Source organism: Astatotilapia calliptera, chromosome 12 (genome assembly GCF_964374335.1).
Source record: "Astatotilapia calliptera chromosome 12, fAstCal68.1, whole genome shotgun sequence".
Lineage (NCBI taxonomy): Eukaryota > Metazoa > Chordata > Actinopteri > Cichliformes > Cichlidae > Astatotilapia > Astatotilapia calliptera.
Window position 1 is genome coordinate 18,422,658 of NC_137433.1, and position 144,179 is coordinate 18,566,836.

At 40.8% G+C, this 144,179-nt stretch overlaps 6 protein-coding genes across 11 annotated transcripts; 4 read left to right on the forward strand and 2 right to left on the reverse strand.

The window, feature by feature from the left end:
* Positions 1–1,905: 1,905 nt before the first annotated feature.
* On the reverse strand, positions 1,906–17,099 carry nol6 (nucleolar protein 6 (RNA-associated)). The gene is made up of 26 exons (XM_026187207.2): positions 16,941–17,099; positions 16,508–16,726; positions 16,259–16,375; positions 15,991–16,170; positions 15,729–15,897; positions 15,447–15,581; positions 14,882–15,045; positions 14,060–14,180; positions 13,895–13,953; positions 13,680–13,781; positions 13,475–13,590; positions 13,098–13,275; positions 12,782–12,904; positions 11,341–11,489; positions 8,119–8,194; positions 7,301–7,441; positions 7,002–7,119; positions 6,638–6,792; positions 5,792–5,955; positions 5,526–5,678; positions 5,322–5,419; positions 5,041–5,165; positions 3,261–3,350; positions 2,969–3,169; positions 2,413–2,514; positions 1,906–2,215 (listed from the first exon to the last, which is right to left on the reverse strand). Exons 1-26 carry the CDS (start codon positions 16,977–16,979, stop codon positions 2,066–2,068), a joined length of 3,444 nt encoding a protein of 1,147 aa, XP_026042992.2. The 5' UTR covers positions 16,980–17,099; the 3' UTR covers positions 1,906–2,065.
* LOC113033427 (zinc finger BED domain-containing protein 4-like) lies at positions 8,286–11,181 on the forward strand. The gene is made up of 2 exons (XM_026187208.2): positions 8,286–9,920; positions 10,021–11,181. The coding sequence occupies exons 1-2, from the start codon at positions 8,424–8,426 to the stop codon at positions 10,570–10,572; spliced, it is 2,049 nt and encodes a 682-aa protein (XP_026042993.1). The 5' UTR covers positions 8,286–8,423; the 3' UTR covers positions 10,573–11,181.
* Positions 17,100–18,764: 1,665 nt separating the features above from the next.
* c20h2orf81 (chromosome 20 C2orf81 homolog) lies at positions 18,765–21,879 on the reverse strand. 3 transcript variants are annotated; one of them, XM_026188609.2, is made up of 4 exons: positions 21,713–21,879; positions 20,438–20,690; positions 20,078–20,278; positions 18,765–18,891 (listed from the first exon to the last, which is right to left on the reverse strand). In XM_026188609.2, the coding sequence occupies exons 2-4, from the start codon at positions 20,675–20,677 to the stop codon at positions 18,829–18,831; spliced, it is 504 nt and encodes a 167-aa protein (XP_026044394.1). In that variant the 5' UTR covers positions 20,678–20,690; positions 21,713–21,879; the 3' UTR covers positions 18,765–18,828. The 3 variants fall into 3 exon arrangements, with proteins under 3 accessions (XP_026044394.1, XP_026044396.1, XP_026044395.1); XM_026188611.2 differs by having other exon boundaries at positions 18,765–19,972; positions 21,713–21,825; XM_026188610.2 differs by lacking the exon at positions 21,713–21,879 and adding an exon at positions 21,576–21,712.
* wdr54 (WD repeat domain 54) lies at positions 21,734–28,216 on the forward strand. 2 transcript variants are annotated; one of them, XM_026188607.2, is made up of 10 exons: positions 21,734–21,818; positions 22,133–22,416; positions 23,330–23,392; positions 24,195–24,261; positions 24,699–24,755; positions 24,848–24,975; positions 25,142–25,242; positions 26,036–26,198; positions 26,400–26,474; positions 26,649–28,216. In XM_026188607.2, exons 2-10 carry the CDS (start codon positions 22,192–22,194, stop codon positions 26,778–26,780), a joined length of 1,011 nt encoding a protein of 336 aa, XP_026044392.2. In that variant the 5' UTR covers positions 21,734–21,818; positions 22,133–22,191; the 3' UTR covers positions 26,781–28,216. The 2 variants fall into 2 exon arrangements, with proteins under 2 accessions (XP_026044392.2, XP_080165215.1); XM_080309089.1 differs by lacking the exon at positions 21,734–21,818 and having other exon boundaries at positions 22,049–22,416.
* A 12,454-nt stretch (positions 28,217–40,670) lies between these two features.
* rhobtb4 (Rho related BTB domain containing 4) lies at positions 40,671–75,079 on the forward strand. Of its 3 annotated transcripts, XM_026186232.2 has the most exons (12): positions 40,815–40,960; positions 41,685–41,829; positions 62,010–62,211; positions 62,404–62,507; positions 66,082–66,267; positions 66,653–67,472; positions 67,653–67,872; positions 68,842–68,960; positions 73,251–73,401; positions 73,690–73,778; positions 73,929–74,034; positions 74,555–75,079. In XM_026186232.2, exons 3-12 carry the CDS (start codon positions 62,020–62,022, stop codon positions 74,731–74,733), a joined length of 2,166 nt encoding a protein of 721 aa, XP_026042017.1. In that variant the 5' UTR covers positions 40,815–40,960; positions 41,685–41,829; positions 62,010–62,019; the 3' UTR covers positions 74,734–75,079. The 3 variants fall into 3 exon arrangements, with proteins under 3 accessions (XP_026042013.1, XP_026042017.1, XP_026042014.1); XM_026186228.2 differs by lacking the exon at positions 41,685–41,829 and having other exon boundaries at positions 40,671–40,960; XM_026186229.2 differs by lacking the exons at positions 40,815–40,960; positions 41,685–41,829 and adding an exon at positions 55,088–55,418.
* Positions 75,080–86,899: 11,820 nt separating this feature from the next.
* On the forward strand, positions 86,900–121,474 carry LOC113033260 (uncharacterized). The gene is made up of 16 exons (XM_026186894.2): positions 86,900–87,307; positions 104,500–104,555; positions 104,724–104,836; positions 105,923–105,997; positions 114,964–115,107; positions 115,547–115,624; positions 115,764–115,915; positions 116,097–116,151; positions 117,224–117,298; positions 117,481–117,589; positions 117,770–118,273; positions 118,653–119,096; positions 119,219–119,317; positions 119,421–119,554; positions 120,167–120,218; positions 120,334–121,474. The coding sequence occupies exons 1-16, from the start codon at positions 87,216–87,218 to the stop codon at positions 120,468–120,470; spliced, it is 2,319 nt and encodes a 772-aa protein (XP_026042679.2). The 5' UTR covers positions 86,900–87,215; the 3' UTR covers positions 120,471–121,474.
* The last annotated feature ends 22,705 nt before the right edge of the window (positions 121,475–144,179 follow it).

Sequence of the window (144,179 nt, forward strand, 5' to 3'; positions counted from 1 at the left end):
CTGGACAGTTAGTGCGAAAGTGAAAAAATGGGGATACCCACAAGAATTTAAGTCCTCTTTTGACATCCTTACAATTAAAACTCTAGTATGATGAGCAGGAGAAAAGGCACAGAAGCTGCCAAGAAATACACAGCCTTTGTCCTGAGTCTTCCCCCCTCACTGTTTATAGGCCCACCAAAAAGAAAATAAGTCGCAGATTTTGGCTGAAAAGGTAGCTCCTTGTACCTTTGGACTCTATTGTATGATTTTTTTTCATGCTGTTCATACTACTCAATTCATCTGACTTCAAAACACTTAAAATATTCTTCTGTCTTCACTTTTCTAAAGCCTGAAAACAGGAGCCCAGAGTGAGTGCAGATGTGGCAAAAATATGTTGCCTACCACAGCTTCACTATTTCAAACTTTTTAACTATTTACTATAAAAACATCTACGCTGATATTATTGAAGTTTTTGATCTGTGGCTCTATGTTCGACGTGTGTGCCAGACGTGGGAATACAGCATATGAGGTATGAACAGATTTTCAACAATTCTAATATGTTTGAAAGCCAGTGTTTGGTGTGGCCACCTTTATTCTTCAACATCTGAACTCTCTTTGGCAAGCTTTCTTGTCATTTCTTCAAGTAGTCTTCAGGAATAGTTCTTCAGGCTTCTTGAAGGATAACTGTCTTTATGCTCTGTTCTCTGTCATGATCCCACAGTGCTTTAATAATCCAGTAATCTGAGCTCTGGGGAGGCCAGTTAATGGCTGATGGTATTCCACTGCATGTTCTTCTGTCTGCGTTTGTTTTTACTGCACTGGCAGTGGTGTTTGGGATCATTGCCATACCAAAAGAAAAAAGAAAAAAAGAAGCCATTGCCAATAACAGACTTTTAGATGGCATTGTATGGTGGATAAAACCTGAAAGCAATTTTCATGTTTACAACTCCACTGAAGTTAGGAGATCAAAGCCAACTTTGTGGATAATTAGTTTATTAATGCTCATTGAAGCAGTTCAACCTTTAAGATTAAGCATCTCTCAAGAAAATCGTGGATGTAAATGGGCAGCATTAAACAAGCAAGGAGAAACAAGCTGACAGAGGAAACTGGCACAAGCACGGGGAAGACATGCAAACTGCACCCAAAAGGAATTTTGAAATATTTTTGCCACAGGGCAATTGTGTTAAACACTAAGCTTCTATGCTTATGGTTGTCCTTTTGTTTTAGTAGGGAAATCAAGTTTGACCAAGATATACTAGAATTTAGCTTCCGCTGCCTTTTTGCTGTCTTGCTTGCACAAATGTTAAAAGTTGTGACTCCAAGCCATGTTTACTTTTTCTTATAATGAGCAACAAAGGTGACAACTTAAAAAGAAATAGAAAAACTTAAAAGCAAAACAGTCACAAGTTCCATTGCTCTTCTTGGTAATCATAGCCTTTTTTCTTTGTCTAAAATAAAACACAAACGGTATCTTTGCATCAGCAGCAGTGATGAAATAGATCCCGTTTGCAGAGTTTTGAATGTCTACCAACAGTTTTAGGTTACTAAAATGGTTACTCATACAGTACTTACACATAATTGCTGCATATGCTTTCAGTCATAGATAACTGTATTCTGTTCATCACTTAGTCAATTAAATAAGAGGAAAAAGTTTTAAAGTTCCATTAAAATGATTAAAATGTCCCCTCGTGTGGAAGGAAGGAAATCCTCATGAGAAACTTGAGTACATATAAATCTAATTATATCTAATAAAAACTATGATAAATGACTCAAAAGTTTTATCATAAATGTTTCTGAATAACTATTTTTTTAATAAATGACTTCAAAACAATGACATTTAGCTTTATAGATGTGCAAGTGTTATACACCTATAGATGTATATAAATCAAGACAATTAAATGAAATTAAGAGGCAAATAAACTGAAATACAAACAGCATGTATGCATTTATTGGACATGAAACAAACACAGATGGATGAGAGAAATATAGCCAGAACTGTTAACGGATATGGTTAACAAGAAGCTCAAAATTCATTCATGTTTTCACTGTTTTATTATTTTGTAATGGAATTGAATTTGTGCTGCGTCTAAAATGACCATTTTTCAGTCCTGGCCTCCACTGACTTGACTAAGCCCTTCCCCATGATTCGGAAGTCCTCCAGTATTGCTTCAACATTGGGAACAGTCTTAGCTTCATCTCCAGTGACCTCCACGCTGCGAGCAGACACCTGTGACGTCTGAGGTTTTGTGAAAAAACAAAACAAAACATAATAACAAAGAAAAAGGAAACATGAGGAAAAGGTGATTAGTGTGAAGGTGTGAAAATGAACAGAATGAAGGAGAATAACTATTACAAAAGCAAGTTTTCCACACCCCCAAAAACTTGTTTTTTAACTGCCTTCATGTTTTTAAATGGAAGTCACTTTGCAATTACCTTAAAGGGGGTTGGGATGAATGCCTTTGGCTTCCATAAAACTGTGATTACTGTTCCACCACATGGATCACAGAAGAAAAGGGCCAAGTCTCCAAATGCCTCCTGGAAATTAAAAAAAAAACAACTATGTTACGCATGCCAACTGACACTTATTTGTGAAGCTCAAAGCAAAACTTATTAGAAAACTATTGAGTATATCCCCCCCCCCCAAAAACAAACAAACAAACAAACAAAGAAACCAAAAACAAACCCAAAACCCACTTCAGTTTGACAAGCTTACTCAGTCAAAACAGGACTGTGATAGACATGTACAGAGGAAGAACGGGAATTAGTATGAATGTTGTGCAGTTTGGATTTCACTACCTTACAGTATAAGAACAGCTGAGTTTATCTCGGATTTTCTCTTGTCTGCGATTTAATTTTTTATTATCTGGAAGCGGCTCTGTTGTATCACACGTCAGCTTTCAAGCATAATATCTGCTTCACTTTTTTTTTTTTTTTTTAAAGTCTGTCAAAAACACACTCAGCATTTGAAATGTTGAAAGACATTACTCACTCTTAGCTCTCCCAGGTAGAGGGACACAGGGTTGTAGTCGATGACTGGAAGGGGCCCTCCAGGCTGAGCCACACTGCCAGACATCACGCCCCTGCTGAAGGTGATGGCCGGAGGATCTACTGCCTGGTCGAGCAGGGGGACCTGCTTTGGGTTCAGGTGAATCACAACATCGTAAGCGTCCAGAGGAGGACGCAAAATCACCTACACAAATACGAAGAACGCATGAAAACACTGAAATAGCAAAAATCTGCATTTATATAGTGGATAAATCATGAAGGCAGTATTCACCCACCCTGACATCCTGCTTCTGGCTGCCATCTATCAGCTGATTTTCCAGCACTTTAAGACTCTCTGCAGCCACCATTATCACACGCTGCAGCATCTGAACACACATTCAAAAGTGGCTTTGAACATTTTGAACTATTAGCACCAAAAACACTGTCTCGGTTTTCAAACTAATAGTTAGCACTGGAATATATGTTACCCATATCTTGTAGCATAATTTTATCTGGGGACCTAATTTCATACGGGAACTGCATAACAACTGGAAAGCTGCAGCGAAAACACCATTTTCTGTATGGTTTCTAATTTTGCCAAATTGTTGAAAATAAAAACAAAAACAAACGAACAACAACTTTAAATACACCCCTTAAATCTGTTTTGAACTTCCACCACATTTTTAATCAAAGTTAGTTGATTACAACAACAGAGCAATCCAATTTCTTTTTTTAATTGAGAGAAATATGACATCATTCAACCTGAGAGCTCTTTCTAGTCCAGATATGAATTGTTTCAACCTCTATGACATTTTTGAAGTCATGGTCATGGAAGTCTTTATTGGAAAACACTGTCATTAGAAATAAACTTAATATTCAATCTGTTAATAGACTACTTTCATAGTCTACTCCCTGGTGGTTATTCACAGGAACTGCAACAACTACAAATTAAAAAAAAAAAAAAAAAAAAAAAAAAGACTCATTACTGAACTCGTCTCTACAAAAATGTGCGTACTAATTCAACAATGACCCCCTCAGGCTTCACATTCTCAGGGATGTGAAGCCTCAGGATCCACAGGAGGTATACTAGAATCAATGTCAAAATTTGTAATTAAGTCCACAGTGACGTCTTTATCAGGACGTCACAGCACAAATTTCCTGTTCTCCAAGAACTATAAAGGAGGATGCTGGGAGAGGCAGGTCCTTAAAATTGTTGTTTCTAACAGGAGCAAGGTAGCCAAGCACAGGAAACCTATCTGGGTCAGCCGCACACTATGGGAGGCTCGTGTGCGTGTCTTTTCTGTACGATACTGTGTGCCACAGGACTACTTTACGGCTGCGGTCACGTCCAAGCAGAGGAATATGAAACTAAATATTTTACTTATTTTACTACCAAAGAGGATGGCAATGAAAAGCAGCTGGTGAGCTACACCTGATGGTTTTAAACTGATATAATTAATGATGTAAACATCGTTCTCAGATTTATTTACTTCAATAATCCTGTTTATCATTTGACCCTTTGAAATTTTTTATGTACCGTTTCAGATCAGTGATTTACACGACGTTTTGGAAAGACTTCAGAACCATCCGTTTCCAGTTCTAAGAAAAAAGCATGGCTATCTCCCTGTGGTATGCAAGGCAAAAACTAATACCAGCTGGAATTCTAAAACTGATCTAGTCAGTCTGTTTAGAACAATTTATCATCTTTTATAGAGGTACTGAATCACTCTCTCAATTTAATATGATTCCTGTCTTTTCAGTGTGATCCAGGAGAGCAGTGTGCACTAAGGAAAGGATCCCGGATCGGAAAACTATGTGACTGTTCTTTGCCAAGAACATGCAACTCTTTTCTACACCGCTGTTTATGATTCTCTGCACCTGCAAGAAACTTTTTAAACACTGTAAAAGCAAAAGGAGGGGAAAACACTTCAGATGTATTTTAAGCTATAGTACATTCTTCAGTGTTCTTTTCTCACATGTTTACTAAACAAATGTAATATTTAATCATTTAAAATTCAGCGCTGAGAGCTGATCTATTAAATACTTTGTTATTTGTGTACTTGTGTGTCCACTGACCTGAATGCTAGGTGAGCGTTTGGTCCACATAGACAGTTTTTTGTCTTTAGGCGTAGCTATAAACATGACAGGCAGGGACTCCCGGGTGGCCATGAAGCCATTCTTGATCTCTGGGTAGTCCACAGCTACACGTGACAGAGAGGCGAAAAAGATTTGGCGTTGAAACAATAAAGCATATGGACGGATGTAGAAGTATGTTGGGCGAGTAAAAAGAAAGAGGTCAAGAGGGATTTGTTTGTGTCACACACACGGAAAAGGGATGTGTGTGAGAGAGCACTTGCCCGTGAGCTGGTTGTTGAGGTTGACAATCAGCGGATTGTTCCTCCAGTCAAAGGAGGAGAGCAGATGAAGGAAGCGAAGGAAGGCCACCTGTGGGGAACTGAGGAAGATGGAGAAATTCACTCACATGACCCATAACAAACAGAGGAAAACGTGTTTCCTACACAAAAAAAACAAGAAAAAAAAAAAGCAAAAGTGGTGGCTACCTGGGAGCAGTAAAGGGAGCGGGCTGCAGGAAAAGCGACGCCACCAGCAGGTCTGCTGTGTCCTCTGTAATGTCGTCGCTGAACAGCTGAGCACTGAGCCAGCGTTTGGCCAGGCGACATGCTGCGCCAAAACATGGGTGTTGCTGCTGGAGCCTTCAAATAAAAAGACAAAACGCACCAGACTGAAGAAAATGAAAAGACACAACTAAAAACATAAGTCTGCTTTGTCACACAGGAACTACTTTGTATCACTTTCGAACTTTTACCCATGTAATGTGCTAGTAAGCAGAGGCTTGTGAATGGTGGCCATCTCCAGAGCCTGGGCCTCGTCGTTGTCTCTTACAACCAGCAGCCCCTCTGCAGTCAAGCTCTCCCGAAGCACCTGAGGTTCACGGTGGTATGCCACCTGGATTCGGAACACCAGGCCATCCTAGGGGCAAAGTGAAACATGTGCTGCTTTAGCCAAAGGTTTCTACCTGTAGAATGGGACTTTTTACTCCTGACTACCACCAAGTGCTTGATCTTTAATTAAACTGATGAACTTGTCTCTATTTCTTTAAAAGCGGGGTGTCTTACAGAAGTGCACTGAGAGAACATGCTATGATTTGATGCAATATAAATTATACCAAATTGAAAAGGCAGCTTAAATAAAAGGAATATTGTTACGTGCAATCAAACATTACAAAAAAATAAAATAGTCAAACAACTTCAGAGTATACACTACTAAGTTACCTACTGTCAAATGTACTTAAGAAACTTAAGAAAACACCAGCAAACAGAAAAACGCACACAAAACACAACAGAAGTGTTTTTGGGGAGACAATAATGTGACGGAACAGCTGCAGAAGCTACAGGATCTACAGTATTATATAAATTACATGATTAAAATGCATGGAGCCCACCTAACCAGAGGTGCTCTGTCTTGTGTTAAAATAAGAGAAAATAAAGTTAATATTTGTTGGTCTGTTTTTTTCCCCCTAGATCCCTAGTTGCTCTAAGAATAAACTTAAAGACAGAGTGGCTCAGTGACCCTTTTCTCAGTTATAAATTATATATATCAAGTTAAATTTCACAGAAAAGCCAGCTAAGGGTACACATAATCAAAAACATACCTTCCAGACATCCAGGTGGGTAGGACAGGGCCTGCATGTATAGCTATGGTGCTTTCTGAGTAGCTCCCCAAGTTGGATGTGAAACGCAGCTCGGATATGCTGGATCGCGAGGCGGTCATGAGGCCATTTCCCACTCCCTTCCATGTGACAGATTACTGCAAGAATAAGGCAACCAATACATTGGTGTATGACTTTGCATTGCTACATGTCTGTAGTACCCAAGAAAATGAAGATAAACGTTTTCGTTTGAGTCAAAGTGTATGCATAATACACCACGAACAGCAGCCAGAGTGGAAATTACTACACATCTAGGTGCAGTTTTTTCAAAGACCTTTTAAAATGTTTCAATGAATGAGCCACTAACTTGTTATAGGAGTGATATAGACAGGACATGGTTTGCCTTCCTTAGGCACCAGTGATCTGGAAGTTTTCTCTCTGTCAAAAAAGGAATACTCCAGTTTCAGTGGTCGTGGGGAAAAGACCTGCAAAGGCACAGTTGAGTATAAATTCACAGTTTAATATAAAAGACATCAATGTTTGATCAAGAGCTCACAGGCTTGGAGTGGGATCAAGGTGCCATTTTAAAATTATGCATTTTTTAACAACTTATACCTATTACTGCCGTCATGGCAGCAGTTTTCTGGTAAGAGCGAGGCATTTTACCTGTGTGTATCTGAGTGCAGGGTGTGCTCCTTGAACAGCAGTGATGGTGAGAGGCAGACCTTCCAGCCTCCATAGTTTTCTGCTCAGGTCATCATAGGACTGAACCACCACTAAGCTCTCCTCCTCTCCAGTGCCAGACACCTGAAGAGCATAATGTGTATTAATATTGAAAAAAGACATTCAGAGGCAGATGCAGTGATGAAAAACATCACTGATGCCCTCTTCTGGTGGTTTTCAGGATTAGACTTTATTTTTTAACACAAATAATTATTTAACTGCTAAGATAATTTAGCTACAATAACAAAATTTGTTACAATCTTTTTAAGTAAAATAATAAAAGAAAGTTGAGCTTTGACAGACAAATAATTATCAGGAAAAAAAATGCCAGCGGGGTGTGTTTTTGCATGTGGTTGTAATGGTTATAAGTATTTATATAACAAATCCCAACAGTTTTAGAATGTTCTTGCCATTTTAAGTTTATATAATTACTTAATAAATCATAATCAGACCATTATAGCTGTTATATATATATATATATATATATATATATATATATATATATATATATATATATATATATATATATATATATATATATATATATATATATATATATATATATATATATATATATATATATATATTAGGTATAACAAGACATAATACTATTATTATTGTCAAACAAACTACGCATACTTTCTAGATTGATCTGTATTGACCCAAACCATACTGTTAGGGGAAAATATGAACGGTATGTCAGAGTTCTTCTTGAAATTTCCATCATACGTGGCTAAAATAATTCAATAATAACGGTTTACCTCACTTCCCGTTTTGATGACGTCATCTACCATCGCCCCGACATACCGCACACAGGATTCGGGGATGTCTGCGTGCCTACGGGATGACACACACGTTCTCTCTTTTTTAACTTGAACCTTCAGTGAAATTGTACACATAATTGCTTCACCGCCAGGTTTTTCTAGGGCACATGCCGAAGTGAAACAGGTCACAGCCTGTTTACATTCCCCCAAACCCCGTTTTATTTTTTACCCCATCCCCGATAGCAGTCAGTGCTAACATTTGCTAGCTTGCTAAGGCTTGGAAGACCTGAATTACGGTAAGTATGAAGCGCACAGGAAGGAGGCGCAGCTCCGTGTGGGACTGCTTTGAACAAACGGGGAACTTCGTCCGCTGCATGAAATGCAACGCGACGCTGAAATACTGCGGCGGAGCCACGACCTCCATGATGAACCACATGAGCAGGCACCATTCATCCGCGACGCCGATGGACGAGGACGAGAAACCCGTGATCTGCACCGTTCAGTGCATCGAGGATGAGAACGCTTCCAACAACTCGGAAATCACACAGGTTGCAGTCATGTCACCCAACATAAACATCACCCCTGCTGAGCGGGACTCCAGCGAGAGGAAACGCCTGAAGCGGAGCTCCGTTTGGGATATCTTCATCAAAGTGGACGACGAGGTTCACTGCACGATGTGCGGCACGAAGCTCAAATACAGAAGCAGCACCACCAGCATGATGTACCACATCAGAAACAAGCACCAGGACGCAGCACCCAACGACGGTGTGTCGCTGGCAACGCATGCGGAGGTGACTGAGCTCATCTCCAGAATGATAGAGAAGGACATGCTCCCCATCAGCATGGTTAGTGGCGATGGTTTTCGCGAGCTGCTTGCATACACTGTGCACAGTTATAAAATGCCATCTGTTGGTGATGTTACACGCATTATTGAAGGCCGTTTTCATGAGAAGGTTGAAGAGCTTATGGTGCAGCTGGGTAGAGTGGAGAAAGTGGCTCTCACTGCAGACTTCTGGACAGGTCTCACCTTTCAGAGGTACATGACCATGTCGTGTTCATTTATAACAGAAGACTGGCAGGGGAGGTCAGCTGTGCTGCAGACGCACAAAGTTTCAGCAGGCAGCCACTCCACTGCAGACACTGTTACAGAGAGCGTGCTCAGCACCGTGCAGGCGTGGGCCATCGCCGGTAAAGTGACCTCATGTGTTCATAACGACACGCAGAACAGCTTATCAGTCCAAGCATGTACCCGTGTCACCTGGGACTACACGATTTGCTTTGCCACAACGCTTCAGCGAGCAGTCAGCGATGGGCTTAGTGAAGATTTACTCCGCATCGTTGTTGCTGCCGGGAAACTAGTTAAGCACTTCAATCGCAACTTGCTCGCGAATGAGGCCTTGGAACAGAAGCAAGTTCAGATGTGCCTGCCGCAACGCAAGCTCATCCAGTCGAGCAAAGACAGATGGGACACCATCTGCGACATGTTTGAACGTTTGCTTGAACAACGGTGGGCGATTAAAGCCGTCCTCTCCGACCGCAGCGTCACCAGCAGGCAGGAAGCTCAGACCCTTGAGATTGAAGATGACTGCTGGCAGATAATTGAGAACTTCACGCCTGTGCTGGCGACACTTAAATGGGCTACAACAGTCATATCTGCAGATACGGAGGTGTCCATTTCAAATATCTACCCGATCACCTTCAGCCTGGTTCAGACTCATCTCGTGCCAAAAGAGAATGACGTCGAACAAGTCTCAGAGTTCAAGCTCAAAGTTCAGCAGTCACTTAGAAATCACATGGAGGTAGGCACCGGTTTTGACTGAAACATATTAACAAGGATAAAAAAAATAATCTGCATTCCCTTTACATATATTTATGCCATTTTATTTTTACTTATTGCAGGTTGACTCTAACGACCTGGCTTCAAAACCGGCTCTTATCGCCTCCATGTTGGATCCCCGGCACAAACACCTGAGCTTCCTTACACCAACGGGGAGACTGGCTGCAAAGGTTAAGCTGCATGAACTAGTTTCAAAATTGGATGCAGTAGTAACTGCTACTGCAGGTGCAAAGGATGAGCAGCAGGAGACTTTGGTCACCCCGGATATTAGCCAGGCAGCTGTGCCCTCGCAAATTAGAAGTGACACCAAAAACACTATGGTGCTGCTCCTTGGCGACAACTACAGTTCTTCCTATGCCACCGACTCTGAGGCTCAGGTCGATTACTACTTAAGAGACATTGCTCCCTCGTTAGACATTAACCCTCTCGACTGGTGGAGGGTAAATGGACCGAGATTCCCCAAACTGGCAACTCTTGCGAGACACTATTTGTGTGTACCAGGGGTATCGCTGCCGTCTTTATTGTCAGAAGCAGGACAAACGTTTGCAACAATGCGCAGAAGACTGAGCCCAGAGCATGTTGACATGATGATCTTTGTAAACAGAAATGCATAACCTGCATGACCTTAGATGTTGAAGATGCTGGTGCCCTATACCAACAACAGAATAAGGTTACTGAAAGGTAACAGAAGAAGCAAGAAGTCAAAATAGGAAGATGTTGGCGTGTTGTACGTGCTTGTGTTCAACAGTGCTATAAGCCAAAACTTGTTTCAGACACTAAAACTTGGAAGTCATTGCTTTTGAGTTTTTAACACTGTTTGCCTGCAGCAAAGTAACAGTTGCCATTACTTCGCCGCAGGCAAATATTTAACAACATCTTCCAAGTAGTTCTCAAAATTAAAACCAATCACTTTGTTTTGTCACCTTGCTCAACTTCATACTGGCACTTCAGCCCTGAAACAGCTTGCAGTGAACCAGTAGTAAAATTATGTAAGAAGTATTTGTAGAAATATGTAGTCATAACAAAGTCTTGACAGTCAGCTTCAAATGTCAGAACAAGTATCTAAAGGAGAGTGCTCTACAATCATGCTGAAGTCTTTTATATGCCATATTCACCTTAGCATAGGCATTGTGTTCTATGAATGGCAATGAATACCTGTTTGTTTGTTTTTTTAAATATCAAATAGACTAACTTTACAATTAAGGACAGGATGAAAAAACAAAGCCTCTTTCTTTCTTTCACCGTAGTTTCTGTAAGCATTACAGCTTACTGAATATTTCTATCAGTGTTATAGTTGGAAAAGATCACCACACTACACTGTATTAACAGTATTGTCAGTTCTTTAGTCTCTCAACTAAGCTCTGCTGAGATAAAATACATACAGCTGCAGCAAGTGTGTGATGATCTGTTTGGGAACCAGACGCTTTTGGCAAATGCTTTCTCCGTCCCACAGCACAGCCTCGGTGATGTCGCCATCCTGGAAGCGACGCAACTCAGAGCGAGGACCCCACAGCTGACGAAATTCAGCCGCCTAGCACAGGAACATTTAGATTTTTAATTTTTCTTAAATCACAAGCATGATTAAAAACAAAGCCACAAAAAACAAGTAACAGAAAATATAAGCACAATTTCCATACGAACAACATGATCTCTTTTTATGTTAAAAGAAAAGCTGGTTACAAAGTGCAAAATCCAGCCATAGTTACACTCGTGTGTCCATTTTAAGCTGCTTCCTTGTCACAAAGGGGGTTGACACAATGGGTCGCTCTACATGTTTTGAGTTCGTAGAGTTTTACGAAGGATGCCCTTCCCGTCTCCAGTGACCTTGCGCTTGGCCAAGCGAGTGTGTGAACCACTACACTATGAAGCCACGAGTAATACAGAATCACGTCCATAAGTGTTACATTTGTCTGCAGCAGTATAATATTCTTCAAGATGTTTACAAACACACTTGAAGTAAAAATACACTTCTTACACCTAGAAAACCATTCTCAAACTGAGCTGTGGCTCTGGAGTTAAAGTGAGTCATCCATTAACCAGTCGGTAGTTCAATCCTCTGGTTCTTTAGGTTGTAAGTTGAAGCCCCATTGGGCAACATTGCCCAAATAACCCCATGTTTATCCATAACTGTGTGTATATACAGTGGTCCCTTGTTTATCGCGGAAGTTACATTCTAAAAATAACCCACGATAGGTGAAATCCACGAAGTAGCCAACTTTATTTTTTTACAATTATAGATGTTTTAAGGCTGTAAAACCCCTTACTACACCATTTATACACTTTTCTCAGACAGGCTTGAACATTTTCCCTCTTGTTTAAACACTCTCAAAGTGCAAACCTTCGTAGAAAAATGAGTCCAGTATTATAGAATGAAACCAAAGGCAAAATGTGCAAACCGTTTCATCGACGTTGTGATTGTTGGGGAGAATACAGTACAGCACCTCAGAGTCACACTGCTAGCGATCGAAGATTTATTTAAATTTGACAAGCTGAACGCATTCTGTACTGTACAGGAGACACGGCACGAGACTGGATGTAGACCACTGTCAATCAATCAGGACCCAGAAAAGAAAAAAAAAAAACACCATGCAAAATTGCACAAAAAAATCTGCAAAACAGCGAGGCCGCAAAAGGTGAATTGCATTATAGTGAGGGACCACTGTATTACACACTTGCACATTTCAAAAAATACAATCTGATTTACATGGACAATGAGTCATGCATGTAGCATTATGAGTCAAGTGACCTTTTGTCTTCAACTTCAGTGGCTAAATCAAGAAATAAAGCCCTATACATGCAATAAATAAAGGCAGGTGAGGTTACCTTGGGGCTGTCTGCTGGTGGGCCTCGTTCTAGGACAGAAGATGACAGCTCTGTCCTTAAAAGCAAACCGAAAGATAACGGAGGCTGAGCTTTGTGCTTTGGGGCTTCGCTCTCCACAGACCACTGAAATAAAACCAAAGTAAAGTAAGTTCTGCAGATAGCAATTTTGAGATTAACTTCTTTTTACACGGATATTTCATAACTTTGAAACATATCCACTGTTACATTAGTAGTATTAGAGCCAATTCTTTCTGCACATTGGTAACTTAGATAATATGAAATAAAGCAATAATTCCTGAATGCAAGTCTTTTTCACCTTAGGGTCAGGAGAGAGGGAGTGGGTAAGGAGGTGAATCCTTTGGGACAATCCTTGCTGGAGAAGTGACAGAATAAAAGGCAATGCAGTGTGAATGTAATCCCCACTGTGGTCCATCAGCTCACTGAGAAGATTCAGTTTCTTACAGCTGGACTGAAGCTTCACCAGCTCACACAACCTAAGGGGAAATGAAACAGAAGAGCTGAGAGGATGAAGAGCATAATGATCTCTACTCTGAAAGTAAAAGTCCTCCATGTGATTTGTTTTACATTTAGTAACCATGTTTCCTAAAAAGAAGGTGCAGAACCCAACTGCTTACCTAGTATGCAAGGTTAACTAAATATGTTAAATATATGCATTTGTTTATAGAAACATACTGGAACACATGGTCACTTGTCCTTATCATGGGTTTGGGTGTCATGAGGAGGCACTGGAAGCCATCCACTGTAGGGTTGTCCCAGAACTGCATTGACAAAGATGCCTCATGCTGCAGCTGAGGAACCAAAGTGAAGAAAGTTCAGAAACAGTTGCTTAAAAATCACAAGTGGAAAAAAAAGTTTAAACACACCACTGTTCAGTTACCTGTTTGTATGTACAAGCAGTGATGTCAGCACACATGTTAAGGTGTCCCGAAGGATCAACAAACACAACCTGGAAAGCATCATGGAACTCTGAAATGGATGGCTACAGAGAAAAGATACGAGGGGGTTGGTTGAATCACAGTTCCAGAGTAAATGAAAGTGTGAATAAAGTACATGCACACAATTAGTGTTTTAAATTTGATTTGGATAACTCACAGCTGTAGAGTCAGGATCTTTGGCCAGGCTGATTCCATTCACTGTCAGATCTGTAGATGCTGAGGAAGAAGGTGCAAGGCATTCAAAACAGATAAGCAAGTTACCTTTCAATTACCAACATTTTAAAAAAGGACACAGGAGGACATCCATTAAAACTAAAATTACCCAAGAAGTTCAAGGTGTTTCGAAGAAGCTGATATGCCGTCATGCTGTTACTGATTCTATGAGTGATCAGTAGATACGCCAACAGCATTGAAGCTAGGAAGCCATTAAAACAACCAGTGCCCTATAAGACATTGAGAACAATAAAGATATAAGGTAAGAAAAAAATTACACCTTAAAGTAGGACATTTTTTAGCTTTAGCTTTAATTCAGAGTTTTCAGTGTTGTGAAAATGGCTGTCCCTCTACCTGGCTAGATTTTAATGGTGACTTGTGCTAAAACCATGATGTGGACCAGGCAAGGATCAGAATTTCAGTTTAAAAGTATCTGGAAAGTTACAGCACGTGTTGCATTACTAGTGCAATATTTATTGATGATTATTAGTTGCAATATTAATCGATGATGCAGAATGTGTATAAATGTTTTCATGTTTGACTCTAATCTGCTTCCAAATCTTACGCTGCTGGAACCTCAGCTACTAGAATACAGATATGAAAATTCATCAGATGTAGTTGTAGGCCATTGATCACAAAGAATAATTATTTAATCAATAATATATATTGATCTGGAGATAAACTAAAGTGATTTCCACATCTCCTTTATTAGGCTACGAGAACTTTTAATGTTTAACTAAATCAAAAGTTGCAGCACTTCAATATGATCCAGTCAAGAATAAAGTTGATTATAACCATTGTTGTAATCATCATGTCTGACTGGGGTTTTCGGTTTTGTCAAGCCATATAATGCAAAGTGCTATGCTGAACGTTGCAGTACACTCCTCTGAACTCTATGCAACAAGTGTGAGAACCAATGAGAGCTTCCTACCTGATCAAGCTCTCTTTGACGAAGCCAGACTTTAAGTAAAGCCACCCCATCAGTAAAAGCTGAGCACTGAGAGCTGACAGCAGAGAGGAACTGGAGGTGAGCCCTCGGCAATAAATCTCCCAGAACAGAGCTGTTATAATGTGGAGTCGGAGGTTCAGAGCTCTCTGTGACAAAATAAGTTAAAAAAAAAAAGATAATTTAATTAAGGAGTTGCTGACTAATAACATGGCTATAAATATACAATACAATGAAAACAGTCTGTTGAAAATCCAGACACAGTTTGTTCAAAGACTCAAGCTGCATCAGAAGGCCAAAAAAAGGTAACAACTTTGAGATCTCCTTTGCATGCTCCTTTGATGTTCCTGCTTTGCTTCTCATTCCATCAGAAATATCCAGGTCATTTTTTAAGCCTGTTTGATGTTTTTCTAGTTCATGACAGGCTACTTCTACTTCTGTAGTCGGAGGGTTAGTATTTAACTAAATTTAACATACAACTGTAAAATCATTGTCTGAGACAGTTTACTGAAGGGGATTTAAATACTGGGATGAACAATAACAATCTTACCAGACTGGGAAGTCTGCAAACCAGTGTACCACTCTGTCCTGATGTTATTCCTCTGGGGATGAAAACGGCTGGGCTTGAAGAACCCGGGAGCTGGACAGGCATGAACGCGGAGGGTGAAGCTGGAAGAGTCTTTACCTGGAATACAGAACACTTTTTATCTCAAAGTCACAACCAGAAAAAAAGCCTTTTAACATAGATGTTAAAATCCATATAATGTAAACGTAATGTCATTGAATAATGTTTAAAATGTATACAATATGAAATTAATTAAAACTTGAATACCTGGAGGGGTCAGCAGCAGAACAGGTCGAAGTCGATTCCCATGGAGACAGGAATACTGCATGGTCCCGATGTCAGAAGAGGAAGTGAGATGCTGGGCCAGGCCTGCCAGGTAGAGAGCCCTTTTCCTCGGATACCTCTGGTTCAGGACATCTTTTGGATGGAGGACATCCTAACAACAGACAGAATAGCAGACTGAAGGCTACGGAAACACAGCACACCATTGATTTTTTTGTAGAATACAAAAGCAGTTAGGATGACTTACATTTGGAATTGTGACAGCCAGGTCCACCATGACATTTGGTTTGGTGCAGGTACCCAAGGGGTAGCTCCCGATCAGATCAATGGAAGAAGGAGGCGCCATGTGGAATTTCCCTTTTGTTGTTTTAGGCACCAAGAGAAATGGGACCTTCACTGCACCAGACAGCCAGGACAGGTCACTTACCTGAGACAAAAATCATGTGTGAATTTGTGTGGAGTTGACCATCTATTGCCAATCACAAAGCTTTGGTTACAACTGAAGCACAACATACCTCAACTTCTGGTGAGTCTGGCACAGTCTGGATTAACTTGGTGACTGTCTGAATGAATGAATCTATTTGGCGTTTCCTGCGTTCACTCAATGCAACTTCTTTCAACAGCTCCTCCATCTATTATTGATGACAGATCACTATCAGTTTGTGTGGTCAGTGGTTACATACGACAACAGGGTTAAGAGATATGATCACACTCCTTTTTTATCATTATCTTTTATGGTTATGTCACTAAGTCTGGCGTCTCACCTGCATTTTGAGCAGACTGCAGTGAAACAGGCTTTCTGCCTCTTTCAGTTGGTTGAGCTCCTCTGCTGTAGGAGGTCGATACAGATCATTTCGAGATAGCTTCACTGGGTGATAGACAACCTCCTCCCCTGCGTGATCAGCTTTGCTTCTTTTTGCTTTAACTGGAGCCTCATTTTCCTCGTCCTCTTCTCTTTGTCGAGAGGAATCTGAGGGATTCATCTGTAAACAACAAATTATACATGTTGCACTGTAATACGTGTTACCAATATTCCCCCAGCACAGAATGTATGAAACATGTAAGTTCGCTAAGTGGTTCCAGTGCGACGTAAATAGCAAACTGTAGGCATGCGAGCAGTACTCGTGCATCGCTGAGTAGAACTGCTCTTTTCTGAGCGATCGGGAAGCCAAACTTTACTAAATTTTCAAGTCTTACCTCTGCTGGTTCCTCTGGAACGGACTGCTTCTTCTTCATTTCTAAATTGTTTTCGACAAGATAAAATTTCAGTTATTTAGGAACGTTTCATCAACAGCGCTTTCCCTTCATTCCGCTTTCACATGTGCCAAGGGTTAGTGAAACATGCTACCCAACAAAATATTTCCCTGATTGGGTTAGAAAAGGTGAGGGAGCTCGATGATTGGCTCGCTTCTCTCTCTGGGCGGGTCCAATCGTCTTTCCCAAGATAGGTTGCACAAACAATCTTCTGATTGGTGCTCCGGAGCCGCTCATGCGCAGACACATGCCTATAATAATTTCGACACAGGTAAAATAAATAAATAAATAACATACAATCGATACGGTGATATTTATCTGCTTTAAATTTCTGTTAATATCTTTTTTCAAATCAATACAAATGTACAGAAAATGCAGATCCGCTATTTATAAGCAATTAATTGCTAAATATAGTAGATACAATTCTGTTATTTTGCCTCCAGGGAAGAACACAATTATACAAACACCTATCAGCATAATGTACAATACATTCAACAGCCCCACAAACTACAGCCTCTAAAGGATTATGGCGCTATTACATCTTCCAAATGGTGAAAAACGGAACATTATAACCGTTATGAACGTATGCAAGAGTATAATAAACAGCTTTTCACTCATTTTAAGTCCAGTCTTTGTATCCGACCATTTTCATAGATACATTTCTTTGCTTGGTAAGCTGCTTAATAATGGCCTATCATTCAAGCATAAAAATGCACCTAACTCAGAGGAAGAACCAGTGTCCTAGCTACACAAAGACAACATAGGAAAGAACTAATGTTGTTACAAGTGCTCTGTCACAAAAACACATACGCTGTTCTCATTTCTTTAGCAGAATTAATGAAAAATGCTATAAATCAGACAGTTTGAATGGCATAAAATAGTATTTTTGCCCCAGCGAAGGGATTCCCAAAGAGTTATTAAACTTGGTACATCTCAATATGGTGTGCATGTAATCTTAAAAATTTGAGGGAAAAAGGACAAATGATGGACAAAAGAAGAAGAGGCTTAAAAATCCATCTACAGCATATGAACGGTGTCTAAAAGTCTTGACTTTAGGAAATGAAAAAAAATCCAGCAAAGAAGTGATACAGGAACAGAAAAATACCCCTAGCTCTTCAACTGATCCTTCTACTGTTTACTGCAGCTCCATCAGAAATGGTTTCAATTAAGGATGGCTGTCAAGAAGTCACGCTACTATCCACTACCATCCACCATACAGTACCATCTGGAAGGCGGGTGGTTGGCATCAGCTTCATTTTTCAGCTTGGCAATGATCCTAAACACACTGCCAATGCAGTAAAAGCATACTTCTGCCTCCCCAGAGCCCAGACCTTAACATTATTGAATGTGTCGGATCATCTTGAAAGAACAAAAGGCAGCCAACATTCAAAGAAGAGCTCTGAGTGCCTTGCAATAAGCCTGGTGAAGTATTAAAGACTACTTAAATAAATTACAAGAGTCTAACATTTGAGAGAGATCAGGTGATATGTAAAGTATATTTTACGAGATACGTAAATAATAAGGTCTCAGTGTTTATTTTTGCACACAGTATAAAAAGACTCCAATGCATATAATGTATTACGAATAAAACTTTCAGGTGCAATGTCGTTCCTGAGACAACTCACCTTTATCATGTGTTATTTTATATAGCAACATTTTTTTAGATTAGAAATACTGTATTTAATTTCTGTATTTCAAATGCAGAGTAGCTAAAATCACATGGTGGGAAACTGGAGTTTAAAAAAAAGGCAGACTTGTACAATTATAGTAGTTTTTTCAAATTTATTGTGTTAATGTGTGGCTCAACCATAGACATTGCTACGTCTTCTAATCAGCTGTCACAGATCTTGGGCTGAAGCAGTGGGGTGACCCGAGGTGATGGGCCTCCTGCAACCTGATCAACAGAAAACAGCACAGGCACATCTGTCATGGTTTGAGGCAAACCACATGAAGTTAGAGGAGTGGACCCAAATGCAGACAATGAAGATGAATGTGGATGGTAACAGAAAACGAGCCTATATTTAGGGCTGAACAGATGTTAAAAATAAATGGCAAGGACAACTAGAAAAGAACAAACAAAACCTATACTGGCAAAGCTAACCTGAAACATAACTAGAAAAGCTGAGATGGAAGCAATGACACACAGGAGAGAACGCAGGAGTAACGCAGCCGATCCAACAAAGAGCTAAGGAGAACACACAGGGAACGAGGAAACAAACGGGGGGAGACACAGCTGAACCTAATTAAACATGCCGAGGCAAGGGGAGCCAAACTAGACACACTGACATAGCACACAAGACTATCAGAGTAAAACAGGAAATATGGCACGTACATACAGTCACACACTCAGAGGCACAAGCTTAATGTTACGACATAACTGACACCTTACAGCGGGAACATAGAGACAGGGAGACTAGACATGAGATGTGGGACCAGGACAAGCACAGAGAAAACATTGGGACAGAGACTGAACAGAGAACAGAGACTGTTAAAATAAAACAGGAAGCACACGACAGGTACAGAGACATAGACTGATACTGAACAGAGGGAACACGAAGTACAGGGACAAGAGTGACATGAGACACGACTGACTAGGGAACAAGAGAATAAACACAAGGACAGAACTAAACCTACACTAAACATGAGGGGGACAGGAACCAAAACCTAAGAACTCGAAATCACAAACCAAGAACAACTGGAGAGCAAGAAATACAAAACTTAAACCAAAACACTGGTTGTCATAAACCATGATGAAATCAAAGATCAACAATTATAATACAAAAATCAAAACACTGAGTCTTCGACCCAGGAACATGATAGCATCACTCTCTATCGGCTTTAAACTGGTAGACTGGGAAGGCTGGTTAATTTGGACTTGTTTCTTCGCTTTGAGGAGCTTTTTATTTGGACCTCAACATTCATTGCTGGCTGACTCGTGCCTCTCTCTGTGCTGGAACCTGGTCAATGTCAGCCTTCTGTTACAAAGGAATATAGCAATATAGATATAGTGTAGATGTGAATACAAATAACTTAATGGTGGCATTTGAATAGAAGACAAATAGAAGAGACTATAAGAGTACCTCCTGTGCAGCAAGATGTTGTTGATGGATAAGAACAGGCACACATCCTTGAGCCCAGGCATCGGAAGTTGGTGGCACAGGCTCAGAATCTTCTGTTTTTGATCTTTCGACTGGTCCTTCTCCCTCATCTAGGCACAAGATTTGGTGCTCTACAATCTGTGTGAGGTACCTCTTGGCCCAAGATGCAGAGAAAGTTGGTAGCTTATTGCCAAAGACAGACAATATCACAGATGTGAAATGCAATATATATTATTTATGGATAAAAGCAAGACAAAGTATTTGCTTTATAACATTAATGTTGAACTGATTGTAAAAAAAAAAAAAAAAAAAAAAAAAAGCTGATAAGCTTCTCAGTTTTACCTGGCTCTCAGTATACACATCAAGACATCCTTTCATGACCTTCCTCAGCAGTTCATCTAAGATTTCCCCCACTGCCTCATCTGCATCCTCCTGAAGCAACATATTTGTCCACTGGGTCCGGGTCGAGTGACCTGGGATTATATCTTCCCCTTTCTGCTCTTGTGCTGCAGGTGAGATCACCTGTACAGATGACCTACGTCTGTGCTTGTCAGTTTGAACCTTGGTTGCAGAGCGTGGCATTTTTGCTCAGAGGCTGGTGTGAAATATAAATTGCAAAAAGTCAGATCATGGAAAACTAAAAAAAACTGGCATTATCACAAACCTAAATTCTATTTAATGATGAAGATCTTGGTGAGCTCACTTGGTTAAAAAAATAATCAAGAAACAGTCCTGAAACCTTTTGATTGACCTTTTGACCTTGTGATTTGGTGACACTGTAGACATTTAAAGGTTGCAATAAGGGACAGTCACACTTTTAGGGTTTTATTAGGAGGAGAGTAAATGCATGGGCATTATTTTGTGTTTTTATCCATAGAGTACAAAGCATGTTAGATAACAGCATGCCAGATAGCTATCATTTTTCAAGCTATTTATTTTCTTTGGTCAATGAAAAGGTTTATTTTATTTTTTATCTGTGTTATGGTCGTGTAAAGGTCAGTATGCTGGCAGTTGCAGACAGGGCATTCAAAAGCTCAGTTAGTGCATCAATCAGGAAGTTTGTGGCTTTAATTCCGTTAGATGATGAAAATGACGGGCCCAAAAGTCACAATTCTAGGTCAACAGACACAATTTTTACGTGATCCCCACACTGGAGTTAAGAATACAAACAATGACCTGTATATTTAAAGAAAACAAAACAAAAACATTTTAATATGGTTTTGTCCCGCTGCAAATGTCATTTCTACACAGGCAGCCAACTGGCTACTGTTGCTCGTTCGGGGTGCAGAGAACTTTTTTATTTTTACTCCTGTTATTATCGTAATAATTATGAGTAGTTTGCACATAGAGTAGGTGTTTTAAAACACTCTTCACAGTTTCAAATATTAACCCTAAAATCACTGTTATCAAAACGAATGCTCCGTTATCCGGATACGCGTTACAGACATACACGAAGCACACAAACAGGGGAGATGGGCACCTTGTCAGCGACACCTTTACTTTAACGTAGATAACCACACTGCAACTAAAAGCGCTAAATTTATATATCGCAACACAATCGGCGTTAGGTTTCTTTTTAATAAACAGTGTTGTCATGCCAAAACTGGAACATTTTACCTTTATCCTCAGATTCGTACTATTCACGGTTGCCCAGCAACCTAGCACGCATAGTTGACGTAGTACGTAGAGTTACGTCGTCTCTATGGCTGCAGAGGACGCATAGGTAATCCTGTTGCTAGCAAAAGCCAGAGAAGCCCTTCGTTTACATTAACTTAATTTGGAATAATCGATTGAGGCAACAGCTATGGGGGAGGGTTTTTTTTTTAAACTTTGTTTTACATATGTCCAATATATAAGGCTGTCCGGGTGTATTTATTATCTCGCTAAGATACTTAGCTTGCTGCTAATGTTAAGTGGTTAGCATTTAATTTGCTATGAATTAACGACAGCCTAGTGGTTAGGGCATGTTTTTGAAGAGATTACTTGCTATTTAATTATGGTATCTTTATTTTCTGTCTTCTTTCTTTTCTTTTTTAGTCCGCCATCAGATTAGATTACACATTGTTCGATCAACTGTGCCCTACAAAGAAGACCCAATGTATCACAAGGAAAAGAGTATCCAGATAAAAAACAGCGCATCAGCGTTGTACAACAACCTCAGCGTGCTGCGCATAGCACCGAGGCGCCTCACCCACTTCACCGTGGTCCATGCTAACATGGTCAACATGGTCAGCGCGTCCTGGGACGGCCTAAACTACACCCACCGTCAGCTGCAGTCCAAGGAGCCAAATGTTGCTACAAGCACTTCGCTTATCATGCAGGTTAGGTCACGGTGCAACTTCTTCTGCTCCCCATTTTACCTTATCATACTCACTGAGAACAGCTAAAAGACTGACTTCAGCAAAACGTCAGTATTGACTTCAGTATTTTCAGTCGTATTCTTTCTAAATGTACACGAAATGAATGCACTTGGTATACGTTGGTGAGTCCAAGGCAAAACAATCCCCCTTCAACAAATTTCATTTATTTCCAGTATATTATAAATAATTTGAAACAACCAACTTAAAAGTCCTACAAAACGAATGTTAAAGCATTACTCTAGAAATGTTGTAAGCATCCTTAATTTGGTAACAATGCCCAAGACCAAGTTGGCTGGTTATGAAGTGTTAAGACTGTTAACTGTCAACTGATGGTTTCCTGACTTTGACTATTCCTGACTATACTATTCAGATCACTTCCCCAGATTGTGGATATCTGCTCCACTCACCACTGTCTTGCTTTTTAATCCTCATGTTTTTCTCCTTCCTTAATTTTTTCACTTAGAAAAGAAACACACATATATATATATGTATATATATATATATATATATATATATATATATATATATATATATATATATGTTGTGTGTGTGTGTGTGTGTGTGTGTGTGTGTGCGTGTGTGTGCGCCCCTGTGTCTTGCTTGTTTGCGTACCATATTAAAGGCATTCTCTTGTATACCTAAGACAACTAATTTTCAGACAGCTACTTTTTCCCTCAATGTGTGAAAATGGCTTAATACTTTCTTCAGTTACATTACATTACATACATTACAATGTGTAATGCATATATAAATATTACAATTAATCACATACTCATACAGTACATTTATAGTCCTGTGATGTAGAATGCAGAGCTATAAAAGTAACACAAAAAACAATTAAGCTTAAAAATAATACATGTTTTTTTTGTAACAGGCTGCGTTTTGTGTACTCCCCTCTCGTGATCTCCTTGTGGTGACGTCTCAAAAGGGCATCCAGGTAGATGTTGTTATTTTCTCAGTTTTGATGTCAATAGCAGGACATGTATGAGGATAGTAACACAGTGGTGAGGTGTACAGCAGGACTGACAGATGGGTTCAAGGTGTGGGTGGGATCGTCACAGAGCCCTTTCTTGTTTGCAATGGTGATGGACAGGTTGACAGAGGAGATGAGGGTGCACGAGTGGGTGAAGACGTGTGTTAGAGGTGATTTGTAACAGAATAGCAAGAGTTAAAGGGAAACTTTACAAGATGGTACCGAGACCTGCTAAGATGCATGATTTGAAGACAGAGGCACTGACAAAAAGACAGGAGGCAGAGCTGGCAGCTATATAATTGAAGACGATTACATTTTTGCTGGGCATGATCAGACGGAACAGTATTAGAAATGAGTACATCAGAGGGACAGCTCAGGTCAAGCAGTTCGGAGATGAAGTTAGAGAGACAAGGCTGATATGGTTTGGGCATGTGCAGAGAGGTATAGTGGATATACGGGACAAAGGATGTTAAACATGGAGCTGCCGGTGAAGAAGGACATGCATGTCCCTACTGATAACCCTCTGCATGTAGGGAGAAAGTAAGATGGAGGCAGATGATCTGCTGTGGTGATCACCAACAGAAAAGGAGGCAGTGTTATGTCTTTTAATTTTATACTTATAGTGGCTATAATCACACATTATGAAACAGTAGTATTACATTAAGTTAAATTTAATCTGTCATAGAGTACCGCAAGCAATAAATATTGTTTTGTAGCTTTTTACTTATCTTATAAGTCTTATTTACTTATAAGTGTGTTCCTTTAGATGTATGAATCTGATGGCTCCATCATGGTGTACTGGCATGCACTGGATACTCCAGAAACACCTACAGGTAAATATGCAACATTTAGTTGTAACTATCCTACTACACATGTAGGGACTCACTAATAGAAGAACTTTTTTTACTCATTAGTGTGAAACCATAGTGTGCAGTGTGTTGCGATATAATGAGTTACAGTGAATCGCTTAATTGTTCCTGAAGAGGATTTAGATCAATTGATCCATCCCCATAACATCAACACCCGTGGGATGTCTTCATTATTTAGTGTTTTTTTTTTTAAAGATTTACACCAGTATTATGACATCACTATGGCAATAAAGACGTTTTCAGATTTTCTTATGCTTGCTGATAAATACTGTTATCTGTGACTGATGTATTCAGCTTCATAAATTTCATACTCATTACATATTTGCATGTGAGACAGAAAATTATTAACCCTGAGTTCTTTATTAGATTTGGTGCATTCACAGACCTAATTTCTGTCCCAGCACAGGCAGTGTTTGCCCGAGGGATAGCAGCAGTGTACGAGAATTATATATGTGTGGGTAAGTGCTGGGTGGAATTTTTGTCTTTTCAGTTTTTGTGTAGTCAAAAGAGCACAGGTCTACAGTCTACTTGTCTCTTTCTCATTCTATAGGAGTTTCATCTGGTGCAATTTTAGTATTTGATGTGCCCAGTAAAGGAAGTAATATTACCTTGTCTGAAGTCCTGGAGGAGCACAAAGAATCCATCACTGACATGGCCTCAGAGTGCTCTGGCAGCCAGGTAAGGCACATATGTGTGTTTTGCAATCTGTCACAGTCTTTGTTTGTACATGACAGTGTACGCCTCTTGCATGAGTCATAGATTAAATGAATAAATACCTTATGTAATAATTATAACAACTATGATCGTTCTATGAATTACAATATCCTTTTCTCTGTTCCTTTAGGAGTGCATAGCTAATCTTGTCACTGCAGATGATGGGGGAAATCTATGTGTGTGGAAGTCTGGGGAGGAGTTTCAGCTGCTCAACAAAATCCCTGGTTTTGAGTAAGTTCACTGAAGCTTTTTTCTACAGTGTTGTCTTGAGCCACACCTTTCGTCATATTGCTTTTAAGGACCCATTGGTCTTGAACAGTAGTTCTCTGGGTTTTCTGAAGTTATTTAAAAAGTTTTTGTTTGGACACTAGTTGCTTTTTCAGTCATTTTCAGTTCAGTCCTTGTACCCGACCATTTTCAGAAGGATGTTTTTTGTTTGCTAAGCCACTGAACACTGACCCATTAATTATTCAAGCATGACATTCTACCTAACCATTGTTGTGTTTAATAATAGACAACTGAGCTTAGAAGACATTTTTAAATGGTATCTTTAGCCTCTGTTACTAGGAGCCTGTTGCAAAAAATATGTAGTGTGTTCTCATTTCTTAATTGATTTAATGAAAAATGCTTAAGATAGCACAGTTTGACAGAAATAAAATAATATTTTTCAATAAGATGCTTCTCAAAGAGCTGTTGCCAGAAAACCTAGGATATCTTGGCATGGTGTGCAGTGGATCCTTAAAAACTTTGAGGATACAGAACAAGTGGAAGAGAAAATAAGAAGTGGCACAAAAATCAATTTTACAACAGATTAATGCTATATTAAAGTCATATCATTAAGAAATAGGGGGGGGGGGAAATCCAGCAAAGACTTGATTCAGGACTTGAAAAATGCTGTCTGTTCTGACCGAAGGTATTTTTTACACTGACTTATTTATGTGTTTTATTTCCTGACATTCTCTAATCTAATATAAAATATAGTTTCTGTTGGTTCCCTGATGGCATTGGTCCTCAATGTTTTCAGTATGAGCTGCTCATCTGTCAAGTTGTGGAAGGGCACAGCGGTGGCAGGTTACGGCACAGGCCAGATTCGACTCTACGAGGCAGTTACGGGAATTTTGCATGCTGAGATCAACGCTCATGCTCGCTGGATATACTCAGTAGACATTGCTCCTTTTTCTGGATTGGTGAGTTGTATCAAAAAGATGTATAATAATGCCTTTTTTATTTAGCTTTTTCACAGCTGAAAGTAACAGATTCATCTTTGTCAGTTTGACAATAATTAGTGAAAATTTGAAGTATATTTACATTTAAACATATTTTTAGTAGTAATATTAATAGTTTACCTCAAATCACCTGAAAGATGACCATCTCCTTCTCTACGCTAGCTTTTATCTGCTGCTGAGGACTCTCTTGTCAGAGTATGGCACATGACTATCACCCCAGAGACCAACAGTGTGGAGGTAAGTGGTCCCAAGACAGACTACAAAGCATATTTCCTGAATACATTTAAAAAAGAGGGACAGTTCATTGCAGTCTCCCCCAGTCATCCTACACACCTGGATGACTGACACAAGATGACTTATGTCTTACTCTCAAACAGAACCTGACTGTGTGTTTTTCTCATTTCCTCTTAGGTTGTGCATTTGCATAACGAGTGTGTGACAGATACACAAATCTGCGGCGCCAGGTTCTGTGATGGCGATGGCTATGCCTTTGCAGTGACAGGCTATGATCTGAGTGAGATTATCCGCTACATCCAGTCATAGGACTCTAACGTCATTATGGCTAAGTGTATTCATTGGTTTGTTTGGTATATGGAACAGTTTTTTGGAGGTATTTTGGTATTTGTTTGTACATCTGCAGGCCTGTTTCCACAAAAAGCTGGTAAACTGTGTAAAATGTATTTTTTAAAATCATTTCAGTAAGTAGTAGTTATTTGAAAAATAGCACAAAGACACAATGTCAACTGTTGAAATTATATATATTTTTTAGAAGCATATATGCTGATTTTAAATCTGGTGTAAGCAGAACATTTCAGAAATGTTGTAACAGGGCAAATAAACGATTGCAAAAGCTGTGTAAAGACGAAAGTCATATTTAAAATAAATTCCATACCCGGGACCTTCTCTGAGTTTCAACTAATTTAAGATTAACTGAGGTGAAACGTAAAGCTTATTTTGAGTCAAACCACTGCATCTGCCCAGCTAAGGAGGAAAAGAACCATCCTGTCTGTTATCAGCACAGAGTTCAAAAATCAGCATCTGTAATAGTGTCAGAGTGCTGTAGTGCACACAGCATTGCTCTTTACATTTTTTTCTTTGGGCTACTTTTTCACTTATTTTCAGTGCGATCCTTGTTGCTGACAATTTCCAGGGGAATGTTTTTTTTTGTTAAGCTGCTTAACACTGACCTGTAAATCATTCAAGCATGAAAAAGCCCTTAACTGGTGTTGTGTCAACAGAGAACTTAGCAAACAAGCTGTTTTAAATAGTATTTTTAGCCCTGTAGCATGGTGGAGTGGTGGTTAGCACTGTTGCCTCACAGCAAGGTTGAATTCCGCCATCTGCCTCGGGCCTTTTTGTATGGAGTTTGCTCTCTGTGTCAGTTTGGGTTCTCTGCAGGTGCTGTGGCTTCCTTCCACAATCCAAAGACATGCGTCCAAATATTGACTTTCAAGCTCTTTAGAACTGTACAGACTTTGTGTTTGTCTTACATACTGTATTTGTACTTATATTTGTAGATGTTTCAGTGCATCATTTAACCTATTTCCTATTTTCTCAGCATAATATAAATAAATAATGAATAGTTAATTACATACAATGCAGTAAAGTAAGTGCTGAATTGTTGAAGAGTTCCCCTGTTGTGCAAGAGAAGGAAAATAATTTGCTTGAATACTGTGGAAAGAAAAAGGGATTCGTAACAGTGGTAAACGCCTCTCCCAGTGTTTTATAATTAGCTTTGGGTTTTTGTTTTTCAATTCAGTGTTTTGTTTAAATCATTAGTAATACAATTCATATTTTAAGTATTTAACAAATCTTTAGAACTTTTAGAAAGGTTTGGTACAATGGTTTTAAAATAGTTGTACAGGAAACTATTGTGAATGTGTTTGAAGAAGAAATTTATGTGACTGTATCTTTAAAACATTATTCTTTTCAGGCATAATGTGTAAAATAACTACACCAGTAAACACTTTATAAGGAAAGCCGTGCTTGACTTTTTATTTTGTAATTCCAAAATGCAACAGGAGATGGGGTTGTGGGCTAATATTTTTAGCAAGAGGCTGCAGGACATGTAGTTAACTAGAGAGCAGTATGGAGTTGGGTTATTTTATCTTAGTTTCTTCTGGGTTATTGACAGTCAGACTCTTCCAAAAAGGCCAAATTATGGTTGGATACTGTGTGCAGACTGCTGGACACGGGCATTTTATATTGCTAAGTATACACGCACATATTACAGATGGAGGTCAACCTTTTTATTAAAGTGGCTAATTGCTGAGATGGGTTCATTCCTATCCCATGTCTAGTCTAACATCTGTCAGATTTCTCATGTCTAGTCTAACATCTGTCAGATTTCTCATGTCTAGTCTAACATCTGTCAGATTTCAGAATTTTAGTTGGTCAAAGTTTTTTTTACAGTCTATTTTGCTATCAGTTTAGATGACATATGCAACGCATTTATTGCCTTTTTAATTATTATTATTATTTTTCCTCCACCAGTGCGGGACCTGAAGCTGAAGCTGTGGTAGTTTTCAGTCTAGCTGTTTGTTTGTCAGTTGGCAATATTGTGAAAAAAGCACCAGGGCAAAGTTCATGGAACCTGGAAAGCTGCAAGTTACCTGGTTAAAACCAGTTGTCCTTGTTAGAGGAGTTAACACACGTTTATATTGGATAAAAGAACGTCTCAGTGTAGTTTACTGTTTGCACGAACTTTAATGAAAACACATACAATCTGCTTCTTTATTTTACCCAATGCTGTAGATTTGCTTTGCAAATAATGCAAGAGAATCATTACAAAGTACAACAGAGATAACGTTTTCTAGGATTTTCTTTTTTATTGAAATGACCTTAACTGAAAACTAAACTTGCCATTGTCTTGTCCTATACTACTCATTTTATGACAGGTCATATGAGCCTCTTTGTTTTTTGTTTTTTTTATTAAGTTCATGTCGGGCAAACAGGTATCATAATTCCACCTTATCATGACAAGATAAGAAGAATCAGGTCAGCGAGGAATCGTGTGCTATTTGTCAGGCTAGAGCTAAGCATGTATTAAATCCCAGGGTTCTAGTCTTTTCTGGTTTGCAGTCAACACCGGTCACGTAACATCAGCTGACAGGACTGTTTTGAACTCACACACGGCAACTTATGTAACTTAAATTTGGTTGGTGCCAACTTACAGCCATGTCAGTGATCTGGTTGCATCAAAATGTGAATCATATACGTGTGCGACAGTGTCATAAACACGCAGTCTTTATGGGATCAATAACTTTGGCTGTGTAATATTGTGTCATGCTCCCCAGCTGCCTGGAGTGAAGTGGATAACTAAACTGGCAGGAGAGGGATGGTGACGGACTAAACTGTCAATATGAGGTCCCAAATGACATAGATACTGAGATTACATAACTAACTGGAACAGTACACACAGAGAGATGCCAAGGTTGGTCAAAAGTGACACATGAAAGAAGCAACGAATTAACAGAAAACAAAAAGAACTGAAGGCCTGTAGGTAGAAAATGAGAATAAGACGTGAAACACGTGAAGACAAACAGCTGCAGTGATATATTCCTTGTTAACTGAGCCAATAGTGCTGCTCGGTTCTCCAGCCCTGTACACAGCCGCAGGGCCACTCATGCTGTGTACTGCCACAATACTTGTCAATAGTTGGCTTTTAGGTGTAACACACAGCTGAGCACACAATGTCGGGGAGATAAGACCTAAGCATGAACTATTCTATGATATAAATGTGGATGTATGTTAGTGCATGTGTGCCACGTAATAACACTATTGAAGCAATGTTCTCCTCATATTCCCTGGTAGACTGTCTGAAATCTTTTATTAATGAGAGTGACAAGACAAAAATAGATTTAACCAGACCCTCAATGAAAGGCCCTGATGTGTCACTTCAATAAAGTCACAGAGGAAACGCTGATGACAACACGAGTATGACTTTTCCCCTCTGAAAAGTAATCGTGGAACAATCACAGTACCGGCCTTTTGTCTAGTTATCTCAGCATTTAAGGCACGTTTGAGTTTCTATTTCTACAACTGAAAAAGCAAATAACCAACAAAACAAGTTCGTTTGGTGCTCTGCCCAAACTGCTGATGGGTTTCGACCGAGCCCGGATGGTATAAAAGCCATGCTGCAATACAAGTTCATCCATCAAGGCCGGTTGAGGCATTATGAATTAGCAGGTGTGGTAAATACCACACCATGTATAACAACATCAGTATCTTTGAATCTGTTTGCTTTTTCTTCTTCATTATTGTTGTGGAGAAAAGCTATTTATTCCTTACCAATCCAACCTTGTGGCAGCTGCCTAGGACTGTGTCCCTAAGCCTGCTGGGATAGAGGCTCACCAGGGGGGATGAAGAGCCTAAAGCGCCTCCAGCTTGCTGCCACAGACAGACCAGCTCTCTGACGAAGCAATCAGAAAACCAGCTCCTAAAGACAGGCTGCATAAATAGATCTTCCATTTTAAACACACTGAAATATGAAGGAGGGGCACACCACAAACTGACGGAGCTGAAAAGAACTGCCATTGCTGACTGATGGACGTGCAGATAGATTGTGGCCTTAAGGCAGACAAGCAAAGACCAGCAGAACTAGTTCAAAATATATATGTAACTGATTAACAAATGCTAGTTTTTGCACAGTTTTTAAGTTGTATCTCCATAGATGTCTTCAGGATGGTTAGGTTCTTATCCAGGGAATTGAATCAGTTTTCAAAGCCATAGTTATAAAGACCTATGTTCAGCTAGAAGAAGACCAAGGAGACACATACCAGATGACCCCTATAAAGTCTTGATCTTAACATTCAGCCAGTGACATTGAGACAAGCCTAAATCCACAAAAGAATTCATCCAAACTGGTGTTTTGGGATAGTGATTGTGGTATGGTGGACCTATATGGCTCTAATAAGAACAACCCATTGTTAAACTGATCATGTAGTTTATATCCCAACTTATAGCTAGGTGTCAAAGTACTCTCTGCGAAAAAGCACCAAAAGCAGACACTGAACGATAGCAATATTCCAAATGATGCTTGTTTATTCTGTATGAGATATTTTTCCATTTAAACATTCAAAAATGGATTGAAGACAGTTGGGGGGAGCACACATCATCACCTTTCAAATTGATATGGAAAGCTGTTAGCAAACAGCTCCTTATTACCAGCAGTTATGGGACAATATTAATATTAATTTAAAGTCTTGTTTCCGTCTTTCTTTTTCCATGCAAGGCAACAGTACAAGACGTTGCTAGCTGCTACATCAGTTTTTTCTTTTTGCTTAAACAAACTGTGTGCAGTCACTAAACACACCACTCTGGTCAAAATGAGCCGTAAAGTGCAGATGCTATTCAGGTGTAAATACTCTGTAGCTTTTATGACTATGAGCCATTCATCTCCACACTCAGACTCACAAACATAATTCATGCAGGTGTATGTACTGATAAATGTATTAAGCATCATCTAAAACAGTCAATCCACTCCAGAACTGCAAAGTGATAAAAAAAAATACTTACACTCTGAACTGTAAATTGCTGAAATAAGCTTTATTGCAGTCATCTTTTCATATTTGGAGCAATTATAGTTGTATATATTAAGTAATTTATTTCAAATGGACTTTACGTGCTTGATGTGTTCAAATTATTTGCCTAAACAGTTTGGTTTGCAGAAAAAAATTCAAGTGCTTCAAAACAGGTGAAACAGGCTGAGTAGTAGAAAGGTAGTAGAAAGTAGGGTGTGTAAACTGTAGTAGATGATTATGATCATTGGAATGCAGACGGACTGGAGACTCCATCCAGCCTTCAAACAAAAATATACCACTGACACAAATGGGTGGATATAAATTGCAGTAGGATAGATCTGTTCTATTGCAACAAACTAGATTATAGTTAAGCCGGGATAACCCATTCACCTCTGTAGCCACAGCTTCCGTGCATCACAAGACTGAGACTGAAAGCTACACCCACACATGTCCAAACCAAGGCAAGCCACCTTTCCTGTCTGTGTGGGCCTCTAATTTGGGGAAAATGACTAAACATCCAGTAAAAACTGACTCACTATATCCCAAATGTTCTCTAAAAATCACGAGAAGTTGAGGTTTCATGCGTAAAATAAAGACACGGGTACATTAAACTTTGTCATTTTTTTTGTCATTATTTTTGATTGTAGGCTTCCAAAAGGTTTTGGTATGTTAATAATATTCTTTGATCCAGTTTCTTTGAACTTAAACACATATATGATAAAATCCAAGTGAAATTATTTACTTATGTTCTTATCTTTCATAATTTAAATTAAGAGTCATAGAACATTTTAACATTTTAAAGAAACTTCTTATACATCTTTCAGTTATGTGGTAAAGATAATTACTACTCTTTTGCCACCCACAAGTGACTGTGTCGCATTCTAACTGTTTAGTTAATCATTAAACACTAAAATAAACTTTTAATTCTTTTCTATGATGCAACTCGGTACTGGCCCTGCCTTTCCACAACTTGCAAACTTGCCTGAATGATCTTCCCTCATTTCACTATTTAGCTTATTGAAAAAATAGAAATTGAACACATAGTCATGCAGACGCTGACCATTTAAGTATAGTCCATTATATAATCACTATTAGTAGGACGGTCCTGACCTCAACACACAGACACTTTCTCTTTCAAACACGCACACACAAACACACCACTTGCATATCCCCAGTAACGTCAGTTTGATTGCATGGGTAGGCAATGGGACTTAAAAGCATTAGATTAAAGTAAAATAAACATGATCAGACCCTGCCATCTGCACTGGGATGGCATGGTTGCCTAGCAGTGGGCATTGTTTGGCTTGTCTGACGCTGATGTGCTGACGCTGGTGTGTGAGTGCGCGTGTGTTTATGTGTATGTGTCCATATGTGCAGATGGCACCTTTCAAATGATGATGACTTTATTTTCCAAACAGTGTTTCAAATAAAATCAGTCTTGTCTCAAATTCGGCACGTGACCTTTGAGCATACTTTAAATGTGCTTAATACAAGGTTTCATTATGGCAAATAGTTTGTTCTAAGAATAGCGACAGCTGGTGACAGCTGAATATTTTTTTCGTTTTCTTACCTCTTTTAAATCAAACAGTTCAAAACAGATTTTATCATAAAGATAACTCATTTGACTGTGAGACTAAACTACGATGGTACTGCGATATGCCACACCTTCAAAGCTGGTGTGTTTTAGACCTTTGCTTTATGAAATAGATCAAAATTTGGTCATTTGTAATCCCTAAACACCTCTCACCCTCCTCTCATTACCAGCGTGTGGGTGAGAGAGTTATTGAGTCTCAAAATAGAGTCGCAGCAATAATAACAGCGATATCCTGGCAACCCTTATCGTTGTGCTCTGTCAGTGAGACTGCTAATAGGGTTAATATGAGAGAGATAAATGGACATCTTCAGGGCACAAACTAAATTCAAAACACATCAACATTTCCATCAGCTGTCATCATACGTTTGTTCATTATCTCTCTGGATCTATAATAGCCATGTGTACATTTTATTTGCATTGCTCGTGTTGCAGGGACACAAATTTGGTTACACAGTCACATTTTTTTGTTGTTGGGTTTAGGTTAGGTTTAGGGTGAAGGAAGTAAGGGTTACATATACATAAGGAAATGAAAATCAGAATCAGAATACTTTATTAATCCCGAAGGAAATTAGGGTTACAGCAGGCAGCACGCTAATGGCGCATGCGCACTTACAAAGGAACCTTCTGACCAACTTTACACAAACATCACATTGGGGAGACATGTCAGTAAGGTAGGCTGATAGGAAAAAAAAAAACAACGAAAATACATAACATGAGGTAAGAGGAGGAGAGAAAAAACTCCACTCAGACTGAGCTCCTAGTGGGAGAGGGATGGTGACGGACTAAACTGTCAATATGAGGTCAGTACCGCTTCATATAACATGAAGTGGTACTGACACGAAACTGTTGGGTGGTGTGTGCATACTTGGAAACTAAGGCCCAAAAGTGAAAATGCACCATCCATTGGTTATGTAGTATGCTAACTGAAAACCTAACGTTAAACTAAATCAAATCAGTTCACCAAAGGGTTCAAAAAGGAGCATTATAGCAGGCCCTTCCTCTCAGCAGTTGTTAGACTTTATAACCATGTATAATGTGTAATTAATTCATGTGTAAACTAAAAAGATTTAAATAGTAAAATTCAGATGTTGCTCTTGTGTAGTGCCAATGCTACCTCGCATAGTGTAGTCTCGTAGGCTCTCCTGTTTCACAGCCCAAACTGGTCAAGGATCTTCTGTTCCGCTCTTGTGTGAATTTTCTGTCTATGCAAGTGTCAAATATATTTGGGCAGTTCTTTCCTGACAAGTTAAACAAAGCTCAGTCTATCTAGGGTGAGAACATTTAGCGAAACCAATATTGCAACTTTAAAAAATTCTTTAGACACTGTATTAGCTTCTTCCCCATGGTAAGCTACTTTCTACATCAGGGTTATAGTAAAATTTCCAGCAATTTGCTGCCATTGGGGTCATCTTTACTGTTGCATACTGTTGGACTATCTAGACCATTTTCTTTCTTTTTGTCTTGGGTGTGTTGGCTATATGACGTACTGACCATATTTATCAAACATTCCCTTCCTGTTCTGTATGTCAATATAAATGCTGCGGAGCAACAGCTGCATACACATTAAAATCTTACTAGATACAATATAGTGCATATCCACATCTTCAAAACCTTAAACAGCTTGTGTCAGGTTGATTTAAATTCTAACTGTCTGGTTTTATGTCAGCGTAATATCAGCCTTGCTTTTGGTTAACTCACTAGAAACTTGAGCCTCTGTGACTCTAATGTAAAAGACTACTCACTTAAGTAAGTCCCACAATATCATATATCAATCTGCTCACAGTATGTGGGGGAGAGCGAGTCTGAGAAACAGACGAATCTTTGGTTTAGAGAGAAATGCTGAGTTCTTGTGCTCTGCTTTACCTGCAGCAATGGCTAAGAAAAAGAAGAAGAAATATCATTAAAAAAACAGCTGTCATTGTTTATATATGAATTGACCCAGTGGCAGCTTTCAAAAAGTCTGAAAGCTGCAACTAGTTTCATAGATATTCTCTGCAGACTGAAAAAGAGCACTTACAGCAGAGGATACAACTTCCCAGTAACTCCTGTCTTCAGTGATAACCCAGTACCTGTCCCTACTACCAAGCCGGCCTTTTTCCTTCTGGCCAGTACGCAGTAAATGATATGTGATTAAACACAAAGTGGCAAATGAAGCGGAAGTACAAACACTGCAATCTGCTCATTTCTCCTGAGAAAACAGTTGTCCCTCAGTGAAAAATGCAGTGACCCACACACCCTTTCATTAAGGTGGTCACCTTCACAGCGCATGCTAAAGAGGAAACAAGAGAGAGGACTGCCATGACACCATACTTTCCTGTAGTCATACTATTAATTTAGAGCCATAAGGATAAAAATCACCCAGGTTTTAAAACTTGGTTACTATAACGCCCTCTGGTAGAATCTCAAACCTCCAGTTCCCCGTTGAGCGTCATAAGTAAAAAAATAGATGGAGAGGGATATAGTTATTATTTTTTTAAGAAAGAGGTGAGAAAACAAAGACAGGAAGATAAAGATAAAGAATAAGAAATTGCGGTTTGTCTGTAAAATGCAGCCAATGAATATTAGGGCAGAGGTAGCTGTGCTCATCCCTGTTTCCATGGTGACCTGAATGTGCTGTCGGTGCAGTGACGCCAGTCTGGAGCATTGCGTTGCATGAGCCACACGTGCCAATGCCCAGCTGACAGCAGCGAGCATACGCCTGTATCTATTCATAGCACCCAAGTGATGCTCTGAAGGGACACGGGCAGCCTGGAGTTCTGGCCAAAGAGGCCAGGTGTCCAAACCTGGATGAGTACGGACCCAGACCGAATGCTACCCTTCATCCTTGATGGAGGTGCTTGGAGAGAACGTGGGAAGAACACATAGCAGGAGTTCTGTCATTGCCTCTTTGATCTTTGTCCTCACCAACAAATTGGCCCCTGACCCCTTTTTTTGAGGTTTCTAAACAGATGACACAGGTACAGCATGCATATGCGCATGTCCAAAAACACAAAATCAAAAAGAGGAAAAGCAAAATATTTACAAACTCGATGGGGTAATGAGCATTTGTTTGAGGTACACTTATTCAGTTTTCAAAGTCACCTTTATTTTCTCTTAAACTGACTGTTCACATACTGGTAATATACAAACACACTGTGATTACCCACCATATAACAACTTGGTGAAAAAAAACAAACAAACCCTCATCCCTGAAAAATGCGCAACAAGTCCAGTTGTGAATTTCCCTCACTGCCAAATATTCCACAGTCAACGGTTAGTGGTATTATAACAAAGTGGAACCGATTGGGAACAAAAGTAACTCAGCCATGAAAGGGTAGGCCACATAAAATCAAAAGCAAGGTCACTGGATGCTGAGGTGCATAGTGCAGAGTTCGCCAACTTTCTGCAGAGTCAGTTGCTACAGATGTCCAAACTTCATGTGGCTGAAAAGTTTAATTATATATATTTTTGTAAATGTAAATATTGAAAATATGCTCCAAACTTGCTCTGCAACTCTGCATCCCCTCCACTGATGTTAAAGCAGACCGCTGCTGTCCATGTAAAACATTTGAGAAGTGTTCTACTGAGAAGATATTAAAAAATAATCCTATAATCATCTAGAATTTAAGCAGTAAGTCTCTTCTGAAATCCCCTGGATTTAAATATTTTACGAGTAGAAAACAATAACTGCAGCACATAGTCAAACAGTTGTAATTTGCCATCACAACACGTGGTCTAGAATGTGATATCTTTAGCAAGAGTGCTTGAAACACCAAGTCAGTGCCCCTTTTGTGAGCAATTGTTCAGGCTCAATTGGTATTTCTCTAACACCGCTTTGTGCGAGATCAAGCAGAAAAAAAGCAGAGGCTCTGTGGCAACGAGAAGCCCATTGTGGTCCGTCAGCCTAAAGTTAGCTTTCGGTGTGATGTCTGGTGTCAAAGGCCATTGTGGTTCCTGACATACTACAGTGAAGGGACAGAGCTGCTGAGTGCAAATGATCTGTGCAGGACTTTTTTGTGAGTGTGTAGCTAGTTGTGTATCGTATTGTTAAGGCATATTTTTATGTATTGGAGGTGCAACACATAGGCAAAATGTTTTTGTTTGTTGTATATAGCTGACATAGGACTTTCAGACCTTTGGGGTCAGCAGTTTCCCCCCTTTAGGAAAGGGACAGAGTGAGAGATGAACCATGTGGATCCCCTATTATGCCCCTATTGTGCCCATGCAGCTGCATAAATAGTGCTATTGCAGAGGCCTCTGGCAATTCAAAAGTGCTGTACAAGACACTTTGAGATAAAGGTTTGGTAGACCCGTCTACACCATTAGGAAGAGAAGAGACGTTTTGCCCAATTAAAGCAGAGAAGTTGACAGATTCAATACACTTATAGTCTCATGACCTTCAGTGTGGCATGTATTTGTATCTATAGCCATCTTTATTTCCATCTGCAGTCTAGTAGAAAAAGAAAGTTTACCCTCTTTCAATTGTAAGGGTTTTTGTATCAGGACATTAACAAAAAACTATCTGGAGTTTACCAGGTTTTAAAGGTGGGTAAACACAACTGCACATGACAAATTAGACTGTTTTTATTTATTTAATAAAAAGTAAGCCAAAAACAAAATACACCCTTACTGCTTAAGAATGTACACCAATCAGGCATAACATTATGACCACTGACAGATGAGGTGAATAACATTATCTCGTTGTACCTCTCACCTGACCCCCTCTGTACATATTAACAATGATTTTAAACCAGATATTTCAAATTTGAATTCATCTCTCCATAAAACCTGTTGCCACTGATTTTCAGTCCAGTTCTTGTGTAATTGGGCCTATTCCCCCTTTCCCCTTTCTTAAGAATGGCTTCTTGGTAGCAAAGCCCTTCTACTGACACTATTTCTGGTGAGGTTTCAGTGAACACTAGATGGATCAACTGAAGTGTGTCAGGTCTTTGCTGGATTTTTTTCCCTGTTTCTTAAGGATATGACTTTCCAACATTGTTTATTTGCTGTAGTCGCTCAAGCCTGTCACTCTTTCCTATGTTCTTCACCAGTCTAGTTTCTGCAAATTTCCCGCCAAGCCAGAATGTCTAGTTTTTGGCTAATAGCTCTTTGGGAATCACCTTGTTGGTAAAATGATTCTTTTATGCCTTGATAACTGTTTAACATTGGCAAACTATTGAAATGGGTACAAAGTCTGCGTTTTTGTGAAGGGCTGCTAGTAACAAGAGCTAAAGATACAATTTAAAATAGATTCCCTGCTAAGCGGTCTGTTATGAGTAGACACAACACTGATTCATCCCTTGGGTTAGATGTCTTTTTATGCTTGAATGGTTCATAGGTCAAACATTTCTTTGAAAATGGTCAGGTACAGGGACTAGAGTGAAAATAAATGACTTTGTGTATGCGTATTATAGTTCAGAGAAGTTGTAGCATGTGTGTTCACAGATGTGTGTTGTATGTGTGTGCATGTGTTGTGTTTGTGTTATAATTCACAGTAGTGGTTCTTCCCAAGTGTACTAAGAGTGCGGCTACAGCATGATGTGACAACACCCGCCTGCACATATGTGAGCATCTGCTGGCCATAGCTTGAGGACGGTTGCTTAGGACTTGCATGCATGCTGAGGTAGGAGCAAGCCTGGGCAAGTTCCTTTCCCTTCACAAGACAATAGCAGCTCAGATGCCTGGCTGAGAAGGAGTTTTAGGGAATCTGTGAGAGACAAGGGCCTCTCACACTCACTCAATTTCCTGACATTTATGCTTTTGCCAAAAAAAGAATATACAGAGAAAAGACCTCTATTTACAGAAATGCTGATGACAGGTGGGGGTCAAATACTTCACTGACTATTCAAAAAAACAAGTTTATGGTGAAGAATAAATTGAAGTGATCATTTTTTCCTGTTGTGTTATATTGTACATTACCTTCCACACAAAGGTGTATTTTTATAAACACTTGTAATATTTTCAAATTTGATTTGATTTGTTTTGATGAAAGTGCAAGTACAAGTTGTAAGCTAGGACTGATACCATTTTATTTCATTTTATTTAACTTTTAGCAGTTATTCATATTATTATCACTGGAACTGTGTACCCTTTTGACTTTTATCCTTTTATCCAGTTTGTAATAAAAGCTCCCAATTTTAAGCATTTCACACAACTATGTTTAAACACAGTGGCAGTGAAAATACTGAATCTTAAATCCTGAAGGTTACACAAACTGACCCAAATGACGTGTTGCTTTGCTTATTTAGCCTTACATCTTCACGGTTGTTCAAAGAAGGTGAATTGTTCCTAGAAGACTGTTGGCTCACCTTGTTGCTAAAATAAAAAAATACAACTAGGTGTGAAAAAAATAAATGAGTTGACTAATGTTGGAAAAAAAAATGTAGACCATATATATACAGTCTTTAATTTTTGCTTGTGCTAATGGTTAGATTTGTCAATACAAGAAGAATGAAGAGATATTTGGTGCATATGTTTACTGAGGCTTGGGCGTTCATTGAGATTATGAGTCTTCCACACACAGACTTGTTCAGGTGCATATGCTGAAGTCAGCTATGTTACTATCTATCTATCTATCTATCTATCTATCTATCTATCTATCTATCTATCTATCTATCTATCTATCTATCTATCTATCTATCTATCTATCTATCTATCTATCTATCTATCTATCTATCTATCTATCTATCTATCTATCTATCTATCTATCATTCTGACAAAATATTTCAATAAGTGGCAAGAGGGGGTGGGATAAATCCAACTGCAACACCCATTATAGAAAATATTTTATAAAGCTGTCAAGGATAATCTATGAGGAGTTACAAATACATTAAAATGTTGAAAGACTGTGTTATATGGTGTAAAGTTGAAAGCAACCTTGAACTCTTTAGTGCCCTTCGCTCTATGTTCATGAATCAAACAAAACACCCAACTTTGAACTTGACCTTCATTTTGATCCCGGATACACACTTGTTAAGTTTGTGACTCTGCATCTTACGTGTCAGATTATTAGTGTTTAAAATGATTTTTTATTTATTTATTTAGGTGTTACAATTTTAATTATACTAGAATACATAAACAGTACTAAGCAAAAGACGTAAACTCACACATCCTATAGTCACTATGAAGACCACGATGCTTGCGTAGTGCTGACGTTTTTTCCCCAACCATCACGTTTACTATGGTAAAACACTCATCACTTCATACTCACACGGTGAGATCTATTTTATTTAAATGGCTACAAATTCATAATTCAGCACCTTAGACACAGAGATATAAGGCATGACTTTCTAAACGAATATTATAGCCATTTTCCCCTTAAGGAGCACTGTGGTTGTTTTACTACCTCCTCACCCAGCGAGCAGTCTGGTCTGGAGGCTGGCACTCGCTTTGCTTTATGAATGGATGGGTGTGGCGCTTGTGACAAGCAGTGATGCAGTCATCACTGTGCTCGTTGATAAGCGCTGGCGTGCTGTCCATGCAGGATGGTTTGGAGTGAAGCACAACTGGGTTCTGCCACCGCCTGGGAAAGACAACGCGGGAAGGAAAGGGGAGGAGAAGACAGAGAGAGAGAGACAGCGGCGACAGTCTACTCCCCAGCAAGGACCAAACTTCTGGCAAGGGATTCGGTGAGACGGGGGACTAAAAGATAAAAGTGCGGGTGAGATAGAACAAAGGGCAAATGCACTTTTATTTAGGGATATGCTGTTTAGTTATAGGCGGATTACAAATAAATAAAAATGGAAGAAATATAAATCAAGACAGAAAAGATCGAAACGGGGCTGATGCCACGAGGATGAAATGTATGCCAGAGACGCTCGTACGTCTGCGACGTAAAGTGTAATATTTTAAGAAACAAACAAAATAAAATAAATTTAAAAAAAGAAAAAAAAAAGAAATAGAGTAGTTCAGCCATGATTCTGCTGGGTAAAAACAGTCAGACAAAAGAAAGCAGGGGCAAGGTTCCCCTCCTCCGTGTGTTCCCTCCTTGTAGGTGTGACAGAAACAACAAAGGGACGTGGAAAAACTCGCATCAGGACCACAGGCTCACAACTACCCAGACAGATCCCGGAGCACAATAGCAGGGGTCTGCAAACAAGAGCATGTCTGCAGGTTTTGCAATATGCAGCAGTCTCCGTGTAATTGCATTTCTCCTGGCGTCTCTCGGCTACAACAGTCGGGAGTATTTTTCTTCTGTCAGCTCTGGCAGATCTTTACACGAAACGAAAGCGATGATTTGAGGAATTTCAAGTGCTGAACCGGAGGAGCAAGTGTTAAAGCATGTGAGTTATGATTAGATGTTGTCATCCCGAGGAATGCTCTTAAGTGATCGCAATTGTTTGTGCCTTGCAGTTTAATGGGGAGAAGCGAGAGACGAGCGCTGCCCAGAATAAAGCGAATGGAGTAGAGCAGCGGAGAGGTGTGAACTTAAAGTGGACGTCGAAGGGGGGAAATAAAAGAGCCCTGAACTGATTGCAGAAGCGAATGTGTTTCAAAGGTAGGAGATTACAGGGATTGTTGCACATGCTACGTGTATTGCCATGCCATTTAATCTGTATGCTCGCTACAGAGCAGTTCACAGTGCAAGACCACATGTGGACAGACAGCAAAGGGTTGCATAACGATTCAGTTAGTTTGGGCTGTTCAGTGTATTGCGCTATCGACATATCGCAGGCTGAACTAGAACAGCCTCCGTTTTGAACTTCTCCGAAAGCTTTTTGGGAGGTTACATAAGTTATCTTAGAGGGGGTGTACTGAACAAACACTTGAAAAGTAATTGAAATTTTACTTTATCTTTTTATTTGTAGATCTTCCTATAGAACCCCCCCCCCCCCCCACACACACACACACACACACACACACGTACACACAAAAACACTGATTTGCACAGCACTGATGAAACTTTGTGACCTACCTAAAAGGGCAGTTTGGGTTTTTGTTTTTGGCAAGTGGAAGTTCTACCTCATACTCTTCCCACTTTTCTTTTTGTGGTAAAAAGGGGGAAGAACTGCACAGATCATCTTGTTTAGCTGTGCTCTACTGTAAATCCCAGTTTCTTCTGCCATATGGTGATGTTCCCTGCAACTGCTAGTTTGCTTAGCTTGGTTAAATACAGAATTAGATGTGCTCACCACCTGCAGAAGTCTGGATACATGAGTCAAGCTTAAAGGAATAGCTGCAGAATGGAGTCACTTAGTGTCTACAGAGCCAAACAGTGATTCGCTGCAGTTACTGGCCAAAGCATGGAAAGAAAACTGGTTTCTCTGACAACAGTCTAAACACCCTCCCTCCCCCCCTTCATCAACCACAATAGAAGCATGGTGAAAATGTGGTGGGTGTAGGGATGGTGTGACAAAAGTTGACATCAGTTCCTCCACTTTTCCCTCGCTGTTCAGTGTTTTTTCTATCAGCTGTGGAATTTGAACCGTTCTTCCTTTTGGGGTGAGGCCCTTCCCTGCGTCTGCTCAGAGGAGTAGGATGTCTCAGTAGATGCGGTGCATATGTGTTTGTGAGTGTGTGTTTAAGTAAGTGTGTGTGGGTAACTGGGGCTTTCCAGTAGAGTTGCACACCAAACATTCTTGGCTGTCGAATGGCTGACTAGCGCGCCAAGTCCACACAGCTGGGAATCGTATAAGAAGAAGTGTCTTTGTGTGATCTGGGCAATACGACGCACATGCACAGTCACATGCGCGCACATGCTCATGCACAGAACTAAAACACACAAATAGTCTGCTTTAAGCCTGCACCTCGGCTCAAGAACAATTTGAATAGTTGGTGTCTGTGAGGTGCATGTGTGTGTGTGGTAGGTGTATTAGATGTAACTAGTAATAAAGTGACGCTCACACACACGCTGGTGGAATTCAACATAACTCTTCACACACACAGAATGGAGAAAATATAACAGAGACTCAGTCATCCTGCAACAGTGTCTTCTTTTCCCAGCACCACATGATGTTTGTCCTCTTTAGTAAGTTTTGAACAGAGAAAACATGGTGGTGGTGGTGGAGGTGGTGGTGGTGGGATGGAGAGGGAGGGTGGGAGGGCAAAAGAGAATAAGAGAAGGGATTGTGCTGGCGATGCCAATTGTACAGTTTGTTTCTTATTGGCTGCTTCTCTGGTTGTTGTTGTTGTTGTTGTTTTAAATGGCGTGTCAGTGAGCAAAGAATGTGTATGCAAGAGCAGAATGCAGAGTGAGAAAGAACATAGGCCTTTGTCTGCTGGGAGAAGAGAAGAGAAGCAGATAGTATCAAATTAATATAGGAGAAATTGAGCTGTAGAGGGAAGAAAAAGGACAGGAGTTCAAAGAAGAGGGACACGAAGAGGTTTCGGCCATGGAGGAAAGAGTAAAGCAGGGTGAGAGAGTGAGAATGAGAAATTCTGACAGAGTCCTATTCCATATTATTGTAAACATGAAGGCAGAACCCTTCTTTTTCTCAGATCTGTCCTGTTTTCTGTTTGAACCAAGAAGCTGATAAAGGAACGATTTCATTAGAAGAAATGAAAAGAAAAAAGAAAAAAACCAGATAAGTTAACAACTGGCTCTTCTTCTTCATCACAATCTGTTCAAAAAACAAACAAAACATCCCTTTAGAAATGATCTCTTTCCACATGTTGAACATTTGCCTTATGATAATCAGCTGCACCGTGTCCCTAGCACTCGCTGATTTCTTTGTACTTGCAAGTGTGGCTTGGTGCGATTACTTTACAGATTGAAACTGCTCATCTGAACAAAGTTCTTTTTGTACAAAAAACTGAATGTCTACATTATATGATGCATACGGGAAGCAAAACACACATTTGCAAGGCCAGAGAGTCTGTGCGTGAGGGAATATGTTTTAGTTGTGCGAGACTTGGATAAGAAGGTGTTGTATCATCAACAAGGACGGACCGGGGTGGGACAGGACCACACGATCAAACGAGAGGAGATAAGAGAGCTGGCTGAATTCAGAGAGGGTGTCTTTGTCCATTTGTGGTTCCTCAGATAGCTCCAGGCTGGATTGAGGCCAGGGGCTGACAGGGGTTGTGTCTAGAGATCTGAGATCGCTGCACTGATAGGAAGGCATATTACACAACATCACTGCTGAAAGAATACGATTAAGGTTTTTGGTTTCAAAGGTTTTATGCTGCAAAAGTCATTTTGTTTGTGGTATTTTAACTTTTAGATTTTGGCTTTTCCAGATGTGCCTTGGATTCAGTGCCCGTCATGCAGGAAACGCTGCCTGCCACTGCATTGTGTGGCTGCAAAATGACAGATTACCAGAGAGCTGAGGTAGGTTAGGGCCACCTAAAATTATAGCTGAAAAGAAACTTCCAAAAAAAAAAAAGACTAGTGGACTGATATTTGAAACGGCCGTGAGCTAACAGTGGCTCTGACAGTCTGGCATGCAGAGACACATATAGATTGTTCTGCTTTTACACTCCTCAACCCATGCTATAGTTTCTCCATTTCTCTATTTAATCACATCTCTTGCTCGTTGTAACCTGTTGTCCTGTTTCTATTTTGCTGTGTGGAAACTTGGGTGCGTGTGTGTCTGCATGTGCATCCAGGAAAGGATGGCGAGATATTCTCCCGAGACCAAGTGGCACCATTTGGTGGCTTGGCTGTACTGCATCTCTATTTATGTTCATGCTTGTGTTGTGATTGTGTCCTGGTCGTACGGCTCTATCACTGTGACGACTACATCTTCCTGTGCAACTGTGCATGATTATGCATGCATAGTTTTGCATGTGTGCAAGGCTGTATGCAATTTGACCCCTGGAAATCTTTCTTTAGCATCTGCTCCTCTCATTTGTGGCAGAAAGCCGATCCCTTTTGGTGAACTGGCTCCAGCATCATATGACTGACCAAATTGCGATGATGTTTTGGAGTGCGCGTGTTCTGCAGTACAAAATGACATTGCATATCATAACAGGTTGCCTTTTGGCTATTGATGTATATGTGTGGAGTTGTGTGGGTGTGGCTGTCTCCTTGCATCGCCTACAGGACGCTCTAAGCACCTCCCAGGCCCGAATGGGCCCGCGCAGCTCCATAAATCTAGCTCGTGTTGCTCACACAGCAGTAATCTCTAGCGTCTTTTATTTTCGATGCCTGCAAGCCTGGAACTCTGTCTCCTTATCTTCCTGTTTGTTTTCACATCTTTCCTTTCCTGCCTGTCTATCCATTCATAACAGCAATTTGGCTTTCATTAACTAAGGATGGGGGGGAAAAAAACAAAAACCAATTAGCACCTACATTGCCAGAAGCTCTCCTTGGGTTACAGAAAGTGACATAAAGAAAAGGAGAGTTTCTCTGAAGTTTCGCACACATATTTGCTCATTTTAGCATTGTCCTCCACTCAATTTCTGTCCCCACTTGTTTTAAAGAGGACACTTGCAGTGTAAAGATGATTTTTCAGTTATTTCTTTAGTCATTCTAGCAGCTTTCCCATCACAGGGATGCATCCAAAAAATCTTTTAATGCAGTCAAACACAAGACCCACAAATATAGAAACAATGACTCACACAGTGAAGCTTTTAAACTCCAAAAACCAACATTTCCAAACCACACTGTATAGACATAAACAGACTGACACATACATACAGTATCTGTCTCGTCTAGTAATAGCCAAACGCAGATTCTCAGAGAGCAGAACACCCAAGGGTGCCGTTCCTGCTAATCCAGGTCAGACCAGCTTCAGTCTTGGCTGAACCACCCATGAAACCACAGGATTTTTAATCTGTAATTTTGCCTGTGCTTGTGCGGTTGGCTGTATTTAAGGTGTTTCCTTGCATGTCTTCTTTGACACGTACACATTGTTGCCCCGTGATCGCCCGCCACGTGCCATTTATTCGAGCGCTGCCCAATTTTTTGCTGTTTCAGAATGATGCAGCATGTCTGACTGATGCTCTCTCGGCTCTCTGTCTGTCTCGCTTTCTCACACAGTCAAGGACACACACACACACACTCCAGAATAAATTAATCAGATATGATAACTGATAGAAGCAAACGCGATGTATGCAGGACTGCAGTGTCTGTGGTTTGTTTCCTCATGAAAATTGGAAATTGACTCATCACATATTATGTGGTGTGGCTAGACATTTTAAGCCATGTTCTATTTTTAGTTATTGCAATACAGGGATCTTTTCCTTCATTTAAATCTATTGAGGGGAAAAACAATAAAACACTGAGTCATGTAGGTTGAGGTCAGACACAGCGGATCACAAAATACAATTTAAGGGTTAGACAATAAAATCTGGTTTATCACCTGTGGTCTTCTTAAAGCAGACAGTTTGGAAATTGTTGCACTGACTGGCAATGAAATATTCTCGGTCTTTGTTTCTGTCTCTCTCTGTCCCACTGGAATACATCACCAGAGTTAACATAAATATTTAATCATTTTATTATCTTCATTCCTGTTTAATGGCCCAACATACTTAATAGCAATGCACTCAACAACATCAGAGGCCAGGTTATACAAAAATATTGACTTCTTGAGTCTTGTTAAGCTCCATTATGGTTTTCTGGTCAGCTGTCTTTTAGTTTCATCTTTGAAAGAGAATATCTTTGTGCTTCATCTTAACATTTATTTGGTTGAAATGACCTGTGCCCACAAGTGGCTAGGATTAGCTGGTATCATTGATGGTGGAGCATCCAAAAGAGCCTAACCCCACGCCCTTAATCAAACGATTAAAACTTGTGTGGCCGTGCTATGGCTTAGCAAATTAATGACATGTGGTCACAGTGCGTGGTGATAATTGCATGCTGGTTGTATCATCAGGCCATGGCACAGCGGTGTGGAAATAAATAAAAAGGAACCGCTAGTATAGATTTTTCCATCACTATTTTGGGATGCCTCTGTACACGGGATATCAGCTTTGTTTCTGCGCACACATTTGCTGTCTTGTTTAATGACATTCCTGCATTTGGAGATTGCATGATGACCTCCTTTGCGATACAGCCGAGCAGCGTGTGTAGGATACTCCAATTTAGTGCTTTTAGGTGAAAATCATATCTCTTCATTTGATGATTTTTTTTTCTTTTTTTGAGATTTCAGGCCAGCTGACGGATTACATGCCACCTGCACTGCCTGAGAAAATGCTTTGACCACTCGGGATTATAAAACCCACTCAATGGGCTGAACTGAATAAAATTAAAAATGCATTGCTATCGAGGTAAATGCTTTATCTGTGAGATGCAAGGGTTTTACCTAACAATTCGTTTGTTTTTGTTTTGTTTTCTCAATTCTAATACAATGCGAGGAACTCTGCAGAGCAGCGCAACTAGATAAATGATATGCAGGTTATTTGAAGTAAACACAACAAAGGGCCTTCCTGTTATGCCATGGTGCTCTGTAATGTGGCTATCTGACTATTTCTGAGTCTCCCTGTGATTTTTTTTTTGTTGCTGTTTACACTTATGCTCTTCCCCTCCTCTCTATCTTCATATCTGTTTCTTTATGTAAGCAAGTGTCTTTTAAATAGAAGCAGATGGATACTGCATTAGGCTGATAGCAATATGGATATTGCAAGAAAAATGGAAGCGAGGATGAAAATGTGCATTATATCAAACATAGAAATGTTACATTAACACGCTCATTTACAATATTTGACAAGGATCTTTCAGTTTTCAAAAGAGAACACACAAAGTTATATGTTTTTACAATTTAACAAATTAAATGCCACACATAGCAGTTGGAATATTTTTGATTATTAAAAGAAAATAATGAAAACTCATAATCCAGCCGACATGTTTGACCTGTGGTATGGGCTTTCATAGGTAGAATTTCCTAAGCTGTGGTGTTTGCAAGCCAAATAGATTAGGAATCTCTGATACACAGTATTTTGCAGAGTGAGCAGGGTTGATGTACTGACTTTGTGGAGTGTGATCTCGGCGGGCCTACAGTTCTGCTTTTCTGTGCCAGACTGAAGTCCAGAGGTGTTTGTCTTGGCTTCGTTCTCTGTTTGATCAGGCTGTTTTGAGAATACTGACTGACCTGTGCTGAGGCCAAATACATCTCTCTCCTCACAACTTTAGCATTTCCTTTGCCTCTGTCCCTTCTCTGTCCTATTGTCTCACAAGTTTAGAACTTTGAAACATTAAATTTAATGTTCATTTTCAAAATATTCTTAAACCTAGCAGTTTGAATTGGACCTTTTTTTCTTTTTGTACAAGATAAAGAACAAAATCAAAAATATATTTTTTTTCTTTTTATTCATGCAGTTTTCAAGGGCCCAGTTTCCTTCTTCTTCCCCTTTTCTTGTTAGTTATCTGATCTTAACCTCACTCCAAAGTTTAGTCTTATATGTGGTTCAGAGAGGTCACTAATACTTCTAACCTTACCACGGGTAGTAGGGAAAATGTCAAGACCCACTTATAGATTGCATGTATTGCGAAAGAGACTCCATCCTTTGATCTGCTGTAAAGTGCTGGTCAATAAAACTCTTAAATGCCCGGTATAGTGCATAGCACTCTGCACAACATAAATATCTGCATTCGCATGCATTTTGGCTGGGCGCGTTAAGGCTGAGAGAGCCTAAATATTTCCCATAAAACTATTACAAAGCACTAAATACTTTTCCCTTTTACAATGCATCATTAATTTCTAGTGTTTGGTGGCATTTTCTCTCATTCCTGCCAATAGATTTCTCAAATAATGTTGTTACTGCAGTGACTATCAACAAGGCAACCATGGTGAACCACAGTTACCTATGCAATAAATACAAATATTTAGTCCATTTGATAAAGGATAAAGAAAGGTTTCTCTTGGACTTGTAATCTCACACTAATGTTCAACACTTGTTCAGAAAGAAAAAAAAGAATCTCTTTAAGTAAATGTGCCAACGGATCACCGAGAAGTGCTACGCCTGCAGCACCATGCCTGTTTAATGGGTGGCGTTTCCTCTTTTATAAAGGATATAAAAATGTAATTCTAACAACCGATCTGCTTACTCTTTCCCTGCCATCACAATATTATTAAAATTAAGTAACACAGTATCCTATATACAACACTTTCCAAGTAATTCCCGATAAGATCATCACTGATCCCTGCTGATGGATTTACTAAAGGGCATACTAAGACAGTATATCAAAAGGATTATATCAATTTCAAGCTGACAATGAAAATTTTTCATGGATTATACACTAAACTTGTTCAAGGCAGGAAGGAGAATAAAAATCAATCATATCAACCATGGTGTACTAAACCTGGGCCTGTTCTCTATTCTTAAGTGTATTTTTAAATTATATGACATGCTAAATATGTTGCTTGCTTAAAGGAGTCAATCTCCTTCAAGGCTAAAGCCTCCTGACACTGGTTTCCTGTGCTAACCTAAATTCTGCCCTCAGCTTCTGAAGTTACTCCAGCTCTGGTCCTACTTCCTTCCCAGCCTCCATCCCCATTTCCATATCTGTCTCTGTGTCGTTCCTTAACCTGAATCTCACACCCCAGCTTCACATAATTTCCTGCTGCCCCCCTGACCTAAGTACCTAACTCATCTCCACTAGTGTAATACCCTGATACCTGCACAGCCTATGAATCCTTAGGGTCCTAATCGGCTTAGCCATCACCTGTCATGGTAACTAAAGTAATCTTTTTTTTTTTTTTACTGGAGCATAATATATGCTCCATTTATCACAAATTAGTAAAAAGGACTCTTTATGTATCAAGCTGTGCTCAGGTTTTCTGAGAGACGCCTTATATAAAAAGCTGCCAGCCCTGGTAAAATTAAAAAACACCCAGGTTGTACAGATATGTTTAGGTTAGAAATAGGGCTAAGTTTCCACCAAACTGAACTATCACTTTAAGAGTTTGGACCAACGGCTGAAGAGAGCCTTAATACGATTAGCCCTGGCACTTGACAGCTACAGCTTAAGAGGCACCTCCGTTGACCTGTGTGTCTGTCCAGCAGAGAGTGTACATGTGTATTTCCTTGCATTCATATATGATCTTAAGGTTGCCTTTTTAGAGTATCAGGGAGGCTGTTTGTCTGTCCGTGCACGTACTCCTGTAAACCTGAATTGAACCAAAAGCCAACTTTTTTTTTGTAAATCTTTATCTGTTACTGCATGCACTGGAGCTCAGCAAGCCATGCCTGTGCAACCTCAATCCCCCAAAGTCAGAATGCAGGAAGTACATAACTTCAAAGGCAGATGCATAGTCTGTCTTTATCGCAGAAGGTTTGTGCCACTCAAGAATTTACTTTTTCACTCTTCTGCATGTCAAAACCCCATATCCACCTTGGCTATCACTCACTGCTGTTTTGTCTCAGGCTGTGATTTTGGATAAAATAGGCTTACAAGCAAGGAATTTAAAACAAGAAAACGATTCAGCAAACACAAAGCCGATGGAATCACTGGAATTTGCCACTGAAGTGTTTTTACTTAGAACTGAGTACTGGGTACTTGAGGCTGTGCCAAAGACACTATATCCACAGAGAGACTTGAGTAACTTGACTTGAATATGATCTGCCGGTGGTTGCGATGGGCTATGGGGTTGTGGTTGGGTGCGCTAGATGCCGCATTGCTCTAACTGGGTCGTTTTGGCACTCTAGGGCTGCTAGTTGAGGACAGCGAGGAATATACAGCACCGTGTTCTTTTTCACTCCAGGCACTTCATTGCGAAAGCCAGGCACCACACTGTGAAACATTTAAGTTGGCATTAATATCATAATCAGAGGTCTGTTTATTCTCAGACAGACAGCAGGCAGTTAAACAAAGAGACCTTCCCCTCTCTCCCCACAATAAACCCTCAGTGGTGCCGCCCTCCTCCTCTTTCCTTTTCCCAGCCTCTCGCCCTGTCCTAAAGACACTTCACATTCCCAACATATTCAACCATCATGGCCCACCAGCATCAACAGCACAAACTTGACCTGGAAATATATCTGTATTAAAGTCGTTGAACATTTTTCTGCAGCCAAGCAGTCAGACTCAACAAGCTGCCGGCCCACATGTTATGACACTGGGGGAATAATAGCTGCAGACAAGTATGTCAACAGAAAGTTTTACCTCTTATATTGGGTCTGCTGCAGAACTTGAACTTTAGCAATTTAGCAGCTCAAACAAATTAGTCTATATTTATTCCTTCCAGAGACTGAGGGGGTGGTCGAGTGTGCATGTAAAAGAAAAAAAAAACAGTCTCAAAAATGCTAACGTGTCTGAATCAAGCAACATGGTGTGTGTTTGTGTGTGTGTGTATGTGTGTGTGTGTGTGTGTGTGTGTGTGTGTGTGTGCGTTTAAATATAGCTGTTGTTTTTTAGTTTTTGTTTTACAAGGCATAAAAGATAACTAAGTATGTCTCCCTAACACAAAACACCATTTAAGCATTTTAATAGTCTATAATATCTTCTGACCAATCAATTGTCGCTTTCTTTAAAGGTTTCACTCGTTCGGTCACAAGCAGTGCAGTGACTTGTCTTCATTAGCGTGTAATAAAGCAATGACCACTGGTCCCACACATGTAGTTTTCCAGCTGGCTCATGATAAGGCATATTACTGATAACTTCGCAAGTAAACAATTCCTCCAGCCTCTCTCCCTCACTTCCTCTTTTGCGCCCTTGCCTGTCTGCCTCATTTTATACTTTGTCTCAGGCCTTATCTAGCGTTAAATGTTTTTCACGTAAACTCACACTGTGCCATCGCCCATCGCCAAATAGGCCGGCTGTTACAAAACACACTCTATTTCATGCCAGGGTGCCGGCTCTGGCAACACTCAGCCACTTCTCCATGCCACTCTGTGTATGTGTGTGTCTGTGTGAGGGAAAGAGAGAAAAAAGAGACAGAGCTTAACAGTGGGAATAAAAAAAACTGACATATTTGAATTTATGAGCTTTTTTTTTTCAATATTTTCCCACCATCAATCATGTACTGTAGAAATGCCAGTTTCCCACAAGCTCGTTTCACTAACGTTCACTTACTCCAGATTCACCTTTGACCTTTCATATCTGAATTTTCTTCCCAGAGAAGCAAATGCCACATTTTTTTTTCTTGTCCCTCACCTCTAAAACAAAATTGTATGACAAAATCATCCCGCTAGACACACAAGTGAATGCTCTCATCCTGTAGATCCACATATGGAGTGTAATGTTTGCTGGTGTGTGTGCTTTGATATGTGTGTGTGAGTCAGTGCCGAAGGTAGAATTTAATCTTTGATATCGTTATCAGTTCCAGGGTGATGGTGGACTGTTTGCAAGACCCACTGGAGCTCTGACCTACTTGTGTCAGTGAATAGGTTGCATAGGCTGTTTTTTTGTTAAGAGTGTGTGTGTTTGTTAGAGTTTTGGGAGGGTGTGCACTTAAAGCGAACTCTGTGTGGACACAGGGAGTGTGAGAAGCTGGGTGTTTTGACAGCTTTAGAACAGTTCCAGCACAGTGTTGGGGCAGGGGGTGAGCCGGCCTGTTGGATATATGAGTGTGCGGCGAGGGTGAGAATAGGGTCAGCGGAGGAGTGGATAGGAGGGGATGAGATAAACGCAAGAAAACACTACCAAAAAATGCTCGTTTTGAATTTCTTTATGAGTAAACATCTGAAATGAATTGATTCGAAAATTTATTGTTTGTTATCCCTTAGCAATACATCTGAAGAGCAAACCTTACCCCTTACTTGCAGTTAAAATAAAACAGATATTAGTCTTGAACTTTACTAAGCTTAAACAAAATGAATTCTATCGAAATAAATGCATTTCAACATGCCATTCCTTCCTTTGGTTAAACCAGAGGAGCACTAAATATACTGCAGACAAAACTGAGCATTTGTCCAAGCAGCAAGACGCCTCTTTGCCGAAGCATTCCTGCCAAAAGAGTGATCTCAACCCATTCTCCCAACTTTAATCTCACCAAAGTGTAAAAGCTACGGGACTAAACTTCCCACACAGTTAATAAAAGACCCATAAAGCTTGTCTAACAAAACACAGTCCTTTTTGTTTTACTGTAGCTGAATGGGGCCAGACATCACCTCAGAATTGTGCTGCTTAAGAGTTCTCTCACAAGTACACCTCTCCCCCCCCAAAAAATAGGGGGGGGGGGGGGGGCTCTCCACATTTCCTAAGCCCTCTCTGTGCCAGTGGTGTTGAACCCCTGCTTTCTCCAATGGCATTCCAGCCCATCTTTCATGCTGTTTCATTGTGGCCATGCCAGCCAGGTCAGGGGGCAGTATTTTCTCAGGGCTTCAAGACAGCATTGGAAAGATAGATATAAGACGTACCGTCTGACTATTTGTGCATTGAATTCCTGTTTGATTCCTGTTTGTTGTCGTTGTGTCTGCATGTGTGCGTGATGTGCAAGAATCTACACGAACACAAACATTTTATATATGATTGCTGCACTTAGGTCAAATAACACACTGACCTTCTCTTTAAAATGCTTAATATAACTCAGTATGTTGTGACACCCATGGCTAACCTGCGATATAGAATCTGTCTCAAAGATGTAAGCTGCCTCTTTTGAGGTGGCTCCGAGTGACAGCACTGACTTGATGTAGCCGTAAGAGCCTGCGCCGCCTTTGTTTTAGAGATTACAGTACCAAACTCTGCCAGTAGATGTCCGTCTTCAGTCTTGCACAGCCTCCAAACAAAGTTGGCAGACTGGCTTTCAAAGATATTCACATGATCAAATTGGTGACTGTATCAGTATCCTAAGTGTGTCAAATAAGTGAAAGATAAAATGATGCCTATGACTATAGTGAGTGGCAGATGGACTGGTAAAAGCTCCTGCCTTGAAAGCAAACCTGCTAAAGTTTAAATTAAACATAGTTTTGCTTGAAGAAAACTGGAGGTATTTTGCTGACAAAGCAAAGCTCAGCATTCCAGCAGTAAATTCTTAGACACTGAGATCTTGGAAGATATGATAGCAAACGCTATGTATTCTCCTTGGTCCAGTCTGTGATCTCCTTTTTTACTGGCTTTAGTAGCAGTAGGCTACAGTTGCAACGTGGTAGTTGCTATGCCTGAAAACCCGGAGTAACCTTAGGAGAAAATTTCTCTCCATTGCCCATGAGTAATAATAACAGTCTTGCATTATTTACCTGGATAGAGCGTGTTTGCAAGGGTTAAAGGGGAAACGTAGTTAAATCCCACTGACATGCAGACAGTTGCGTGGATAACATTAAAAAAAAATACCCCGTGCTTACCTATGATTGATTATTAGGTAGTGATTAAAGGCAGTGCAAAGTGGATGCAAGGGCTGTATCTGCCAAAGGCAGCACGCTTTGTGGGCCGTTCTGCGTTAATAGGATGAAAAGAACATAGTTTCTGGGCGGGGATACGATGATATATACAGGACATGATTGGCCCGCGTGTTCTAATCGCTGAGGAGGCCTTAAGTGTTCCTCTTAAGCCTCGAGATTTAGGCTATTAAAGTATTACAGTAATAAAGTTAGTGCGTTTAAATTGCGTTTTAAATTCCTCAGCCACTGTTGCATGGTAATGGTCATCCCGGAGCTGTTTGACAGTTGTTCTTATTCACAGAAATCACACAGCGCAGTAAAGAAAAAACGCTAATTGCAGAATTTCATATTTTAATCAATAGACAGCTCAAAAGTTCCACTTTTAGTCATCAGTGACGTCTTCCGTATTCTCAAGTCTTCTTCCAAAAATGTCAGTTTGCGGGATATCAAGCTGTGTGTCTAAATCCTCAGAAAGATGGAGTGCAAACGTCTAATTTTCCAACGGAACTTGAACGCAGCACAGGAGAAGTTGGAAGACTTGTGTCGTGACGCGCAGTCGTGGAGGCGTGCCTCTGATGAAATCAGCCGGGGAAACAACAACAGAAAGGGGGTGGCTCAGACCAGAAGACTCTTTCAGCCAGTTGTGATTGCATTTCATCCTCCAAAGTGTCAGTTTGAAGATAACAAAGCATTATATTAAGTCTGCAGCAGCGAGCTGGTTCTTGTTGAGTTCTGTGAGGCGCTGGATTAAGGAGGCAGCGACGGGAAGTAGACTAAAGAGGAGGATGTGATAGGGCAAAGGTCCTGTCTGCAGTTATCTGTGCTCTTTGGCAAACAACGGGATCGCAGAGATCGCATCTTCCCTCTCCGTGCGTCTTTGTCCGGTTTCAGTGACCGGCTCAACCACCAGCAGAGTGGCATGTGGGTCAATTCCGGAACCGTCGGAAGGTAGGGACCCCTCCTGCAGGAATACTCGGTCACATGCTCTTCTTGCGATTCTGGCTGTGCACAAAGCAATCCGCACAAAGCCCCCAACATCTTTTTTTCCTCCTCCCTTTTACACTCCAGAGATTCATTAACAGCTGTTTTCTGTTCATAATGTTTCAATCACCTCTTCCATCTCTGTAACATCATCGTAATTATAACGGAGCCTGTTTTATTTCAACGTGTTATATTAATATTTCAGACAGAGATATTACAATATCACAAGGCGGGGTTATTTAAAAAACACCTGGAGACTCATGTTACTTTTTCTTTTTCCTATTTTTTTTTCCTTTGACATTATGATTCTGTGTTGTAGTGAAGCGGTTGGGCTTGGCACATTACGCCAGACTTATCAGTGCATCATTTGGCATGTAGGATTGTACCTGCCCTTTTTTATAACATCGTTATGTGAGAGACAGCAGCACGGTGAATATTGACTCATGCCTTTTATCTTTATAGACTCTGATGACAAAACACAAGACTGACTGATTTGTTGAATCGGTCTCTATGAGAAACTATGAATGAGCCAGGTGGTTATGAATGGCTGCGGGGATACGGAGCACACGAGGTTCTTTCATTGATGACTGTAGGGATCCTACACCGCAGTATTTACAGGGACAGCGTGCAGATCGAAGCAGGGACAAAAGATAACGTGCAGCCTGAGAAGATAAATGTGACCTTGTAGGACCGTAGACACACACACACACACACACACACACACACACACACTGTGTGTATATATATATATATATATATATATATATATATATATATATATATATATATATATATATATACGTGTGTGTGTGTGTATAAGAGCGTGTGGGCCATGACGTCATCTGAGGGACAGTGCTTCGCAGGTGGCTACGTGTCTGATGAAGAACCTTCTCACTCCTACCTGGAAATAAATAAATAATATTCTGGGAGTTTCTTTTTTTTTTTTTTTTTATCTCACTTCGTTTTCATTTCCAGTCATTAGCAATTAATCATATCTAGTTGCATAAACATTTTGGCATGCACACGATATTGTGCAATCCTTGTCTTTTGGCCAGCATCATTTTTTTTTCCCTCCTCAAGTGATGTCTAATAATGCTCACTGTGTGACTGTAGCTGAGCCATTTGTGGAAACACCAACTGCATCAGATCTTCTGTTCTGTGCGTCTCTCTACCAGCGTCCTACCAGTCATCCGCCCTTAACACACGGACGATGAGATGTGTTTTTGTTGGCTATTAAGAATTTTGTTCTTAAATCTTATGGCAGTACTGTAGGAAATGAATCAAAGATCAAGGTTGTCGTTATGTATACTCAAATGGCTTAACCTATTGTCCTGATTAGGCACTGTGCCCAAGCATTCGACTGTGTCAACAGCTTTAAGATAACATTCTGCAGCGCTGATAAACCCACATGGAAGAATAAGCCAGCATTATATGGCAGGCTTGAATGTCCTGATCCCTGTAACAAGCTGTAGTGGAAGATATACAGAGGTAAATAGTGCTTAGAATTGCTCAGATGCTTTATGGTTTGCTTTTATATGTAACATAAACGTGTGCTTTGGTGCGGAAAATATAAAGTATGTTGCATTTTTAAACAAGATTAGTACTGCTGGACTACTTTCCTCCCACCCTAATTATCTTTGGGTCAATAGAAACTCTTAATATGATTGTGACACGTCAAATGACATGCACCATAAGTATTAAGTTGAAAGGTTTTAGAATTCAAAGATGGCAAAGAGTTAAGCATATGATTCATGAGAGCTGGGGTTGGGTCACTAGCCACAAAAAAGTTTGAGAGCCCCTGCTTTACATCATGTTTTAAACCACAGTTGCATTCCCACAGGAATGGCCTGGACTATTTTCTCCCAGACAAACCTAATCCATCTCTACATCAGTAAAGTTGTAGTAATATCTAGGTCACCAAGTCCTTTGTTTTAAAGTTACAGTACTTGCTTTGTCTCAGGTGCCTAGAAAAATCACAATCACATTGTGAGTTTTTTGCCAGAAAAACAAACCATGTACAAAAAAGACAATGTGTCATGTTTCAATTTATTTGAAATATCAGTCTCAAATGAGCCGGCTAAAGATAAACAGTATGCAGTTGTATGCAATGATTTATGCTAATAACAACTGTATTTTGTATGTGGTGTTTGGATTCTTTATGCAATTAAAAGTCAAAGCCATCAGATGGCACTTTGAAGATCAGTGGAAAATGACAATTAAATCGCCAGCTTACCTGTTTGTTCAATCAGAATAGTCTTAAAAAGAAAATTGTGAGAATGGGTGACGAAGCATGAGAGATGAGAGAGACGTGAATGACAGACATGCTTTGAGAGACTAGATGTAAAAGTGTCCTGTATATGGAGTGGATACTGAAAGGTACAGGGGTGTGAACTAGAAATTGGAAGAAAATGAGCAAGAAGGACAGCAAGATAGATGAGAGAGGAAAGAAGTGGTGGGAAGTATAGATGGAGAAGAGTAGAAGGAAGACTGGCAGGGATGAATAGGAGAACTCAGAGACACAAGGGTTGGCCTGTCTGTGTTTAAAAATCTTTACTGCAGCAGAGAGAGAGAGAGAGGAGCGAGGCTTTTTCAACTAAGCTGGCGTGCGGCTGGCTCCCAAACAGCCTTTAAATCATTAAGCTAGATGCATACATAGCATCGCCTGCCGTGGGTCGTGCATTAATACCAGTACCATCTGCAAAGGGTAAGACAGTACGTGCAGGCATGCATGTGTGTATGCATGACTCTGCGAGTTTGTGAGTGAGTCTGAGGTCTACTGTCAGCCATCCTGGGAGCCTAGCAGAGACTACAGACCAGGTTATGTAACCAGTCTATGGCAGCTGTGCCTGTGGCTGTCAGTGTCTCAAACACCCACAAAACACACAATTGTAACTCACACACACAGATGCACAAGTGCACAAACCTAAAACGCATACACAAGAATGAATGAGTAAGCATTTTTTTTCTTGCAAGAGAGCAAACTTTTGACAAAAACAACTGTTATTAAAAGGAAGCTTACATGGTTGCACATGTTTAAATAGATTCTGCAGACAATTACACACGAGCACTTTGTGTATGCAGCCAAGCCTGTGATAGTTTAAGCCCCATAGCTCTGTGTGAGTGGCCAAGTGTTGACCCATGCATTAAATGGGTGGTTTTTGGGGTCACTCTTTTTTCACTTCTTTTTTTTTTTTGCATGAGTGGTTGAAGAGAGCACAGTGGCAGCCGGCTTCAACGCTGGCATCGGGATGAATTCTAGCCCCAAGGAAGAAGAGGCAGATGGGGGGGTGGGGTGTTAAGGTTTTGGGATAACTGGTTGCTGCCAGTGGATCACTATAGGTGTTACATAACAGAGAAACTGGGGAGGGGGGGTGGGGTGTATATTTGATTAATACTGCTCCTTGACTTACATCCAAAAAGGTCATAGAATGATAGATCACTGCTGAAAAAAAAGGGTGGAGGAAAGTGTGCCGTTGGGAGAAAAAGTGGGAGGAGACAAGGGAGATGGAGAAAGGTTACTAGAAGACAATGAGTGAACTGAAGGATGGAAGAAATGTGAACTGGAGCATTATATTTAGGGAATAAATGCAGAGTGGAAATAAAGTGAGGGACTTTGTCAGCTGGTCCAAAAGTATGCTAGAAAGGGTACGGCTGGAATAAAACAAATAACCCACACAGACAGAAGGATAAATAGAAGGATTTGGAAAAAAGCCAGTGAGTTTGTGTACAGATAAACTAAACAGGAAGATGACAAGATGTGTTTATCTTCTTTCATTTCTCCTTTAAGGGCTGTGTGGCCTTAAAGAAAAGCTATACAAAGACGCACATTATGCATGAGTTTCCTTGTCTCTTTGGGCATGCATGCAGGCTTGCACACATGCACGCGTGCACGCGCTGACTAAATCCATGACATTCCAGAATTAACTAGAAGGGTCATGTTTGTGTGTTGAGTGGGCATTTGAGTCCCTGTCACAGTGTTTCTATCAGTCTGCTGATGCCTACGCAATATCGATATGTCCTTAAAAGTGTCAGAAAAACATGCACACGTAGCGAAAAAATAAAACAGTGACTCATTGTCTCATTGTTTTACATTGCAAACTGTCTTTGTCCTTTTAGACACCTTTGCTAGCTAACATGGAAAAATCGCACTGGCCAGCAGATGAAGTCTAGACATCTGTGTACAGTTCACTATAGTTCACTGGCTAAAAATGAAACCTGAGCTCTACAGCTACACTTTCCGCTCCTCTGAGCTGCACAAGTCTCCTGCTTCCATAGTCTCTGGCTTCTGTTCATCCTCCAGTCATGCAATTAAAAATAATTGTTGGAGTCTAGGAACGCTTAGGAGGTTTAAATATAAACCTGTGAGCAGGTGTGTATCTGCCAAGCGCAGTGATGTATGAGTAGACAGTTGTGTTACACTTGTTAACCAACACATGACCGAACTTGCTTGGGGCCTCGGTGAAGATCCTCAGATGGAGGATGATATCTGGGAGTCAGGTACTGTTGATCCCCCTGAGAAACTGTCCACGCCACCACCAACGCTGCCTTCTGGTTATATCAGTGCGTGCATGCACATGCACGCACTCTCTCATGCACACACACACACTGACTTAAATAGTCCTGCAGGCCAGTAGTAAAGGATTTAACGCCGTACTCTGATATCTCCCTTGTATTTAACTTTCTTTCCTTTTTTACGGAATCACACATATTCACACATATCAAAGCATCAGCAGGAAAATTTGTGATTTGTTCTTCTGAAAAGCCTTGGTTATTGCCGGTCCCATCCTTTTGATCCCTGTAGCATTAATTTCTGGTTCTAATGCTGGGCTGACAGTGCCTCTCGTTCTCTCTAATACTAATAATCCCCTCCCTGGCTTTTTCTATCTTGCCATTCTTTTCTGGCTATCCACTGTTTCATTGGAAACAGAGAGGATTTAACAGTACTGTACATCACGTCTGGATCCCCCGTTTGTCACCGCCATTTTTGGTACACTCAATTCAAATGTCCTTTGGCACATATCGCTGACAACCACTTGTAATAAGTCAGGATTCACAGTTGGCCCTTTATCCTTGTTTAGTTTTCTAAAAACAGCACTAAGAAGCCTACTGCCATCACCATTAGCCAAAAAGCTGTTAGGTAACTGCCAGGTTGCGCTATCTTTTTATTGCTTTCTCTATCTCTCTCCTCTACCTGTTGTACGTGCGTCTGAAGGTGTGACAGCTAAGGTGGCAAGGGAAAAGGATATTTTTAACTCTGAAAGTCATAAATCCACATGGAGGGTTCAGGAAGCTGCTTCTTTGACAGCTCAGGTAAACAAAAGAATCTCTGTTCTGTACTTCCTGGCTGACGTAAACGGGACCCCCCTCTGACAGGAAATTGGAAAACGTCAAGCCTTTTTTGTTGTTGTTGACAAAGAAAATCGATGTCTTAGGTCTCGAGGGAAATAAAGCAACGGTGATATAGATGAAGTGAAGGTGTATGGCTACACTGAGAGCAGTTCATGGCTGAATAGCAGGGCGCACACATGGCTCATGTGTCTGATGAATAGATGCCATTTTTAGCTGCTGGTGTCTGTCACTGCTGGACCGAAGTGTTGCACTGGCATCCACGTCATTGGAACAACAAACCAGAGCCTTTATAAATGTTTCAGATGCTCTATTTACGGGGGCCTTGGTTTGGGTTTTGAATAAGTCGCAACCCCGAATGGACTGATTAGCTGGCTACAGACTGAACTGCGTCTGTGGTGTGGTGTGGCAGTGGTGTCGGTTTTGTAATAGCACAGATTTCTCCAGGAAAGTTTTAAAATGGGTATTAACATGTGTGTTGACATGTCAGAAATGTTTGTAAGCAGTTTATGGAAAGGGGATTTTGGTAAGCTTTTCAGAGTGATGTTTGGTTTTAAAAGAGGAAGTCAGGTGACCTGTGCAGTACTTCCGTTTTGCACCAAGGTTAAGTACAGAGGTGACAGGTGGTCATACATGGCTGCCACGCCAAGAGAAGACGAATGATGATGCATGAAAGACCAAAAATGCTCATTAGAAAGGTCTGGGGGTTTATACTTCCCTTTTTTTTGCACAGCCAACTTAGATTTCATCATCTCGTATTATGTTTTCTCTAAAATGAAAATGCTCTGAGTGATTCAAAAGAGGAGCAGAAAGGGGGAGAAAAGAATAGTAAACTCCAGGGAAGTCTCGTTCTTCTTCCTCTGTCCATCCACCTCCTCCCCCTTCTCTATGTTTCTCTCTCTGTGCTGTTACAGAAATAGCTCTGTGGTCCTTCTTTTGCTCAGCCTGTGAACCATGTGTTCTGTTGAGGGGTTTGGCAGAAGCCTGAATACACTGGGCAGCACAGCTATGGGGGCTTAGATCCTTAACAAAGCTCCCCTAGGCTGGGCTGGGCGACAGCTAGCGGCTACTGTGCCTGATGTTGTTGTCAGTGTCAAAATGCAGTGTCATTCTTCCTGTGGTTCTTTATCAAATGCTGTTTTATTTTTGTTTTTCATGACTGTTGAATTAACCACTTCTCATTTTGATTCTTTCTTCTCTCGTGTTTTCCAGGGCCCTCTCCATGGATATAGACACAGACTATGAGCGGCCCAATGTGGAAACCATTAAATGTGTGGTGGTAGGGGATAATGCAGTAGGCAAGACCAGGCTAATCTGTGCCCGGGCCTGCAATGCCACCCTCACACAGTATCAGCTGCTTGCCACCCACGTGCCAACCGTCTGGGCCATCGACCAGTACCGTGTATGCCAGGAGGTGGGTACATGCACACAGAGTCAAACACAGTTCAGAAAGAGCTGCATAGACAGATTTGGGTACAGTTCTGGGCATTGTACAGAGACTGAAACACAGGCTATAGTAGTTACACATATGTATAAAAAGTAAGTAAAGATTATCAACACTGAAAATGTTGTGCAGGCCACTTAGAAATATTTGTCTGTGTTGCAGGTGTTAGAGAGATCTCGTGATGTAGTGGATGAAGTCAGTGTGTCCCTGAGGTTATGGGACACATTCGGGGATCATCACAAAGACAGACGTTTTGCCTATGGCAGGTGAGCAGATACACTCAGTGAAAAAAAACACACACACGCACACATATACACACAAACACCGTTTGAAGCTATCCGCTTGCCCCAACTTCGTTACTGACCCGGTAACACCATTTGTTGGCTGACCACAAGGTTAACTATCTTAAAGCGTGTTGTTCTAGTTTCCCATTTTAATTGGCGCTGCCAAGGAATTGCTTTGTGTTGGCTGTGTAGTTTGTAAGGCATTAACACAATTTACGTGGGCTAACATATCACCAAATTCATTGTTGGCTTCTTCAGCAGAATGCAACCAATCTATTACACCCACAGAAACATGTCAGTGTAACTTTCCCTCACCCAAAAGTTGCTTTTTGTGTAATCCAGCTGCCATGCTTTTTTAGTTGAACTCTGCTCTCAAGCTGTTACATCCCTCCTCCCTCAGATGTGATTGGATCATCGCTACATCCTCTTATTTCCCGTGCCTCTATCAAAGCTGCTTCATTGGCATGAAATGCAAAAGTACTTATTGCCAAAGCAAAATTCAGCAGATAGAAATTCGATTCACACCGAGCAAAAGTTGGCCAGCGACATCAAACTGAACAATAAAAAAAAGAAAGGATACATTTTAACCATGCTTAAAAAGGCTGCTGTACTCTATATTGCACTCTGCTGTATGTTTTACCAACAATGGGTGGATCCTTAAAAAAGATCCTAAAGAAAAGCAAACAAACCCAGATCCCTCCCTCAGTCATACGTAAGGTAAGTTAAACAGAAGTGCCGAGTCATTGCGGTCATTAGCCTTCGTTTTGTTAAAATAAAGTTTCCTTAAGATATTCTTTGGCGAGTTGTCTTATTTTAGAATGTCTCAGGCCAGATTCAGATGGTTTACGCTTTAAAACCTGAACCATTAAATAAGAAAAAGACAGAAAATGTGAATTTGTTTTAGATCTGTTTTGCAATTTAGTGTAATTTAATTTAAAAAAAAACACTGGGATCACACTGATTAGGCTGGTGTATGCACTTTGTGTATCAGGTCACCTTGTCCCTGTGTCAGGTGTGTTTGAGTGAGAGGTGTTTATTGAGGTGTGTTTATTGTCAAGTAGCATGTAGTTCATTTGTTCATTTTGTTCTTGTTTTGCTGCTATGATACAAATTAGGCCAAAGTGTCTGTACATGTGCACATTGATATGCCTCTATTTGTATATGTTTTGGTGTGTGCGTGCGTGCGTGTGTGCATGTGTCTGTCTGCATGCCCTGTATGCTTTGTCAGCCTGCAGTCAGCTGATAAAAACACAACGCCAGCTCAGCTGTTTTTCCGTGCCCGGTGTCACTGGCTCCCCTCCCACTCATCCTCGTTCTCTCCCATTCCATTCATCTGAGCCGCGCTTTATTCTCCATCCTGTCCTCAGGCTCCTCTGATTCACCTCACCTCCCCCTCCTCTCTCATTACCTTAACCGAATTTACATCATAAGGCTCTGTTGTGCCCTTGACACTTTGCTACCTCCTAACCCAGCCTTTTGTTGATATCAAAACTCAAAACATCACATTGTCAAATGATACCCAGATTGTCACATGGCTTGTTAGAAGAGGAACACTCAGTTTGGGAAAATAAACACAGAGTGAAAATAGGTCAAGTTAAAAAGTTTTTCATTCAGCAGAGATTCAGAAATTTAAAAAAACAAAAAGTTAGAGATTGAAGCACTTCCAGCATGATTTGCCAGTGTGATACAAATCCACTTTGTTTGTACATTTAGAGGCAGACTGGGGCAGGTCTTCACAAAATGCAGATAGGAGAAAAATATAATCCATATAAAGGATGACCTGTTGGTCCATATATCACGTGTCCAAAAAGAAAACAAATTTTTATGCATTTATATTTGAATGCGTCATAAGACATTATGTACTGACAATTTTTATATTCTAGATTAGTTACATAATCTACATTATGTTTGTAGTGTTAATAGGATCGCCTGTCAGTCCAGCAACAGCATTAATGAAGACACTACAACTTGAACAAATTAAAAAGACTTTACAGTTTGCATTTATATGGTGCCACTTGCTTTAGTAAAGTTGACCACGCAGCAAGACCTAGATCTTAAATGGAAAAACATACAAACAAACCACGAGATCCGATGCATGTACACATAACATGACCTCAAATAGCCTAAGCCGTGGCAATGATCCTTGTGCAAAGTGCAAATGGGAGTTCCTGTGTGTGTGTATGAGAGAGAGAGAGAGCATGAGCAGTGATGTAATACTTCAGTATTGTATATTACATCCTTGCCAGTGGAAGCTTTGCAGAGATTATGTAGTGAAAGTAAAGAGGACTATGGAACCCGTGTCTGCACTGCCGAAAATGTCACAGTTGATTTAGTGCAGTTCGGTTTCATTTCCTTTAAAGAAGAGGGGACGTCAGGTTAGCTGCCTTTGTGTGTTACTTGTAAATTAAGCTGTTTGTCCCTCTTCTTCAAGGATGCTTCCTGTTAAAAGATTTTCACGTTTTAGTCAAGTAGTCAGAGTATATTTGGATTTCTTACAGTGCTGCCTTTGTGTGCTCATTAAAGTGGGTCATATTTTCTAGAGCAAAGGTATTTTGCCAAAGGAAATAGACAAGTTTAAGTGGCATTTAATGATCCTCTCAGATTCATTAATGGGCTTTTCTCCCACTGTCTGATGAACAATGTGTGCCTGACAAAAACTGGAACATATGTATATTTAATTATCTTCAAGTTATCAGCGATGCTTAATCTAGTGCACAAATTACATAAGTCTTTAGTAGTCTTGTGCTGCTGGGATCAGAAGTCCTGTGTTGTTGCGCTGTTGTGAGGAGCAGATCATTTAGCAATTGAGCATTTTTGCCTCGTCAGCATTGCACAGGCACTAAATGATCCATCCCGCTGGCACGAAGCTCAGTCAAACATTACCTAGTAAGAGAAATGCCTGCACCAACATGTCACAGAAATTTCAACTCTGGAGAACAGCTGTAAGTGCTGCCGTCTGCCTGCTCAAACACATCAGAAAAGGAGAAAATGAAATTCCGTGTGTGTGTGTGTGTGTGTGTGTGTGTGTGTGTGTGTGTGTGTGTGTGTGTGTGTGTGTGTGTGTGTGTGTGTGTGTGTGTGTGTGTGTGTATTTTGATCTATTCTTAGCTTTCTCTTTGTGGTCCATGTAGCCTTGAAGGGCTTATGGAGATTTACGTAAGAGAGAGCGGGAGAGAGGGAGAGAGAGAGAGGGGCAGGCCAGACAAATCAGAGGCCCAGAATCACAGACACACAGACCCACTCGCGCACACACGTCTTCTGACCCCAGCTTTCTCACTGGCACCGTCCATGCTCCTGCAGTGCCTTGCAGCAGCTCAAAAAAGCTTCATCCACACATGTATGTTTTAAGCATAAACTTGACAAGACGTCCGTTGAATCAGCACCGATCCTTTTCATTTCCTTTTTTTATCTCTGTCTCCTTGATGCCATCAAAGACCACATGTCTTCTGATGACTGGCATCTTCTGCTCATGACATAACAAATCAGCCCTCCTCTCTTTTTGCCTTTTGAGAGATCACTGATATTCTTTTCACCCCTGCTCTCGCCACCCTTTTAGGTCTGATGTAGTGGTGCTTTGCTTCTCTCTGGCTAATCCCAATTCCCTGCGCCACGTCCGCACCATGTGGTTCCCGGAGATCAAGCACTTCTGTCCCCGGACGCCCATCATCCTGGTTGGTTGCCAGCTGGATCTGCGCTACGCCGACCTGGATGCTGTTAACCGGGCGCGCCGACCGCTAGCCAAGTGAGTTGCATTTTACATTAGGCATTAACAGACGGGTTTAGAGGGAACCTTGACCCTGTGGCTTCAGTGAGATGTGCATGTGATGTGCATGCCTGGTTAATCAGCAGCAGGAACTAAATCACCATAAATGAGGCAATTTTAATGCGTTTTTGCTTTGTGTTGTGAAGAAAAGTTAAAACGGTTAAAACGGTCAATTTTCTGCTCTTTTGAAAAAGATTGGCTTGCACTGATGTCATCAGTGACATCATGTTAGCTGTTCTTAAAACTAGCACTGAGATGAATACCGCTTTCTTATAGCATTGTTTTGTGCACCTAATTATATTGCTTGCGGTTCTTTATCTGACTGCTGTCATCATTATGATTGTTATGTCTTTCTCACTCACAGACCCATCAAACCTACAGATATCCTTCCTCCAGAGAGAGGCCACGAGGTGGCAAAAGAACTTGGTATTCCCTACTATGAGACCAGCATCGTTGCCCAGTTCGGTGTCAAAGATGTTTTTGACAATGCAATCCGTGCTGCCCTTATCTCTCGTCGACATCTGCAGTTCTGGAAGTCGCACCTGAAGAAGGTCCAGAGGCCCCTCCTCCAGGCGCCATTCCTGCCTCCTCGGCCACCACGCCCCATAGTGGGCATCCCAGACCCGCCTCTAACAGACGGCGAGGGCCCCGACTCCCTTTTCTGTCAGCCACTGTGTGCTGATGTTCTTTTCCTTCTGCAAGGTGGCACTACTCGAGTTTTTGCACACAAAGTCTATCTGGCTACATCCTGCTCCAAGTTCTATGACCTCTTCACCCTTGATCTCGGTGGATCGTGTACCGGGCCATGGGGGGAGGAACAGGAGAGCAAGGAAAAATCGGAGAGCGGGGAGGAAGACGAGCAGAGCCGGAGAGGAGCCAAGGAGCAAGCTGGACGTACTAAGAGCCTAGATATTGATAAAGATGGGGTTGACGGAGGAGTGAGAGGCCTGAATCAACCCCAGCTGCGCCAGCAGGGCTCTTTGAGGACTTCCCAGAGTGATAATGCACTTCCTTCTCGAGCCCAGTACTCCATGGGAGCACTAGGGACTGGGCGAGCACTTTCAGGATGGGGAAGGGGGTTCTTGAGTGTTTGTTTGGAGCACATAGATGATCCCGTGACTGGACACCCACGACTCATGACTGTGGTAGCCATGGATGCACTTATACAGGAGGAGCCATTCAAGGTGATAAAGTTAAAACACTGTTACTGAGAAAATAATTTTATTGATCGGAATATGTGAGATATTCTGCACCATTATTTTAGTCTAAAGCCTTAGATAATCAAAAGAAGCAAAGAAACAAACAAAGATTTCATCTTCCCAAAGCTCTGTATATTTGACCTCTCTGATTGGTTTTTGTTCTAGGCTGTGCTTCAGTACCTATACACCGGCAGTTTGGATGAGGGTCGAGGAGACCTGATGCAGGTCGCCACCATCGCGGAGCTACTTGAGGTGTTTGACCTGCGAATGATGGTGGCCAATGTTTTGAACAGAGAAAGCTTCATGAACCAGGAGATCACCAAGGCCTTCCACGTCCGCAGAGCCAACCGCATCAAGGAGTGTCTCAATAAGGGGACATTTGCTGGTAAACCACAATGCCATCCGCTCACTGGCTTGATGCTTTCAATAACACTGGTCTTTTTGTACTGTATATGCTTTCCATATATGCATCAGTATGTGTTTTTGTGTCTGTCTGTGTTTGGGTATACGTGTGTCTGTGTGGGGAAGAGAAGTGAATGAGGGTTACGAGAGGTTGTTGAGGAGACCATGTGACGAAGACAGGAAACAGCACTCTCTTTCACTCTCTGAAAATGTACACCCTGTGTTACATTTGGTCATTCTCTTTCCATGTAGTACTTGCTATGCAAAATGCATTCATATGTTTTTCAAAATCACAGTCAAAACATTTTGATGACTGACCGTTGCTTCACATTGTTTTGTGTTGGGTGTTATGTGTATCCTGTATTTGTGTTGTGTTGTCGTCCCTCCCTCCTGAGCTGTTGTGTATGCATGTTGCCACAGTGTTTCCAGCTAATGGTGAACATCTGACATTTCTGACAAAAAAAAAAAAAACCCTTGCTCAATTTCATTACTTTCTATACTGTTTGTGTCGTGTTCGTTATTAACATTAGTGGATCTAAGTTTTCAATAATCTAAAAATTGCAGAAATGTTCCCATGACTTATTAAATGTTCAATTAAAAACAGGTGTAGTTTAACATGTGGCACGTTAAGAACCGCAGTGGAGAAGCTAGTGTATTTTCATGTCACTTAAACATTTCCTCTATCAAAGCTCTTGTTTGCACAGGATTTTTCTCTGTGATCCTTGCATCTACTCTCCTTCCCTTACTCTATGTCAAAAGCTGTTCTGTCCCCCCGTCAATTTATCTCTCTGTCTGTCTACCTGTGTCTTTGTGTGTGTCTGTCTGGCCTCCTGTCTGTCTCCGTGTGTCTTTGTGTGTGTCTGGGCGTCTGCCTTGTCCGTCTTTCCCCCTCTGTAGCTTGGGCTTCTGTGGCATACCACGAGATGAACGCTCTTTTCCGCCCCGGTTTTAGATGTGGTGTTCCGACTGGATGATGGTTGTCTCCCAGGCCACAAGCCCCTGCTTATCTCCAGCTGCGACTGGATGGCGGCCATGTTCCGTGGCTCTTTCATGGAAAGTTACATTGAGGAGGTGAGCTCAGACAAAGTGGGAAAAAGTCGAGGATGGAGTTACCTTTAAGTTTTGAGAAGGGATCGAGTGTCCGTGTCCTAAATCCTGCTAAATTCCCAGTAGTAACTCACAACTAGCAAGAAACGTTTTTAAGGCCACTTTGAAATGTTCCAAAACCTTTTAGATGAAATTGATTAGAAATGTTGTAAATGCCAGTTTATGGCTAATAGCCTAACTAATATTAAATAATTTATGTTTATAATAACAGGGTATTTATGTGTGTACCAAAGCCCATTTGTAGCAGATATGATCCAACAACCTTTAAATGGATAAGATATTTAGATATTTCTTTTTCTTTTATTTTTTAGAAACTTTTGAAAACCAGCTTTATTATGCTATCTTAGCCATGCTATCAGATTGCCCTACAAACCTTTTACTTACTTGTAGATGTGGTTGAAACTCTTTACGGCTCATGAGAATTGACCTACATAATAATTCACACGTCCGCACCACCGTATACACAAATTTCCTGCACATGAGTACTGCTTGGCTTATCCCAACTCATATACAAGCATTATTATTTGCCATAAAATGTAATGATTTGCACTGATTATATTAGAGCTGGCTATTTATGTCTATAGCCTGTATACATAAAAACAAATATGCAGTCATACAAAGACACAGACGTGAACTTTTTGAGTCTGACTTCCTGTTTTTTGTGGTTTGACGCGAACCACAGCGTATCGTGTTGTGTCAATAGGTTGAAGGCTCACATTTTGCACTAACTCTTCTCATCTTCTATCAACTCAGTGACAGCCTTTAACTTCCTCTCTGGTTATGTGAGCCCCAGGGAAATTCTCATAAAATTTTTCTGGGTAGTAAAATTTAGTCAGACTTCTTATGCTGCAATCACCCGAGGTTTAGCTTCAGGAGGTTACTGGGTGCAGGATGTGTCTGACATAACCAGAGAGGAAGTTAAAGGCTGTCACTGAGTTGATACTCCTCGGACAGTGTTGCTGAACCAGATCCCACTGGGTATGGTTACTCTCAAGGTCAGCAGGTTTAGGTTACCCAATCCCCTGGAAGTTCTGGAAGTTTTCTGGAACTGAAGCAATTGGTAAAGATAAAGCTGTGGTCAAGAAAAGCATTGCTTTTTTTGTTGTTTGCACATGCAGATGGATGGGATTTCTTTCTGGAACACACCACATGAGTCTGTGTGCAAAAACAACCATTGCAGCTATTGTTTTCACTAGTGAAAACAGGACATCGGGATCAGTGAGGGGACGCAGTGTTTGCTGCTGGTGGTGGGCTGCTGGTGTCTATGGTTACACTAAACAGTTCATGTTAATGGCATGAGGCTGGCAGCACGTAGAGGACAGGTGGTCTGGACACAAAGATTCAAAGCCTGACCGGACAATGATGCTGTCAGCAATTTTGTTTATGAACAGCTGTTTTGTTTTGTTTTATTTTATTTTATTTTATTTGCTTGCTGATTTGCTTTATCTTAAATACATGTTGTTGTTTTTTTACTCCTAATTTGTAAGCTGTTGTTTATCTCACCAGGATGGTGCACTTCTTGCTTTGCTTGCTGACTTTTAAAGTTGCTTCTTTCAAATTTGCTACAAGACCATAAGTTACCATGCTCTAATGTGTCTTACTTCCTGTGAGCTGCGCATATGAAGTGAATGCTAAACCACACTATTAAAAACCCCAAACACTGGTCTTTAAATAGAAGCAGAACTTTAAGAGCATGACACAATACAACTGCTCAACCCTAAAACAGCAGATGATCTAGCTTTAGTCACATCGTCCTGAACATTGAGCACATTTGACATACATATTAACATGATGTGATATTTTTATAAAAATGAATTTAAAAATCTGAATATGACAAGAAAGAATCTGATTAATCTGGTGATAATACATTATCGTTATCCAAAAACAACTTATATTTCAAACTTAGGTAATGCACAATGCACATTTATTAGCATCTACTAGATACATTTTATACAGGCAATACATTGCTAATAAACAGCCTTATCATGTTACCATCACATTAGTTTGAAGTAAGTATTTTATATATTTGTGAAATATATATAAATTAATAATCCCTAACTCTAAGTGGGAGAGCATCATGTGATTAGAGATGTGTTTCTCTATTTTTATGCCCATGGCACACTTCCCTCTCTGTATTTTTGTGCTCACACATTTCGGTGTTCATGCTGCACTGCGATTGCACAGCTATTCTTGACTTGTGCAGAGCAGCATTAAGTTGAGTCTCACAAAAAAATGTGCTTAAAATCCCCATCACTTTTTGTGGCATTGGTTTTAGTATAACATTGGTACAATGATTTCATACATTAAGGATTTTCTTTTCTTTGTGAATTCAAAGGTGATCTGGGTGTAATTTTCTCTATTGTGTACTGTTCAAAAGGCACAAGTCAAAAGACACCTCTTGTGGTTTGCTGTGTCTGTGGATAGACCGCTGATTGTGTCATGGTACACCCATGGATTACTTACTAGGTGTGTGTCTGTGGTTTTGTGTTCACCCTGGGAGTGTGTATCCTGGTGGAGTATTACATGTTGAGAAAAGACTAGTCTATCAAGTGTGAGAGCCTCTGCAGCTCTGTCATACTCCTTTTTTTTTAACTGTGAGAAAAAAATTTCTCCCTTTTAACCCTTTTCTGTCACATTTATGGTGATGCTGCACGCTGTTTTTTCCTGACTACCTTTTTGTATATAACAAGAAGAGTAGGGTTGAAATCATGCCTGAATGTGTCATTTGCACTTTTATTTTTAGTCATTGCAGCTTTGCAAGTAATTGCAAATTTCACTAAACTTACAAATGAACAGTTATGATGGCAAGAGTAGAGCCGACAGATCGTACTCATACATTTTCGGAACCTGTGACTTTGTCCATCTATTAATTCTTCCTGATCCAGCTGGGAGGCCACCCATAGCTCTACGTTGTGTCTTTTTTTATCATAACGACAGGTCACACTAAGCTGACATTCTCCTAATTGGCTATAGGAGTGAAGGGTGGTGAGTGCCTCAGTGGGTACACTGAGGCAGAGTGCTCCTGAAGAGGTCAGGTTATCACTCTCATAATCCTTCCTCCTGTCCTTCCCAGGCTTAGACGGTCATCTAGTTTGTGGATCTGGTTATAGCCTTGCAGTAATTAAGATGTTTTGCTTTTATGTGTTTGTTTACCACCGAAAAGTGGTGGAGGAGGAGCATGGTCCGGTCTAAGTGATGTTATGGCAGCGTCAGTGTCAATATGGCTGAACATTTTACTTAAGAATTAGCTTAAGAAAAAGACTCCATATCCCAACTATAAACATTAGCCTAAAGTATCTTGTTTTTTAGGCTGCTTTTTAAGTGTGAGAATCTGGAGTGCTATTTTTTTCTCATTATTAGCTTAACTTGTTGATAACAGTTAGTAGATAAAATGTCATAGATTATTTTATCATTAGAACAGAGTGTGGCTAAATGAGATGAACTACATAGTATATCTCTTTGACGAACGCTGCCACAGTCTGTCTCATCTGTGTCAGTGTCTTAGTCTGCACATTGAGGCTAGGTTTGTGTTTTCCCTGTGCACCACATTGCACGGTTGTATGTATGTGGGGTTTATCTGGATTTAGCCCTATTGCTTACATCACGAGCCAGATAGAGCCCTCATCTGAGCCAAGATCAAAGGGAATGCGAACAGTATGTCCTCTGCCCTTTACCTCCAGATACCTACAGCGCTGCTTTCATTGGTATTACTGAAACCTTACCCTTTACTAAACATTACAATCCACATGTCAGAATTTGCCAACATGTTTTTTTGTCGTAACACAAAAATTGTAAGTTCAGAAGACACATACAAATATGCAGTGTTTTTTGACATAAGGACCACTCATGTGAGGATATATCCCCAACCTTTTTTGCGCCACAGACCGGTTTATGCCCGACAATATTTTCACGGACCGGCCTTTAAGGTGTCGCGGATAAATACAACAAAATAAAACTAGTACCGGTACCGAAAAAAAGAAGATTTATTCATAACACACGTGAAAAGACCCAGGAAAACCGAGTTAACGATAAAAACGATAACAAAATAACGCTGAAAACCGATAAAAACCCTAAAAACTATACATTTCACACCTGAGCCTCAGCTCTCGCGGCCCGGTACCAAACGACTCACGGACCGGTACTGGGGTTGGGGACCGCTGGGATATATCTAATGAAAATGAATGTCTGCAATGCATTTTTTATATCTCATGCCTTGTTTTTGATCTGTTTACCCTTTATATGATAAATTTCCAGGTCTCCATCCCTAACACCAGTACAGCCTGTATGCGAGGGGTGCTGGAGTTCCTGTACTGTGGCCTCCTGACGCCTTGTCCTGGTCTGGAGCCCATGGAACTAATCGTTCTGGCCAACCGTCTCTGTTTGCCACGTCTCGTCGCCCTCACCGGTAGGGATCCTTTCTGTCATATTGAGAGCACAGGAAGGAACGTCCTCTCATTTAAATATCATGTTCTCACTTCATGTGACAGAACATGCGTTTGATAGTGTTTTATCACTTGCACTTTGCTCCTTTTATCAGTGACTCTGTAACATTTTTACGTATAGCCTTCTGTTTGCATCTAGTGCAGATTTAAAGACTAAGAATTTAGGACTGGGAGAAAAGATATCCATGTGCAAGTGCTGCATGCAAATGGGAAATACTGACATGATTGTTTCCATTTTTATGCATTTTCAGAGCAGCACGCTGTGGATGAGCTTCTCCGACTGGCAGTGAAAGGAATTGACATTGATGGGCAGGTGTTGGCTTACCTTGAACTTGCACAGGTCTGTCCTTTAAATAACAAATTATTTATAATTCATTAATGACGCTGAATTACTTTCATTTTTGCTAAAGGGGGAATCCATATTTTTATAGTGATGCTATTTTTTTCAGCTCTGTAACTCCTCATTTCTTCTCTGCTTCTCTTTTTGCAGTTCCACAACGCAAAGCAGCTATCAGCTTGGTGTCTCCATCACATCTGTACTAATTATAACAGCATCTGCCGCAAGTTTCCCAAAGATATGAAGGCCATATCTCCAGGTAAAGAATAAACTGCCTCCCTCAAATCCCTTTTAGACACGTAGCTTTTCTCTCAGTGAAAAAAGTAGGGACCTTATTTTGCTTTGCAGTGCTACAAGAATGTACATTTTCTGGGTTAAACACACTGCTAATGGACTGCAACACAGTGTGACTTGATCATCACAAACATTTGGTTGGAGTGGGAGGGCTGAAATATTTTTTTTTCTGGATAAGCACTGAGGCTGCATACCTACTGTTTTTTTTGACGAAGAAAACGTTTTCAGTCAGTTATATCACAATTAAAATAATTTCTTTTTAAAAGGATTTGAATTCCAAACCAAAGTTTTGTGTTATTTCCGTACTGAATAAATGAAACCAATTAAATGAAACAATGTCCATTTATTCAGAAAAGGTGATCTCGACCACTCTTTAATTCCATCAGCGCACATCTTGAAATGACACAGAGAGTTTTCATGTTGCTTTTTTTCTGCAGTGACTTTTTCTTTTCATGCCTTTTTTTTTTTTGCTCTGCTCTCTGCAGAAAACCAGAGGCACTTTGAGAAGCAGCGCTGGCCACCCGTGTGGTTCCTGAAGGAAGAGGATCGCTACCTGCGCTCCCAGAAGGAACGTGAACGTGAAGAAGAGATCTTGCGCAAGCAACACACCAAAAGGGGCTGGTGTTTCTGGAGGCATCCATCCTCCTCTCCACATGTCTCTTAAAGCGCCCCAACCTGGAAAGTTGCACCTCCCCATCCACCTCCACACATATAGAGGAGAATTACCCCGAACCCCTCTATTAGTGGATAAATGACCCTCAGAGCTAATATGCCTGGATGTCAGCATGTTTGGGGGAATGTATGTGCCTCTTTATAAGTGTGGGTGACCACACAAATGCATTTTGCTATCCTGTGTGACACGTGTGGATTCAACTCATGGGTATGTGCATGGAGGTGTGATTGTATGTGTGCGGTATATTGTGATCGAGTGATGCTTCCAAGTTGAGTGCTTCCCAAACGCCCTGTTTGATAATGGCCTGAGGTTGCAGTGCAGCCCCTTTTGTCCCTCCAGAAGAGCTCGGTCCCTCCACCAGCACTCACAGTGTCTAAGCCGCGTGAGTGATTGGACTGGGAGCAAGGGCTCTCTATTTCTCTCAGTCTCCATCCTTCACATTGACCTTAATGACTATTACACATTGACCACTGCGGCTTCTCTTGGGGGAGCTTACCTCTGCCTTCACTTCTATACAGACTGTTAGCATGCACACACAGACCTATGCCCATTTTCCACCCCCTTAAAAAAACCAGCACTGTATTCCCAGGAATTGACACTGACAATGTAATTATTATTCCAACATTGTTTTTTTTTTGTTTTGTTTTTTTATGTTTGGCGCCTTCTAGGAAACTTTTATCAGGTGAAATGGCGCATACTACTTCCAGGAAGCTGATGATTGCCGTCACAACCACACGAGATGTGATTGTAAATCTAGAGCCGAGGTTTGCTGGCAAGGGGGAACTCTAAAACAATTAGTACGTTAAAATGCTCCTGTCAAGAGGATTGATCATAGCCTTCGGTGATCCCGAAGTGGTGGTTCTTGGTGTTTATCACCCACCCGTGCACTTCCCAATCCTTTGCTGCGCACACCAAGCCACAAAAAAACAACAAAAACTAAACAAAAAGCTCGAAACCCTCGAATGACCACAGCAATAGGGGGCAAAGAGGGCCAGCCTTACTTGATACCTCCGCCATGGAGGAATGATGGATTCAGTATTAAACAACTGCGCTTGTAACGTCCACGACCACTATGTTACACTGAAGCACCTCAGCCAGCCTGCCTTTATACCCCTACACCACTAGGGGCAGCACTGCTCAGGGCCCTGACACTATCTTTCACACTAATGGATTTTAGGCCTGTGTCTTCTGCACTATACTTTCATTTGATGAGATTGCCAGTATAACTTCAATCCTTGCAGTGTTAAAAAAAACAAAACTTCAGCACCTGCAGTGTTATTAGTGCATTTATAACAAAACAACAACTATATATCACCAGATTTATTAATACCAAAGCTGTGATTCTTCTTCTTCTATTTATTTCTGCCTCCTTCCTGCCTTTCTTTCTTTTTTATTTTTATTTTTCAGGAAGAAGGGATGTAAGAGAGAAGTGAAAGTGATTGTAGGAGAAGAAGAAGGCAGAAAAATATTTGAATCCTTTGGATGGGTGGTGTTTCTAATCTGTGGTGTCAGGAGAAAAACCGTCACTTCTGAACATTGCCTTCGTTTCTGTTGCTCAATTTGAAAATGGTGCTGAAGACACAGTAAGACGGTGTTCGGAAGAACACACTCAAGAACCTGTGTATTTTTTTTGTGTATACCTGCAAAGAGAATGGAGAAATTTAAGGAGGGGTTTTAAATTTTGACATAGGAGCATTTTAACCCTTATTGTTTCTTCTTCCTTTACTAACAGTCTGTAAGAGGTCATAATAGGTCATTGATATTTAGATTGTGTGGTTTGTCTGATTTAACCCACAGCAGTTACAAACCTTTTTTTTTGCTGCTTTCTGATTCAAAAACAACGTGATCTACGTTGCTTCGTTAATCAAGATTGAATTCGGAGGCGTGATCGTTGTTTCAAGAAACTTGTCAGTATATTGCTGCGTATGAGAGCAAATCTGATTTTCCTGTTGAGGGTGCTAATTTTGTCAGGCTTTCGTACTGATTTTGGAGGGAAAAAAAGAAAAAAGATGTGTTGATGAATTTCTATTAGCACGTTGTTCTATTTGTGGGTTTGCGCCCCTCAGCTTTACCCAGGCACTAGATAGATAGATTGTGTGAGACATCTGGTCTGTTCTACCGTGCAAAGTCATTGTCAGCTCCTGAAGTAGAAGTTGAGTAGGACCTCATGAGACTCAAGTGCAAACTGAGCTGTTTCATCTCCAGAAAGAGTGAAAGTGAGCATATTTCAGTCAGGATTACACATATCCTGAATAAATGCATAGATAGTTAAAAATATCCCAATGCATGGCTTTGAGAACTTAGAAAAGAGACCTGAAGAAGAGGAAAGACTGTTTTTGATTAACTTACTTTTAAGTTTCTCATAGAATCTTTTTGTCTTAATGGTGTTAATGGTTAGTATGTCCCCATTAAGCCTATCTTGGTCCAGGTGCCTTATAGATGGACAAAACTGGAAACTAAAGTGGGATTTTAGCAGCTTCTTAGTTTAAAGCTGCAGACTGGTTCTGCAGTCAGCGACATGAAGGACACTGTAGACAATGGCCATGATCATAACTGTAAAATTTTCTGTGGTGATCCTTCATGCATCTTCAGCTATTATTCTTATTGAAGGATTTTTAAGACGATTGCCTGTGCAAAATCCTTTGGCCTTCTGTTTACTTCATGCAGACAAATGGCCTTTTAAACGTTTTTTTAGTATAGTAGAATATGCTGGCCTTAGAGTAAGGTGTTTTCTCTGAATCGGGACTCACGTCATGGTTACGTTTTTTTCCACTGACCAGATGACTGAGTGGTAGCAACAACACCAATTGCATTATAACTTCCAAACCACTGTTTTTGAGAAAGCAAAGCTTTTTATTAATTAGCGCTGGCTGGCCTGTGCGCTGGGAGGGTGCAACCACTTTTGGAGTGAAGTTAATTTCTGGCCTACCCTTGTCATTACAATGACATTTGAGTTGGAATGCACTTTTTCGTGTGTCTATACTATACCTCTTTTTTTCTGCACTTAGCATGGATTGATCCTTGCGTAAGATTGTTTGTAAACCTGAAGATTGTAGCATGACTTTTCCACTCAAGTCTTTCAAATCCTCCACATCTCAGTGACGAGATGGACGACACAACTTCTTCAGCTTCTTTAAGGTCTTGTACGCATTGAACTCCACAGTAGCTCTTTTCCTCGCTATGTGGCTTTATGCACATGCCCTTTTGGCTAAATTAGCTCTGCACAGCTGAAGGTAGCATCCAGCTCTAAATGATACACTACACAGGTTAGCGTGATAAAATAATGCAGAGGATCTGTTCCTGTGGTGCAGTGTTACAGCTCTCCATGTGTGCTGTTACTGTAGTTACTAAACTTAATGAAGCTTGTTTCTGTCATTTTTTTTTCTTTAATCTTGAAAAAAAGAAAGAGAGCAGTTGAAATCAAGGATTTATAATCCAGTGTAAGAATATGATGCTAAACGGCTGAAAGCCAAGAGTAATGTTTGGATTTAGTTTGCATGTAATGACAGAGGAATTGTATAAGGCATGATGCATGTTTCAGCAGTTAGATATATGTTACATATACAGCAGTTTCTTAATTTTTGTTGTTGTCACTCTGTTTGGGGATCACAACGCTGAAGGTTGACAGGGTTGTGGGAAATGTATAAAATAGAAATCATAAAAAACACTAATATTGATAACAGTAATTATATTTGAAAGCTAATTTGGGGTGACAGGGCATCGAGAAAGGGAGCATCAGGCCAGAGGCAGTTGAGAGAGGGAGTGATGGAGAGCCAAAACTGTAAGCTTTGTTCATTTTATTTAGCTCAACATTTGCCCAACACTGACTCCTACAGGCAAAAGTTATGTGTTGTCACACTGGCGGTAGAGTTCCTTTGTATTGTCGTGATCTCTCTATCTATCTTGATCACAGTGTATTTACTGTCACATTTTCCTCTGCTATTTGAGATGGAGCAGTTCTTCCCTCCTTGGAGACCTGAGCTCCCTATTTTAATGTAACACCTGGTGATGGAGAGAACACTTTTTGGGGGGGATTGGGGTTTTGTTGTTGTTGTTGTTGTTGTTGTTTTTGGTGTCTGGTGTCTCTCTCCTCCTGTGCCTTTAGTGAATTTTCACTCTTTTAGCTCTGTTCAGGCTGACGGCACAGCACTTACAGCCTCCCGGGCACAAAGTAAAGTCAGTTAAGCCAAGAAGTAACACACATGTGAACGCAGAAATAAATGTAGGTTGATATGCAGCATCTTAGAGCTTATGTGGAGTGACCTATGTTTCTTTAATGTTATTATTCATGCAAAAAGTAGTTACAGTCTATTGGAGTCAATTCTTCCAGTGATTACATACAGAGCTTTTCAAGTTCTCTAAGTGACGTCATCAAAAGCTACACAGCGGATGACATAAATAAACCAAGAAACCCAGCAAACCAGCAATTTAGAGTAACGTTTCCTTTTCAGGTGCCTGCACATTTTATTATGTAGCCGACTATTATGTGTCTGATGAGTATGCTGTCCATATATATATACACACCAGTTTTTATTGATCCAAATCAAAATATCATTTAATTTTCCATTTCTCTACTTAATCTTTGTCTTTAAGACAAATTCTGTAGTGCACTCTATTGCTTCCACTATTTCAGTATCCTTTTATTTGGGGAACTGCATCTGTGAATGATTGCTTGGATTGAAGGCAGATGTTAGCTGTGACATCTGTATTATTCTGCATTATGCTTTAATGAAGGTAGGTACTCTCCAAAGTACAATAAAGTGTTGTAAATTTAATACACGTCCCAGCTGGACATAACCTGTCATCTTCTAACTACTCATCACACTGTATCTCTTCATTAGATTCATGTATAAGAAAAGAGAGGTGTTCATATAGAGAGACATGGTGTGAATTAACCCCCTGGTCTATACTGTAACTTGTGGATCATATATACTGTATAGTATTGTTATGCACTTTTGTTTCCATCGACTCAAACGACTTAATAACATGTACTGCGTACGTTATTGTGTTTATTACAATAAAAGGCAAAAGAAAGAGCACACCACACTCACAAACTATTAAGGGCTTTCAAATTTTTTTTTACAACAATCAGAATGTTTTGCTGCTTTTGCAAAAAATGTTTTGAAATGAAAATTTTGTAATATTTTTGAACCACTGTGATTTGTATAAAAAATAAATTCAAAAAGAAATGTAGAGAAAAGGTTTTTTTTTCTTTTTTGCCATTTCAGTATTTTAATGTTTGACATGAATTTTATTAAAACTATTAATCTTTTGCTGTTTCCTGGAATGGACGTCATTGTGGGTCTTTCTTTTTTTAGTTTGTTTGTTCTCATGATAAAGCTCCTCAGTGGATTTCCAACATAAAGAGGATTTCTTTTCTATTAAGAGTCTGTAATAACAAGACTGACAGAAAGATAGTGTATTGGGATTTTCCCAAAAACCATATCTTCAGAGAATTGTCCCGGAAAGAGAAAATATCCAGTCAGTGGCAGTTCTCTAGGTAAAAACTAATTTGTCACCCATAACTCTTTATGTCAGAAGTCAGAGGACAATGGACAGGCTGCTTTGAACTGATAGGAAGGAAAGTGTAATTTTTGAAATTACCACTAATTATAACCAAGTTACACAGGAGAGCATCTCTGAACACAAAACATATGATGGGCTATGGCAGCAGAAGCCCACACCCAGTGTCAATCCTTTCAGCTAAGAGCTGCCACAGTTTGCACCTGCTCATAGCAGTTTATAAAAATGTTGCCTGGTGTGAGTTTCAGTTTCTGCTATGACATTCAGGACAGCAGCTGGACCTTCAGCTAGCAGACACACAGCGCGACAAGCTGCACACAAACCGTTTGCGTGTTTCCAACACTTTTTGAATCTATGCCGCAAATGGAGGTTCAGCTCCGAACCAACAAAGTAAAAATAAACTGGCTGGTACCACTATAACTGAAGCCTTTATTTAAACAGTGAGAGTTGTCCTCAAATGAGAATGAGTGATAAAAAAAACATCATTTGAAAACAAGCTGATGGCCATTTCTTTTAAATTTTTACAATCATCTGTTTCAAGGAGGAATACGTCATAGTGCTCATAGTATTAACTAATCTGATGCCCAGTGTATTATTAAATACATAAATAGTGCTGGGGCTGGAGTAACACGGTTTTCCGCTTTTCTGTGATGTGATGTTCCCACTGTAAAGCTTTATTTTGAGGAAGCAGAGTTCCAGTATTCTGTTTCCAAGTGTTCAGACCTTTCCTGCCTGTATTTTAAAACCAATGCGCTATGATATAGATAAATGACCACTAGAGTAAATTCTAGGAATTTTGCATTATTAAATTTGAAAAAGCAAAACAAAACAAACCTTAAGCCGTTCTCTCACCTTTTCTATATTATCTTTGGCTTTGTTTGAACGTCAGTTTGGTGCACATGTGCCACCTAGTGGAAAGAAATAAATGCACAGGTTTATTAGAAGAAGACACAATACCTCGAAAAGAAATAGGTATGTGTTAAAAAGAAGTCAACCGAAAAGCAATAAAATAGTTTTGTGTCTCGAATGAGCCGTAAACTTTATAATCAAGAAAAAAAGATGTGGCTGCTGTCTGGAGTTTCTGGCACAATCTTCCATGTGTCGGCTGATCCCAGCTCTTTCTGAAGCAAGACCTTCATGATGTCACGGCTAAATTTAGTCCAATAAATACCTGAAATTCTGTCCAACATCCAATCATTATCTTAAGTCTTTTTGTGTCTTTAAAGTGTTCTATGAAAGAAAGACTGAATCAGCAGTTGTCATTAAGCGAACCCCTGAACAAGCATCATCAAGATCAAGATGATGCGAGCTGAGGTTTTTAATAACGTCTGGTTAGGGATCACAGTAAGCCACAGAAACTCGAGGCTGCCACAGAAACGCGTTTAGCGATTTGGCTGATGATCTTTAACTTTCGTGACAAGACGACGCGGTGATTGCAGGGAGCGAAATTTCCACATCCATTTGCACTCCTGATCTGTGCCTGCGTGAGTGCGTGCAAGTCACAATCACAGCCTTTTAAAACTCACCAGTCAAGCTGTCTACCAACAAATTTTAACAGCCAATGACGTGTATCAGTTCTCCTTTCATCTTCTTATAAAACGAAGGAACTTATGAGCTTTTTGTAGCAGCAACCTCAACCTCCACGGTCACCAGCATCAATCTGAACACTGATTACAGACCTTTAATGCCGTGTCAGTTGTGGGCTGTGTTCATATTTCCCACAAACTTTGCCCCTGCTTTTGCACCACAGCATCACTGAGCACTACTTTAGAGTCACAGACGTGTGCTGACATCACCACATCTGGCTCTCATTTCCTTGGCTTCTCTTGCAGCAGATAAGATGAGATGTATTTAAAGCACAATGCCTTGTTGTTCAGCGGAGAAGAGCACAAACTGATTGACTTGGGTCTTCACCTCAACTGCTAGTGGACCAAAGGTTAAAACCCACTTTTATAAACTGATCATATGCATATGCAAACTGTGTCTAAAGTTTGCAGACAAGTTACTTCACTTTTTCAGTCTTTTGTTGACCCCTTGTCAACTTCTTTGAGACATGTTGCTGCTAATATGGTTCACGAAAAAGTCAAATGCATCAGTGGAAACATTTGATATGTTTTTATGTTCTATTGTGAATCAAATGTGGGTGTTGGGGCTTTTAAGCTTTTAAATATTCAATGACACACTTACATTATTATCTCACTTACATTATATTACGATTTTATTTTTTTTAATGCAGAAAACCTTTACTACCAAATGTACTTAATTTACTTACAATGATTGAGTGATGGCACATTCCTTATTTTGCCCTCCTCAGAGTATGTTTCATTTATATGATGTTTGTCTAGTTCTCCCCAAGGTCTGCTTCTCAGACAAAACTCCCACCCCCTCCCAAATTCCTAAACACATCTTCAAATCAGGGCCTCTCAAAGCAAATTTCATGAAACCTATATCATTCTCACACTGTCGACGAACTTAAGAGCTATTTTATTTCGGCAAGCAGTCATGGAAATCAATTTTAAACACAAATGTATGTTCTCTATATAGTCCTGCAAAGCCCTGTCATTTGTTTAGGCTTGACATACAGTACTGTCCAAAAGTCATAAGCCACTGTTGATTCTTTAGATTTTGGTCCCAAAATGTTTGTTTTGATGATCTATGATTCATCCAAAGTGAGAAAAGACACCTGACTCAAGGGATGAACCAGTTCTGTGTCCACGGATAGCAGACAACTTAGCAAACAACCACTGTGAAATTGTATCTTTGGGCATTTTGTTTGTAGCAACTTGACACAAAGACACCTCAGCTTCAGAGAAATAAAATCGCATTTTTGCACTAACAGGGTGATTCACAAAGACCTATTATCCAGAAATTTGGGCTATCTTGGTAAATGAGGACAACAGAAGAAGTAGCAGCCCTAATAAATATATATATGTACAGCAGATGAACAGTTTCCGCAGTAGACAGTTGCATCTAACCCTTCAGTTCAATCATCTGCTGTTCACTGAAGTATGGTCAGTGAAATGGTCTCGCTGGAAGGACGTGTGTCAAGAAGCCATTCTTGGGGATTTTTGAGGAAGCCATTCTTCATTAACATCAGCCTGGAGAACTATTCCCAAACACGTCTCAAAGAAACTACACGAGAGCTCAGAGTTCAAGTGAAAAATAAAAGTGGTCATATCAAACATTGACTTTCAAGTTTGTTAGAATTGTATCAGTTCTGTTTTTCTTCATATATACCATATTTTTATGTATGCATAGACACGTTTTATTAAATTGCTGCATTGCAAAATTAAAAGAAATAAGCTGTGGTACATGATTTTTGCACAGTGCTGTATTTCAGTTAGGTAAGGTAATGTTGAACCGACGAAGAAGTCTGACTCTTATTCCTAATGAGACAAAGTAAAGAGAAAATAGCAGGTCAATATGGAAAATCGCTTGTTTTAAGCCTTTGCAAAAGTGACAATGTGATTTAGAACTGAACAAAACACGTGCATGGACATTTAGATTCATGCACACATTTGTGTTCACACTGAAGCCCAGGGGAAAGATATCTCAAGGTTGTTGTGAAGGCGCATAGTTGAGTAGTGACCTCAGCTTGAAGCCCAAAGAGAAGACATCCAGATTCACAGAACACGTGCCGAGCTCTGGCTCTACTATTCTCGCTTCTTCTCAGACAAACAACAAGTGCATTTGCTGAAAACACTCCATCTTTTCTTTTGTTTCCAACTTCTACCTGGCTCAGTCATTTACTTAGCTCGTAAAACTCGCCAGGAACCTGAATCAACCTCACTTATCTTTTCATGTTACACCATGTTGGAGTTCAGCTTTTAGATATATGCATGTGCCTCACTGACATATCACTTAGTATGACCTGTGTAACTTTTACTCAGTTCCACTCATCACTGCAATTCGTGAGCCTCACCTATGTTCACCTCAGTATCAAAAATGAGCAAAACTGAAACGAAATACTGAAATGATCATTGCTATTGCAAGAAGAGGTGAGACAGAGATTCTAAATTGTCGTGGATCCGCTGTAATAATAAAATAATAAGTAGAATTGGAATAAGCATAAGAATACATGATAACCTATTAATGCAGTAATTCAAGCACATTCGAGTACCTGATGAACACTTATCAGACATCCTTTGAAGATGTGAAGCATTTGTCAGAGAAGAAGACGAACTTCTTAAACAACTTTGCATGGACAAGCTTAATACACTTAATGATTTGCATAGAAAATAGGATCATATTCAGCAAGGTCTGACTTGTATGAAATATAGTGCAATAGGGAAGTTAAAAGGTTGGAGACATGCCTGCAGCTCTTATTGTATAAAAGTAAATTTACAACACAAGGCTGTATTTATGACATGAACAGACGATTTAAAATCATTGCAAGTGTACAGACACTAATAATCTGGCAGCACGCTATCGCACATGAGTGGGCATGCAGGTCCTTACCTCTAAAAGTCTTCCGTCACCACTAATGCGAAACATGTTACTCCTGAAGTGTAGAAAAAAACGGGTGGAAAAAAGCTCAAGCTGTGACCCCTTAACTCTAAATGCATCTCTGACCTTTTCACACCGTCCATCGGGTCGAAGGACGCATAAACCTGCCACGCAAGCATTGATGCACTCCAGGAGAGATTTGAAGCTATCCATGACTACGTGTAATAAACTCTGCTTTTTCGTGGCAGAAATTAGTTTTGCTTTCTGTGTTATGCAATTATAAGCTAGTGGAAGAATCACTGATTTCACAAAAGAAAGAGACACATCTATGAGTGGATTCTGAATTAAAGACTAATGTAAGAAACTCATAGAGGATGTTTTTCTGACTGGGCCACTCAGCACTTTGTCACTCACACTTAAACTATTAGTTTAAGGAAACCAGTGGGTTTAAACTTTGTCAGGAAAGCAGGAAACTGAACAAAAGGTCTGTCACAACTGGATAAGAAGTTTCAGTAAAAGAAGAGAAAATCCCCATTAGCTGTTACACACACACACACACACACACACACACACACACACACACACACACACACACACACACACACACACACACACACACACACACAAATCCCCACTGGACATAGAATCATCTCCAACAACAGCTGCCTCCGCACCCAAGCAGAGGAAATGCCAAGGTTTTCTGAACTGGAGCATAACAGCATTGCAGTTCACATCCACACTGAAGAGTTGAAAGGCTGGACGGGCAGGAGAGCCTCTAATAGCAGGAAGTTGTAACAATAATAGTGGTATAGCGATGTCACGGCCCCTGTCCTTGTGTCATGCAAATTCTAGCCAAAAAAGCTGAGTTTGAGTGTGCTGCTTGCTGTGGGCTTACCAGACGCAGGGTTTGTAGGGAGATCATTTCAAAAAAAGTGACAGAGTGACATTTCACAGTTAAAAAGTATCATATCTATTGTGTATCAGTACTTCAGCGTTTATTCAAATGATGGCAACATCACAAAGCTATTCTCTATCAAACACGTGTGCAGTTGTCTCTCATCTATATGCTTAATGTTATAGACCTATTAACTGCTTCTCTGACTGTAAAGCAAAGTTTATACCCCAAGAGATGAAACTGGAAACATTTTGCCTTACAGGGAAGTTTTTTCATCAGTGATAGCAGTGACTGTGTCAGTATTCTCAAAAGGATTACTCAGCCATTCCAGGTCTAACCTTAGCAGTGAATAACACTGCAAAGCATATTAAATGTTAGGGGGGGAAACATGACACAAAGTTGAAATTTATGTGGTCATACCTAACCTGAGCCTGACACATCAGAACATAAAAACCTGTGACTTTTATCCTCTGCATCTGTCCTGGATTACTTAAGAATGACTGCTAAGTAAATTAAAGAGCTCAGGAACATTCCCATAATCCAAGATCTTAAACTCCTGTGCCACTGACCCAAAGGCAAATACCACTGTGTGAATGTGTGTGCGTGCACATCCATTTGTGTGTTTGCATGTTAAGAGGGAGTGCCTTAGAGTTCACAGCTTGTGTAAGTGTGCATGTGGGAGCCTGTGCATGAATGCATGGCAGTGTGTGTATTTACGAGCTCGTGGACAGTTTATGTGCGTATGTGAGTGTGTGCGTCCCTGCTTGAGCTGCAGCTGAACAGGCCCCCAGCAGCTAAATACTTAAACAGTCTCCTCTGCTTTTTTGTGTGTGTGTAATCCACAGCCTGCTTCACACTTGGCTCCCATGAAATTGTTCCTTCTTTGGCTTATTGAGAGATTGCCTTCACTGTAAAATGCTTCTGCGGAGTTTGCCAAGGACCAGAGGTGTCCGATTCACAAGAATCAGAGACAAAGAGAGAGTGACAGATCCAAGGCTGCTGCACTCTCCCATAGCCCCTCTAAACATCAGAAATTCCCATTGTGTTTCGTTTTTGTTCCCATTTTTGCTATCAAAAACATTATAGTGAGGGAGAAAAGACAATTAGAACAAAATAATTATATTTATTGAATTGCCTCAAGTTGTGGTCCATCAGTTAAGTAATAAATTTCGTCAAGTTGCCCAGTTATTAACTTGGGAAATGAAAACGTCTCTTTGTTTCGCGAACAGTGCAGCTCAGTGGCCGTGTTCCTCTGCTGCACACTTTTTCTTCCAAGTGACCAGCTAGTGAAGTCATTAGGCTTTCCACTCTCTTAACAGGAGGTGGGGCGCTCCCCATAAAAACGTATTCTTAACCAGCTGCACAAAGACCGTGTGCAGTCCCAGTCTCCTCCGCGCTGTGAGTGCGCAGCGGCTGCACGGATCGCTCCTTTTGGACCTAAAAGGGCCACATTGAATGAACGTGGACACATTTGCTGCAGTTTTGTCTCGGCCGAACCCCAGTTTTCTGCTGCGACTGTTCTCCAGAAAATACTCTAATCCCCACCCCGAGACGCATCGGGACCCGTGAACAGAGAAGCTGCGGGAGTGGTCTGGAAACTTTTGCCACAATGAGCAAGCGAACGGTCAACCTTGATACCTACAGCCTGTCGCTGTTCACGGCCAAAGAGGACATCCTCAACCCCCGTTCTTCCACGAGCTGGTAACACATATTGCTTTTACACAAATCTGCATCTGCCAGCCACACCTGAGTTTATCCTTTTTCATAAGAGCAGACCGAGCTCCGACTTTGTTGTTCTGTTAGCGTTTATATTTTTTATAACGCGGTCAGAAATTCAAGTAAAGTTCGCAACTTTAGTCAAACTTTCATGCTCTCCATCTTGTTTTCCATGCGCGTAAGATGGAAAACAGCCTCTTGCGTAAGAAGAGGGCAGATTTAAGCTAATCCAGTGACGGATATGGAGGTGGCCAACACAGAGATAGCTCACAGCCTGCTATGTATTTGCAAGTCCTGTGCACGCAGGGTGGTTTATTGCCAAAGGGATGCACTCACTTTTAATTGCCGTTCATTACGCACGCCAGGCTGCTGGTGTGGCTCGGTGCGCGGCACCTGGATCTCCGTGACTTTGCTATTCTCCCCCAGGAATTGTGAGGCTTTGCCGGATCGTCTTTCTGCAGATGTGCTGATCCATGACATGGGCTGTCTTTCAGGCAGAGGCCTCTTAATTTGAAAGGCAGCACTGCATGCATGAGTAACTCCACATGAGCAACGAGACTTATTAATGTAGAGCAATAGCGAAGATGACTAACAAAGTTTTAGGAGAAATCTTACTGGCCGGGGGGTGTAGCTAGATGAAGAACCAATATTCAACCTAATTTCACAGTTTAGGAAAGTTTCATTTAATCAGTTGTTTTTAATGTCAGATCTAGTTTTCAGATTATTTAACAGACTAATGAAAAGAGAAAGAAATACATTTATTAGGTTCTAAGAATGCTGGACTGAGATCATGCCCATGTAACCTGAGCATCTGACACTTGACTCATTGACTCATGTTTTTGCCATAGGGTTTGGCTGATCTGTCACTATGGTGATCTACCCTTCTTTTACAAACAGTGTCAGTCTTATTGTGTACTCCCCTTCCTCTTTTTTTTTTTTTTTTTTTTTTTCTAAATTTCATGCACATTGTGTGTGTGCTTGTGCATTTTGTAATCCTCTGATATGAGCATGTTGTTGCAGGCTATACTCAGTAAAGTTAAAATTAAATACATGCAAATTTACCCCTCTCTTGCTTTACATCCACTCACTTTGACGAAGAAAAAAAAATCCAAGACCCCAGCTCGAGCATGTGCCCAAGTGGAAGTAGAGGACAGACTTGGTCCATCCCTGCTTCATCTCCCTCTGCCTCAAACCTCTCTCCCCCGCCCACTTTCTTCCTACATTCTTCCTGGCTTCAATTTGGAACTAACAACGCCACTCAGGAAATGAGTTTCAGAGCGCTTTGAGTTAACCATGACAAGCTGAAATCTGACAGCTTCACGAATGGAGTGGAAACACTTTTCCACATCCAGAGCATAACTTGCTCAGTTTCCACTCTTTCTTAATTTTGGCAAACCTCTCAAAGTTTCCATGTTCAGAATAACTTTTTGTCCTGACATGCTGACACTTCACTGAACCAGCAGTTCCTCATTTGAGGACATTTCCCCCACAGCTTCGCTGAATAACAAAATCTTGATTGGGTCTCTGCCAACCAGGTGCCTAAAACAAATCTACAAACATGTGTGGATGCATATGCCTGTGATTACAACAGAGGAAAAATAGAAAAAAGAAAGAAAGAAAAGGGCATTCCTAAGCATTCATTTAACCCGCTTTCAAAGGATAAATAATTCTGCTGTGACTGAATAGCGAGGTGGGAGGGGAACATGATGATGTCATGATTCCCACTGTCAAACTATTCAGCCCATCCTTGTGCATGTGTAACCATCTGTGAAATTTCAATGTGTATGTGAGCTTTCACATCAGTATATTTGTTTCTGGATGGGCATATACTTCCTGCAGAGACTACTTGAGTTAAGGCGTCAAGAAGTTTTTGCGGAGGCTTGTTGTGCTGAATGATCCCGCCCCACTGTGTGGCCTTGCGATCCTCGTGTGTATTATCTAATGACCTTGTGTCCTGAATGGGAAACAGACCCTTTGTGGGCGAGACTCTGAAGGAAAGACGGGCAATTTCAATGCATCCATCATTCAGACTTCTCTGTTCAACAGACAGCCTTGGAGGTCTGTGCTTAGTCTCCTGGACCACTCAAGACTACCAATTGTGTTACTCAGAAGCTGTGTTTGCATGCCTTTTAAAAGGAAGAAATAAAAGAAAATAGTTCAGATCTATTTTTACAATACAACAGTGCAATCTTATGAATTGTAAGAAGTCATAATTTACATAACTAACCTTTGCTTTTCATGTTGTACAACACAAAGTTGTTGTTCTAGCACCTCGGAATGCAAGCAGGAGGTAAAATAAAGTTTATGCTTTTGTTTCAGCCACGCAAATCATATAAGATAGGAATTCATATGAACTTGTGGAGTGTTTTCATCAGAAAAAGTGTGGGCTATATCTAGACATCTGTGGCCCTGGGCAAGATTAACACATTGTTGTTGTTTTTTTTATCAACATTATTCTTGCAGATCACACTTAATTCTCTTGCAGGGGATGACTGCAGCTAGGTAGTGACACATAAAGTAAACACCTGAGTTCATTATAGTAGTTGTTTTTTATGTTTTTATCTGTTATGGAAAATACATTGAATTTTCATGTAGTTAAATGTGCTGCATAAATAGCATTGAGAGTGACATAGTAACTGAGTCATTGTGCTTAGAGCATTCAGCAGTCAATCTTGGCTGATTCTTGATTGTTTTTCTAGTTATAGATAATCCAATATTTACATTCATTAAAGAGATATTTGTCATTAAGGTGGTATGGAATTGTTCCTAAGCTGCTAAAAAAAATTCCCTCTTTGGTTTGAAATGACTTATTGTTGAGTGATGTAATACCTTCATTTGTGATCTGTTTTTTGGCAGAAGTGTAACAGCCAGGCGATCTGTCATCAAATGTTAATGGTCACAGAATTACAGGTGTTAGGTTTCAGCATTGTTGCTTTGAAATAGAAATTTGCCACAAGTGACGTTTATTATTTAAAGGCATCCAGTTTCGTCAGGAAAACTGCCCAAATTGTAATTGGCGTGCTGTTTTTGCTGCTTGTAAATTGTTAAATGAATATTACTTATTGTTACATTAATCATTTTCTTTGTATTGCTACTTTGGGGCAGTGTGTAGTAGTAGGATAGTACTCTAATAATGCCTAGCTCCTCTAGCCTGTGATTACATGTCAAGCTATCCTCAGGCAAGATACTGAACCCTGAGTCGCCCCTGATGCATCATCTGGAGTATGATTATGTGGATGTCAGGTTAAAAGCTCGTAAGCATAGAAAAAGTGTGAATAAGTGAATGAGCATTGTAGCAAGAAAGCGCTTTGAGCGTTCAAATGGATTAGAAAAAAAAGTGCTGTATAAGTAGCAGTCCATTTACCATTTCTTTAATAAGATTTCAAAAGTCAGTGGGAAATGTAGGAAATCAGCATCAGCCATTTACATTTAGCAACACATTATCCCTCCTCCCCAGGCCTCTAATCTCCTGTGAAGGGATTCTCCTATTGATGATAACTTGGACTACCTTTATTGCAACATAGGCTTTTTGCGTTGCTTCAAAAGTTCCACAGGCTCATGTATGATTAACTGACACCTAAACAGTCCCTGAGTCTAAAGTTACTTTCTAGATGAAGTACACCTGTGTTGCAGGGCTGCATGTGTGTGAACGTGCACATAGTGCCTGTAAATAGTAATAAAGTACAGTTAACACTGTTATCAGGAAGCTAATCCCTGCTTAAACTTCCTTGTACACGTTCTGCTTTTTGTTCAGTTCCTGAATTATCCACAGTGACCCACCTGTCAAAACCCCCCTAAAACACAGCAGTTCAAGCTTTTCATACACACATGCCATTGTGCAACGTTACCTCACGTCCTTCTATGTTGAAACAATACCTGCTGGTCACCTTACTGTAAAATCCCACAGAAGGAACCCAAGCAGTCTGATTGGTTCCCTTTCCTTTCACTGTTCAGGATGAGGCTTCAAAGGTTGCACAGTTGCTTCCAGGCTCACTGACACAAGACACATTGATCTAAAATATAAATAGCAGCGTACTGTAAATAGGACATCAGAGGTGAGTACACTGGACCGTGACAGTATAATCTTTGTCACAGCGACCTGTACCGTACCTTGGAGTAGCTTTGTTTGTGACATAGAGGCATGAATCTTATCAAAAGAAACCCACATCCTGTCACTTATTTTTCCTTTAACACTAAGACTACAACTTGGCCCAATCCGGTGGGTTCCATGGGGGCGACACTTGAACACTAACATAAGCTGATCAGAGCACAACTGGAGCCGGTGAAGTGCTTTTTGTGTGACATTAGGACAAAGATCATACACACAAGTGATCTGTTGGGGCACATACCTATCAGCTTTTTGTTTAACGTTATTCCAACAGAATTTCCTGTCTTGTTAGAAAAACAAACAATTCCACTGCACTGTGTAGGCTGAAGCTTCTGCAGAGCAGTACCCTCAGCTTGTGTCGCTTGCTTGTGTGAGCAAGTTTGTGGGTGGCATGTTTGAAGATGATGACAATGATAGCTATAATGGCTGTTGTATGTATCCCTGTTTAGATGAACTTAGGGGATGATTTGAGCAGTTATCACTAAACAACTGCTTTCTTCTCCCTTAAATGTTGTTTAGAGTCATCTAGGGTCTGAGACAAAGCTGCAGGGTAATGGTAGGGTTTAGCCATGGTGAGACATGACTACACACCGTGACACTGGATGTGTGTATTCTACCTGTTTGGCCTCACATGTTTGGGTCTCTAAGTGTGCAAACTGTTGTTTGTTTGGAAGTGCGACTCATAGCTGCCACACAGAAAATGGAAAATGTTGGTAATTAATGTTTCAAGGTACTGTCGTGCCATTCATTTTGGTTTCAGGTGTCAGTTGTGAACAATGTAAAGAGCTCTCACCTTAATAAAAGAAATTGTATCCCACAGATTTTCTTTCCATTGCAGCAAAGGTTTGGTATTAAGATCATGGTAAACAAAGCTCTCGAAGTATTTTGTCAATCCTACTTTACAACTGACCTTTCTTTCAAATTCTCCTTTTGTTCATTCAAGTGTCTCACATCATTTCACCCATTGTTTCCAGTGGAGCTCTGTCCTTTTCTGTGCCTACAGCAGTGGGGGCAACAAATGACTTATTGTTTTATATAAGTCTTCAGGACTCTGCTGAAAAACTTTGTGGAAGTATGATTTCTTTTCATGCACATGTTATGATAAATGGAAGCAACATCAGGGAGGACTGCCTGTTCAGCTAATGGGCCTCGCACATAGCCAGGGTATTATTTTCAAGGGCGTGTCTGATAGCTGTCTAAAGACATCTGTATTTTAGTGTTTCTTCAAACATTGGGATGAGAATGAATACAGAGTGTGGCGTGTGTGTCCTAAGCCAACCGATGGACTTTTAGGGGTATGTGTAAGCAATGATGTGATATACCACAACTCACAAGTATAATCACAGTCATATAGTAAAATTAAAGATATGTGAGTAACCTAACTATTATAATGTTGCAATGCTTATATTGAGAAGTGCTGAAAGAACTGATGGGCTTCCACATGGTTTTCCTCAACTACTAAGGATGGTCTAAGCAAGAAGGCAAAGAAAAATTCACCCCTGCAGAGCCTTATTGGAGAAATAAAAAGCAAAAAGAAAATTATCCCGTTTGCATGATCGGAAGTAATATCTAAAAAGAACAGTTCTTCTTTAAAAAGTAAGAATGTGTTTTAAAGTTCATTGCTTTGGATCTTGCAAAAAAAAGTGCACAGAGAGACAATTTGTCATGTTCCTGTGGCTCATTGACTTGAGTGTGCCAAGCATAACACGACAAGCAGTGTCAGACGGTTACAAAGTCCCTATTGTAAATGGAATTATTTAAAACAATAACCCTGGCGCCTCTCTTCCCATAATTTTGGGTCTAAATTATTGCAAAAACAATTGTAGAAGGGCAACCGTCCACATGGTTTTGTTACTGACAGGCTCTTATTATCTGTGATTGTTTTTGATGTTATCCTGCCTTGCTTTTAAGTATGCCATCCAACCATCCATCCATCCATCCATCCATCCATCCATCCATCCAACCATCTATCTATCCATCCATCCATTTTCACTTCAGGCTTGCAGAGTGGCTGTCCCAGAAAGTAACTACCAAGTACACGCACACACACACAAACAGAATTTCGAAATAGACAGCCCTCCTCTGGCAGCGTTCCTCTTTGTCCTTTCTGTTCTAAGCACCACCTACCAAATAAGCACAGGTATATGCATGTTCTTCGTACAAGCTAAAAATGAGTCAGTATTGACTTTTGGCTTTACACAGTATACAGATGCCCTCTTCTTAACCCATTCCACCCCTGAGTCTTAACTTCTTACAAGGAATATCCTCTCTGCGCTTAAATTACTCACCTCACCAGGTCTGAAGAGAACTATGAAGTTTCCCAGTGTGGCCTAGACTGTCTAAAGCCATAAAAGTCTAGGTCCATATTGATTCTAATGAGTTACATATTATTACTTATTATACCTTGTAATTTTTTAAATTAAGCTATGCCTGCTATAATACATGATTTTGCATTCAAACATTCTTTATTAAGGAAGAGAAAGGAAATAATAGCGATAAATTGTGCAGGTTATTAGTTAAAGGTTGGTTACCACACAAATCTTTATTCGGTTAGAAACAAACCAGTAAGGATCTAATCCGGAAAAGGTGTTCATTAGTACCTTGATTCAGGACTTTATAGTAGATGATTAAAATAACCACATAGGAGATACTATATTATCGAGTAATTAGGTAGTGATTCGTTCATGATTATCTCTAAATTGAACTTCTTTATGAACTGTTTTCTAACTTTACGCACAACACTGAGAGGCACAGAACTGTAACTATTCATTCATTAGTAGTAACTCCAATAGTAGCTAGGCTTTTTATGCCACATCAAGGAGTAAAGCTTCATTCTTTTTTCCTTCAGGATTACTTCTCTGACACATGCAAATGCATATACACACAGAACAACATTAAACAGGTTTAATGAAGACACACTGGGCTCTCATTCCTACAGTCACACTGTCAGGTTTCATGAGCTGTGCTTGCCGACTTGTTCAAGCAACTGCTCCTACTTTACCACAGTTACAAAAGCGCTCCTTGTTTATAGTGATGGCATTGTGTGGGTTAAATGTTAGCATTTCGCAGCAACACAGAATGCAAGACTTTGACTGGGAACTCTATTTTCCCTTCTCCTGCCCTGTTTGTTCACTTGCTGGCGGTGAGATTGAGCTGTGCGTCCTTGTGGAAAGTTGGGGGGGGGGGGGGGGGGGGGGGCTCTGTTGTCCTGACGACCCTGGTGGGAAAGCTAGGTTGTTTGCTGAGAGTGAATGAATTGAGGGAGGTGAGTGAAGAGGGACTGAGCAGGATGGGAAGGGACTGCAAATGAATGAGGTAAAGTTAAAAGAAAATAAAGGACAGTATGTGAGAGGAAGGACCAAGAGTTGCAGCAGATGGAAGATCAGCCCTGAAGGGTGGTCCGGATGAAAGTCTTTTGAAAAGCAGAGCCATCAAATTATAAAACTTAAAGAGGCAATAGAGTGGAGAAAAGAAAAGAGGACAGGTGGAGGGGTGAAGAGCAATGAGAATAAGATCAAAGCATTAAGAGAAGATACAGAGAGGACGGGCTAAATGAGCTCCAAGTGGGTATTTAATACTTGAGAGTTTGCTTTGTTTAACTGAAGGAAATGCTTGAAGATGAGATGCCATCGTGTTTTCAATGAGCCTGTAATAACTGTAATGTAGAGAAGGGAGGATGCTTACATGTGTGTGTGTGTGTGTGTGTGTGTTGTGTACGTGTGTGCCTGTGTGGTGCTGTTGGACAGTTTTGGCAGGAAATGCCAGAGTGATCCCAGTGGACCGTGATTTTAGAAGATTTTTTGCTCTCCTCTCTTCTCCTCTCCAGATAAACTATATACCTTCCAGAGTCATAACGATTTACCCCATATAGACTCGCAACAACTCACAGTATTACTTTCATCAAAACTCTTCCCTCCATTAACCACATACTTCAACTGCCCCCTTGGAAACCTCCAATACACTTTGACTGCTTCCCATTGTGCGCCATTGTTGAAGGCGCCCTTCTTAACCTACCCATTTACACTTTTGTGTATCCCCTAGTGCTTTTCATCGTTTTCCCCAGTGTGAACCCATCTCTGAGTGTCTCTTCTCCAACCAGAATATAACTCCCCACCGTGTGGCCCCGTCTCTCTTTAAGCTCCCACCGTCACGACACTGAATTTCTTGTATCCATCTTCTATTGTTTTTAGCTTAAGTGCTGCTGTGTTGTTGAGTAAAAATAAAAGTATAGAGGGGGTTATATTAAGTTTTATTCAAACGGTAATATAACTTAAAATAGTTTTTGTTTGTTTCCGCTCGAGACAGTTTCCTCCCTGCTGAATCAATGCATGCTGTTTGGCTTTGGGAAAAGCTACCGTGTTTTGCGGGTTGCGTTCTTTGCTAGTGCGACGTGCACTATCGCGTGATGGTAGTAAATTTTGTTCTCATATTCTACTGGAACAGTTGCCTGCACAACTAAGCTACCTTTTCTTTAAAGCTTGGGTTGTATTACACATTACAGTTAATTGCAATGTGTGCAGCCTCTGCTTGCAACATAACTGGTTAATGCTATCTGTAGATTAACTGAAGGCTGTAACGTGAAACCAGGTGTTGATCGCTTGATCTTATAGTGCGCGCTGCTGGCCGCCTGTGTCATTTTGTAGTCTTAGCGTTAATCTTGTGTTTTGTCTGCATTTGTTGCAAGATTGCTGTCTCAGGACCTTGATTGACACTTACTACACGGCAGCATAATATTTGTCTATCTTGGTCTCTTTGTCTGTCCCCCCGATATTTTCCATTTACGACAGGGAGGGCTGCTTTTTCTTTTTTTCTCACTGGTCCTTGGCAGTGATTTAATTACTTATTTGTTTAGTTTGTCGTTTTCTAAACTTCTCTGGCTCCGTGTTTTGCTGAGAGCAGATTTTTTAAACCCCCTCCCCTCCTCCTTGCAGCATTCCATTCAGTCTCTCCCTCACCCCCTCTGCCTGATATTGTATGCAATCTGTTGTTTGTTCGCCAAAGATTTTACATTATATTTAGCTACACTTGCAGTCCTTTCTTATAATTTTGCCATCCGTCGCCTCTGTCATTTCTCTTGGATTTACCATATTCTCTAGGCCAAATAGCTTTTGTGGTCTGTAATAGTCTCCAGGGGAGTCTGATATTTTCTCCACCCTGTCAAGTATTATACAGATCAGTCAGCGTTGCTCACAGGGTGGATCTGAGAAACTCTTATGGGTCATACAGGCGAGTGTTTACGCTTCAAAATTGCACAGCTGTCCTTGAAAGGGGAGGAAACACGAGGCATCTTTAGTGTGAGCATTACCCTACCAGAAATGCAAAACAATGTAAGTGATATTTGCTTATGGTGGAAAAACTACAGGCTTCTTTGTGCTGCCTAAGCAGTGCCTGCATGAAGAAATCACAATATTTAAGAAAAGAAGATGCAAGCATGAAAATGTGACCTTGTCCTCTATGTAGCCAAACTGATAAGGTTTTTTAAGTATTTCAACCAGTCTAAGTGAACAGTGGTCTTTGCAGCAATTAGCTCTGGAGTCGTGCAGGTTTATTGGTAGCTTTCAGTGAGACCTTTAAAATATTTTCAACAAGCAGAAAATGAAAAAAAAAAACATTGGAAGTTAATGATCATCAAACATTTAGTGACTCTTTGTCTCATTTTAATTTGGGGCGCTGCGTATCCCAGAAGAGAGCAATCATTACAGGATAAAGATTTGTAATCACTGAGAAAGAAAACTTTGCATTGATTTTATTATTAACCCATTCCATGCTAATAAAATGCACCACATGACACAACAAAACCACTGGATGTGCTCATTGCAGAGGTCAAGATTTTCCATTTATTTTTCATGTTTGCTCTTGACCTCATGCTTTGAAGAAATGCTTCCTGTGGGACAGTTGTTTAATTTCATAAATTCAGCATTAATGATGGTTTATGATACGGTATATTTCACAGCTTCACATTAAACAGAATTGGTAGAGCAAAAGGCAACATTTGCTTCTATTTACTGTCAATATGGTAGGATTATTGCAGGCAGCTGAATTCATCTTTTGTTTGCAGTTTATCACTAATTAGTTCATTATCATTAATTTTGTGCATTGTTTCAGTAGCTTGTATAGTTTTCATTGTTTAACTGGAAAATGCCAGTGAAAAAGGGTTTTATGCTAAAACATTAAAGACTTTTTGCTTCACAGGACATCCTAGAAAGGTATTTTTTTTTCACTGTATGTGAAGTATTGTCTGACTGTATATCCACTATGGCATCTGGTCTGCTTGACTAGGATAAAAACATGCTGCTGATTGGGACTTGGGCATGGTTTTATTATTAGGTCAAAAGTCTTGGCAAGACATCACCATCACGTCATAGCTGGGCCTCTTCAGAGCCAGCTTTACGTCTGACACAGTAGTATACTGGTAATAGACCAGACATTATATGCTGGTCTAAAGTCTGACAACATATGTTTTATGATGACAGTATGGTTTCAGTTACTCTCACACATAGCTATACACTTCTCTTTGTATTTGGCAGTACTTCAGTCTGATCTCATTTGGAAAGGTATAGTTAAGTATTAACTTCATCAGAAATGACAGCAGCAGGATATTACACCCTACTTAATAAACCACAGAACTGCTAGAGGGTACCTGGCTTGTTGAAATAAGATTTCACCCCCATCATTGCAAAAACCTTTTTTTGTGGTTATTTTCAGCTTTTTTGCCTCTTGGCTTCATCAACGTATCAACATTATGTTGCAATGAACAATAGATGGCTGTGCAAAAATCATGAGCCACACTTGATTTCTTTGTATGTCTCTTCCAAGGAACCAGACTTCCTTGTAATTTTTAAAGTGGCCCTGAGCAACAGTTCTCCAGGTTTTCTGAAGGTCTTTCAGAGTTTTTCTTTGGAAATTTTGTTTGGCTGCTTTTCCACTCATTTTCAGTGAAGCATTGTACCTGACAGTTTTCACAAGAGTGTTTTGTTTGTTAAATCACTGACCTGCGGGGGAAAAGAGGCAGTGGTTTGTCTTTTCTCTTAGTTGAAGCTATGAAAATGCCAAAGATAACACAGTTTGACAAACATAAAATAATAATTTTGTACCACTAAGGTGATTTCCAAAGAGCTATTAGCTGAAAACCTGGCATATTCTGGTATGTGTATGATCTCATTCAAAAAATTAGGAAACTGACAAATGAAGGACCAAAAAAGGAGATGAACAGTATCTGAAAATCATATCCTTAAAAAACATGAAAAAAAAATCTGTAAATACCTGATACAGCAACTGAGAAATACATCTAGTGTTTCAGTTGATCCATATACTGTTCACTGAAGCCTCATCAGAAATGTTCTTTGTCAAAGGCTGGTTGAGGCGTGCCAAATTACACAAGAAAAGATGGAAAATTAGTAGCAGCAGATCTTATAGAGTGATGAAATTTGAAGTTTGCAGTTTAAAAGCTGTCACTGTTTAACAGGTTCAACAGTGAGTGTCTGCAGCCATCTTTAAAACACACACAGTGACACAGTGGAAGCTCTGTCGTAGTTTCGGGCTTCATTTCAGTCGTTAGCGTTGGGCATCTTGTTACAATTGATTAAATTATGAATGTAGAAAAGTACCATCAGATTTGGATCCACCATAAAATATCATCTGGAAAACATCAGGCTGGCAACAGCTTCAGTTTTCAGAATGACAACGAAGCAGTTAAACCATACCTGGTGAAAAAAACCCAGAATAGCTCACAACAACAATATTAGACATGAACTGGCCTCTCCGGAGCCCGGACCACAACACTGTTGAAGCAGTGCTGGATCAGTTTGACAGAGAAGAGTACAAAAAGCAGCCAACATCCAAAGAAGAGCTTTGAATGTCCTTCGAGAAGCCTGGAGGTCTATTCCTGAAGACTACTTAAAGCTCATTAGACTTGTACAAATGTTTTTGATTGATAAACTATGTTGTATGTTTGAACATGTCAATAAATTGCTCCTATTTCCTTTTTTTTTAAGCAAACTATAAAAAGAAGTGTGACTCAAGACTTCTACAAAGTACTGCACATTCAAATATCTGTATTAAATTTGTCTTATCATGATCATTACTCCAGTTTAATTGTAACTTTTTTTACAGAGTAGGTAAGGAGGGCAGGACGTTAGGCACGGGAACAGCAAAGAGAATCCGGTCAACATTCAAAATAAAAGACCTCATCCAGACTACACACTTTTATCTGAAATGCTCATTTAAACTGTATGAGGGACAAAATAGCATTGGAGACATCAGATTACACAGACACAAAGCAGGTGTATTTTAGGGGGTTAGTCTTTAGTGACATGTTTCAGTCCTCTACTGTTAAACAGCTCCAATTAAAGGACCTTGCTGCTTGCTTTGAAAGGATTACAGTAATTCTCTGTAGGCTGCCCGAATCCATAAATATGAGGACCAAGACTTTTCCCGTCTCATTTCCTTTGCAACATTCATTTGTATCTTACCTCTTTTTCAAAATGCACTAAATTTTCATCTTGTTCGCCTTCATTCTTTCTGATACTTTTTTTCTGAATGAATCTGGGTCATCTGGAGATTTAAGTGCTTAGAAGAGTTCATATAAAACCATGACTCAGCAACATTGTTTTATGCATGTTATTAATAAGGGACTGCTGCGAAACTAGGTACTCTAGACTGTGCGTAAAGTAGTGGAGCTTCTGATGAAGCTGTTTTCATTGACATATGCACACACTTGTACAACTTAATTGAAAGTATGTGTGCTCTCTGTGCCTCTTTGGCTTAGCATGCAACATTTTTTACTCAGGATACATCACTTAGGTCACACCATACCAGTCTGTAGGACTCTTACAAGCCAGACAAATACTTGGCTTTATTCCGTTACTTCCTCTCTCTTAGTCAGATTTCCTGAAACCCTTCCCATAAACCTCCATGTGTCTCTGCAGTGCAGACGGAAGAATGTGTGCACCACTGGGGTCGCTGTGTGGTCACTATATGAGTATCACGTCTGACTAGACTTATTATGCCCATGTTTGGAGAGAGGAAATGAGCGCCGTGTGCTGCAGGGACGTCTCCAAGCTCCCCAGTCTAGTGCAAACGTAGTGGTAGACTGGGAGACAAGGTAAAAATAGAACTGGAAGGCCAGGTCATCTTTGAGCCAAAAGTAAGGAATTGTGAAGCTGAGAGGAGCAGAAGAAGTATATGTCATGTGTAATAAAAAGACATTATCCATAAAGTAGCCATTTAAATCTTAGGTACAGTAGACAGGCAAATACAAGACTTGACTTAAGTAGTTATAAATTTGTCGATAAGCTTTACCTGGGAGTTGCTGGTGTATCCATACATTGGGGAGAGAAAGGGGCACAAAGTAATGGTTGATGGAGAGCTTAATCCTTGTGAATCCTCCCAGCATTTCATCTGTTTATTTATATCTTATTCTTCATACCCAGTTTATCAGCAGTGTGCAAAATAAAATAAAAAACCCTCTCATATCTCAGCGACTGGCAAAGATGGAAGGAATAAATGACCTATGAGCTCACAAGAACCCGCTGTCAGAGAGACACAGAGGGAGAAAAATGAAGATGAGATATTGCTTCAGTTTGTGAACGAGGTGTGTTTTACTACAAGATTTAAAATAGGAGGAATAAAGCAGAGTTGCTAGAGGTGAAGGTCAGAATAATGAATTTAAAGTGGTAAAGATTGTTACACATCAACTGAATATATAGAGTGAGGACGGATGGCAAAGTTAATAAAAAATGTGAAAAATGATCGGTGATTCTGGGCCCCATAAATATATTCTCATAGATTTACTTCTTTACTTCTTTATTTTATAATAAAGGACTAGCACAATAATATGCATTCCCTTAAAAAATAAAATAAAAAAATAAATAGAAGAAAAAACCATCAAAGAATATCTCTTCAGAATCTACAGCACAGGAGAAATGTGTATGCTGTGTTCAAGTGTTTCCTGTGTAATGCAGCACTCTGCTGTTGCAGAGTTTAGCCTGGTGAGGGGAGAGCATGGATACGCAATCATCTGCTTCTGTGATGTTGATCTTGAAATGGTAGAGCTTAGCATGTTTGGAGGTATTACAGGGGCGCTGGCAGGCCAAGACAAACCTTCTCTATTGTTACTGGCTCAGGCTTACAGTACATTGTGTGCATGTGCCTGTGTTTCCAGACTGCCATTTCTTTAAATACTTTGAAAACAGATGTTTATTTGTTGAGTTACTGGCTGTGGCTACGATGCTGAGATTTCATTTCCCACTGTTAATTACTTTAAAGAGTTGATGTTTCAGATTATGACATCATTGCTCTAGGCTTTTCTTTTCTTGTTCTCACTCTCTCCCACTTTGCGCCCCATTGCCCTTCATGATGGCCCCTTTCCCGCCCTTTCACGTGTCTCTTCTCTTCTCTTCTCTTCTCTTCTCTTCTCTTCTCTTCTCTTCTCTTCTCTTCTCTTCTCTTCTCTTCTCTTCTCTTCTCTTCTCTTCCTCTGAGGTCATAGCTGGCTTGGTTTGGAAGTGGGCTGGAGTACAGACATAAGAGCGTCTGTTTTTCTCATCAGTCAGTCAGTCAGTGCGTGTGTGCCGAGTTGGTGAGGGGGTAGGGGTGTGCTTTATTAATTAGGGGAACAACTTTACCGCTTTTGAAACTTCTATTACTACATTAAAATACCCAATCAAGTGATGCAGACAAAAATGGGCATATAGAGGGAATCTTAATTTCATATGATGTAATATTCCACAGCTTGGCTCAGGTATGAAGCAAGACTCCAAAGCGACTTTGGTCTTATTGTCGAGGACAACTTTCCAGGATAGACAGGATAAAAGACTTCAGCTTGTGTTTGGGAAAAAACATGCTCACTACATAAAACTACTGATATGTCCATGCAGTCATTTAGTGGTTTAATGTGTAAGATTTCGACATGACAGCTATATGTAGGCCTCACCGAGGTTTTCCTTTTATGCTAAATCATTTGTTTTGAGTCAGTAGAACATTTGCTGTCTCCTTGCTCAAAGAAGACCCTATGTGATCAGTTTCTAACTGTAATTTGTGCCTTTCTCAAAAACTGTATCAATAGATGGATAGATACAAAAGATGGTCTTTACTTATTGTGTTTGATTTTGTAATACTGCTTCACTAAATTGAGATTAGGTAAAGATTTGGGGAGAAAGCTGCTGAAAAATAGGATCTTTGCAAAGTCCATCTTAGTGAAAGCTGTGGCAGAACAAAGAGTGTCCCTCAGCTCAGCGTACCTCGTGAGCAAGCTTGTTCTCTGTGGGTGGAAAATTTGCACATGCAATTAAGACTCCTTCACAGTCACATTGACTTTTGACCTTGACAGCTTGGGAATGGCAACCTTGGAATGTTAGAAGACCACGGATGTGGTTTGGTGACTTGTTAAAACTAATAAAAGAGAGCAGCATTGTTGTTGCTGCAGTTTTTGTGGCTAATCTAATCCCGAAACACGTAAGTAAGTGCTTGAGGTGATGCAGAGCTCGTGCCGGGGAGCTGGGGGAGAATGTTCCCATAAGTTGCATTATATTCTTATGCAATCTGATTTCAAATACTTGCAGGGTGATATCATAGATATTAAACAAACATTTGCCAACATTACAAAAACAATAAAAAAAAACCCAAAAATGAAAGCGCAGCAGCAACATGTCTCCTCACATGCTCGGCCAGCTTGCAACTTGCTCAGTAGGTTGCACAGTATGGTTATTGTGTCCTCAGCGCACACACATACTGACTGACTTTTGACTGAAGCTTTTTGTTCTTCTGGGAGAAAGAACAAAGGCAGACTTGTTGTATCAGGAAAAATAACAGTGAATGAGAAATGCTAACTGAGTTATTTGGCACCATTGTCAACCCATATACCAAACAGCTGTTTTGTACTCTTTTGTACAGTCAACCGGAACATTTTAAACCGATACTGATGCTTTTAGAATCGAATAGAATAATCCTTTAATTGTCCCACAGGGGGAAATTTGGTTGTAACAGCAGCCAGAAAGACACATATACAAACAAACAGGACACAGGACACAGAACAGAAACACACACACACACACACACACACACACACACACACACACACACACACACACACACACACACACACACACACACACACACACAGGCCATTCACCTTTGGTCCTTTGTAATCGTTGCTTGTGCCCTTTTGCAATCCAGCTCCAGATGTTATTCTCTGAACTCCAGGAGTCCTACAGTGAAACCTTTACACAGGCCCACAGTCAGACACATACTTGTGCACACAGACGGGCACATGCGGCCCTTTAAAGATTTGACAGTTTCTCTCTCTGCAGGCCGCCTTGTTAAGCAACAGACTCTAACGTACACATTTACACAGATGTGCTTCAAACATGCAAAAGCATCGAGATTATTTAGGAAACACATCTTCTCAAATAGCATAATGGTGTCATTTGGGGTTCAGATCCAGTACAGACAAAATGAACTTGCCTTAAGGTTTATTTCTTTGTTTTGGTTCTTATGAAGTCACACATTTCCCTCTTGCAGCAAACCACATATAAGCCCTTTTATTGTGTGTATCAATCTTAAATCAGTCACCAAGCTCTTAATTGAGCCGTTGTTTTTCAGTGGTCTCATGAAAACACATCATCAGTTTGTCGAGTTGCCACAGCAACAGTCTTCTCACTGAAGGGTGCGGTGGGGCAGGTTTTCACCTGCAAAACACTTAACAAAAAATAAAAGCCCCATCGGTGTGCACACTGTTTATTTCACAATCAGGAGTTGCCCATCGATGAGGAAAATGCTGTGAATGCAGCTTATTGTGTTACAATGTGCCGTGCTGTTTTATCTCTGTGCTGTAAGGGTCTTTGGTGAACAAGAGCAGGAAGGGAGACAGAACAAAGTGAGCGAGCACGTGTGTCACAGTTGAAAAGAATTTATTTTTGTCGGTGTAATAGTGCTTCTGCACAGCAAGGAAGCTTGTTGTTTTTCAGACAAAGCACTGGTATGCGCAGGAAAACATTTGGCTTTGGGCTTGCATACACAGAAATCATGCTATTGTTTGCATCTTGACCTGTGTGTGTTTGTATGTTCACAGGGCATTATTTGCATATGATGGAGTCACAAACAACCTCAAACTGGCTGACTCAGGAGGTAAAGTGGACTCTTATTTTTATCATTTACCTTCATAAGACCACAAAAAAGCTTGTTTGCTCCTCTGCTTGGGCTTGAAAGAAGTTGATATATAAAAAGAAAGTGCAGCGTATTTGCACATCAATATCCCTTTGTTCCCTCACCCTGCATCTGTCTCTTTCCTAACAGCGGGTGGTGTGGCAGAGCTGGCAGCTAAGTTTCACATCTCAAAGCCTCAATATGGACTGTGCAAAGTCGGAAGTGTAGAGACAGGAGCCCCCCGGATCGTGCTGATCAGCTGGGTGAGTAGCAGACGGGCTCATGGGGCTTAACTTGTGTAAGCATTCCCCTATCATAACACAAATACCAGCTCGAATTACTCAAACACACATGCATTCTTTGCCATGAAAACAGCAGGTACGCTTCAAACACAAGGACTCACAGACTTAAATTAATTTGGAGGCAGCTGGGTCATTTTGCAGCTCTGAGATAAGGGGTTTCACATGTTGTTGTGGTCAGATACAGAAGCGTACGCCCTTATTAACTTATAAAGTATTCTGGAGAAACCCGAAATATTCCTGGCTTATTTTCATTCAGCACTCTTGTTTTCAGAGGCTTACATGAAATTTGGAAGAAAAGCTTTGAAAATGTCTCAGTGCAGTGGAAAAATGAGTGAATTACAAGGCGAGCAGAGGACCTAAGTGTCAAAGACGCAACCTGTAACCATAATATTTTCACCACCGTTGTATCTGGTGCTTGAAGTGGTATGGTAGTATATAGCTCTTCCCTAAAGAAACGCTGCCTTTGTTCTGCTCCAAACATGTCCACTGTTACTGTCTTTGATTTGTCTTTCCAGCTGTCAGGAGCACTTCATTCCAAAAGGCCTACTCTTTGATTTTATGTTCATCTACAAACTTTAGTTTATTCTGGTACACTTCCCATGCGGATCAAATTTGTGCACTGTAAACACATGCAGCTCAGGCTACCTGGAGATCCTGGGTTCAAATTTTGGGTCTTTTTAGAGACCGTTGTTTTAAATTTAGACTGACTTTGCTTAGATTTCTAGTTCTACACAAATAGTCACTAAATACACAAATATACACAATTGTTGATAGTTTTCCTCACAATGGAATAATTCAATTCAAATAATTTGGAGAAATCCTGTTCTTTCAGACACGCACTTATTGACAAGTTGGTTTTTTTAAATCCCTTTGAGAACTTATTGGCATGACGACACTAAACACTTCTCAAGATGATCAGTCTTCAGATGCCTCATGACATCGTTTGAATCCTGTTGTTTCCCAGCCTGTTTCCTTCATGTCTTTTTTTAGTCTTCTAAGAGAGATCTGTGATATCAGTCTAAGTGTCTACATCCTGTTTGTATGCAGGTTGGCCAAAATGTCGATGACTACAGGAGAACAGAATGTGCCACCCACATTCCAGCCCTCAAGAACTTCTTTAAGGTGCAGTGCATAAGAATGTGAACTTGACAATGGCCTTCGGGTTTGCTAAAGTAAATCCAGTCATTTGTGTTTTTGTTTGGCTTCATTTAAGAGGAAATAATTCCATCTGTGCAAGGACCGTTTAGACCCGGAGGTAGTGCTGTGCAAAAAACACTTGCAGTTTCTGTTACTCTTTCTGTTCATTTAGATTCTGTTTAATTTCCTGTGAAATTCCAAAATAATAGTGAAAAATGTGTTTTATACTTTCCTATAATCTTTGTCCCTGAATTCTAGACCGTTTACCCTCAAACTCTATATTTACACTTTGTAGTTTGCTTAGTATTGTTTTGAGAGTTTCCTGTCCTCAGACCCCTTCCTGCCCTACTGGTTTGTTGGTTCAGGGTGAGATTGCTAAGTTTTGTTTAAAATTCTGTTGTTGGTGGTACAACCCACAAGTCCCATGCCAAAGTCAAGTAGTGGTAAGATAGACAGGAAGCAGATGGACCAGAGAAAAGAGAACTGTGTAATTTCTATGATTCAGCTGCATGTGCATATTTTTAGGATTCAGGTGTGTTTACAGCATATGACAAAAACTGTCCATCACTGCTGACGATTCCCCTGTCTGTGCCCCTCAAACAGTATTTATTTTGTGTGTCAGTGAGTAGAAAGGATTGAACCGACCCCTAGGTTTACCACTTTCCATACAAAGGCATCACCCAGTCGACTGTAGGAGCATCTGTGGAATGTTTGTTGTTTTTTTTGTCTCTTTTTTTAAAACAATGAATGTGGGCTCTGGGATTTTATAAGAAACCAGTTGAAAGCCCACTATCCCCTCTCTGAGTCTTGTGTGAGGCTTCTTTGATCAGAATTTCTTGTGGGATTTCATAATCATAGAAACATGATTTCATGGTGGACGTTAAGGGGAATGAAGAAAATCACTTCTCCTTAGGTGAGCTGTGGGACAAAAGAGGCTTCTAAACTTAGCCAACACACACAAACATGCTCATTAATAAGCAGGACTGTTTAAGTACCCGGTGGTCACTACTGCTAATGTAAAATGCAAAAAGGAAGAGAAACAATTTATTCTAATTTGACCTTATACAATAGACGCATGGATGTCATTTGTAGAAGTACGCGGTGATCATACATGACTATGCAAAACTGTCTTTTGTTCATGCAAACGTCTTTAATCAGTTTTCCCACAAATACTAAAATGCTCACTTATGGCATAATTTACAGTACAGGTGATGATCTCACTAGTATCAAGACAGCTTACGAAAAAACGTCAAACACACTGGTGTGTTTCCGGCTTGTGTTGTATTGGAGTTGGTGTGTAGTGAACCTTAAAAATTATCTGTCAAAGTATTTATATTCAGACTTAAGCTGTCTTTATTTGTAGAATTGCATAGCCAATGTACAGTACAGTCGATGATTTAATATTATTAACAGCTCATATGTTTGTGGAGACAAATCGTTTAAGGATCACAAATGACCCCAGTATCTATCACAGGCGCTGTTCTGTTCCATGTCCAATAAAACTGATTCGATGCGTAATTATGATTATGCAATATACTGGAGACTCAAAGGCTACCTGATATTGGTCTTTGAGAATTGTTTTATTTTAACAAATCAGTAGCTGAAATATTGATACACAAAAAGTCACTCCCTCACCTGCTAAATGCCTACATTAACCAGATGCTATAATCTAAACAGCTCTCTTATTTCTGAGCCGTACTTGACCTTGCAGTGACGTGAAAAACAAAACCATGGAAATGATCTATAAATATATACAGATTGGATGGGTGATAACATCTGGGGATGCAATAGCTTGTTCTTTTTTAAAATCATGGCTGTTTTTACCCTAAGTAAGCCATAAGTTTTTTACTTATCTTTCTTTTTTTTCTCTTTTCCCTCCACTTTGTTTCTGTTTTTTCTGGCTCGCTATGCTGCATGTCCCAGCTGGCAGTGAGGGGGTTTTGTCGAGGCGAGTCTGGTTTGGGTGTGTTATAAACTGAAGTTAATGTGGCATTAAGTTATGAAAACTAAATTATGAATAGGGTGCAGGTGTTTCCATTGTTAATTTCTACCAAAAAACAAATAACTGAATTAAGTTTTGACAGAAGAGCATTGTGTTTGTGTGTGTGTGTGTGTGTGTGTGTGTGTGTGTGTGTGTGTGTGTGTGTATGTGTGAGTCCAAGTGCATAAGATTAGAAACAGTAGTGTCAAATTCTAAACAAAGAAGTTAGTTAGACTCAAGACATTTTGAATTAAGACACAAATTGGAGCATTGTAGAGAGCAGAGAACCTGGATGCTCTGATGCATACTCAACTGAGTGGGGACATCTCACAAAGGCACATCTTTTCCAATTCTGATATTTATAAAATGTGCATTTGGTTCATCAAACATACAATAAGTATCTGCTGGTTAAATGATAATGTATCAGTCCTGTTTCTGGGTCTCCTTTCTACTGTGGGTCTACTGTTACAAATGACACTGTCACCTTTTTAACACATTGTAATGTTTTTGTTATATTTAATAGAAACAAGCCCCCCAAAAGTCATTAGGGATCATGGTCAGCCAGCCGACTATACATATCTTTAAGTTTTTAAAAACTGCAGTCCATGGGCTCGAATATCAAATATTTGAATCTCTCTGGCTGAATAAAAGTTCAGTGTTGACATTTTAGGAATTAGTCAAAACCAGGCACCAATGTGTTATGACTAACCTTGTGTTGTGAATGGGCCCATTTTTAACTCTTTTTTTCAGGATCTTCTTCCTCCTGTATGCTAGCTACCAGGCAATTTATGATATGTCAGCTAGCCCATCTTCACTGACCCTCCAACCACCATTGCTATTTAGTCTACTTTCAAAGGTACACCAGAGCACTGTGTTTTAGTTTTTTAGAAGTACTTCAGTCAAAACATGGTATCTGATCTTTAGGTGAAAACTGGATTCCTAACTTCCCGGCAACTTCTAACTCTGCTAAACTTTGTGAACCTCTTGATATCTGAACGTTAAACCTTATTGTAACAATTGGGGAAGCTGAAAGAGTTTGTCCTGTTTTTCTTTCTTTCAGTGGTCCTGAGTTCGATTTTTAGACTTTAGATCTCGGGATGGCTAGTGATGTCATACTTAACAAGTAGATACATTTATTCGGTCACATTATGCCTTTGTTATTTAAGGCCAAATGTTTTTTTTAAGGTGGAACAGGAGATTAGGTCTCAAAAAAACATTAGGCTTGTAAATAAGGAATAATTGAAGATGTTTGGGTCAAGGTATCTTGAAGCACTTCAAATCACACATGTTGTCTGTCATAATAACTGACAACCCAAATATTATAGCAATCTTGTCAATTCACAGTTTTATTGGTGTTATTCTTCGTGAACAACTTGCATTTTTTTAAGAAGAATAAATGTTTGCAATACTAATAATTCGGCCACAAGCGCTGGCCAACACTAACTTCTATTATAAGTAACCCATCAGTCAAGTGGGACAAACTTTAACTGGGGAAACTTGAGTTGCCCCGAATCCACCTACTGCCTATTACTCTGAGCAACTCCTTAGTTGGAAAGAGACTATGAAGCACTCTGGTTCCAGAGCAGAGAGACAGTTTGTGTGGAGTTTGAGCCCAATTACAGCTAAAAAGTCTCTCAACCTGTCACATCACCTTGGGCTACTTTCCCTCCCTGGCAGGTTATATCGTTATACCTATAGTAAGTTTTCAATGCCAAGGTCATCAGTGTCACAAGTCCCAAAAAGACTGTTTCAACATCCCACTTTATGAAATTTTCCCATGGAAATAACTAGGCCAAGACACGTTATTCTGAATAGAGAGGTTGACTATTAAGGCAGTACTTTGAGCTCATATAGAACGTTTTGGAGTTTTTGAAGCTTTGCATTTATATTGTTTTGCTAGAGTATGTTATTATCTGAATCTGGGTACAAATTTAAAGCTTTCTGATAACCAATGAAGGTCATTGCATTGTTAGCAAGTCAAATGCCATGTGGTTGAAACACTGTGGGATGGATGTTAGATTGGAACATAACACAGTATGGTATGGGCTTCAAGAGCTTACAGTTACAAAGATTAAAAAGGAAGGTTTTGTCCTAACATATGACCATTATGAAATCCGAATGATGTAAAATGACATGAACATGCTCACATATGAGTTATAGAAATGGTCTGAATAGAATTAGAGGTGATTTCTAAACATTTTAATAAGATACAGATAGTTTCATTTTTCCTAAAACTGTTATTTCAGTTTATTGAATTCAATCTTATTTAAATAGCACCAGATGTCACCTGAAGATCCTGCAATAATAGAGAGACAACCAAAACAATCACAGGGCATCCTGTTAGCAAGCACTTGGCGACACTGGGAAGGAAAAACCCTTGCATTTTCCCAGTGCATTTTTAACACTTTTAAGTCTCTTAAAATTACAAGCATGGTAATACCTATTTTGCTTTATATTATTCAGCACTACAAGGGCATTTGCTTTGAGTGTGAGTTGTTTTGATGAACACTTTCGTCCTGTACTTGATTAAATGCAGACTGTCTGTAATGTTTTGCACTTGCACATTCATAAGAGAATACTGGGCTGTGCTACTGAGAAGTGTTCCCGTAGACCTTGATTTGTTTCCATGATTTTCCCAGTGCGGCTGGCAGCACTGTGGACTACTTCTCTGGTCTCTGTGCCAACTCTGTGTGTAGTTGGCAGTGGCAGCCAGAGTGATATGGATTATGGACTGTACTGACATGTATTACAGGGCGCACTGAATTCTCTGCTCAGTGTCAGTGTCAGTGTTGTCACTTGGATAAATCTGTGGTTTCCTGTTGGAGGCTGACAGACCAGGCCCTCCATCAACAAGCCTAGATTTACTCTCCATGGAAATTATACCGAGGTCCTGGCCACATACAAATGCTTGTATGCACACACAGACATGAGTTAAGTCCATGTTTAACAAAGTAAAATATAGTTCTTTGTTTTGTTTTTTGTCCATTCTCCAGTAAACATGAAATGCAGGCACAGTTTTTTTCTTTCTCTTGAAACTAAAGGCTTTAATTCATTTTGCTGTTTTGAACTTATTGTGAAGACAATGTGCAACACAGAGTGATACAGTGTATGTCTTGTAAGTTTTGCTGTCAATATACATCCATCCATCCATCCATCGTCATCCGCTTTGTCCGGGGTTGGGTCGCGGGGGCAGCAGCCTAAGCAAAGAGGCCCAGGGACATGCCTGGAACACCTCACCCAGGAGGCGCCCCGGGGGCATCCTTGTCAGATGCCCGAACCACCTCAGCTGGCTCCTTTCAATGTGGAGCAGCAGCTGCTCTACTCTGAGCCCCTCCCGGATGGCCGAACTTCTCACCCTATCTCTAAGGGAGAGGCCAGCCACCCTTCGGAGGAAGCTCATTTCTGCCGCTTGTATCCGCGATCTCGTTCTTTCGGTCACTACCCACAGCTCGTGGCCATAGGTGAGGGTAGGGACGTAGATCGACCGGTAAATTGAGAGCTTCGCTTTTACACTCAGCTCCCTCTTCACCACGACGGACCGGTGCAACGTCCGCATTACTGCAGCTGCAGCCCCAATCCGTCTGTCGCTCTCCGGCTCCCTTCTCCCATCACTCGCGAACAAGACCCCGAGATACTTGAACTCCTCCACTTGGGGCAGGAACTCATCCCCGACCCGGAGTGGGCACTCCACCCTTTTCCGGCTGAGAACCATGGCCTCAGATTTGGAGGTGCTGATCCTCATTCCCGCTGCTTCACACTCGACTGCGAACCGTTCCAGTGCGAGCTGGAGGCCTTCACCCGATGAAGCCAACAGAACCACATCATCTGCAAAAATCAGAAATGAGATTCTGAGGCCACCAAAGCGAAAGCCCTCCGCCACTTGGCTGCACCTAGAAATCCTGTCCATAAAAATTATGAACAGAACCGGAGACAAAGGGCAGCCCTGGCGAAGCCCATCACCCACCGGGAACGAGTCCGACTTATTGCCGGCAATGCGAACCAAGCTCTTGCAACGGTTGTATAGGGATCGAATGGCCCGTAGCAATGGGCCAGACACCCCATATTCCCGCAACACCTCCCACAGGACACCCCGAGGGACACGGTCGAATGCCTTCTCCAAGTCCACAAAACACATGTAGACTGGTTGGGCAAACTCCCATGCACCCTCAAGTATCCTGGAGAGGATAAAGAGCTGGTCCAGTGTTCCGCGACCAGGACGAAAACCGCATTGTTCCTCCTGTATCCGAGGTTCGACTAACGGACGAACTCTCCTTTCCAGCACCCTGGCATAGACTTTCCCAGGGAGGCTGAGGAGTGTGATCCCCCTGTAGTTGGAACACACCCTCCGGTCCCCTTTCTTAAAGATGGGGACCACCACCCCGGTCTGCCAGTCCACAGGTACTGCCCCTGATCTCCACGCAACATTGCAGAGGCGTGTCAACCAGGACAGCCCTACAACGTCCAGAGCCTTCAGGAACTCGGGGCGGACCTCATCAACACCAGGGGCTCTGCCACCAAGGAGTTGTTTAACTGCCTCAGTGACCTCGCCCCCGGAAATTGGCGGGTCATTCCCCTCATCCCCAGACTCTGCTTCCTCCTCGGAAGACGTGTCAGTGGGATTAAGGAGGTCCTTGAAGTATTCCTTCCACCGCCTGACAATTTTGTCAGTCGACGTCAGCAGCGCTCCGCCAGCACTATACACAGTGCAGGTAGAGCACCGCTTTCCCCTCCTGAGACGTCTGACGGTTTGCCAGAATCTCTTCGAGGCAGTCCGAAAGTCTTTTTCCATGGCCTCTCCGAACTCCTCCCACACCCGAGTTTTTGCTTCAGCCACTGCCCGAGCCGCATTCCGCTTGGCCTGTCGATACCTGTCGGCTGCCTCCGGAGTCCCACAGGCTAACCAAGCCCGATAGGACTCCTTCTTCAGCCTGGTGGCTCCCTTCACCTCTGGTGTCCACCATTTGGTTCGGGGATTACCACCACGGCAGGCACCCACCACCTTGCGGCCGCAGCTCAATGCAGCAGCTTCGGCAATGGAGACGCTGAACATGGTCCATTCGGACTCAATGTCCCCGGTCTCCCTCGGAATGCTGTTGAAGCTCTGCCGGAGGTGTGCGTTGAAGATCTCGCGGACTGGGGCCTCTGCTAGACGTTCCCAGCACACCCTCACTACGCGTTTAGGTGCACCAGGTCTGTCCAGCGTCCTCCCCCGCCACCTGATCCAACTCACCACCAGGTGGTGATCAGTTGACAGCTCAGCCCCTCTCTTTACCCGAGCGTCCAGAACATATGGTCGCAGGTCTGCTGATACGATTACAAAATCGATCATCGACCTACGGCCTAGAGTGTCCTGGTGCCACGTGCACTTATGGACACTCTTATGTTCGAACAGGGTGTTCGTTATGGCCAAACTGTGGTTAGCACAGAAGTCCAATAACAGAGCACCGCTCGGGTTCAGATCAGGGAGGCCGTTCCTCCCAATCACGCCCCTCCAGGTCTCGCTGTCGTTACCCACGTGAGCATTGAAGTCTCCCAGCAGGACAACAGAGTCTCCAGGTGGAGCACCCTCCAGCACCCCCCCCAGGGACTCTAAGAAGGCTGGGTACTCTGAACTGCCACTCGGCGCATAAGCGCAGATGACAGTCAGGACCCGTTCCCCGACCCTAAGGCGCAGGGAACAAACCCTCTCGTCCACCGGGAAAAACCCCAACCTACCGGCAGCAAGCCGAGGGGATATTAGGATACCCACTCCAGCCCGCCGTGAGTGTTAGTTGAGGGTCTTGCTTTTTTTCTGCCTTTTTGTAACACATGCAGTCACACAATTTGTGTGTGTGTGTGCGTGCGTGTGTGTGTGTGTGTGTGTGTGTGTGCGTGCGTGCGTGCGTGCGTGCGTGTGTGTGTGTGTGTGTGTGCGTGTGTGTGTGTGTGTGCGTGTGTGTGTGTGTGTGTGAGAGAGAGAGAGAGAGAGAGAGGGAGAGTAAGAGAGGCTAAAGGACAGCAGGTGGTGGGCCTGCGGGCCCATCCTCCCGCAGGCCCACCACCCGCAGGAGGCGCCATAGGGGTCGGGTGCATTGTGTGTCGGGTGGCGGCCAGGAGCGGAGGCCCTGGCGGACTGACCCCCGGCTGCCAAGACTGGCAATAGGGACATGGAATGTCACCTCTCTGGTGGGGAAGGAGTCTGAGTTAGTGCGTGAGGTTGAGAGGTACCGGCTAGATATAGTCGGGCTCACCTCTACACATGGCTTGGGCTCTGGAACCAGTCTCCTGGAGAGGGGCTGGACTCTGTCTCAGTTTGGAGTTGCCCCTGGTGTCAATATACAACTGTTGCAAAATCACCAACTAGTGTTACTTTGGAAACTAATATCTCAAAAGATTTACAAGAGCTGAATCTTACCAAAGAAAATTTAGACAGATTCATTCAGGATACACTCTCAGTGAGTGTTAGTTGAGGGTCTTGCTTTTTTTCTGCCTTTTTGTAACACATGCAGTCACACAATTTGATCACCTTAGCTATACTCCCTACTTCCCATTTCTCCTGTCCTCCCATAACCCTCCCACGTAAATTTGTTTTCCTCACAGTAAAGTCTTTGCTGCTTTTGTTCCCTCTTAGTCCTTACAACAGAAGCAGTTTCACAACTGTTTGGCTCCAAGTTTGCATAATTCCAAGTGAAACCAAGAGAAACCACCAGAGGAATTGTATGCACTTGTGTATGGATTTCTTTCTCCCTCTCTCTCTTTCTTTATGTGTGTGCGTGTGTGTGTGTGCGTGCGTGCGTGCGTGCGTGTGTGTGTGTGTGTGTGTGTGTGTGTGTGTGTGTGTGTGTGTGTGTGTGTGTGAGAGAGAGAGAGAGAGAGAGGGAGAGTAAGAGAGGCTAAAGGACAGCATGCCGAGGAGTGGATTAAACTCTCATCTATCTTACTCGATACCATCTCACCATGCCTTTTTCATTCCCTGTCCTCCATGTTTCAGGAAGCGCATGCTTTCATTAGTGCAGAGAAAGTGGAGGATGTGACAGAAGAAAAGATAAGAGCTGAGCTCAGCAAGGCCCCAGCTCATACTCCCACACATTTTGTGCGAAGGAGCTCTAAGTCTGCAGAAAAGGAGGAATTAGTGGTAAGTCTCCTGTAATGCTTCTGCTATCCATCAGAGGGAGACAAAGTCTATAACATATATATAATGACCCTCGAATACAAAACCCCAGCGACTTCTGTGTTTTAGGAGTTATTTTAGCCTTCTTTATGTTTTGTAATCAATAATATGAAAAGATTAAAACATACAATGTTTTTAATATAACAATTGAGTAGGTCTTAACCATGCAAAAAAAATACAAATAGATTAATAAATTAAAAAAAAAAAAAAAAAAAAAAGAAAAAAAAAAAAATATATATATATATATATATATATATGTATGTATGTATATATATATATGTATATATATATATATATATATATATATATATATATATATATATATATATATATATATATATATATAGTGGAAAATTCACTGAATTGCATTTACGCAAAACCTTTTATTTTAATTTTTTAATAGGGTACCAACTACAGAAAAACTAATGCTGCAATGGAGATGAGACTGATAAATAGAGACTCCTTCTGGGCACGAGCAGAGGTACCCTTTATACTTTTTGGTGTGGCTAAATGTATTTCAGGGGCCCTTTTAAAGGGAGTTACAGCTTGAGTTAAAACTGAAGTGAAAATACAGAATAGTTTTTGTACTGTGACCTTTACTTTTTTGGTGTGTATATCAGCGTGAAGAAGAACAAAGGAAAGAAGAGGAGAGGAGGAGAGGAGCTGAGGAGAGACGGCGCCTCGAAAGGGAAAGGATTCTGAAAGAACGAAGGGATGAAGAGGAGAGGGACAGAAAAATGAACGAGAAACTACAAATGATTGAGGAGCAGAGGTTGAAATAATGTCGTTTTCCTGTCAGTAGTGGCTTTTAGTCCATGTTTTGCACAGATTAAAAAAAACCAAAAAACAATGTGGTCAAGTAGATTAGATGATAATTGTATTGTATTTGACGATCTTTACTTGATGACATTAATATGGTGCTGATTTCCTTTTGTTTTTTTAATGTCTTGCAGAAGGAAACAGGCAGAGCAAGAAGAAGAGCTGCGCAGAGAGGAGAAATCAAAATGGGTGCGTGAAAAAGTCTTGCCAAAATTCACTTGAAACAGCAAGACAAGATAGACTCGTGGCTCCTATGAATATGAAGTTTTCAAATTGCATCTTAGCAATGCTACTGTAACTGAAAATGGCCCTGTGCAATACTGAAAGAGAGTACAGAGTCTCCCTTTGGTCTTTATTTGAGGATGTGCGAGTTTAGGCTGCTTACAAAATTTTTAAGATTAGGCTTAAAAGTTTCCCTTTTGACAAAGCACATAATTAGTGCTGGATCAGGAACTGGACCCTGAACCCTCCCTTAGTTGCACTGCAATAGGCGGCTGGGGGCTTCCCATGACGGGCTATTTGTTTCTTCTTCACTCACTCTGTTTATACACGGCTCTGCATTTAATCATGAGTTATTAATCTTCTCTGGCTCTCTTCCACAGTGTTTATTTTAAACTATTTAGCTCCCCTCATGCCCAGTTATTCGGAGAAGATGCCTGCTCCGCTTTGAGGCTGGTTCTGCAGGTTTCTTCCTGTTAAAAGGGAGTTTTTCCTTTCCACTGCCACTCGTAGGGGGGTCACCCGATTTTTGGGGCTGTCTCTATTATTGTATGGTCATTATCTCACAATATAAAGCACAATATAAAGTAAGAAGAGAGAGTAGTGATGATTTCTGGCTGGGCGTTAATGATAGCTCACAATCTAAGTTTCACATTGTCTGACACAACAACAGTGTTCCGCCTTCCTGTTACTCTTTTTTTTTTTATTAGTCGTACCTTCATAAAGAGATAAAAGCTTTGAAATGCTTATTTGATGTTTTGCCTCTCTGCAACCCCTACTGGCCTTGAAGTCTAAGTGCTTGATTGTCTTTCAGTTGTACGCAACTGAGAAGGTGTGGATAAAAAGGCATGCCTGCAGAGGTTTGCACACCTTCCACTCTTTTGCTGCTGGAGTTCATACTCACTGTCACTTAGTTATTTACATGAAATTCTCACTTTTGCAAACTCAAGCGCCTCCAGCCTCTATTTTATGCTGCAGCCCATAAGCTGGCCCTTACAGCAAGCACGTAAACATGATTGCATGTGTGTTTTTGCACTGACAGGAGCAGCAGCAGAGGGAGCACGAGGAAGACATGAGGGCTCGTCTCAGACGGAGTGAATCTATAGAGAAAGCAGCAGTAAGTGATTCTTGTACTAATATAAAGATGCACGTAGCTCTACTAAATCTTGCGCTGAAGTAGCACTAACCCAACTAAGTGCACACATGTGTACATGTTGGCACTACACCGCTGGATTGGAAAAAGTCAAAGGAAATGGTTAAGATATTGAAAATGCTTACTGTATTTTACTTGAATGGCAGGAGGCAGCAGCACTAGTATCCCAACGCTCCATGAACCCCAGGGAGTTCTTTCGGCAGCTGTCATCATCATCGTCACAAAGTCCCACCAGCCCTGGATCCTCCCGCACTGGTAAGAGCTTCAAAAGAAAGCGATTCTATCACGTATTCGCCCGAAGTAGCAGACATGGTTATACAAACACAAGAATAAGCCCTAGATTTCAGTGCATCCACTTTCAAGTTTTGTTTGTTATAAAACGTGTTTTTCATGTTTTACCTTCTAACACCAGTTTTTTTTTTTCTTTCTACCCAGGCAGACCGTTCAGACGATACCAGCGGAGCCTGACAGACACAGCCTTCATCTTCTCAAAAGCAGAAGAGAGTGCAGCATCCTCCCCTCGCAGTTCTCCCCTGGTCTCCCCCTTTTACCGGGCTCCTCCTTCCCCCATTTACCGTGCCGTCTCCCCCCCCATAAGCCCTAATTTCTGCCTCGCTGCAGCTCCGCAGAAGCCCAGAGCGCCCACGTCACCGCCCCTGTCTCCTCTTCGTCCTGTCCCTCCAGTTTCACCTCTTCCTAGCATTCCACAAACTAATAACCAGGCTGCAGATGAACCCAAAACTACATCTCCAACAGAACCTTCTGCACCTCCAGCATCACCTAGTCTCTTGACTTATTTGCCCCCCACTTTAGCAAATGTCAACCCCTGTGAGGCACAGCCAGACACCCAGCCTGACGAATCAGCTTTGCACTCCAAGCCTCTTCTGAATTCAGAGGCTCCAGGAGCTCCTCTTAATGAGACTCCACAGCCAAACAGTGGTAGGGTGAAACATGATGCAGTCAGATATATTTCACTTTCTTTGTACCATACCTTTTCTGGAGGAAAATACTGACAAGCAAGAAGAATATTTAGGAAGATGCAAAATTAAGAAGAAACATATTTATCTGTTTAAAACATGTCCTTCAAAGTCATTAATGGTTTAGCGTGCAGGAAACTTTCATTGGTACTTATTGCAAAAGCTACTCCACATACTGCTGTAAATCAGCCCAGGGACTGTTAACCAATGGCTTGTGAAACAGAAATGATGATTACACATACCCTCAATGTGCACTTTACAAACATGCATGCTTATTAATACACTGATGTTGTTTTGTTTTTTTGTGTGCATTTATAGCTTTATAATTTTCTAATCCACAGACCTCAACACAGCCAGTCATGTGCACACTGAGCTGGTCTCAGACACTGGCTACAAAGTACAGGCTGTGCTGGTGGAGGAGGATGAGGAAGAGGATATGGAGGAGCAGGAGGAAGATAATCCTGAAACAAAACCAGAGCCTTTTGCTGTCACCACAGAACCAGCCCTGATAGAAATAGAGGAGGAAGAAGAAGAAGAAGAAGGAGAAGAAAAAGAAAAAGAGGAGGAAGAACAGGAAGAACAGGAGGACCATGAGAAGGAGGACAAGGAGGAGGAGGTGATGGAAGAATTAAAAGAGGAAACTGAGCCAGCATCAATCGAGGAACCAGCTGAGATAGAAACGGATGAAGAGGAGACAAAGGAAAATGGAGAGAAGAATAATCAGTCAGAAGACAGTCAGCCCACTGCTGAGCTTTCAGAGAAACAGGAAGACTCAGCAGTTGCAGGTAGCCCTCAGCTTCTTACAGAAACCTTTTTTAAAGTGGATTGTTACAGTGTCATTATTTCTAAATGCAATGCTGCAGTTTTCTGAAAATGATACTTTAACATTAACAAACCAATCTTTTAGATGCCGAACCAGTTTGTCAAGGAATCGAACATGAGACCGTAACACTGTCGAGCAACGGGATCGGACTGGGAGATGACACAGCGGAGCATAATGGCATAGGTCGGGCAACCAGTGACGGTTCAAACAATGCTTTTGTTTTTTTTGATATCACATGAGCGCACCAGTTGAAATAACGAGTGATTTTCACACTGATCTTCCTCAGTGCAATGTGTGAATCCATCTGAAGCTGAATTCAGCACTTCAGAGGTGACTACGTGCTACAGTCTCCACGGCACTGCAGAGGAGGACGACATCAATGAAGATGAGAAGCAAGAGATCTCAGAAAATGGAAAAGAGGTGTTTTGTCCACAGACACGCAGACAATAATATTGCTAATGCAAAGCCCACAAAACCTGTTTATGTAATTACATTTTTTTTTAAATTCAAACTATATTGTATGATGTCATCTCTACAAGTGATGAGGACTGTTTTAATTGTGTCACTGAATGCCACAAAAGAACAAGTCTACTGTGTAAATTGTATGGAACGCCATATGGGTGGTACAGTTTAGAACAAGCATTACTTCAACAGGAGGACGTTTGTGCATTTTTTGGGAAATAATAATAATAACGTAATAAAAATAAGAAAGGGAAAATCATAGTAAAATAACATGGAAGCTGTTCAGTGATGGTTTTTTTATAGTTTTTGAAATTGAGGTATGTTATTTATCATCCAATACTTGCTAGTAGCGCAGACCCACAGATGATTTTGACCTTTTCATTTGAATTGTTAAAAACAAGTAAAAAAGAAAAAAAAACATATAAAATGAAAGTTCATATGAGAAAGTTTTCATGAAAGTTCATGATTTTCTTTTTTTTTTGCTTTATTCAATCTTCTGAATTGTAGTTAAACATGAAATATATTTTCTGATTATAGTCTTCCTCTGCTCCGTTTTCCTTTCCACTTCAGGTTTTAGCCGAGCAACAGATATGCGTCCGAGCTCTTTACGACTACCAGGCAGGTAAGCTGCCTTTCAGAGGATAATCGGCATGCATGGGAACATAAAGTGCCTCCATTCACGATAATTACACTGTGATTATCGGATCTTCACCGTGTTATTTTGTTGTTCTTCACAGAGGACGAATCTGAGATCTCCTTTGAACCGGGTGACATCATCACGGACGTGGAGACGGTGGACAAAGCCTGGTGGAGGGGATGGAGCAAAGACGGACGTCAGGGCTTATTTCCTGCCAATTATGTGGAGACCATATAGTCAGGCAGACACACGCTAGGACAAAGATACAGACACACATAGACACACACTCAGGGACGCCATCTTCCCTCACGTTAATGCGTGTTTTTTTTAACTTAATCCTCCCACTGAAACTTTGTACTCTCTATTTTGTTGGAAGAATAAAGAAACACGAGGATCCCTGTTTTGTAGGGAGCAAAAAAGAAAAGTGTAACTCACGATTTTGATGTTTTTGAGGAAAACAAAAATTCTCACAAGTGTGCAGAAATTACCCAGCCTCATTTTCTCGGATAAAATAGAGAAGACCTTCTCTTACACCAAAATAACTTATTTCCTTTTGAGATGCAGTAGAAATGTTGGTGGGAGAGATCAGATCACAATGACAAATGATCACAAACTTTTTTTTTTTTGTCAAAGAAACACAAACAGATTTTTATAGTGTATAGTCTCCTTTTTGATCCACGCATATAACAAGCATTTCACTCTGCTCGCCATTTGTATACATGTATCAGACATCGTCTTATAATCATCCTCCTGTATTCCCTGAGTTATTTTGTAGCATGGCGTTTGTTTCTGAAAGTCTCAGCGCACAGTTAAATTACCCAAACCAGAACTGAGGTATAGCAAACGATAAAAAAATAATAACTATATTTTAAATTGGGCTATATTTTGTTCATATGGTGATCTCCTCCCATGCTTTTTGTGATTATAGCTTGTCTTTTATTTGCCTAGATATTAACAAATTATTGCGTTATACCAACACAAAGATGATCTGAAACATCTTCCAGGTTTAATCCTCTTTAATATCATTATACTCTACACTGTATATAATAATGTAAAAAAAGTCCTTTTTCTATCCTTGTTTATATGTTTGTATGTTGTATGCTTGTTTAATGCTCTTTTATTTTGTATTTACTCCAAACTTACATAGCATCTACAAACAAAACTATCTTTAAAAGTTTGTCTCCTGCTTATTTCTTCACTTTTACTGTTTCAAACAATCAAAATACAGTGGTTACTCTCTTTATTGTTAACTGTCTCTTTCTTTAAATAATATTAATATGCAGCATTGATAATATTTTACAGCTAAAGCCTTTTTTAAGTATCGGGAAAATGTAGTTATTCTTTTTCAGAATTCAAGCACTTTTCTTAAAAAAGGATTTTAAAAAATGCCTCGACATTGTATAAACACAACAATAACACACAGTTTACTGGCCATCATACGGTATAATTGCAGCCAAAACAACTTGACACCAACATCAGTCTTGCAAAAATCACATTCATTCTCATGTAAGAACACATTAATATCTAAATAGCAAATTGTAACAGCAGAACTTCATGAAAATTGCAATTTTTTTTAAAAGTTTTTATTTCTTTAAGCATTTAGTGTTGGGGATATTTTAATATGCAAGTATTTCCATCACACATACTGTGCCCTGATTATTAAAGAACAACAACAAAAAATGGTTGTAGCAGTGCTATATTTGCACCTATAGGTGGAGACATTGCCTTTTCCAATTTGTCAGTGACAGCATTTTTGAAAGAGAGCTCAGTGAAATGAACAGATTCCTCAGGACAAAAGGCAAAATATTTTGACAGGCAGAGAGGGGGCTCATTGTTACACACAGTTTAGAAGTGGGATATCCTGATGTTTCCAAAGCTAAAAATTGCTAATGCTTCTACACCTTAAACAGGATTTTCCCCTAGGGTAATAATGATTGATTGAATTTGACATTAATATTTTTTAACCATACACCTTTAATATTTATGGGGGGCTAGGTTACGGTCTTGTAGTGCCAGTTCAATAACAGCGTTTGGCAGATGTGCCTCTGTTCTGAAATAGAGAGGTAATGTTTGACATGGGTCTCATCCTGCTTGAACTGATGCCTGTTGACAGACTGACTAAATCTATCCAGGAGACTATTCTGCTGAAGTTATCCCAGAAGGCTAATCATCAGTGATATGTGTGAAAGGGTGATGAGCCTCTTATGAAATACTAATTGGTTTACAAGGACAAAACCATGAAAACCTGAAATGAGCAAAACCGTGAGACAGAAAAAAAAGTAAAAGTTTTAAAGCTGCAGTAAAATGAGTAAAAATGGATACATAGTGTAATGCCAATGTATATAATTTTACAGTCATATGCATGAGAGAGATAAACAGGCACAGAGTGGGAGATAAACTCAGAGCGAGAGGGCATCTGTGCGCAGAGAATGTAAGAGCAAATCAATTGAGACAGTTGCGCCCCCAATTCTCTCGTGTTGCCAGATCCCTGTTCTCATGGTCATCCCCACAACTCAAGATATCCCTTGTCTCTTAAGATTAAGGAGATTGATAGGGAGACACCGGCTAATGTGCCAGTCAAACTTTCCCTTCCCCTTTGTCTTTAGGCTGTTCCTTCCTTCTGTGACCCTCATCACTAACAAAACCCCTTTGAGTAAGGTGCTAAAGCACCCCCCCTCCAATCCCCACCACCCCTACATTCCCTTTCCTTTATCTGTTATTTAACTGACAGACCCTATCTGACCGGTCGAGGACTGACGAGTGTGGGACGGCTGAGGTGAAATGGCGGTAGGGAAGTGCCACTCACTGTAGCGTTATCAGCACATTGCCAACGACAGAAACCTAATCTGACCTGGCTGCTGATGGCTCGTGGCCTGTTGGTTGTGTTTCTGTTCCGAAGCTGATTCTGGCGACCCCTGAGTTACTTGTAAGGGGAGGATAGCGAGCACACGCGCACAGCGATGGAGGTGCATAAGCGTGGGTACGCATACGTTTACAAAAAATGTGCGCGTTCATGGCTTTTAGTCCAGATTTCGGAGGCGAGCCCGTAGCCCTCACCACTGTTATCTTCAACTTTTTGTAATTAATTATGTTTGAAAGTGGTGTCAGTTAACATGAGACAAAAAAACCCTCCATCTTACCTTCTTCATCCTAACTGTAAACACCTGGGTGACTTTCTTTTTCTTTTTGGCTGAGTTTTCTGCAGTAGGAAGCGTAAAGGATGGGGTCACCCCCTCTCTCCTCGAGGCTTCAAGTTACCTTAACAGTCTTTGGGTAAGAAAACTGCATGTTCAGATCTTCCCTTCTCCAAAGTGCTGTGAAGCAAACAGTCCCTATTGTCCTCTGCTTTGGTAAAGGTTTTAGCGGAGCTCAGGCATGCAGTTTTATTCTTAAAATACTTAAGAAGCTCCTGGTTTTCCTCGTCCCTTGCTGAAATAAAGATCAGTATTTGTAGGTGCAAGCATGCATGAGCCCTCACTGAGAAAATGGGTTTCACTTTCTTTGTGGTTCTTTGTTCTTTAGGTCAAACAATCAGTGTAAGCAACATTTTATATGAGTGGATCAAACATTACACATTGGGAATAGATAGCTAGCATGGTGGTGTATCAAAAAAAAGAGAAGAAGACGTGAATCCAACTGATGCAGTTTGCTTTTGAGACAGTTTCAAGGCTACAGCAGTTATCTAGGAAGAATTTCTCCAAACTGTTATCCAACATAAATCAGCTTTAGCTTGGTGATAATTCCATCTGGCTTAAGTCTTGATTAAACCTTTGCTTTTAAACTCGTCTCTTGTTCTTGACATTGTCATTTTCTGTTTTCCCTTTAAAGATAATCTTCAAAACCGCTGAAGTAGATAACGCCTCGGAAGCTAATGATGGCTCCAGCCAAGATTTTACTGTCAGCATAGAAACCGGCCCATTAACTTCTGAAGCCCTCTTTGGCAAAGCTCCGTATCCCTTCCATTGCCATCAAAAGCTATTTTCCTCGGCCAGTCCCACACAACCCTAACAATGAACAGAGGATTAGAACATCTCTCAGTCTTGAAGCAAAAAAATTGCAGAAATGGATTTAAAGAAAAACAAAATCTCTTTTTAACAATCATTGGTGAAAACTAGTTGGCAGCATTTCCACATCAGGATTTTTCCTGACGTGATTCCCGAGAGGCGGTTTTTGCTTTTACGATACAATTCCTGCGCTTGCAATCAGCCAACATGTGGCATTGTGATCCAATCACAGAGATTTTTCCCCCCTCTTCAGTTTATAAATGGTTAAATCTCTCAGTCTATTGTGAAGGAATCTTCAAAGTGGATGGAAACCACAGGGGAACATTGGTAGTTGTTAATTAATGCAACAGAATCTACAAATGCTTTATTTTACTGATTCAAAAGAGGAAAAACATGCTTTGAATCTAGCAACAGGCACGTCTAAATCTCTTACCTCATCTTCAAGCTGTTACCCTGAACAATGAGAAGCTGTTGTTTCTCTGAAAACCATAAGTATTTTTTTAATAACTGTGCTTTGGTTCCAGAAGAAATCTTTCTTTCTCTGGTCTAGATTTATTGGGTCTTTATTCTTCCTGATCATTTATGTTTCCATTCAATAAACTGACATAAAATGTGTTTTTCTAAAATGATCTTTTGTGGTCTTTATGGCTATCACTGTTTTTAAAGGGAAAGGCGAAACACTACACATGAAAGGCAACTAAAGCAAAACTGGCAAAGTTAAGTGATAACTTCAGATTTTCTAAATCGCTTTAAATCCATGGAATGAGTGGTTTAAGGATAATTTGTGATTGTGCACACAGTCATATCCAGAGTAGTGTTGGCAGTTGGTTGAAGAATAAAGAATTGTTATCAATAAGAATTATGACCTTAAACTGGGGACTAAATTGTAATCGGTAGACATAAAAGTGCGGGCAAGATCCTGGAGGTCAATGACGGGGTGAGCTGTCTCTTACCCTAAAGACTAACAGGGGTGAAAATCCCTGTCCCTTTGGTGGCTGACACGCGCACACACATATCCACTCTGGGTTTCAGACACATTGCCTTTGGCACCACAATCGCTGCCAGATGCTGTGACTTTCTTTCAGACAATTCATTTCACAAGTATCTCTGAAAGAGCAATGCCGATGGTAGGTTTTGAAAGAGACAAATGTACATACACGCGCGCGTGTGTGTGTGTTTTAACAAGTGATGGAGTTATGCCGGTGGCAGTGAGAGAAAAGGACACATATGAGATCAGATAGAGACTAATTCACAACCTGGCCTAAGGACACCAGGCAGGATAATGTGAGACATCTTTTCTCACACCATTTAGGCTAGTCCCAAAGGGACGCAGTGTTTATTTCTTGGCTGAACTGCATGATTCAACCAAGAAAAGTACCAGTGACAAAGGACTACAAAAACATAATGTTTGATTAACTTTTAAACAATATTAATCCATCCACTTCTAATTATTTCACTCTGCATAATGTCTATACAACGTATATAGAACACTTTGCTGTTCCACTGACTGTGATGTTAACCGTGCAGATTTATAGTGGAAGAGACATCCAGTGCCAGCCCTTGGCAGCCCAGGCACGGTGCCCGCCCCAAGGGAGGTAGATGATGGAGAGCAAACAGCTAATAATTAATACCATGATTACACAGGCTGCAACAACACTGGGAGACAAACCTTCACACACCCGGGCAGGGTCCTGACGAAGACTGATAGCACCGGAGCATGCAAGTACATGCACAGATGCACAAATAGACATGCACTGCGTCTGTCACGTGCATACTAACTCCAACCAGAACTCACACAATCATTGCCATAACATCTAACATCTCTTTGTTCACAGACAGATCAATTAAGGCCACACTAAAGGATCGCCAAGATAAAAAAAAAACAGCATTCTCATCACGCTGTTTTGATTTTACTAGACCTCTGCAACATGGAAATGAAAGCCCGTCTCCTATTCTATTCTATTACGCATTCCTCAGATGAACCACTGCTGTTTGCTCCTCACTGTAAACACCAGCCACGTTATATTAATTCGGCTCCTCCTGCAAGTCTTTTAAAGTAAATAAATCCAACTTGCTAACCAACCACAAAAAGCCTACCTGTCAAATGTAGAGGTGATACTGTTATTCCAAGGCTAAAATGACTAAAAAAATGTGTTTAGGCTGTAGCAAAAATGCCTAGACCCCCCATGCAAGTGTGGATGAAACATCCCATCCATATAGCCATTACTTTAGCCACACAGAAGGATAACAACATAAAAACGTCACAGTCACCCTCATTAGCAGCTGGGATGGGGTTCTTTTCATTTGTATGTGCATGCACGAGGTCCATGATGGCTTCCATATGGAACCCCCTTCATTTTTTAATATAACCAGCATCACGTTACTTTGGGAATGAAGTGATTCCAATTTCTCCCAAACCACAAGCATTTTTCTAAATGTGCTCGGCATGTCCAGGATTTCCTACCATTTGAAAGGATGCAGAGGTGGGTACGGCGTGTGTTTTCACTATGGTGTGGCTTGACTATCTCCCTCATATATGAGTGTGTCAAATCCCGGGAAGGCTGGAAATGTGGTGTGAAAAATGTGTGCAGTAATGTGTATGTGAAAATGTGTGGGTGAGTGTGTGTGTGTGTGTGTGTGTGTGTGTGTGTGTGTGTGTGTGTGTGTGTGTGTGTGTGTGTGTGTGTATATAGAGAGATGCCAACCATGAAGGGGCCATGCAAGGCCCGGGGCCCACGTCCTCTGGCCACCACTTCCTACTGCTTCGTGCCACATTGACTTGGTTTCCATTACCACAGTGGAAGGAACAATAAAGGGCTGATGTGGATGTGTGGTCTACCGACACAGCAGAGACCTGGACGGCCTAGGACAGACTGGACTGAGCTAGTGAAACCATGTGTGTGTGTGTGTGTGTGTGCGCTTGTCAAATATTAACAACTCAGTCTGCTCACTCTGCATATTTATTGAGCTACTTTTCTCATCAAATATGTGGTGTTTTCACTGATTTCATTTCTTTTTAATACTGCAACTTAAATTATTGTTACATAACTGTGCCTTGTCCAAAACAGTGCTCGTTTGACATTTCTTTGTTACTGGAAAGTGTGCCCTCCCTCTGCCTGACCCCAGAGAAGAAAAAGAACTTAAATCTTCAGCATAGATGAAAGAATTAAACTAGATTAAAAAAAACCCAGAGCTGGCTGTGATATTACTGACAAAAATAAGCTTATGTTGCAGAAAAGAGTTTCTCATCTCTTTGTTTTTTTTTGGTTTTTTGTTGTTTTTTTCTGTTTGAGGAGATGATGACACATTTGATCCTGTCTCACGGCGTCACATGTCAGACTCCTCATGCCCTGTCACTCTGACAGCTCACAACCCGCGAGGCAAAGGATCATGGGTGCTGTGTCAGGCACAGCGGGGAGGTCGGAGGAAGGCAAGCTAAATGCACGATGTGCGTTTCCGCATGTCACTGTGCGCGTCCATGCCTGTGTGTGATTTTATGTGTGACTCGGGGTTGTGTGTGCATGTGTGTCAGTCTGAAGGGATGGATGCATGCCAAAGGCGAGAGCAACACCATGTCAGACTGCTAGTAGACGATCCCCGTTTCAGATACACTAATACAAACAGGCAGCTCAGCCATGAAACCATTTCCTCCCGTGACTCCTCTACTCCCTTCCTCTCTGCTCTATGTGCGTCAGCAAGGTATGGCAAGGTGCATTAGTCATATGTTAGTCTTGAGCTTAGACACACACACACTGTGGAATCAGGGTGCGAGGGACAGTTAATATCGAAACCGTCATCGAAAATCGATTTAATGAATCGTGACAGTACATGAAGCTTACATTAATGTCTGCATAACGTTTGGTGACCCATGCCAATTAATATGTTGCATAACCAAATAACAATATCTTGCCAGTCAAAAATGACTGTGACACATTTGCTCTCATAAAATTAGTCATCATGGGTGAATTTCAGACTTTTAAGTGTGATTAATAATAATAGATGTGAGTTTTGGTGGGGCTTATTAGCTCTCTCTCTCTCACACTCTGTAGCTGAAGGGAATTGAAGAATTATCAGTGATGTGAGAGTGGGTCAGTGGATGACCTATCAAAGTTAACGTCCATGACTCTTCAAAGCTGAGAGGTTGAATGTGTAAGCCTTGGTCTTCTTGGATGCAATATATCCCAAAAAATTAATCTGACGAATGCATGTATTTAACAACTTCCTGCAACACACAGACAGTGAAATGTACATATGTGGCTATTAAATATGTCCATATTTTATATTCTTTCAAAAAACCACTTTCCTAGTTACATTCCTTTGTAAAGCTCCACAACCTGCTGATACACCTTACTGCAACTCTGTCATACAGATACTGCTTTCTTATAATATTTTTCTTTTCTTTGGTTAGTTCTGTAAGATGACAGTTTTACTGTGGCTATTTTGAGGGTATTTGAGTTACCTTACATGTGCTTTGACACTTTCATTTTTAGTTTGACTCAACTCCGGATTACGTCACGAAATGACCTGTGGACCTTATTCACAGTTGACCTCACTTGGGTATTGCATCGAAAATAAGCATATACATTCTCGCTACTGAAAATCTTAAAATTGGTTTAGGCAAGAGTGCTGCTTGTAAGTAGGACATTTAAGCTCTCGTGTAGAGCCCTGCTGGGCAATGTCTGGGCCAGAACTTATTATATGTGATTTTATAAGGAATACAGCAATTATTTTGCAGTATAATCCATTATAATTATAATTTCTTTTTCTTCTTTGGGTGAACGAAAACATGCTCGAAAAACGATATTTGAATTTGCTTTGTAGGTGATGTCTTCCTATGACAAAAACTAAAGTAATTTTTCTCTGCGATTCTGGAGATTTTGGAAGTGAACGTAAATTCTCAATGAAAGCGCGCTCGCATGAATGGGGCAAACATTATCGTCATGGCAACGATAGTATTAAATAAATAAATGACCAGGCCTACAGTGTAATTGCCCATTAGAGGCTGGAATATTGCACGGTTAGGAGATCTCTCCAACAAAGACCATTCTGTAGTTTAAACCAGAGAGCAATCATAGTACATATGAAGCTAGCATGGAAATTGTGATGGCCTCATACAAAGATATGAATAGTAGGCCCATAATAGTTGTGGTTTTGCCTGAATGATTGCTTTTGAATGAACAGTTGGTTATAGCATTGGCTTGAAATAGTTCTAGCTGTCTGCCACTGTCAAGCAAAAAGAGTACTGCATACTTTCAGTGTTTTGGTCAAGATGTGATGTTTTTTACAGGTGTATGAATCTTGGAGTAATTGGTAATGGGCAGCAGCAACTGGGGCCTCTGTGTGCCACCTGGAGAATAACATCAACCCTGCCAACCACCACCCATTTACACCCCTTAGCACACACACAGTCTCTCTCTCTCTCTCTCTCTCTCTTTCTCTCTCTCTCTCTCACACACACACACACACACACACACACACACACACACACACACACACACACACACACACACACACACACACACACACACGGTGTGTAGACACTGTAGTCACTGAAAGGATGTTCCTTGGAAGCAGAAAGAGCGAAAACTGGCTCTAAATGTAGATGTATAAATAGTCCCCACACTGCACAACATGTTCTGTTTTGATGTAATTATGGTGCAGGAAGAGTCTGGTTTAGCAGAGAGCGCTCTTGGGCAACCGTTGTGGGGTCTTTAACAAGGCATTTGGTGAGAAAAACGGTTGCACCTGGCTGAGCTCAGTGTGTTTTCAGAGTATGAAGGAAAAGAAAGGAAAAGACAGAGGTGTAAGCAGGTAGAGAAACTGAAACGCAAAATATGAAGAGGCAAACACACAAACACACGCGCACACACTTACACACATTCACACGGTTACAGGAACACCTGGACTTGATGAGAGCCAGATGTTCAGGACAGTTAAGCCTTCTGTAAAATGGAAAACAAAGCAGATTGAAAGATAACAGAAGCTGGGGCCTGTATCTGCACGGTCATTGAAACACATCATTTAGAACACATGCCGGCATATTGGATTGATTTAATTTGCACACATACCTTGAGAATGATAAGCTTGTTAACGAAACTTTGTGCAGGTATCCATAATGACTGAGTGCAAACTCTATATTTTTTACTAATGGGACTGGGAGTGTTGCACTGTCCCACAGAGTGAGGCAGGAGTAAAAGTAGAAATATATGTGCTGAACACAAGGGGGAGCACTTATTCTTTCCCCATCTTTTCCAGGCCACACAGCCTGCCCTCACTTCAGTACAAGCAATCTTTTCCAGTCCATTGTTCCCTGCTATAAATCAGGAACTACTGTGTGTGTGTGTGTGTGTGTGTGTGTGTGTGTGTGTGTGTGTGTGTGTGTGTGTGTGTGTGTGTGTGTGTGTGTGTGTGTGTGAAAAGACCAGTCAGTCTAATCAACCAAATCACACCCACCCACACATGCCATATAAATATGGAATATTTACAAAAAGCAGCATTGCTCCTTAAAAAACTTAAACTTTTCCGAAATGTTAGTGCCCAACCTAAATAAATAAAAAAATTTTTTTTTTAAATCGTCAGGCGCAGGCAAAACACTGACATTAAATCTGTAACCTTTTCAGGACATGCGAGGAACTGTAGTAATTTCAAAACACAATGGAGCTCAACACACTCCCTCTTAACACTTGTACAGGCCCGTGGCATTGAGTGATTTGAATTCTTACTCTGGTGAGTTTCCCCCCTCCGTGAATTAATTAGTCTTTGCCAAAGCGGGCCACATTTGTCATTTGAATTTATGCTAATGAGCGCCGAGGTCTCGTGGAAGAGCTGATAGGCCGGAGCAGCTGCTCTGTCCTTGCGGGGCCTAACTGTCTCCCCCTTTTTAACTGCTCCATCTCTCTGTCTACTCCTCTGTCTGGCTCCTCATCTCATTTCTCTCTTTCAGGTTTTGTCTGCTTCTCTACCCCCCACACCTTCCTCTGCCCTGTTCTCACTCTCCTTTTTACTCCTTCCCTCTCTTGCGCTCTCTCTCTCTTTCTCTGTCTCTCTCCCCTCCTTGTCTCTCCTCCTGCGGCCTTATCATCCCACCTTCTCCTTTTCTCCAGCCTCCTTCAGGTGCTGGGCTCCATGAACTGTCATTGGTGAAGAGACTGCCCATGTCCCTGGCTGATAAGCCAGCTAATTATCCAACACTTCACACAGGGAATCAGCAAACAGACAGCTACACACAGGCTGCAAACACTGTATGCACACACCAATAGGACATAAAAAAAAGTTATAGATAGATAGATAGATAGATAGTTAGAGAGAGAGAAAGAGAGAGAGAGAAATAAGTAAATAAATAATATAAGGGGAAGGTAGAGTTTGAACCACAATATTTTGGTCATAAAATAGCCCCTCCTTTCCAGTCCTGTATTAGGCTGTTATGAGTGAAAGCTGGTTGAAAAGTCAGTGGCGTATCTTGGCAGCAATTTTTGGAGCTGAGCACTCCAATCCAGCCTTCCAGGCTCCCAAGTTGATGGAGCAGAAATAAGCACTTTGGTGCTCTTTCTGCAATGTTCAAAATGCAGCATTGGTGCAGGGAGAGGTCCATATTCTGTAATGTTCCATTTTGAAGTTTGCTTCAAGTCGTGTCAAAGGGCTTAAGATAGTGTGCGAGGACAATCCAGCCAGACAATCACATGTTTTCCTTTTTTCAGCCGGTAATATTTTGATTTGTGATCTCCTGTGGCTGGTAGTGGGGAGGTGGGTGTGGGGGGCAGCCTATAGAACGCAACAAAGAACAGGAACAGCACTTTGATAAATTCTTCATTTAGTGTGATCAAAGAATTTACCTTTGGCAGTTTTTTCCCCCTGTGTAATAATGACAACCTTTTTTTTCTGCTGGAGATTTTCCTATAAAAATAGAGCGACCAGCAGTGGATAATGAAAAGTTTAAGAAATCTTAACTATTTGATAGGATACGTTTTTACTTCAAGTCAACTCAGCTATCATGTGGACTAAATTTTATTTACTGTAGAGCTTCTAATAGGCTTAGCATGGAAATGTTGAGCAGATACCATATTTATACTTTTTAGACTTAATCAAATTACATTGGGAACTTTATATGTTTATCACATCGTTCCCAACACCCTAGAGTGTCTTCAGTAATTTGGCTCAGATACATTCCACCTACTCAAAGAGGAGAGTGAGGACTAATGTCATTTCGAGGGGATTATTGTGATCTTTCAACACATCTTTGGGGAGTTAAGCATGTTGTTAAAGAGAGGAAGGGAAAAGCAAGGAAAGTGATAAAAACCCCATCACAGAGCCTCTGTTTTAACTTCCACATTTTCTCCCCTCTCTCTCCTCCGTTCTCTGCCGTCTTCTTCCTCACAGCACCAAAAGCCATATTATGTGCTTGTCAAGATGGATAAACCCCTCAGCCAAATGTTCAGATGAAAACAAATAAGTAGGAGACGTTCATGTAATCGCTTCTGCCAGAGAAAGGCTGTAAGAAGAACATAAACACTTTCTGGAAATGTGCCTCGCAAATACTAATTCCCTCACGCTTTTGTTTGAGTCTTATTCAACTTCAGGACCATTTCATACTGTGCCATGATGAGATGTCACCATTGGAGACACGGTTAAAACTACTTTGCAACACGGTTAGCACCACTAAACAAAAATATGAGATCATATTACCTTGCCGCTTGTAAAACTGTCATGATTATATTCTGGGGAATTAAGGAAAGAATTCTTTAATTATCTTGGCTACAATTACGAATGGAGGCATGCACAAAAAAGGGGTGGGTTGGGGGCAGGAGGGTGTATATAGACTACTTTTAAACGATCTACTTCAGATTGCCTTATTATCAGGCCATGGATGCTCTTTGTTTGTAGTGGTGTGTTTTTCTATGAAATGGCTGGGCTCATTTCACACGAGAAAAGTCCCCCAACTGTCACTACACTCCCACAATCTTTCCAGCCAACCCCACCCCCCCATCAGTAAAGTTCCCATGGTGGTCTTTGGACAGCTCACAGACTTCTGTGCCAAATGCCTCAGTCAGATAAGGAGTTTGCTTAGGTTGTTTCACCACAGTGTGCCTTCAAATTCAGTGTAAGTATCACAGACAATGAGAATTACCGTAAAATACTGTCCAGGATCAAATGAATTCACTCTGTTAAAAAATATATGTATATATACATCACATCTTCATGACCAGGCAGTGCCACATGGACAAACCTTTCTCTTTTGGCCTTTTTACCCCAGGTCTGATGCAAAGAATACCTTCTGCTGCTGTAAATGCAACACAGAAATAGCAAAGAAAGAACGTAAGAGAGTGAGGGAGAGGCAGAAACAGTTATCTGGTGAGATGAGAAAAATACACAGCGAACCAAAGGATCCTGAAAAGTTTCAGAGAAAAAGCTCTCCGCTTGTTAAATATTAAGGTGAGAGGACATGCAATATTCCTAACAACTTCCCAGAGTTTCTTAAACTCACTTAGTGCGCTTGCAGTACATAGAATCCATTTCTCCTCCGAGTCCTCTGGAATCTAAAAGCTCTGTGTCTTTGCCTCACTTCAGCGCTCACAATTAAAGCTTAAAGCTTTGTTTGTTTCAGCTTAATGTCACAAATCAAGTAAACCGCACATGATGTTCGCAGTAAGTCTACAGTCATTTTCTGTTTAGTGAGTACTGTTCAGCAGTTTGAGAAGAGATTCCTCCGAAGCAGTCAGACATCTAAAAAGAAATAACACCACATTATGTGGCTGGAACTTCGAGGACAACTGTAACTGCGGGTAGATCCCAAAAAATAACGCTCACAGTCTGTTAAAAAAGGAGCACTGAGAGCTCTGTGCTAGCCCCATTTCAAAGTGATGTAATACACACACACAGCACAAATAGCAACTAGATGAAGGGCTGTGGCCATGACCTATGTGTCTAGGGAGCTCATTTTCATAGTAACTAAACACCAATGTAATGTCTTCCCTGGAGTGAATAAATCCAGAGTACCAGCCATCTAATAAAAGGGATAAGGATAGGCAAATATGCAGGACAGGAAATAATATTAGGTTTGTAAAATGAAAAAAAAAAACCTCCAAAAAAAAACAACCCCCCTCCACACACACATACACACAGAGACCTGTACTCCTGACCTCTTTAATTCACTCTGAACTCAATTTCATCCGCCTTTAATAAATGTATCAAGGATGTTCTGGGAGATGCATTTGTTGAAATATAAACGACAGTGTGCTTTGTGAATCAGTCTTTTTTTATAGAGCTGATAAAAGCTTCTCTTTGAGCATTAATCTGTTAGTGCACTGGACTGCTTCTAATAAATGAAACTGCATTTAACCTCCTGAGCCACCGATCTTCTGACATCAAATGAAATACCATTTCCAACAAAATGTCATTATCATGGATTGAAAACATATTGCAATATGAACATTTACTATGATTCATTTCAGTTCAATTACCCCTCAATAGGACAGCCAGAAGAATTGAGCCGTAGACGCCCATGTAAGCCTGGTTTTAGGCCTGTGGTGTGTTAACTGATAAGCAGGCAGAGCATGTCCAGCCTGTGGGCCAGCTGGCAGGGCTCTAGTGTTTGTGTTGTGCTAGTTGGGATGTCAGGGCTATTGTGGGATGAAGCGGGCTGAAGAGGCTACAGGAGCACCAGGCCTCCCCCAGATTTGGCTGCTCTGACTAAATGGACCAGATCAATCACATTGGACGGCCTTGTGACAGTGAGTTAAGGTTCTATGGCACGGCGCAGCGTTTTTGGACACAACAGCCCTCGGCAAGGCTAGCTGGCTGGCTGGCAAACACACGCAAGCGTTCCTCTCACTTTCCTTGGGCTCACCAAGCAGATGGCGGTGGCAAGGACGGAGGCGGCTAGCCTGCCGTCAATCCCAAGCCCCCATTCATCCAGAGACAAGTGATGAGATCAGGGTGTGGTAGATGTGGAGAAGGATAAAGTGCTTGGTGTGGATAGAGGATGGACTTGTGTTAGCCAGGTCCGCGCTGAATCACACACAGCTGGGCAGGGCCGGCCTGGCCTAAGGCTGAATGTATGAGGCATGGCGCAGGATAGTGGTTTGGGGATACAGTGGCAATGGAAGTCCCAGACAGCGGTGCAGTATGGTAACATGTCTGAGCTCTGCCTGGCATCACATCTGTCAGAATGTGCGTGTGTGTGTGTGGGAGGGTGTTTGTGTGGCCTTGCATATGTGTGTGTGTCCCGTGAGTTTATGCCAACCCTGTGTTTGGTGGCATCCAGAGATGGAGCAGGGCTAGCCTCATGCTGAGGCACACAAGAGGCCGAGTTGGAGGAAAATATGACCTACATTGCCATAAGGGAGAAGAGAATTCTTAGCTTTCACAATGCACACAGAAGCACCCTGCATACTGATGTGTACAGTATACAAATGCACAACATGTTCAGTTTTTGCTCAGATATTATCTCATAAATACCTCGCTTATTTATTTTAACATATACTTGACTAACATATAGTTGAGCCCTATAGAATTTTTTTTTCTGCAGAGTTGTTGCTTTAACCTGTTTGATAAGTACTATCAACTTGTTGGATTGGTAATCCATTATAATGACCTGATATCTTACATATTGCCCACAATACAGTCTAAAAGAATATAGGTATACCAAATGGTGTCCTCTAGCACGTAGGCTAGCAAAACCTTTAATCCATACAGTTTTAGGGCGTGTATGAAATGCCACAAGTATCTCATTCTTAATCTGCATTTGATCTGATTCTTTATTGTGTTTCAGAAACAGAGGGGAGGGGTACTGGCATGTCACACCGCTTTGTTTACTTGCTGACAATGAATCCTCCCACCTGCCTCTATGCAACTGAGTGTGAATGTTTTTTTGTTGTTGTTTTTTACTTCAGAAACCAAGTTTCTCCCACATTTGTGGTTTCTGTGCTAAAAAGAATGCTGTGTTGATTGGATTTTCTATAATAATGTTGTCAGAATTGATTTTTAATTACGATTCAATCCATGTGTATCAGGAGAATCCCGCTATTGAATATCTGTAATTCCTTTCAGTGTGTAGTGCATCTCTTTTAAACCATTACACAGACTGAAATGAATGCCATTGCCAAATGATTTTAAGCCATGAATAGTAGTAATGGCACTGAATCCTGGTAGTAGTATTGGTTTGTAACATAAAAATGTCAATCTGTTTCTATTTTGAAGAAGACGTAGCCTGAAAAAAGGCAAAGAAAAAGAAATAACATAATTGCGCTTACATAGTTTGTTCCCTTATTGTAGCTGCAATATACATTCATGCTTTTAGATCTAATCCCTGCTGTTTTTGCAGTTTCCTTACCGTAATTTAAAATTAAGCTGAGATTTTACAGAGAAGTATTCCAACTCATCTCCTTCAATAACTTTGGATGATTCCCAGTACAAACCAAAGGACTCTATGACTTATTACAAATATTTATCAGAGCATTCACCGCTGCCAGCGTCTCGCCATGCTCTGGACACTGTAACTAATTGGAGATCCTTTTTTGTTATCACTCCTCTCTTGGTGGTTGAAATGTAAACAGGGTGTTATGAAAGTGCCCTTATGGCGTGGGGGAAGCGAGCGAGGCCACTGTGGCACTTACACGCCATGCCTTATAAATAAGTAATGGTACTGGACGTGTAGTGGTTAGTCATAGAGGAGGAAGGTCCGCGCATCAGCCCCACCTCTGTTTGCGTTGTACATATTTCATAAGATGCTGGGTTGGAGAGAAGTTGGAGGTTGTGGGGTATTTGGGAGGGTGGCTGAAATAAAAGGCAGCTCGCACAGACTACTCTCTGTTCACTGTCATGGGTCTGTTACTATTAATAATACCAAGTGTCCTCTCTCTCCACTGATACAAGTTTATGGTGTTTTTCTCCTCCCTGCCTTCCTGTATTTGACAACAAAATAGAGCCAGCTGCCGCTGTGCCCACAGAGACCTCAGGAGAACACAGTACAGGTTGCGCAGTGTTAGTTTTAACAATTAACACAAACTTTCCCTTACAGTGTCCAGATGACTGTTTCCTTCAGGGCTCTGATCAAAGTTGGCATGGAAAGACGCACACACACAGGCTTTTACATTAAACCACCATACATCTGTTCTGTGATGTCTGCTAAGTGTCACGTGCACTTAGGATGTCCAGTCAGTGTTTTTGTATTAACTAATTTTATTTGTCTTTTTCATTTGTGGTAACTGATCTTTGGTGGCAGTGGCCTGCATTGATTAACTGAAACTGTAGACGCTAATCTCTATTCAGTATCCCTTCATTGCCTAAGATGGGGTTGCAGAAGAACCAGCTTGTGGCAGTAACTAACGTTTCCCCACCAATCAATGACCTTTATGTCTTCGTGATCATGTAATGGAGGTCATGTTATCTAAATAGCTCAGGATCCATCTACTGTTTGCTCACTGCTCAAGCAACACCTTGAATTATTGATTGGAAGCATGGAAGAAGCCCTTCAGAACAATATTACCCAAGCAGTGCCTTACAGAACGTTACGGGCGCGGGCAAAACTCGAACTGCAACACTTAAGTGCCCTCGCTGTGAAAGCAGATTTTAAAAGCTTGTGCCATCAATTCACACAGCTCCAGATCTAATTAGTCACCTGTGGAATATTGATCGCCGTACGCAATTACAGGAAAATCAAATCTGAAAAAATACACCTTTTTATAAAACTATGAATTAATAAATAATAGAAAAATAAACAAAATGTCCAGTTTCATGTGTGAGATTTGGAAAAAGGAGCTCATGCTTAGGCTCTATACTTATAGCAGATACATATATTTCAGATTGTATCATCAAAACAGATATAAAAACTGAGCTATACAGGGGTACATATTAACAAATACTTGCTTCTTCATACTGCTTTTCAAAAGGGAAATGGTCAACATTTTCTTAATATGTTTCCATGTGAATATGGCTTTCAATGATTTTGTGTTTATGTTTTTTATTTGTATTAACATTAGTTTGCAATAAAGATTTGATTGATTGAACCATTGTGCTGCTTTAAAAAAAGACAAAAACATGCTCTTTTACAAGCTTGAATGATGTTGAAATAATATTTATTTTCATCAACCAGATAAAGGGAACATGAGCATCCAACATATTTGAAAAAAAGGGAAAAAAAACTAAATAAAACATGTGACGTGCTCATCTAGGCCGAATTTTTAAAACAACATGAAACATTTGATGTGTGAAAACCCATTTTTCTGATCTTTAGTGAGCATTAGTTGGTTGTAGAAAACAATGAAGAAAGAAAAGCACTAACAAAAAGACTAGGATTTTTAAAAATAATTTCTTTGCCTGGTCTGATGATCAACAGGAATTCTGAATGACAGTAACATGTTACCAGATCTTTGTGGTAAAGTGGCACTGAATACAATTATTATAATATCTGTAACTATACTGTTTTGGCTTAATTTTGACTCCACTTGACAACATTTCATGTCTCATATTAAAGCACAATCACATATTTTTAAAAAACACAAACTGGATCCAAAGGATTTCCAAAAATCGGTGTTGGGCAGGTCTTGGGAATGCTGGAGATGAGTGCACTTTAGGCATAGATGTAGTAAAGGTTAAACCTTTGAAAAGGTCTTTAACCTCCAGTGACCAAAGCAAATCTGGGCAGCAATTTTGCCAGAGTGAGTGAGCTCACCTAACTTTCTCAACTGTGTTGTACAGTCAAATAAAAAAAAAAAATATATATATATATATATACATATGTGTGTGTGTTTAAAAAAGCACACAATAAGTGAAGACTACCTAACCTGTTGCCAGGTTACTGCTAGCCTGCAATCTCTTCCTCTCAAGGTGGAACAAAGACAGAACAGATATGTAGCAGTCTCAGCAGCACACCTCTAAATATAAAGTCTTGAGGTCTTGTCTTTTTGCAGTGCTCTCCCTTCTCTTTGGAGAAGGTTAATGGGAAGTGATGGTCATGCGGTCTGTTGCTGCAGGCAAGTAAGCCTCGGGCCATCGCACTTTTGACTACCCTTTGTGTTTGTGTGTGTGTGTGTTCCTGGGTATGTGTAATTGACCAGTATATTGCCAATGTGGAATTTAAATCTCCTTTAGGGACAAAAGAGCTCACTAAAATGAGGAAAGCTGCAGTATATTTCACAAATTACAAAGTAGCTGCATAAACAAAGAGACCTCGCGAGTTCACGGGTCATGTAAGGACAGGCAATTTATTCACTAGCTGCTTCAGAAGCACGTGTTTGTGCAATATTTAACTACGGCCGAATACAAGTGTATCACAGCTATCATGTTAGGACATGATGTTACCAGAAGTGCTGGTAAAGTAAAGTTCTATGAAATTTAATGTATGCTGATACTGTGTGGAACCTAGTGTTGAGTTATATGGGTCAGACATCGTGCTCCTGGGGGCCAATTCCAGCCTGCAGCTGAGGGATTTGGCTGAGTCAGCATCTGTAGTTTACTCTCTGGGACCAGGATGCAGCACAGTGTTCCGCTGTGACTAGGCAACCAGCCTCAATGTTATGTGCACACATGCAACTGCTGTGCTTCTCTCTAATTTAAGTCCGGCTGTGTCCCACTTTTACCTCATGCAGTCAGGACATTGCAACTATATTTCATTGAGTAACTTGCACTAAGAAAACAAAACATCCTCCTCCCTTCTTCACTTGCTGCTGTTATAAGGCTACCCAGTATTCTTTTTTGTCTATTAATCCTGCTATTTGTGTTATTGGGATTTATATGAAGGTTTGAACGCTATTCTCACTGTCACACCTTACTGAGTTTGAACATCATCAAATGAGTAAAATCTATTTACATTTAAATATCAGGAGGTATTTAAATCATCTTTCAATTTTGTGTCCAACTTTAAACTCAGATTCAAAGAAATCCCTAAATATGTACAAATACTAATATGCAAATAGAACAGCTAAGCAGCTAAACAGCTAAACATTATACAGCGGATCAAATGAAGGTCATTGTCCTGTGGAAGCAAAGGCTTGAAAGGTGTTGACCAAGGATCACATATAGAGCTCAATTCTTAATGCTGCAGATGACAGGGGACTGAGTTGTTAGGGTGATGCAAATGGATATATTGTGTTCAGTAGTTTGCCGTGCCCACCATGTGATGAATAATAAAGTTTTATTCATTTTCTCCATCTCTCGTTCCATGCAATGAAACCTCAGACTGACTTCCCTTCATTTCTTCTTTATGATAGTATACGTGCAGGTGTCAGAGAAGTCCAAAATATGGGGACTGTTCAAAGCAGTGGTGATAGCTATTTCCTGGATATCAACAACATTGCTGTAAGGGCAGCCTGCATTTAAATCATCTTTTCTGTCAGTGCGCCCCAGGGTGGCTGTGGTTACAATGTAGCTTGCCATCACCAGTGTGTGAATGTGTGTGTGAATGGGTGGATGACTGGATATGTAAAGCGCTTTGGGGTCCTTAGGGACTAGTAAAGCGCTATATAAATACAGGCCATTTACCATTTACCATTATGAAGGCCTTCCATAAGGCAAGGTTAGAGGCTCAAGTCAAAAACCAAATTAAAACTGACTGAACAGACATACAGGCTCCCTGGAAACAGTACATCATTATTCTAAACACAAATTAACAGCTTGACTGTATTAAAAATAAATATTGACCTAAGTGGTACAAAAATAACCTTGTAATGTGTTACTGGTCACAACAATGGTGGAATCTTCTCTGTATGCTTCTGATCAGATGGGGTCATAATATGGATATTATTTCCTTTAAAAGGTTACTGTGGATTCAAAGCCATTACTTAATTGCTCAGCTTGTGGCATTTGGAGTCACTGCTGGCTACCTCTATAATTACTCAATTCCAGCACTTCCAACCATTGCTCTTGTTCAGCTGTGATTTGAATAATTGTACAATGAACCATTTCTGGACTCAGTGGAGTGCTTTGGATATTGTTAGGGGTCATTGTGATTATGAGGTAGTGAGTAATTGTGGGAGCTTTTGGAGTCAATTGGGGTTGATAGCAATGGCTGTCATTGGATATCTGTGTATATTGCTGAATCAACACATTGGTTATGAAATGTATGATAGAATTACTGGTTTATATTTCATGGCTACTCTTACACTTGTATACTTTTCTAATAAATCCACAAACAGCCTTTAAAACTCTAAACCTGAAAATGGATGATTATTTATTATTGAGTGCAAAGCAAATGAAAAACATGCTATATTATTAATATGTATACATTTATAGAATGATAATAATAATCTAAACAGCTTCAAAACTTAAAATATAGCCATAGCTGTATAGACGTATTTTTCAATTAAATCAATATGCGCAGTATTGTAAGTTTTATATTTTCCCTTTCAGTTGCAGGTTATCCAGTTAACCTATCAAAAAATACAAATACCCCTTCCACTTGGTGCTATTTGTCCAGCTGTGTCAATAAATGTGTGAAAAGAATCTACTCTGTAATGTGTTTTACAGCATCCTGGACTGCAAGTTCTGTCTTGTTCTAGCTTAGCTATGGCCGAGCATTTCAAACAGGAGTGTGGTTGCCCCCCTCTGAGCCATCACAACAGCTTCACCATCAGCTGCAAAGCTAACAAAATGTGTGCTTAATATTTCTTGAGAGAGCCTTGATAGCGTGGGTTTCTAACTGTGGGATGTGAGACAGCATCCCCAGTGAATAGATGTATTTCAACAAGTTGAAATAAGAAGTTCCACAACTTTTGGCTTTTGTAGGAAATTCTGATGTAGATGATCAGGCGTATTGAGTGTGTTTGGAATTCATTAGGAATATTTCTGGGATTTTTTTTTTTGAGTCTCCAGTAAAATTTGACCCTCTTAATGCTTTTCATTTCTCTTTTATTTAGATAGCAGTAGTTTTGACACTGAAACTTGGGTGACTGATAGCTTAAAGAAAAGTTGGAAAGGAAGAGGATTGTATCTTACTCCCTGAATAGTGTCAAGGTTCAAGGTTCAAGGTTCTTTATTTGTCACATGCATAGTTATACAAGTATAACACACAGTGAAATGTAGCCTGACACGCTCCTCGACATGTGCAAAAATTGGGGGGGGGGGTGTAGAGGAAGAACATTATATATATATATATATACATACATATAGTATATACACTGGGTGAATGTGCAGTAGTAGCAGCAAGCAGGTGAATTCTGTACATTAATATGAATAGACATCTGACTATTTTACAGGATAGACAATATAAACATATTTAAAATTAAAGGAATTTGAAATGGAGGCAGCACGGTGGCACGGTGGTTAGCACCGTTGCCTCACAGCAAGAAGGTCCTGAGTTCAATTCCACCATCAGGCCGGGGTCTTTCTGTGTGGAGTTTGCATGTTCTCCCCGTGTTTGCGTGGGTTCTCTCCGGGTACTCCGGCTTCCTCCCACCGTCCAAAGACATGCAACTTGTGGGAATAGGTTAATTGGATAATCCAAATTGCCACTAGGTGTGAATGTGCGAGTGAGTGTGAATGGTTGTCTGTCCCTATGTGTTAGCCCTGCGACAGACTGGCGACCTGTCCAGGGTGTACCCCGCCTTTCGCCCTATGACAGCTGGGATAGGCTCCAGCGCCCCCCGCGACCCTGAAAAGGATAAGCGGAAGCGAATGGATGGATGGATGGATGGAATTTGAAATGTACATTGTGCCTTGGTTTAGAGTGTCTGGAAGAGAGTCCTGTCTCAGTCAATTATAGATGATGTGAGAGGGCGGGTGTGTGTGTTTAGGGCACGGATGGCTTGGGGATAGAAGCTCCTCTTGAGTCTCTCTGTCCTTGCCCGGAAGATGCGGAACCTTCTACCAGATTGCAGAAGTTGGAACAGTTTGTTGCCTGGATGGGACGGGTCCTTCAGTATTTGCGCTGCTCTAGTCCGGCATCTCCTGGTGTAGGTGTCCTGAAGCGGGGGCAGAGCAATCCTGCAGCAGCGTTCCGCTGTACGGATCACTCTCTGGAGAGCTTTTTGGTCCTTCACACAGCTGTTCCCAAACCACGATGTCATGTTCTGTGTGAGGATGCTCTCCACAGCGCCTGTATAGAAAATCCTGAGGATCTTTGGAGAGACCCTGAACTTCCTCAGTTGTCGTAGGTGATACAGGCGCTGCCTAGCCTTTTTGGTCTGGACCTGAATGTGGGCAGCCCATGTCAGGTCTGAGGAGATGTGGACACCAAGATACTTGAAGGACTGCACCCTCTCCACTGGAGCTCCATTGATGATGATGGGCTTGTAGTCTCTGTGCTGACCCCTTCTGAAGTCCACCACCAGCTCCTTGGTCTTGCTGACGTTCAGCTGGAGGTGGTTGTCCTGGCACCACGATGCCAGATTCTTCACTTCATCCATGTAGGCCGCCTCATCGTTGTTGGAGATGGCACCCAACACCACTGTGTCGTCAGCAAACTTCACAATGGTGTTGGAGCCATGGGTGGCCACACAGTCTGAAGTGTAGAGGGAGTAGAGCAGTGGCGAGAGGACACATCCCTGAGGTGCTCCTGTGTTGATGGTGATGCTGTTGGAGAAGCACCAGTGAGGAAGTCCAACACCCATGCACACAGACGGCTGTTAAGTCCCAGATCCCTCAGCTTTGTGAACAGTCTGCAGGGCACTATTGTGTTAAACGCTGAACTGTAATCAACAAACAGCATTCGCACATAGTTACCCTGTTTCTTGTCCACGTGGCTGAGAGTGGTATGTAGGACGTGGGCGATGGCATCCTCTGTGGATCTGTTGGATCTGTAGGCGAACTGCAGCGGATCTGTGGTGTCTGGGATGGAGGAGGAGATGATGTTCTTCAGCAGCCTCTCAAACACCTTCATTACTACCGAGGTCAGTGCAACTGGCCGGTAATCGTTCAGGGATGAGGGTTTGCTGTTCTTGGGCACAGGGATGATGGTGGATCTTTTGAAGCATGTGGGGACCACAGACTTCGCCAGGGACTCGTTGAAGAT

Bases quoted from the DNA above. Each gene is read 5' to 3' on its own strand.
- LOC113033260 (XM_026186894.2), top strand. From the start codon at position 87,216: ATGAGCAAGCGAACGGTCAACCTTGATACCTACAGCCTGTCGCTGTTC. The intron at 117,299-117,480 runs GTAAGTGATTCT...CTTGAATGGCAG, and splicing joins AATCTATAGAGAAAGCAGCA to GAGGCAGCAGCACTAGTATC. The intron at 120,219-120,333 runs GTAAGCTGCCTT...TGTTCTTCACAG, and splicing joins TCTTTACGACTACCAGGCAG to AGGACGAATCTGAGATCTCC.
- rhobtb4 (XM_026186228.2), top strand. From the start codon at position 40,737: ATGGGTGTGGCGCTTGTGACAAGCAGTGATGCAGTCATCACTGTGCTC. The intron at 67,473-67,652 runs GTGATAAAGTTA...TTTTTGTTCTAG, and splicing joins TACAGGAGGAGCCATTCAAG to GCTGTGCTTCAGTACCTATA. The intron at 73,402-73,689 runs GTAGGGATCCTT...ATGCATTTTCAG, and splicing joins ACGTCTCGTCGCCCTCACCG to AGCAGCACGCTGTGGATGAG.
- c20h2orf81 (XM_026188609.2), bottom strand. From the start codon at position 20,677: ATGCCACGCTCTGCAACCAAGGTTCAAACTGACAAGCACAGACGTAGG. The intron at 20,279-20,437 runs GTAAAACTGAGA...TTTGGCAATAAG, and splicing joins ATGTGTATACTGAGAGCCAG to CTACCAACTTTCTCTGCATC. The intron at 18,892-20,077 runs GTACTCTTATAG...TCTGTTGATCAG, and splicing joins AACATCTTGCTGCACAGGAG to GTTGCAGGAGGCCCATCACC.
- wdr54 (XM_026188607.2), top strand. From the start codon at position 22,192: ATGTATCACAAGGAAAAGAGTATCCAGATAAAAAACAGCGCATCAGCG. The intron at 23,393-24,194 runs GTAGATGTTGTT...GTGTTCCTTTAG, and splicing joins CGTCTCAAAAGGGCATCCAG to ATGTATGAATCTGATGGCTC. The intron at 25,243-26,035 runs GTAAGTTCACTG...CAATGTTTTCAG, and splicing joins AACAAAATCCCTGGTTTTGA to TATGAGCTGCTCATCTGTCA.
- LOC113033427 (XM_026187208.2), top strand. From the start codon at position 8,424: ATGAAGCGCACAGGAAGGAGGCGCAGCTCCGTGTGGGACTGCTTTGAA. The intron at 9,921-10,020 runs GTAGGCACCGGT...TACTTATTGCAG, and splicing joins CACTTAGAAATCACATGGAG to GTTGACTCTAACGACCTGGC.
- nol6 (XM_026187207.2), bottom strand. From the start codon at position 16,979: ATGAAGAAGAAGCAGTCCGTTCCAGAGGAACCAGCAGAG. The intron at 15,898-15,990 runs GTAAGTCATCCT...GTCTGTTGTTAG, and splicing joins TGGCTGTCACAATTCCAAAT to GATGTCCTCCATCCAAAAGA. The intron at 7,120-7,300 runs GTAAAATGCCTC...GTGCCTTTGCAG, and splicing joins CTGCACTCAGATACACACAG to GTCTTTTCCCCACGACCACT.